Source organism: Stegodyphus dumicola, chromosome 7, assembly GCF_044657685.1.
Source record: "Stegodyphus dumicola isolate Sdum_Otavi_A_Nest chromosome 7, ASM4465768v1".
NCBI classification, from domain to species: domain Eukaryota; kingdom Metazoa; phylum Arthropoda; class Arachnida; order Araneae; family Eresidae; genus Stegodyphus; species Stegodyphus dumicola.
In genome coordinates this window covers 24,436,059-24,580,237 of record NC_140774.1, presented here as the reverse complement: position 1 = coordinate 24,580,237, position 144,179 = coordinate 24,436,059, and the positions used below count along the sequence as shown (strand labels likewise).

At 33.6% G+C, this 144,179-nt stretch overlaps 1 protein-coding gene across 1 annotated transcript; it reads right to left on the bottom strand.

Annotated features, from left to right (window-relative positions):
* Positions 1 to 57,705: 57,705 nt before the first annotated feature.
* On the bottom strand, positions 57,706 to 132,412 carry LOC118199963 (uncharacterized). The gene is made up of 9 exons (XM_035371870.2): positions 132,249 to 132,412; positions 102,607 to 102,686; positions 96,444 to 97,029; positions 93,581 to 93,825; positions 91,131 to 91,204; positions 87,614 to 87,735; positions 79,509 to 79,765; positions 72,638 to 72,801; positions 57,706 to 61,373 (listed from the first exon to the last, which is right to left on the bottom strand). Exons 2-9 carry the CDS (start codon positions 102,674 to 102,676, stop codon positions 61,209 to 61,211), a joined length of 1,683 nt encoding a protein of 560 aa, XP_035227761.1. The 5' UTR covers positions 102,677 to 102,686; positions 132,249 to 132,412; the 3' UTR covers positions 57,706 to 61,208.
* Between the last annotated feature and the right edge of the window lie 11,767 nt (positions 132,413 to 144,179).

Below are 144,179 nucleotides of genomic sequence, written 5' to 3'. Positions count from 1 at the left end.
GCATTTATGGACATAAAAAAAGTAACGAAAATGTTTATTTTTGCACCACATATTACGGTTGACCATATAGTAATAGTTGTAAACAAAAATGCACGAAATTTGTTTCTATAAGGCACCTAAAAATCTCAGCCGTTAAATCCCAAAAGAAAAGAATTAGAAGATTGATAGAAGAATAATAAAACGAAAATAACGGTAACTATTTGTGCAAATCGAAATTATTTTCTTGACAACCAGTGTCGTGAATTAAATTCATTTTTGTTTAAATCAATGAGATTAAAATGTAAAAAAATAATATTGTAAGAACCATTACTTTTAAATAGTTTAATTTCATCAACAATATTAAACAGATTAAATTTGAAAGAAAACGATCTTACATTTTTTCGAATGTCAATAGACTAGAATGAAAAGAGAAATAAGGAATTAAAAGTAAAACGTATAAATTTTTTTTCGGGACTAATACATGTTTGGGGCTAAAGGATGTGTCTCTGATAGGGATCTAATTTCCTTTTAAAGGTAAAGAAATGTGTCTGGTAGGATACGAACTGCGCGAAATTTAATTGAAGATACCCCTCCCTCTTATCTAATCTACGAACTGTACGACGTTTCCCTGTCCCCTCTTTCTAAGAACTTGAACTCCCAAGAAGATGGATGCTACAAAAAGTCATTTATTGTCATTAACGGGGCATTTAATAAAGACTACAAGCCTCTATTTTTGTTTATCAATATTGTAAAAATTGTGCATACAAAATAAATATTAATTTAAAATCTGCCGTGTGCTAAAGTAAAAATGAATTTCTTTTCACCAATTTTAAAGTATTATGATGCTTAAAAGATTAATGAGCCAGACCTTTTTACTTTCTATAAGAACTAAAAACTTTCCAAGTTGTAGATTTTAGCAGCTGAATATATATATCAGTTTTAAATAACAAAATTCATAGATTATTGACATACATAAAACTGATACATAATCAACCTATCAAATATCTGATTTGTAGCGTATCTTAACTAAGTTTTCTTGTCTAGATAAATATTAACAAATCTTCTTAAATAGCAGAACGTTTTAACTTTAAAATTTACCATTTTAGCTAAACAGTTCTAATTTAATAAAAAAAAAAAAAAAAAAAAAAAATTCTCTTCATTAAATCTAAAAATTTGATTTCTTAAGTAGTTCTAAATTCACACTAATATTATTGAATATATGTCTTATTAAGCTTTCCATTGTTAATCATTGAAGTTTTTTTAAAGTTATTTAATTTTCTTACAAATTACATATTTTAATATTAGAGACGTTTAAATATTTATTCTGTTTTCCAGTTACTCTACCTAATGTACTTTGGCATACATTAATTTCTAATACACATATAATTAGTAAATTGATAATTATGAGCATCTGCAGAATTTTCATAATTAACAAAAAACTTTCGAAGTCCCGTATATTCATATCTTTGATTTTTCAGCTCCCTTTTAATCCATTCCTTTTTCACATTGTGTAGCACTGTATTCAAATTTTCATGTATGTAGAATTTATATGTTTTGTATTATGTTTACGCCAATTTATATTTAAATGATAATTTTTACAAATTCTGGCATCATAACTCTAGTTAACTGAAGATACTTCTAACACCTTGGGAAAGATTAATCTTCAGCATGCAGCTTATTTTCCAATCTAGTTTCAGGCTGAGTTATTTGTGAAATTAATTACTTGAAATTATTTGTAAACAAAGATGGTTGCTAAATCACGCTAATAATATTTCTAATTGTTGTAATTAATAATGCAACGAGTTCATGTGATTTATAATGTAACTCATTTATAAATTTTTCAGCAGTATTGAAATTAGCAGAAAATACTAACAATGATATATATTTAGATTGTCATTGCCTTTTTCGCTGATGTTTTTATGCTACATTCCTAATATTTCGTAATGGCATACAGATAAGTTTAGCTCATTCACCAAACTTGTAAACCTAGAATTCAGCCCACTTTTGTTCCTACATGTTCTGTGTCTTCTATTTTCTAATATATTTTTCAGCTTAAATTTAAAAGATCTTACGATCAAGCGGAAAGGTAACTAAACATTTGTAATTCGACCCTAGTTTCTAATCCCAGAGATAACCCAGTTCTTTCATTTTTTGTACATATTTGACGTGAAAAAAGTATTGCAAAAATTTGAGTTCATGAAGTAAAAATACTTTTTTAATTTATTCTTTAAAAATACTGAAAAATGTTTCACCTTTACCTTAGCTTATCTCTTTACAAATCCCTTTAATAAGAAAAAATAAGGAAAGAAATTAACTCGGTTTCTGTGATTGATACCTCAGTGCAAATTATATGTATTTTCCCCCCAAAGCAAAGAGTTTATATGGGTATCAATAAATTAAGGATTAGTTCTCTATCTAACTTTCTCAAGATGTTAATTCCAGAATTTTCGTTTCACACTGTAGCGTTTAACTTTTTGAGTTTTCTGTAATCATTCAATTTCTCTAGCTATAGCAAATTTGCATACCTTCTGATAAGTAGTCATATTTTTAACCACTGTATTTTAATTCCTCTTGAATATGAGTACATTATTCACTTGTTTCACAAGTGCAAATATTTATTTTATACGCAAAACTACGTAAAATAGCAATAAAACTTCAATCATGCGGAGCTCCTGATCGATTGTTTGTTTTAGATTGAATGAAATTAAGCTTAATGTTGCTGTTAATTCGCTTGTTATTAATTTAATTATACGTTTCTCATTAATTATATGTTCAGACATTTCCAAGTATACAAACTTTTGCATCCCAGTTTTAAATTTTTGATTAAAAAATAAGCTTTTACTTATATTGAGAGGCCAGATTGGTTATATTAATTTGCAGTACTGTTTATTTAATTCTTTTCTTCTAGATAAATTTTAGAAAAAACTTCTTAGCATAATAATATAAATTTATTTACAATTTATATGTCAGTGTTCCAAACGCATAGTAATGCTGTTATAGTAGATTTCATGCTAAGCTTTTTTTTAATTTAACTATTGATTTCTGCAAACATTTACATCATTGCTTTAATTAACAAAAAACAAAAAACAAAAAATCTAGCACATTTTGATACGATATAATCATTTGCACGCCAGTGAGCTATATTAAATTTTCCGGTCTAGTTGAGACATCACGACAATTATTGATGTAATTTATAAAAATATAATTAGTATGCTTTATGATTATTTAATTTATGATATTATTATAATACTCTTAGCTCTAATATTGTAATTAGTGAAAGATGTTGGTAATGCTAATATGTATGTTTACTAATACCTTTTATTTTCTTTGTTAGCTCTCGTATTTATTACTGTTATTCAAGTAATTAGCCTGCTTGTTAGATATTCTTTACTTGTTCTTGTGATTGTGATATGTAATTCTGTTTTTTTATTTTTATTTTCCTCTTGGCTACAATTGGCTTCGAAAAGTAAAATTGTAGCCCTGTAGGTTGGTAATAGAGGGAAGAAATTTTGATTTGCGCAGTTGGACTATACCAGGATGGGGGGGGGAATTTTGATTCGCGCAGTTGGAGTATACCCATTTGTCTACATTCTTTACAGTAAACGAAAATATCTTTTTGCACGTGATGAAATGAAGAATTATTTCTAAGCACAAAGGAACGGAGGAATATTAGTATTTTATAAAAATATTCCATTAGTTCCTTTTGTGTTAACGGAAAAACAAATATAGAGAGAAAACTAAGAATTCTGCTTCTCGGCGTTTTCTCCATTATCTGTTTGTTTGTAAAAAAAGACATTCTACCCTCTTTGTTATTATTTCAAACTAACTATTTTATTTGCGCAAATAATGTTACAAGTTTTCAACAAATGCTCCTGATTAACATTCACCATTCATAATGAATAACAATAAAATCACGAAATTGTCCTTTCTAGTATGGTATTTATGTAGAATAGCCATTCAGAGATTTTAGTAATTGTTATATATTGTATTTTGATAAGACTGTCTTTAAAATCTATATAAGGAATCATGCATATTCGTATTTACGTGTTCTCTACAAGTTAACAGTTTAGAGATTTATTTATTATTTTTTTTTTTTCCAGAAAACTTCAGCGATCCTGTCGTTCGACATCTAAATTATGATGACGCCTTAGGCAATATTTTGCTTCATAAAGCAGCCGACATTTCAGATTATGTGTTAACTAGCTTGCTTCTAGAAAAGGGAGCCGATGTTACCAGCACAAACAAATACCAGCAAACAGCTCTGCATATTGCTTGTAGAGAAGAATCTTTAGGTAATGTTTAAAATATATTAAAGATGGTTACATTTTGTTCTCATTTGCGCTGTGAAATAAATGTAGGTTTGAAGAGTAATTAATGTATGTAATTTTTAGTAGAGAGCGTACCAAATTAATTAATTATTTATGAAATTGTGAACTGTTATGCAATTAACTCGCTTCAACAGGGAATTTCAGTTTACTTAAACGTATTCCCAGTGTGTACCTAATATATTGCTCAAAAAAGTTGTGGGATTCTCACTTGTGTATTTCTCAGTTACTGTAGAATGTGAAGAATCTTAAGAACTTATCAGGATCAATGTTCCTTCTTACCTTCTTCGGGAACATGCAAGGACCTGACTCGGAACAGAGAGCTTACTAAAGCTATGTTCAAAACTGTGGGAAGTAGACAGGATACACAAGAAGGGTATAAAAACCCTTTATTTTTCTCTATTTACAAAAACTTCCGTACTTCGGAATACACAGACCCGCTACTTGGGGTCTAACGTAAAAATATAAAAATAGAACTAAACTCTAATTTAACTTTAAAATAATAAACGTGGAAGATTGGCCTTATATTAACAGGAAGCCGTATGTAGTACAGAGAACTGTGAACACTACAATACGTTTAAAAATTATCAAGAGGATTAAAACCTCTGGCCTGGAAGGCAACCAGCAACTGCGTAAAACTTCTAAGGTAAGCGGCCTGCTTCGACTCACTGCTTCCTCTCTCTCGCTTGGCAAAAAGCCACAACTTAAGTACTTGGCGTTCGCCAGACAAATTTTGCATACAAACGTTAACGCTTATAATTCTGGCCGGAAGTAGAAAATAAGAAGTGATAGTAAAGATTTAAAATAAAATAAACGTTAGTAAAACGTAAGATCCTTACAAACTGTTAAGCGAATGATCGCTTGAGTTCGTGCGACAAGAAACAACAAAATGAAAGGGTAAATAACCCTTTATTATTCAAATAAGATTTAACATAACTCCGTCTTGGAGTGTACAATAAAAGCCGACACTTGGGCTTGTATTTAAGAGGCTAAGAAGTAAACTAAAACTAATTTAAACTAAAGAGATATAGCGGAAGCTATCAAGATTCTAACCGAGTTGGCCCCTTAACTCTAATGACTGCGAAGTTATGAAGGGCCTGAGTACGGCCGAGCTTAATACCAGCTTTGAGACAGAGTAGCCCAAAAGGCGAACGCGCGCTATTCAGAAACTCTGATTCTCTCTAATTCAGCAGCAGCAGTACAGTAGAATGGTGCTTAAGACACCCGGGTGCCTGGGTTGAGTTCTATCGCGTGTAGAACAATTATGCTATTGCGAATAATGTCCAAAAAATAACTAGACAAAATCTCAAACAAGATAAATTTAAAAAAATTAAGTTGAAAAGGTTTAAGTAAGATTTAGGTAGACAAAAGTAATTGATTAAAAGAAATCTAATGTAAGCAAATATCCTGATAACTGGTCAAGATGGTGAACAGGAGGCACAGATTACTGAAATTGAGAGTTCATAAAGCATAAATTACGCACTAGTAGTATATCTCATGAGCTTCTGCACAGTTTGGAGTACGGATCGTAACTGCCCTGCAATATTAGCGTTATGTAGAAAACGAAAGATCTCCAGGATCATCCTGCCAAGTTCTTGTGTATTCGGGTTATTGAACCACGATAAAAGTTTGTCTATGATGTTAGTCACTGGAGCAGATTTGATCTTGACCGTAATCACTGTAATGGGGTCTGCTAGGCATCGAGGACCGACAGCCCTCGATAGCTCTGGAAAGTTCATCGTCGATACTTCGGAAGCAGGTTTCCGCTGAGGTCTCGGTTTTTTTCTTCTCGAATCTTGCCTTATAGGCCTCACACCCATGATAACTGCTCGGGTGCTCCCCCACTGCAAAAAAATACAACGAGCTTTTTCTTCCCGTATTTTGCGGTACATGTTACTTCGGTGGGATCCACCACATTTAACACACCGCTCGGGGTTGTAACACAAATGCTGAGTGTGGCCGTAGGCCTGGCAACGAAAACATTGCGCAGGCCTTTTCCTTGGCTTGTATTCCTCAACACGCACATCAAAACTGAACATCTAACTCAGCAAGTAGAACTTCGCGGTTAAATACCGCTCTTCCTCATTATGTTTTCAGAGTGATTCTACATTCTGGTCGGAAGTAGTAAGTTGAAATAAACGTTCTGGCCGGAAGTAGTAAGCTGAAATTAAGAATTTGACAGGAAAGGAACTTTAACTTAAAATTTAACTGTTAATAAAATTCACATAATCCTTACAAAGTCATTGAACAATGTCTAAAACTGCATTTATTCGTTGATACGTTAAAGCAAACTATTCAGATATTGGAAAGAGAGCAAAGATATCGCCTAAGGGAAAAGAGGACGAAGAGAAACTGAATTGTATTCCCGTTACGCGTCAGAAAATTCAGCGAATATGCAGGGCTTTCCTGTTCGCATGGAATCGAACAATGTGTCAAACTAACAGTACTCGGGTTTTAAGCACTCGGACCGTAAATCTGTCGAATTAAGTTGTTTTATCTGGCTAAGTTAATTGGTTATATTTCATGTGTAAGTTATCCAGAGATAACTTTTATTCCGGGAGCTGCTACTTTATGCATATTAAATTTAATAAATAACAGTAGTTAAATTTAATAAATAACAGTAGGTAAATTTGGGATTAAGTATTAGCATCGCAAACTAAAATTATATTATTTGCGTAACTTTTAAGAATTTTAACTCGTGATTAACCAAAAATTTTTATGAAATTCATAGTTTCAATTACGAAATACGATGGCAGCTAAATCTTACACGTTCTTATGTCAATAATGTCTATCAGTAAGTGCAATTGTGTTGCAGGTGTGGATGGTACTGATCAGATAATTTTGGTCAGTTCAATTGAAGAATGTAATTATGTTATTTATTATATGCTACTAAAAAACCGGACTACTTGGTAGATAGAAGTGACACCCCAGAAAAAGGGCATGGCTTACAGAGACGTCCTCTTTCACCACGGGACATCTGAAAGTGACACAGGCATGTTGAATTACGTAATGTTTTCCCAAAGCTCCGTTTTCGTGGCAACGAAGATTTTTTTTTCAGATTCTTTTTTATTTTGCGGCAATGATATTTTTTCCAAATTTTTGTTTTGTAGCAGAGAAGATTTATTTTCGAATAACGTTTTCCCAGGTTTCTGTGTGCAGGTTTTTTTTTTGGGGGGGGGTGGAAAAGCATTTTTAGCAGGTTTTTTTTTTCCCATTATGTGATATTGTGGATAAATATAATCTCCTACTGCTATAATATGCTCTTCTAATATTCGTACTATCAGATGCGTCTTTTTTCCTATGTTCTATGGACAGTTTTGTTTCATGGTCAAGTATAACACTTCCTATGCTATTAAACTTAAGAAACACATATAGAATAAACTTAGGTATTTTCCACAGTTCTATGAGAAACATAGCCATAGCTATATACGAAGGAACCGCAGTTATCCCTCGGTAAGTTAGTAAATTTCCTTTTGCGCGAACTGGAATTTTGTGCTTCTTGAGCTCTTTCTATATACGTGTGGGCTTCTCGCTTTGGGGAAATTCTGAAGTCGCCGGTGGATTCCTTGCACTTGGATTCACCTTTGGCAAAGAACTCTAGTTCTTTTAGAGCTTCCTCCACTGCAGTGGTTCATCCTCCGTCAGCAGTTTGCTACGTGAATTCTTTCTTGGTTGATCGTAATAACTTCTTCCCATTGCTGCCCAGTTAGTCCTGATTGCTGCCACCTTCTGTTGGCAGCCGGTTACTCATTCATTGACCATCTACCAGCCATTACTGATCACTGTATCTTGCTGGAGTTGTGTACCTTTCCTTTCCTTCTGTAACATTTCTTTTTTGATCGTCCTAGCCCAAGGTCCGTACAGTGAAAAGGTTCGCGCATAAGAGGAAAAACGCGTTGAATGGTCAACCACATCGTGACGTCACAGGGAGACCTCTGTTGCTTTCTCTCATACTACGAGGGTAGATACTACGGTAGGCGCTTGAAACGAATTTGCGCTTATTTGACTGTTCTTATTTGCTAGGTGTTTACATTAAAATGTTAAAGAAGAATATTAACTAAATCATAATTTAACATGTATAAATATCTAATAAACATTTTTTATCGACATACATACGACTTTTGAAATATATATTTAAAACTAAACGTATCGAATAAATACGCAAATCAATGAATGAACACTAACCTGAAAAATAAATTTGCATTGTACATACCCTTATTTCTTTGACATATTTTATACTTGAGCGTATAATTTTTAAGACAGTATATAAAGATATCTTATAAAAATAAACTTTGAATAATTTAAACGGAGGGCAAATTAAGTTCAGAACCCAAATTATGTGCTGTAAATTGCATAAGTTTAGTGGCTATATTTATTAAATTCTAAACATAATCTAAGCTAATTCAAATATCATACTGAATAAGGAACTGGCACATGAATTCGCAAATGCTATTGTAAAAAAACAAAATAGATTTTTGTAGTTGCAGATTTTTTTGTGTCACAATTCGCTTTTTCAGAATCAAAAATATTTTTATTTATTTATTTTACATTATGAAGATGTATTATATATATACATATAATATTTTACACTAAGATATATGCATTTATATATATATATATAATATATACAAATATTATGAGATGAATGTTTAAAAAAATATATATATATCAGATAATACGTAATACAAAATATATTTTTCTTTCCAAAAGTAACCAGGTATTTGCATCTAAAATTTAGTCTAGTTACGTAATTTGGATCAGTTCTGTTTAATAAAAAATATTTCTTTCAACTGATATGCTGGATACACCATTTTTTCCGCAGCTAAGCTTTGCTTGAAGAAAAATTTTAAGTATTCCTTACAATGGTTAGGCTAAAAAAATAGCGCACCTAAGATAACAAAACAAAAGATAGCTCGATTTATATTCAGTTAAAGAAATAATTTTTTGATATTACGAAATTATTTTCTTCAATTTATTTTTTCTTTTCCGCGTTATATCACAGTTTTCGTCGACTGAATTTAGTCTTCTTTTTTGTGCTTTCGAATATTTTTTATTAACTAATTTTTGATTTAAAGTCCTTAATCGTATGAAAGTTCGAATTCTAGCAAAGGACTTAAGTAAGTTTTCATCTGTGTCGGAAAACTGCTGTTTAAGGGTTTTGACAAAGTCCTTTATAATATTTTCTCCCTTTCTTAAAGTGGAACCGTTGAAAATTAAAAATTGTTCTTCCATTTTATGGACCTGCGTTTTCCACTCTTCAGAGGGTTGAATTAGTCCTCCATGAGACAGATGTTGTATCCACGACGAAATACAATTTGGATCTTCTTTCAGTTTATACGCAGTAAAATGGGCAGAACATATCCTAGAAGAATTTGCATTCCATTTATCTTCTCGACGGCAAAGATTTATCCACTTCCTTCTTAATGTAGGATCACTTGGAAATTTATGATAAACTATGCGCTCAGATAAATTTTTAGTTTTTTCTAAACTGTTGTTGCAAAGAGCAACGGCACATCGCATTCCAGGCATCTAGTAAAATTGAACAAAAGAAAGAATTTCAGAATCGTTTTTCTGCACTGTAAGCATTCCATAATATAATATAAAAATATTCAGTAAATATTTTAACCTTTTTGATATAGAAAACTATGTTATATTACATTAATATGTATATATGTAACTTTTTAAACATTTTTTAAATACTTTTTTATAAACTTTTTAAAATTCTTTTATGCATTTAAAGAATTATTTGAAATTTATTAATTACGAATTTCACCTTTTGGTCTTTGTGAAAAGTAAATTTCTTACTTTATGTCTTTACTGATAATTTTTTAACAACTAATGCGCGGAAATACTAGACATGTTTATATTTTGTTTTTTTTTAAAAAAAAAAAAAATTGTAATTTCACATATATACACATTTTTGTAATCTTTATTCTGTAATTTAAGCTGTTTTGGCACAAATAGATATACAAAATTCGTCTATAAACAAGCTCTGAACTTAAGCTTGTTATTTTACAATTAGTACTGAAGATAAAATATTTGATAGTATAAAACAGAAGTGAATATTACGTAACATTAAAATAAAACAAAAGTACTGAAATTTTACTAACCTTGAAGAAAATATTTTCACTGACAGAGGACTTCACAGGAGTTCAGCATTCGAAAGCAATGACTTGGCGTTTCCCTTAGACTCGTATATCACGTAGGCCTCGTCTGGTCGCCCTGTGACGTCATACGTTGAGACTTGACGCATGCGCTCTATGCCTCAGTTTCCGAATGCGCGAACCTTTTCACTGTACGGACCTTGGTCCTGGCCTTCCTCTGTTCATGAGTTTTTTCCCCTTTAAACTCGTCACGCTTTGGTTGTTTTCTGTCTTGTTCGCCTGTCTGGAAAGGAAAAGAAAGGACGTCTGTCCATTTAAGGCGTCCTTTCTTTTCCTTTGCGAACCTTGCATTCTTGCTGTTGAAAGAATTTCCGACATCTTTACAGTTGCCCTTTGTGGCTTATACTGATCCCTTAGTATATTATTAGGATTGATTGATATCTCTTAGAAATGGCAAATCACTCGTAATAGTAATAATGTGCTCGTAATAGCGATTTATCTGCTCCCACTATAAACGTCTGTATAACTTCCATCAGAATTTGCTTTTAAAAGCTGATTATCTTATTTTGAATGTGAAATATAATATTATATTCTTTTATCGGTCTTTAAAATACAACTCATGCGAGATAGGTAACACAAATTCGACTGGGAAAAAAAAAAAAAAAAAAAACTCCATAATAGTAATTATTGTTTAGCAGAACTGGGAAGTTCGTGAAATAGCTATCAAAGATAGTCTAAGATCAAAATGAGATACAATATTTTTTATCGCAGATAATATACATAAATATGAACGTGAAACTAAAAAGAATATATTTTAAGAAAAATTGTAGATGATCATAGAATCTTCGAAAATAAAAGAGTGATTGTGCATTAATGAAAATCGGTATTTAAATTGAACTGTTCAATTGATGACAGATCATTTGTACAAAAATAAAGCATTTGTATAACTGTTTTCAGAAAGCATGAAATAATTAATAAACTGAAGAAAATGAAAATAATTTACCTTGCAATTCAATGTCAAGTTAACAAGAGGTTGATTAATTCTGCTTAGAAAAAATAATCTACAATTTGATATCGCCAATATTATATTAATGGACGCCTAAATAAGCTGTAATAATTCTTATGCATTGATAAAGAAACACTTTGTTATGTTCATAAATTTACTAATGGCGACCCACGATTTGTTCGTGACAAAAATTTGTAAAAAGGTTTCCTAAAAGGAATTTTCTAATCTCGTGTTCTCGTTAAGTTATAGGACAAATTAACGTATTTTATAAGTTATAAATGAAACCTTGATTTATTAAAACTTCAGTTACTCATCTGTTAGTTCTGAAAGTTAATTTTGCATACCAGGCAACAGATGCCAGCGCAGGTGCCACTACTCCTTAAAAAAATGTGAACGGCTACGTCATTTTGTTGCTGAATTGTTATGTGCGATATTTTATCTTTTTAAACTTTTACACCACTTTAATACCCCCCCCCCTCGCCACTAAATAGTATTAAAATCTAAACGACATCGTGTGGGAAGTGCCCTTCTTGCGTTCAAAACTGTAAACTACTCTAATCGGAGTAGAAGTAGAATCCAAAATCCTAGGAATAATCAGCTTGTATCTAAGTCTCTATGTACTCTGCCTATAATCTACCTAGGTTTTCTTCTTAAAATCATTATGCAAGTAACTTCTATTTGAACATATAAGACATATATTTTGTTCAAGAATTTCCTCAACAGATAATTTTAATTGTACAAAGTGAGAAAATATTTCTATCCGATTCCTATTTGTAACTAATATCGATGATTATTTTCGTATTTTATTTTCTACTATATGCTTAAAGCTAACGCATGCATTATTTTTCAGAAATCATCAAGTTCCTAACTGAGAAATCGCCGGCATATATTCTTGACCTTCCTGATAAGTTGGGACATACACCTTTAGACGTAGCTTGTGGATTTAATTGCCCAGATGTTGTTCAGTTTCTTTTGTCGCAAGGCAGCAGTGTGGGTGCAAAAGACGACAAAAGGCATCCTCTGCTGAATGTTCTATTAACTAATAAGGCAGAATATGCAGTCCCCATTGCATCGCTTCTCTTAGAGGCTGGCGCAAATGTAAGTAACGAAATCTAATAAGTGCTCTTAAATGCTAAATGTTTCATATTGATTTCTAAACAATATATGTCTTTATCCGGATATCATTAATCAATTCAATATTTACATTTTGACAAAGGAATTTAATACAAATCAAAGCAACTACAACCCATTTTTTTGGTAATGAATCAAAAATATTTTATCAAATAAATGTTTGATCCTATTTTTCTTCACAAGTTTAGCAGCCCGCAAATTTAAAATTTTAGGAGTGTACAAACTAATTAAATCAATTTCAAGAGTTAATATGTAAATTATCATATGCTATATCTTTGATGAAATTTTTCGGGTCAGATTTTGCATTTATAAGACTGCCATAAAACACTCTCAAAGGTTAAAATACGCAGGAAAATTCAGTACCATCGTGGAAAATGAGTAAGTCGTTTTCGCGTAGTGGTTCGCAATAGATTGAATGCACACAGATCCGATATTAGGTTAATCAAATGAAACATTTTAGTCATTTGGAACTTTCTACAAAGATATTCGTACAACTCTTCACAATATCACAGACTTGTTGTTACTAATCCTCGAGTCCAGCTTCTGTTATACGAGGTCTACGAGTTTATTCCCCTTCAAAAGTCATAAACTAGCATGGAAGACTTAATCAGGTTGTCGCAGGACAAATCCAGACACCTAAGGATATGTGGAGAAGCATGCTCATTATTACATTTCGGACAAATCGGGTGTGTTTCTTCACCTCCCTAGAAAGCGAGACTTCTTAAATGGCCACTAAGAAATACAATACATTGCTTCAAGTAGCATTGTTCTACCGTAGGATCAAGTAAGTTTCTGTTCTCCATCTGACTAAACAGGCTGTGTTTCTTTTTGTTATTATGCCAATGCCACGATAAATCTGAGGTACGATTTTGGGAACCGTAGCTGTAAAGTTTCTTGTAATACTCCACTAGGCTCGAGTTCTTTCTGAGACTCAGAGGCTGAAGGTTCGCTTCAAACAACACAATATCATTTGGGCAGCTGTTAGGTAAGCTAGTTATCATACAAGAGGGACTAAGATCCATTCTCTTTAATTTCTGGCTGTTAGTTGTAGACGCAGAACAGTAAATAGGAAGGCCGCATTCCAAGATGGGACGCATAATAGCCAAATAAGTAGCTCTTAGTTCCTGCGTCAGCACCCCAATCTCGTCCCGATATATATTTCAGTATACTAAGCCGTTTCCTACATTTCAGCACTAATGCCTCCACATGCTTGTTGCTAGTAAATTCAGAGTCTAGAGTAAAACCAAGATATTTAGGATGCCTCTCGAATTTGAGAGGTAGATCAACGATAAAAATTTTTGGTTGATATTTATACAACCGCTTATTAGTAGTAAAAAAGCTGACAATAGATTTAGTTGGATCAAAAGTCAGCTTATGATCTTTTGAAAAGCTCCTGGTGTCTGCTAGGGTAAAATTAATGTAAGACTCAATTTTATTCACATCTGAGACATATCTCCAGAAAGCAATATGATCTGTATATATACCGACTTCACATCTCACCTTTATTACCATTTCAGCACCATCCAAATACAGGGAGAAAAGAATAGGGCTCAACTCTGAGTCCTGAGATACTCCCTGACTCATCTTAAAGCTATTTGACACTGTAGTATTGAGCTTCACTCTGAACAGTTTGTCTTTCAAGAAATCATAGATTCAAGATAAAGCCTTTCCATTAATACCAAAAACGTTGTATAGTTTAATAATCAATTTATATTTCCAGACCCTGTCAAAAGCTTCCGACAGGTCCAGAAAAATTGCTACTGTATGATTTGTCGGACGCAGGTTTTGAGCATTTCTGATCTTCTGTCTTCTGAATATTGTCTTCTGGCAGAGACAGATAACCTGATCTGTTGTATTGTGATCCGTTCTGAATGCATACTGTTCCTTTGCGAAAAGGTCGTGGTTGTCAAGATGATAAAGCAATTATTTCTGGGCCATTTTATCCATAACTTTGCAGGATATACAACTCAGAGGAATGGACCTATAATTATCGAGAGATCCCTCCACTTGCCCTCATTTTTTGATAGGAACTCTAATGACATTTTCCATTCCCTCGGCAGTCGCCCGAGATTCCAAGGTTGATTAATGATGTTTAAAAGTCTTTCCCTTGGACCAGTGCCGAGGTGACTAAGCATCTGGCCGTGGATGCCATTAGGTCCAGGAAATTTATTTAGTCAGGTCAAGATCATTTTCATCTACAGCTCATGTATAAAGAAGATTTTACCAAATAAAATATCGCTTGATACTGAACTGCGTACACCATGGGCAAGATTTCGAGACATTTTCTCTATTGTCTTGCCTACAGCAGTAAAAGTTAATTTACTTAACTTCTGATAGTACGTTCCAAGTAAAATAGCTGCAGTTCTTCCGTCCTTAGAAATATTCCTGTCCCGATCCAGGATAGTATTACATTTCTCTGTCTTCTGTTGGTCTGTACTTATATTTTTGACCAAGTTCCATAGTTTCGAGTTGGAAGATCTGGCATCGAGTCTCTTACATAGGTCCAACCAGTTTCTTCTTTTAAGCAAAGCGTAGGTCAGCTTTATTTCTGTGTTGATTTTGTTCAATTCAATTATAATCTGGTCAGTATTGCCATTGTGCATAATTTTATGCAGATTTTCTCTTTTCTAAATCAAAGGCAGTAAAAGAGAAGAATTATAGGAATATTGAGGAATGTATTGCTTTATATTTCCTCTAGAAATAGTCTTTTTTTTTTTTTTTTTTTTTTTTGCTGCATCAAAGCGCAGGGTCTTAAAAGATCGCCAATTTGACTCAAGATTAGAAGTACATGGCTTAAAATCAATCTTTGCGTCCACCAGAGAACGGCTAGTCCGCCTTGCCCAAAGTTCCAGTATTTTTTACAATTGAAAAAGGTACTCTGTTGCTTATTTATTGCAATTAGGAATGGCAAGTGGTTGCTTCCAATACTTTTAATATGTTCCAAGTGCAGCTGGAAAATACAATAGGGCTTACAATAGAGCTATCGAGGGCTTCAAATTTATTATAACTAAAAGACAAATGGGTTAAAGGGCCATCGTTAAGGAACATAAAACCGGCATCGTCTACCATATGTATGAGATCTAGTCCTCTCTGGTTAGGGGTTGAGCATCTCCATATTGGATGCTTTAAGACCCCCAGAAATATTGAAGTGTCATCAAGTAGATTTTCAAAACCATTGGACAAATTTTTGTGGTTGGATTAATGGTATAAATTATAATTGGTAAGGGATCTTTCCACATAAGGGTAACCTCTCCGCATAACAGTAATACTTTGCAGCTCCAGGTTGGAATTAGTTGGAGGGTAGACCCTTTTGCGGACAAAGTTGATGTCCCTGATAAGAAAAGCAAGACCACCAGCACCTTTGCCATGCTTATCTTCTCTACCAATATTATAGATTGTTGCTTTAATTTTATGAGTTTCCCTTAACTCTGTTTCTTGGAGGGCAATAATTTGTGGTTTTTGCTCCTCAGTCAGTTACAGAATCTGATCAAGTTTACTCTCGCCGCATTGGCCGAAATTCCATTTATGTTGCGCTGAATTATCCTAAGTGGACGAGCTATGGGAGACCGAAACCGATTTTTCGGACGAGGCCCTCCTCCTAAACCTCTAAAGCGTCCCTTTTGAATCTGCACTACAAACGAGGCAGTATGAACAGTAATGGCCGGCGTAACTTATAGACGGACGGAAAATGTAGCTATCATCAATTCCGTATGCATTCAATCTATTACGAGCCCGTACGCACGCAACAGTAACATTAATGGGTGATTGTAGCGTAAATATAAAAGGAATTTCGGATTTTTTTACTTTCGCAAGTTTGGAATTTCCGGATTTGACAAATATTGGAATTGAAACACCTTTAAGCTATATAAAGTTCAGTGCGATGTTAGATTCTTCTAAAAAACGTTATTTTGCTTTTCCTTTTTTTACGGGAAGAGAAAACATATATTGAAAAACTATGGGCTGATATATTTACACAGAAATATCTCCTAAAGTTAAATATCGCAAACTTTATCGAATGGTAAACTGTTGCGTGGAAGATAAAAGAGTGTTATTTCTGGTAGTGGCAACACATTATTTTCCAATAGTCGAATTTGTTAATTACAACTGAAAATAAATATCTTATATTTTTTCAAATGGCAACAGATACCGTCTACCTGAAGTTAAAAATATTTTATTTCTACCTGTGTGCAATGCCAGCTTTCAAATCGCTGAATTTGTTAATAAACAATTCATTAAATTTAAACAAAATAGGAAATAAATGAAACTTAAATTCTAAATTCGAGATCCCAGGTGCACATGTTCGTGTGGAGTATAGAAAACCACGTACCTATATGCAAAATTTGGCCGCTCGATGTGAGAAAGAAACTAGAGCTATCGCTGCTAAGTCTACAAGTTAAAATTTTTATTTAAGGTTAACCCTTAGGAAATGAAGAGCTAAAGCTACTGTAATTGAACTTATAAAATATTTGTACAGAAGATGGAGAAAATTATGAGAAAAAATTACCAGTAAAAATTTAAATGGAATGGAATGCGTATTAAAAGTTAAGTACTAATTAATACATATGAAACGAAAAATACACAATTACGTATAAAAAGAAATTCAATTATTGCTGATCTCATCTAATTCCAATAGCACATGAATTGTTGAAGTTAACGGAGGACGACTAATTTCCCCTGAAAAGTTCACATTATTCTATGGGATCATTAATAATTAAATTTCCTTTTATATATATTAATATATTTTTCCTTAATATGTATTAATTAGTACTTTTCATAGGCATTCCTTTATAATTAAAACTTCTACTGGTAATTTTTCTGATAATATTCTGAATCTTCTAGATAAATTCTTACAGAAGTTCAATTTATAATAGTTTTAGCCCTTCATTTTCTAGGCGATAATCGTAAGAGAAAATTAACAGTAAAATTTTAAATAAATAAATAAACAAATACATACATACATATATATATATATACAATAAAACAAATTTTTTATAGAACATTATCTTCTTAAAGATGAGTATAGGAAATGTTGCCTTAGTATTTTATTCAGTAATTCAACAGACTGCTTTTTCGGAAATACTTCTTCTATACCTGATTTCATAAGAATTCTCACAATTAAGCCTTTATATAGATTAAGATAATTTTTAAGGGGGGATTATTTCGTTAATTAACTGTCTGTATCCTTTTGCATCCCTTTTTATTCAAATATTATAATTTATATGGAATTTTTATATCCTCTTTCTTTCGCAGATTAACTATGGCCACCGTACTTTCGGATCATCACTGAGACTTGCTTTAGAATTGTGTCAAGTTGATGAAAATTCCACTATAAGTCAACATAATCCACATATAGATTTGTGTATGCTGTTCATAGACCATGGATGCGATGTTAATGCCACTGATTCCGAAGGTAGAACTGCTCTTCATGTTGCTGTTCAGGCAGAGCTTGAAAATGTAGTTCGGAAACTTATTATTTCTGGATGTGACATCGACAGATGTGACAATTTTGGTGATACCCCATTGCAATTAGCATTTTACAACGGAAGCCAGAGATTAGTTGATACACTCATCATATCCGGTGCTAATTTACGATCCGTAGATTGGGAAGCTACTTTGGAACTGTGGAGAAGATCTGGAATTTTAAATGAACGAACCACTCAGCTGTTAAATTATATTATACATAAATCGAAGCAGTGTCTTAGCTTAGTAAACCTTTGCAATATAACTATCAGAAAAAATGTTAGAAATGTAGAAAGAGATGCATCTCAGCTCGGATTACCACAGTTATTAGTAAGACGGCTACAACTTAAAGAATAATAGGAATATGACGTAATACCATTGATTGGCATATGCGTAAAAGTTACGTTTACGAGATCGGACTTGTTGTGATATTTCTAATTATGTAGAAATTACTAAAGTTTAAAATTTAATAAAAAAAGGATAAAAGACTAGTCTTTATTTTCTCTTCTTCCATGAAAGAGCAGTTTTTTAAAATTTATTATTGAACATTGAAACAATATTTGCTTTTTTTTTCTGCAAACATTTTTAATTATTTATAAAAATACAAAGAGTCATTAATAATGAAATGGATATATTCTAAGTTTAAAAAAGCAAAACAATACAAAAATAAAAATTTGCAGATTTGGGGGGGGGAAGAAAAAAAATTCTCAAACGCTATTTTAATTTAAAAAACACGGCGAAAATTAAATGTTGAAGATGATGAATCTGAAAATAATCAACGCAATTGCAGGACTATTTTGCAAGTTTTATTAGACATAGTTTAATAGACAATTATGCTGATTCTTGTTTGTTTTGGTATCTGCTGTTATGTTTTTTATTTTAGAATAATTTGAGAAAGAAATAAAATTTCGCAGCTTTTTCTTTAGAATTGTATTTAAATCAACTGCAATAGCTAACTAAGATCCAGTTTCCATGGAAAGCTCTCAGTTGGGGCTTTCCTCTTTTAGACAGACAACCTTCATATGTTTTGAGCAATTCAAGCAAAGAAACACGTGCAGCAATAAAGAAGAAAGAAACCCTTTCCCTGCGTAGGGTCATACACGCAAATATTTGTGACCAACAAGACTGTAGCACCGCGCAGCAAAGTGGGTGGTGTATTTAATTATGGCAAAGCACACTAGGGCTATCTGCCTAAGGGAAGGGATGCCTTCGTGGAGGACTTTCTAAGGGAAACTGGCTCGTACACACGTTACGCATGGGGAAAACCACGGAAAACACCCATGCAGCCAGCCCGTTCGTGGGATTCGAACCTCGGACCGAACTACCAGTGTTCAGCGACTTTACCGCTCGGCCGCTGGTGGGCCGCAGCAAAGTGGGAAAATGTGTGTTAGAAAAAAGCATTGAGCAATTGAGGGGGAAACCAGTATAATTTAAGAAATGGCATGGAATGCAATAGAATAGATATATTCTAAGTTTATAAATACAATATGCAAATGAAAATCTACATATTTTGAAAGCAATAAAAAGACTATATATAAGATTCAACATTAGTTAAACCAATACGGTGACGAAAACATTTTCAAGATACCGAAGCTAACAAGAATCAGTGCAATTTTTATAAATTTGCAAGACAGAGTCGAAGATTTTTTTTATACAATTATGTTGATTCTTGTTTGCTTTAGAATCTCTAAAGTGCTATCTGGTTCTTTTATGATAAAATAATCCGAGAAAGAGTAAAATTACGCAGCTATTTCCATAGAATTACATTATGCAACAGCAAAACTGCGATGTAATTTCCAGAAAAAGCCCTCAACTGGTGGTTTCCGTATTATACATAGACAACCGTGGTGTGTTTTGCACAATTTCAAGCTGACAAACACTTGCAACAATAAAGAAGAAAATTTCCTTTTCCATCTTAGGCATATAAACGACTGCTTTATGTAGCCAGCAAAACTGTGGCAGCGCAACATAACAAGAAAATCTCTGTTAACAACACAGATATTTTCAAGTCTGGTCACAACATAGCGGACATTTATTTAGAGATTTCGGAATGCTATTGCAATAGTCTTCGGAAGAATAGACAAGAACAATTTTCAAAATGTTACTAATTTAAAAGATAACTTTGTTCGTTTTCTTCTTCTATATTTAGAAGATTGTCCTTTTGAATAATTTAATTAACGTGTTTACTTATCTATCCTGATGTCACAAACCATTTCACTCTTTCAAAAAGATTTCTAACCTTAGAAATTTAAAGAATGTGTTGTTAAATTATATGCATACTTTCTTTTAATGTTCTAATGCATTCTAACTAGTGCATTCCAACATGTAAACTGCGCGTTATGAGGCAGAAAAATATTATTCTTCCCCTCTTATGATAGTGAACACTTTTTGTGAAAAACTAATAAGCGCTAATCCGATCAAGTAATTCTAGTTTTACATTGCAATATTGATTGATTGGTTTAGCTGTTCAAATATACAAAACACGCGGGGGGGGATGAGGAATGCATAAGAGAAATAAAGACTTTCGAAGGGAAACGGATTCTTATTAACCATTTGGAAAACCATAAACTCTTAAGTGGCACACATATTTTCACCATAATACCGATGGCTGACGAGGTGCTGTTGATATAGCTTGGAGGTATTAATAAGTATAGTTAATGTGTTTAGCCAAACAGCTTTCTGATTTCTTGACAATTTTTAATAAGAATTTCAGATATGCTCTTTTTGTCTTTATTTATTTATTTTTTTTTTAATTGTTTAAACCAATCCTGTGTCAGTGATATCAAAAATCACGAGAACTAAACATCCCTATTTCATTCAAGACGGAGGGGTGTGTGAAAACCTTTTAATTTAGTAATAGGAACTTCGGAATTGTATGGATAAATCATGTATAATAGATTGGGCTATTTTGAATTCATCTGCCTTAACTACGGTCTCCACAGCAGTCTTTTATTTCTCATTCCTTGGCACATTTTAAAGGAATGAAAGGGAACTGAAGCTATGATTCACCTTTGAAAGAAGACAATTCTGTTGGAACATGTCTCCCAAGTAACAGCTTACTTAGTAGTCATTATGCAAAATGTCACCTGGGATCTTCGGGAATGAGGTACACAAAGTAGGATTTTATGTCTGTGACAAGACTGTTGATAAGAGTCTTTGTGGTTTTTAGATGAATTTTTTGTATAGTTTGTGAAATGCTGCATGGTGAAATAACGTAGACAAAGACATCTTTGCTTCAACCAAATGTAATGCCAGTTATATCTTTAACTTTTAAATGAAAATTTATTCGGAAAAAAAAAATCCATACAACATGTCAATTAAAAATAGCTAATAAAAGGAAAGAAGAAAAGAAAACGGAAGGAAGCTGAATAAATAGCTCCAATCAATAAATTTAAATAAAAAATAAAAAAAAAAAGTAAAAATCTGAAAGTTTTCAGAAAGTTTTTTTTTTTTTTTTTTTTTTTTTTTTTTTTTTTTAGCGTTTTATGTGTTACCTTTATTTATTAAATATCCTGTTGTTCACACTTAAATTCAAATCAACAGCAATATCACAAAATAATTTTAAAAGAGCATTTCTTTAGAATTTCCAATACACAGTCTCTCGCGCTGGAGATAAAACTGTTTTTCCCCTCGTACACAGTGCTCCAATTGCTCGCTTAGAAATCGTTGAGTTTTTTAACTAAAAACTCACAAATGATTTACAAAATAGGAAATAGATTTAAAAAAAATTACAAATTCTGAATTTGGTTTCCAGATGCCCATATTCCAATGGAAGACCACGTTATTCAAAATTGGATGTCTCTAGGTACCTTTGTTTTATTACAATGGGAGAAACATATGCAGATTCTTCATTATTTGTTTTCTTTAAACATAACAGAGGGCGATAATATTGGGTGCCAACAATTTGAAAAGTGAAACGCCGTTTATAGTCAAACGCCACAAAATGCCAAAGCGAAATGAATAGCCTTTCGGGGCTAACCTCCTTCGGGCTAATAAGTGTAATGCATAGAAGAATACGGCAAAATAAAGAAACACTTATAATCCTGCTTTTACGTCACAATAAACCAATTTTTAAATAGGAGATCGATAGAATTCTATTCAAGATCTAAGACAATTTAAACGTACACTTTACGTAGCTTTAATATTTACATTTACGTATTTCCTTTGCAGCAAAATAAAATTCGCAGTAAATTTTCTCATATATTTGGAATGTTTCATACATTTACACAGTATAAAAACACACTCCAACTCAAAACATAAGCAACGAAGGCAAAACACGGAATGAAACAAAATCTATTAAATTCAGGAAACGCATGCGTTAGGACCATGACATCTCGAAAGACCAAATGGGTCGGAAGAATGCGTAATGAAAACATCGCGCTAATACCGGGTATGGTACGCTCTTAGTTGTAATGCATGCTTGGTAACGGAGAGACAAATTGACAATAGTGTCACTGATCGCTTATTGTGGTAATAGCTCCCGTTCTGTAACAATAGATGTCGGAGCTCATGGAGAGTGCTTGGAACTATGGCTATACGCGAACTGACGTCTAGGTCACAGATCATCATTCGTGTAAATGTCATGTGGCCTGTTGAGTTCTTTACCAGTCTATATTTCTTAAGTCTCTAATGGCATAAAGATGAGGGAAAAAATCCGAACAAGCGGAAAGTCTCATAGCACTGGGCGCGGATCTCATAAGAGAAAGAAATACGACGCCTTTGTGGCGCCATCTGTTGACTTGAATAGAATCGTCAGTAATGGCATATCTTTGGAGTGACGTTCATGTGACGCCATCTGATGTCATGGGATAAAGCACAAACAATGGCATAACTTTGAAGAAGTAGATTTTCCTTGTGATAAATTCTTGAGACAAATTCTACCCATATTTGGCATAAATACAGTGAAAAGCATAAAAATAAGTGACGTATAGGAGTCTGGGGTGCCACCTTTTTAAGGCGTTGCGATGTGACTACGGGATTGCGTTTTATGCTGATTTTAGTTGCATATTTGCATTCGGTAATGCAACCTCTACCTCATATGTAAATTGTATGTTTTAATTCTCCTTTTACATTCGTACCTTTTCTTTTGCCGTTTGTTGCAGTTTTTTGAGCACAAGTGTATGAAAAATGACCTGATTTTATATTTTGTGTTTGAAGGTGCAAAAGCTTCGGGGAATCTGCTTTCGTACGGATTCCAGGCAGAAGAGTTAATAGGCAGGTGCTTTGTCGTAATCAAATAAACGGAACCAAACCTACAGGTCAATGTGGAAAGATCAATACAAATATGTGGACAAACCTATAATCTTGTGCGCACATTTGAGTAAATAAATTTGATTGCTGGATTACTCCCAGTGAGGCCAACATAAAGATGGCAGCATTTATTCATGGGAAAAGAGAACAAAAAGAAATGTACATTTATCTCTCTTATAGAAATGTATAAGTTACTCTTAGATTTGCACAGAGAAAATTTATTCGCATGCGATGCGAGCGTTTTGTAAACATTTCAATAAAACTATTTACTATTTCCGTTATGTTATAAAAGCATTAAAGTAAAAATCTGATGTTGGAACCACATGACTTCCTTGTGCAGTCTATTAAATTATACGGGTATTTTGCTGCACTTCATTTAAACTTATTTCTTCGAATTTCATTAGAGATATATTTCTCAATCAATCAATTCACTTCTCACTTCGCTGCAAGGCAAACATGCAAAAAATCACTTGATGAGCTACTGCGTCAATAATTTCATTATAGAGACACAGATGTCTGAGATTTTCTGCATTATTCTCTTCAAATCGCTTATTAGCGATTCTGCGTAAACTTCATCATAATCATTTTAGTTTGCCTGAGGTTAGAAATTGTTTCTTTCTCAATATTATTTTATATCTTATAACTTCGTCAGAAGAATATTAAAAAGAATATCTATCAGCCTAAAAATATGAATGAAATTTTCCAACAGCAAAATGTCCAAATCCTTTATTGATGACGCATAGCCTTTTGCGATCACGTAAAACTCAGGATATTAATTATCTGGAACTTTTGCACTTTCAAAATGTCTGAGAAGTTCCGCTCTATTTTTATGCAGTGTGTTATCTGCCCTGGAATTATAATATCTTCTTGCATTCGCAACACTTGGAAAAACATTTCTTGACCACCAATGCATTAAGCGCATTTGTGTCCTTTGCAGAATTGGAAACAATTTTTGAAGACTGTTTCGTAGGTTAAACAATATATTCCTTTTCTTAATGAAGTTCGTATAGTAGTGGGATAGCACTAGCTTAAGCCCGTTTGTGTAGCAATGAACAAAAATTGCATCCGCACACTTCTTTTTCTCAATTGACTGCAAACTATTCTATGTGGTAGAAAATATTGAAGAAACCTGTACTTGACATTAGAGATCTAGAAACATTTTAAAAGCATGTTCACTCAAATCATTTGCAGAATAATTCCTGCTGACATCAGTAAAATCAAGAAAATGTGTACGTCACCAGCTTTCGCAACAGAAAAATAGTAGAAAGCTGAGACAAGGTTTGTAGTATTTTTGGAGATTCATTTATCATTACTGTTGCTTTCATTATTCCATCCAGTGCTATATTTACAATGCTACTGATACCCTTTTAACCTTTGTTTAATGAAGTTGCAATATCCAGCGAAAAACATCGCTAAATGGGGATTTCAAAATGGAAGTTTTGGAAAGATAGGAAATTTTTTTAAATTTTAAATGGAGAATAGTAGTAAAATGAAATTTAATGCAAAATTACATACGCTAATGTATGCATTCCATCAAACTTACAGATTAAAAATACATAAATTCATTTCTAAAACTAATAAGATATTTAATTTTTTTTATAGACATGAATGATATTTCATATTCAAAATAAGTCACACATCTTTCTAACGTACGGAGAATGTCTTTCGGTAGACGTCCTTCAAACTAAAAACCGAGTCATAAAATATCAAACGTTTTAGCATATCTTTTTAGAAGAATTTTTACACTCATTTTTATTAACATTTTCATTTTCGTCATCATCAGTCGCGCTGCAGTTTTTTAAGCTGTTCAGCGTTATTTCTTCAGTAGGAATTCCTGTGGACTCAATTTCATTATAATCTTATAACCGATTACCCTTTAAATCTCCTAGGTTTTTCAACTGCAGTCACATCTTATTCGGGTCGCATATTTCACTAGTGCACATAGCGTAGCCACTGAGGAAGAGGTTTCGAAAATGGACCAATGAGCTTCTATTTCTCTTGTGACGCTAAATCTTCATGCATGTAAGCGTATTTTGTTTATCTTTTAATTTGCATTTCTTTCGCAGTTATGAATGTATGGCGTAATAGAAAAAAATCTCGTAGTGCTTTAGTTTTATGAGTTTAATTAATGAGTGTAAGATTCAGAATATATATTGTGGATAATCTGATTATATCCATTGTTGACATTAAAAGTTATATGTGAATAAATTGAATATATTCGTTGTGAATAAGATAAATTTATTCTATAAGTATTTCTTGTGTAGGCAATGTAGACAGGTGTTAAATATTTGCATAATCGCCTGTAGTAACGGCAACCGCCGGCAATAAAAGGAGGTGCTTTCCTTAGTGGCACCGCAGTTCATTTTAGTTCGAGTCAGAATAGACCTGCCCGGGGGAGAAGCCAGGGGATGAGAGATTCCGGTTCCCGTCTAGTTCCAGTCCTGTTCCGGTCCTGATCCAGTCCTGTTCCGGTCCTGATCCAGTCCTATTCCGGTCCTGATCCAGTCCTATTCCAGTTCCAGTCTGGCCGTTTAAGTCCAAAACACGTAGGAGCGGAAGTCTGAATCCAGCGAATGGAGATATATGCCGAAAGGGCTAGATGGATTCTGTCTTTTAAAGGAAAGTGTTCTTCACCGTGCCGGCATAGCTGTTACTTTAAAGCACTTTGAATGTTTTCCGCCCAAGATGTTAAGTTTTCGTTTATGATGTTAAGTTTTCATCAGTGTTCAAGTTCCAGTTAAATAAACCTTTAAGTTTTAGACAAGGTTTTTGTGTTCTTCAGAAAATTTTAGATTCGAAGTCAGATATATCACATAGAATTATTAGCGGAAAAATCAACATTTGGCATCAAGCGACAGGACATTGTCTGCAAGGTAAGCGACTTTTTTATTTTTGAATCATGGAAGCCTTAAAGTTAGCACGAACTCAATATAGAAGACTATTCAGTAAAGCGTGTAAGGATTTTGGGGGCAATTCCAAAAGATTGATAAAGATCCTATATTAGATAATGATAAATTTGCTTATTTGGCACAGGCTATGGAGAAGAATTCTCCCGCCGAAGAAATAGTTCAAAGCTTTCCGCCAACTGGCGGTAGTTACAAGAGCGCAATCGAAGCATTGCAAACGCGTAAGCAGTTAGTAAGCAGTTATTAAATGTGAAATGGAACACACTAAATGTATACGAATGCAAATTAGTAAAGTTCACTTTGAATAAAATTCTGTATTGGCTATTATTATAGAGCATCTGCTTCATACAGACTGCAAAAAAAGGTGCTATTTACATATATAATTAGTGTAAATATTTTTCTCATACGCATAGTTTTATGTATATGAGAAAGCATTTGGGATCAGATGCATTTGAGCTCAGATGTTTATCACATATTTCTTTCTTCATCTTATTTACCACTTATTAAGTAACATTTCACATGGATATTTTTGCGAAGTATCCATATTTATTTCAAATTCTTTCAACCAGTAGTGAAATCTAAAGAATTGTTTATATTTGATCTAACTTTGCAATGAAAATTTTCAGAAGAAATCGACGATGCTTTAATTATGTTGCACGCAAAATTGCGTGGCAGAATATTTTCAGCCATCTTGCTTAAATCTTAAAACACGCGAAAAGTCATGTGAAATGAGAGAAATATTAATAGATGCCCATTGGTCCATCCTAGAAGCCACTCCCTCGGTGGCTACATAGATGTGCACTTGTGAAATATGCATTCGGGTCATCATCTGACCCATCGTCATCATTAACACTACAGCTATGAGTCTTGGTGACAAAGCCAACATTTTTTACGCAAGTTTTTTCGGTGGCATCATCATTCCATATTTTTGCACACTCAGATACGAAGTCAGTCACGTTAACTTATTTACACATAAAGGCTGATTAATTTCAATTCCCATTAGAGCCTTATTCAAAATTCTTTTGTGATAATAGGTCTTTACATTTTTAATATACCCTACATCCATAGGATGCACATTTGCTGTGGTATTAGGAGGAAAGAAAAAGTCTCGCTATTTTTATACTTGTCTTGGATATCTTGAGGGAGTGAACACCCCAAATGATCACTAAAACAATTTTTCATGTCTCTACAACTAGTCTTTATCTAATGTTTTAGCCACTTTACCAAAATGTACGTGAGTTCTCGTTGAAATCATAATCTACCTCCAATGATTTAATACCTCAAAAACATATTAGATATTTTACTCTTTTCTATGAGTAAAGATTACAACTTTTCATTTCCTTCCAAATTTGAGCATAGTTGTACAGTAACTTGAAATCTTCTGTGCTTGCCTCCAAAATAATCCTCTTTTTTGAATGTTTCTTTAAATATTCATTAGATAAGCTGGTATGATAAAAGATAACGAGGCATCTGCTTTTCTTTACGACCACAGCTGAGACGAATACAAAATTTTAAAGGAGGAAGAACAATCTCAAAATTTATCCATTAAAAAACTTCGTTAAATAAAGAGTGTGCCTCTGCATTTGGTAATTTTTGTAGAAAAAAATTCATACCTCCGGCAGAATTTCGCAGAATAGAGGTTTGACTGTAATATTATTTTGAATTTTATTTGATGTTCTTTTGAATGCTATCTTTTTTCTTTTAATTAAGAGTTGTTTAAAGGAATGTATTATGGTATTTTGGATTTGAAAAATGTCTGTATCAACTGAATATGGTTTCCCCGATTAAAGAATATTCCTATTCACATTACCTTCTGTATGAATGTAAATAATGTTCATTATTAAATAATTCGTAAGCTGTACTCTTTCTCTTCATATCGAAAAAAAAAAAAAAAAAAAAAAAAAAAACATTTATAAATATATTTATACATATCGCCAACATCTATACATTTTCTTAGAAACAATAGTCACATTCAAAGGTATTCTTATTAAGAGATGGTAAGTACGAGAGGTTTCCTGTAGTATATCATCTTATTTTAATGCATCCGAGTTCTTTCAGTTGAGTACTATGCAGATGGAATTTAGTTTTTAATTGCATTTCGTGTTAAACACAGCTTGTTTTTAACATTAGCAAAAATGTTTTTGAAATATAAAAATTACTGAAACAGAATATCTAATAACAGAATACGTGCCAAAAGGCTTAGCGAAAACGAAAAGTATCGCCTGCGTTCCCATTATCACGAAACCTCTACTAAAAATGATGGCCATTTTTATTTCTTTCACATCCGTGAAAAATTCTCCTTTTTTTAATGCCGGATGATTGTTCGCATGCATAGGTGCCAAAATAACGAAATTAAAGTATGTCGTTGTTTTGTAGCACGGAATTAGTTCTTAAACAATGGCTTTTAGTCAATCCATTAGCTCATTTTGTGAGCACAAAATATAAAGATAAAAGTATAAAGTAAAAGGAAGGAAAAATCAGTTGAAGTTAACTTCCTTTACGCTTTCAACCCACTCGTAAATATCGATTTATTTAGTTTGGAGTTTCATGTTACGAACTCGTTATGACATTTACAGATTTTAGTAAAGTTTGGTTATAAAACTTAACTCTGGTAATCTGAAGGTGAAAGAATCAGTTAAACAAATTATTATAATAGAAGCTAAATTAATACAAATTAAAAAATCTGATGTGTACACCACATGATTTCCTTGTACGGAATATTAAATAATACGCATATTTTCTTGCATTTCATTTAAACTTATTAGATTGAATTAAACCTACTTCGCCGACAGCGCATAAACCACAATAGAATAAATGCATTCTTTAAAATTCACTTTGTTTACCATAGCGACACTCTGGCGCTAGGTTCACTTAACAGTATTATATTTCGTTCATATTATAACTCAAAATGCACAAAATGTATATCATTTAAAGAATTATTTAATCGTTGCCACATGTTCTATTCAAATACTATAATAAAGCTAGAATTATGTATAAAAGAAATTAAGCAAACAAAACAAAAAAAGGAACAGTTTTTCACAGACGATTGAGTATTTCTCATTCAATTAATTCAGTTCTCACTTCGCGATAAGGCAAAAATACATAAAAACTCAAAATATCTATATTAAAAATTACGAAGTAAATTTCAAACGCTTATTTCCTCGGAAAAATTCCAGAAAGAATTAAGCACGATTTAATTGGCAATAATAAATGAATGCGGTATCTTTGTTGCTGCGAAGCTAAGTTTCTCTAGATTGGCAAGAAATCCACTAGTCGCCTGTTTCAAATGTAAACATCAATGGCCGCCATTAAAAACAGGCTTAGCGGCAATTAAACAACTTTAAAATTGCCGATAATTCTAAAAATATTGCACGCAGATTTACTAAAGGCATAAAATCCTTAACCGGAAGATAAAAACAACATAATTCAATCATTTTTAAAGCAAAAAATTGTACAATTTACAAACATATAAGAATAAAGAAACTGAGATCACTGAGCCGGGTAGCAGAGTGGATGTATATATAAATGTACTTATATACGTTTGGTGCGGCCGATTGCAACCAAAATACGAGGTGCACATCTACATGTTATAGCAGTCCTATATACAAAATTTAACGTTCTGAGGATACTCGTTTTTGAGTTATGCGAGATGCGTACGTACGCACGCACGTACGTACATACGTTCGTGCAGACGCCACGAAACATTCTCTTCAGAATTAATTTTAAAGCAGTTTTATAATTTTTTTGAAGGAAAAGAGTCTTTTATTCTGTCCTTACGTACAGATATCACGCAAAAACATCGTTAAATTGCATTCGATGGCGGTCAAAATGGATATTTTCGTTGAAATATGCTGCCTGAAACTTTTCGCGATTACAATACTTCCTTCTTACTTCGTACAAGGAAGTAAAAAGAAACACCAGTTAAAGTAATATAAATTGAAACATAACACAAAAAGAATTTTTTTGCAAATTACTATAAGAAAAATCCTGGAATTCTATATAGATGTGCATCAAAAATAATATATTATTTAACTATAATCTCTTACTTTAGCACAAGCAACTAAAGGTTATTCTCGGCTCTCAGTTCATCTGGTTATGCAATGATTATGACAGCTGCGAATGATGACCCCCCATTTTGTTCCCCCTCTACATTTCCTTTTTAAGTGTTTCGCTTAGCGTGAAAAACATAGGAATGAAGCCTGACTTAATACACAAATAACGGACTTAAAATAAATGCTGCGGAGTGATGAAGACAAGCGTTATGATCATAAACGAAAGAGGTTCGAAAGACCTTGAAGTGTCTATTTTAAACGAATATTTTTCTCAGAAAGATTCTCAAATTTCAGATCCTGCATATAAGAATAATAAGAAGGAAAAGGCATTTGCTTAATATTAAAGTTTTTAATTAAATCAAAGCTTGTAAATTATTGTTTAGTTAAAAAAAGCAGGAATAGCGGTTTTTTAAATATACCTATATTTATCAAGAAGGGACAAATGAAATATAGTACAGGTAGTACCTGGTTAAAGCTTTTAAATCTGGAGATTCGTTTTGTCGGTATAATTTGGTAAAACCTATTTGAGTGGTAGTTCAAAATTTTTAAAGATGTTTCTGGTCCTAAAACAAAGCAAGCTTAAGCGTAGTAGAAATATTTCAAGCTTTAACATGCATAAATACTGTGTAACAACTCTAAATTATCTCCAGATAGTGAAGAAAAATAGGAATATTTTTATTTTAAAATAAATTACAAGCACAGTCACAATATGGCATTCTGAGCCATCAAGGAGTGATCAACATCACTCCTTGATCCAGGTACTACTGAAATTGCAACAATTGCATTCTGCTTTTAATGAACGCATTTAATGGATTTTTAAAAGTCGAAAATGTTTAATGGTTTTCTAGTTTAAGGTTCAAAAGATTCAAATGCTAAAAAATTCGTGTTTTCGAGTCTCAAATCTCGATTAGCCATTTGCATCCCCAGTTGCCCAAAGTAGTAGTTATAAAGCAGAAAAATATATGTACTATATATATAATAATTTTAATGAACCCAACTAATGTTATTTCACAGATTCCACTATAATTAATAATACTAGAGAAGAAGAATTGCATTTGTAGTTTTTAAATGGCTTAGTTTTGTTTAAAAAAAGTTAAATAACTTATGTTTCCCCGAAGGGTATGGAAAGTGAGCTGACTGGTGGAAAATACAATATTTTATGAGTAGTTGCAACATATTTTTTATAAGTAAATGAGTTAATTGGTAAAATTTAAAACTTTAATATCGCACATTGGGCCGAGTGGAAGCATATTGCTTCTAAATCACCGAGTTCCTTAACTTTTTCACATCGATGAAGGTTAAAATTTGTTTCTCTCAAATATCTGAAACATCCGTATATAGGAATTTTTCCAATGCCAAGAAGAATTAGATTTCCTTCCCCTACGCCAAGAAGAATGCTACAGCGTTAACAATAACCTACGTCTCTTGGGATCTTTGTGTCCTTTCACCTATTGTGTGCAGTTTCCCCTTAGGACAAGATTGCAACTGCAAGCATCAACAGCTAAACACTGACGCTTAACAAAGGACTTTTAGGAGACGTGCATTTAAACAACAGAAGTACTCTAAAACCCTTATCACATACGATATCTGTTGCCGGAACAAAACGTTTGCAGCAACAGTTCTGAGAAACTCCCTTTGGCGAAATAGGGTTAGCATCTTCACTTGGTAAACAGGCTGAAAGCCAAACAAGAATCAGTTATCGCTCAGATTGTCGAAAGTGACGTTTCCTTTCAAGTGACATTCGCTTCTTCGTGTTGTTTTTAGTGCTGTAGAAGTAACGAGAAATTGTGTACCCGTATGTATTCGTTACTCGGTGAACCAGTACTCGTTACTATCGTATCGTTACTCGTTACTTTCGGTAAAATCCATCGGTATTCGTTTCCTGAACCTATTTTATCGGTACACGGCCCTATGCGATAAGGAGTTTTACGTCATATTTTTGGATGGAAATAATTCACCTCTTTTTGTGGTGTCACAAAAGTCAGAAGCGCCTACGGAAGGCCGTCAGGAAAATAGGAAAAAATAAAATAACTATTACAATAATAACATTAATTAGTAATTAGAATAATACAAAATTACTTAATAAAAAACTTATTAATTAAAATAATAAAAAATAGTCATTAAAATAATGAATAATGAAAGTAACATAATAATTAGCAACTGAAATATAAAATACTTATAAGTAAAATTTAACAAAATTGTAAAGACAAATAAAAATTAAAATAATTGTTAAATTTATGATGAATAGTTAAATTATAAAGTAAAATACCATGCTTGTCTTATTGGCTTAGTACCTTTTCGTCCTTTCTCATTTCATTCCAGCTCCAAAAAGTGTCATTTCGTTCGCTGCCTTTCCCCACCAATTCCATCTTTCCCGTTTTATCCGCTGTTTGAAAAATAGGTGTTTACTTTACGATAAGACGAACGTCTGTTTACTTCAATTAAAATGGTTTAGAAGAGATGACTGTTTCTACTCCGACTTAGCTTTTGATTTCTAATACTATTTATTATTTTATGCAGACGAATTATGCTGAGCAGAAGAATGAATTTCAGACGTGTTCAGAAGGTGTTGTATCTAAATATAACAACATTTTTGTTATATAGTATCCATTTTTTTAATTTCACACTTTTCTAAAACAACAGAACCACGATATCACTATTTTGGCACACACACACCAAAAACATGTATAATTAACATTAATGTTACATTCTTTATTAAATGCAATGGGTCCTCTTTAAATTCAACCATTCATGCTTTTTAGAGGATTTTACATGTCGTGGTCTTAAAAAGGTGATGTTCACTACCAATGTTTGTTTATGTTCTCAAAAATACAGATTTCTTAGAAACTGCCTCTTGGAGATGTCGTAATTAGATGATTTGCTATAATTATTTTCTAATAGATAACGGACATAATGTAATTTAATGTCAATAACTCGAAGAAGCAAGTTTAAATACGGTGCAACAAAAATACAGAAGTATTTTAAATGACGAAAATATTCATATTTTGTCAATGTCGAATTTTAAAAAGAATTAATTTTGGACAAATTATGAAATCTAACTTTTAATGTTGTCTTCTGGTTCCTATATTTATAGCTGGCAAAGTTTTATACGCGTTATGAAAAAATAAAAATACATGAAGTTTGAGTCCTGTAGACAGAGATTGACAGGGAAATTTAATTTCAAAATTTGCAGTGTTTGATGCCATTTGTAACTTGCCTTCGGGTATCGCTTAATTAAGTTAGAATAATTCGAGGAAATAAGTTTAAATGAAGTGCAGAAAAATAAGCATAATTTAAAAAGTTATGCGGTATCCATATCAAATTTCACTTTTCATAATGACAATAAAACTTTCCCAAATACAAATAAAGAAACTGGGTTGGTGTAGTTAATTACGGCAAAGCACACTAGGGCCTTCGTGGAGGACTTTCTAAGGGCAATGGCTGGTATACACTTTACACATGGGGAAAACCACGAAAACACCCATGCAGCCAGCCCGTTCGCGGGATTCGAACCTCAAACCGAACTACCAGTCTTCAACGACGTTGCCGCTCGACCGCTGGTGGGCTAAAGAAACTGGGAGACGGCATTAAAGATTAGATTTCGTTATTTGTCCGTTATTCGTTATTTCGTTTGCTGCTTCTCCCCATTCCTTTCATCAGAACCGCTAATGACGAAAGGGTGAATTTCTAGTAAAGCATGTATATTAATGTTCATTATACATTTGTCACATTTTTGCTTTCTTTCAAAACAGCGATAATGTGGTTCTAAACAGCGATAATATTGTTTTATAAATTAGTAAAATGGGCCCTATGTTATAAAAACCTAATTATATTTAGATACACACCTTTTGCACATGTTTTAAATCCATTATTCTAATCAGAATGTCTACAGAAAATATTGAATCAATATTAGAAATCAAAGCTAAGTGAGATTGAAGTAGTAAGAGTCATATCGTCTAACCTGTTTTAATTGAAGAAAACAGGTGCTTGCTTTATCGTAAAGTGAACACCTATTTTGCAAACAGCGAAGAGCCCACCAGCGCTCGAGCGGTAAAGTCGCTGAAGACTAATAGTTCGTTCCGGTGTTCAATTCCCGGCTAACGGCTGGCTGCACGGGCGTTTTCGTGGCTTTCCCCATGTGTAACTTGCATATGAGCCAGTTTCCTTTAAAAAGTCCTCCACGAAGGCATCCCTTCCCTTAGGCAATAGCCCTAGTGTGCATTGCCGTAACCAAATAATCCGAAACGGAAAAAAAGGGAATTGGTGGGGGAAGGCAGCGACGAAACGTCGTTTTAGAAGAATAGGCTACATAACCAAATTTCTATCTATACTCTGGTAAAATAATAAAAGTCAAGTAACTTACTTAGTGATAAATAAATATTATAAAGATATATATATATATATATGTACTTTACATTTAATTATAATTTCTTTAAAATATACATATTTACGTTTTGTAGTATTACCGTTTGCAATAAAAAGGGAGGTGCACATCTAGATGTTATAACGGGCCCATATACAAAATTTCAACGTTCTACAACTAATCTTTTTTGAGTTATGCGAAATGCATATATACGTACTTACATATCACGAAAAAATCCCTTTCAAGTATCAACTTAATCATTAGTCATAAGTATCAGCTTAATGTCATAATCATTAGTCATAAGTATCAGCTTAGAGTAAATGGGATTACATTTAACAATCCGTTTCTGGAAAAAAAAATGTGTTTGTACGTACAGACGTCATCCAAAAAAATAATTCACATGGATTCTGTAATCGTCAAAAATGGATATTTCCGTTGAAATATGATACCCAAAAATTTTTCTCGATTACAATACTTACTTCCTTTTTATTTCGTACAAGGAAGTAAAGAACTTATATTAAGCTACATATTCTTATTTAAACAATACCTAAGTGCAGTATATAAATATTTCAAATCAATAAAATCTCCCTATGGCACGCTCAAGAAAAAAATCAATAATCATCTAAATTTTCAAATTACAAACATAATATGCACTATAAATCTAAATGTGAAAAGTAAATACAAAATAACGCTTCACGCTATCAAAATTGATCATTTTCTTAAATATCAACAACTAAACAATATTTCAACTAAAACACATAATGTAAACAAGAGTTTGGCCGATGAGTTAACCAAAAAAATTCGAAATTATCAATGAAAAATGTGGCACACGGGTATTGTTAGCAAATGTATCATTCGTATTCCAACAGCAACCGCATCATTCGTATTCGCATAGAAACCGTATCATTCGTATTCGCATAGAAACCGCATCATACGTATTCGAATAGCAACCGCATCATTCGTATTCGAATAAACCGCATCATACGACAGATGCGAGTAACGAACAGATGCGAGTAACGAAATGAATTTGTGAGTACCGAATAGGTACTTCGAGTCAACCGATGTACCCGTTACTCGGTAACGAATACATGCGATTTGTTCCAGCTCTGGTTGTTTTGTATCGCTCACACGCCTTTCATTTTAAACTTTATTGTTAGTAATGGAAGATAATAGAAAGGTGGTTGCTATCAAGTTAATCACTTTAATCTCAACTCTGGCACTTCAAGTAACAGATAAACACACTTTTGGTTATAGTAATCAATTACATCAGTAATAGCCAAATTCTATATACACTAAAAATAGTTTAAAACGTCTATTTATCAGACATTATCTATGTGTATTTTCTGTTGTCTGCATTGCAATGAAAATTTGATGGCTCACTGGAAAATTTGTGACCTGGTGACCACCTTCTGACCTTGACTAACTTTATGGCTCATAATTACTGTTCTGTCCATTCAAACAAACAAACAGACAAAAAAAAAAAAAAAAAAAAAGACCTTTTATGACAAAAGTCTATATGGCTGATATTTACATCCTCACAGCCAGCAGGAAGATATTTAGGAAGATGAAGATCAAATAAAGCATATGAATACATGAGCAATCAAACATGTTCGAGTTGTTTCATGTCCCATAGAACACTCGGTAATACACCTAAAACACATTAATTATACCAACTCTAGAAATTAGGTGGTGCACATCATGAATTTGTTTTATGTGATTACGGCAAAGCCTCGAGGGATATCTGCCTAACAAGAGGATCCCTTTGTTGAAGATTTTTTAAAACTGGCTCGTATACCAGTTACAAATGGGGCAAACCAAGGAAACGTCATGTAGCCAGCTCGTTCGCGGCATTCTAACCTGAGACAGAACTACCAGTGTTCAACGACGCTTCGGCCACTAGTAGGCCCGTGAACTTAATTGGAAAGTGCAATTCGTTATGTAAACAGACATGAAGGTGATAATCAGTTGTGCACTGTTTTAAGTAATCAAATGTTATAAATGCACAGCTGTTACATTTTTAATTATTTATTAGTCCTGTTTTTATTATGTAGATCATACATATGATATAATTATGAATTGACCCAATAACAAAATGTGTACACTCTTTAGTACTCAAATACTCATCAATTATTTTTCAACTGATTATTACATACCCATAATAATTTACAAAGAACTGATAACTATAGTTGCTGCCAATTATATAAACGTTATCTGAATTTAAAGCAACTTCAAATAAACTTCTTGGCAATGTTCATTTTTGTATTCATACATACATATATATACACATCTAATAAGTCATATATTTACATACAGATAGAGAGATGTGATGGTTTAGAAGTTGTTAATATATATTTATTAGTATTAATGTAATGAATAAGATTTATATTAATGAATGTGTATACAAATGTTTTTCATCATGCATAATAATAAATCCATAAATTTCCAATGTTTCAATATGTAGCATTTACAATAAAAGTATAGTTTCTAATGTATTTATAATCCAAAAAGTATTTCATTAATAACATGAAAATAATAGACAAATTTAATGAGTATTCTCATTATTACATAAGCTATGCTTTTTTTTTTTTTTCTATGCATCTTTTATGCTGTTTAAAATGTGTCACTGATTATGCAATTAACAATTTAAGAGATAAGTAATTAGGAGAAAAGCCGCGCATATACAAACGGATTTTAAAAAATTATTCAACTTAAATTTAAGAAATAAAATTCTATTATATAACAGTGATAATACACGATCAGCACGAAATACGACAAATTTGGCGAACTTTTGGCGACGAACAATTTGTAAACAAATCCGAACTGCAAGAACGTTGTAAAATACTGTCAACTCTGAAATTTCCACGATTATATATTTAATGAATATATACACATTTACAAAATGACTCAGGCAGTTGTATTACAACAAAACAGCAATAATTAAATTGGCCTCTATTTTCACCGTCCATCATTTCACAGTGATAGTTATCGCCATATTGAAAGTTACCCATGATCCTTCAGAAGCAGAACTTTCGTCTGATTGGTTGAACGTTCGAGGAACACGTCTCCAGCCGGGACATTTTCGGACAAATTTTAAAATGTTGCTCTTAGCCGGGACAGGTTCCTCTTAGCTAGACGAAACATTTCTCGGAAGCCTGCCGCTTAAAGCCGTGTTACTAGAATCTCGTTTCTCGGAATTGTCCGGGGTAAGCGCTCGCGTCCATATAAGTGATAGGGCCATTAGTCGCTTCAAAAGAATGACTAGCATGTCATTATTATGCATGGGCTATTTCGTGGTTTTCCCCATGTGTAACGTGTATACGAGCCAGTCTCCCTTAGAAAGTCCTCCACGAAGGCATCTCTCCCTTTAGGCTGATAGCCCTCGTGTGCTTTGCCATAATTAAATAATCAAATCCAATCCTTAATTAAATATAATTGATTTGTAACTTTTACTAGAACTGACAGTAAGAATTGAAGTGCAAATAAATAATATCGTGTACAATCTTGATTAATATAAAATTAAAAATGTTTGCATAGAAAAATATTTGCATTCAGAGAGAAAGTTTTTTGAAATATTTCTAATTACTTTATAAGAAGGATTTATTAATAACCATAATAATTACTTATTATATTACTGATGATTAGGATTCAGTTCTTGACAATTACATTCTAAATTAGAATTTAAGGATATAATGAAAATGCGCTACTCACAGAAACACATTTTAGGATAAAAAATGAGTTGATTTTTTATGTTTTAAAACTTTTTAAATTCATTTAATAAACATCTTATCCTCGTTGTTAATTGAATCCAGAATGTTGGGTGTCGTTTATATAATTATTCTTACTTGTCCACAGAATCTGCTGACTTATCCAGCCATTAAGTAGCTGCAGATCATTTCTACATAACCATTGAACTTCCATTAATTCAGTCTCTAGAGGGTTGTATGTTTATATTATAATTTGAGTTTCATAAAAATGATTATTCTAAATCTTATGTTTCTATAAAAACATACTGTGCTTTAAAAATGTGGATGATAGTATCAGCCGCTCTTTCAGCCACTTCAAAAGCAACAGCTTGTTTAGAAATAAATTATGCAGTTAATGTCATAAAATTCAAATAAACATTAAATGAAAATTCTCAGTTATAGACAATTCGATTTAAACGAAGTAAAGTAGCAGACGATAAAACGCCGAAGGTAAAAATTTACTCTTACAAAAAATTTACTGTTATTTTTTTTTTAAAAGGAAGATAGAGAGAAATTTAAAAAAAAAATGGTTAAAAATTTGAATAATATCATCTATAATTTTAAAAAAATAGCTTTTCATATAGTACTAATAAATATTTATTACGCATCATTGAGGGAAAAAATGTTATATAATTAATTCTCCGTAAAATTTTACTTGAAATTTAAGGTTACAAATAGCTGTGGCAATTCACTGTAACAAAAATCCATAGACCACATTTAGCGTTATTATCGCTCAAAAAAAAAAAAAAAAAAAAAAAAAAAAGTCAAATTTCAAAACTCGAAAATATGTAAATTCGTGCATATCTTAGAAAATTTTGAATAAAAAGTCTAATTTTTTTGCAGATACCTTAAAAGTACACCTACTTTAAGATGATGGTAAAAATTTTATAGGTTTTCAAAAGTTTTTTCGAAAAGTTTATCAAAATTATTTAAAAATAGAAATTAAAAAAATAAAACACAAAAAATGAGTAAATTGTATTTGGAATGAACCTAAATTTCGAAATATGAGAGAAAAAATCAAAAAAGTTTAATAAGAAAGAGATATTAATAAATATTTGCCAAATTCCAGTAACATTGAGGAGCTAAAATTTTGAGAGCTAATATTTTGAAAACTACTCGTACGATTTTTACAAAACTTGGTATTCTGGTATCGAAATATGGAAAAAAATTGGTATGTTATCTCAGAAAAAGTCCGACTTTGTGTCAAAATACCTATGTTAGAATAGTGCTATATATAAATCTAATATATATCCTAAGTCGCGCTTTCGAAACATAAAAAAACGCAGCTTGAATTTTGTCAATCGGCCCAGTAGAAGGAAAGATATACAGTGTCTCAAAAAAAGTGATGGGACACTTGTGCTTTACAAAAGGAAAGTGCAATAAAATAAATTTAAAAAACATGTAAAATTTTTTGTGGATGTGTTTCATACTTAAATTTAGTAACAATTATTACATAACATACATTTTCTCAAAATATTAAAATATTAATTTAATAAAAATACAATTGTTTAGAACGGAGCAGAAAATGGCTCACTTAAGTGATGGGACACTTACTTTTCCATCAAATATTTATCCCAAAATTTTACTTTTTAAAAGGTTTTAATATTTTGTTGGGCTTCCTTTTACTTTTAAAACATGATTTAATCTTCCTGGGATGGATTCGACTAATTTTTTTGTGATTTCTGGAGTGATTTTACCCCATTCTTCTTGAAGCACCGATTTTAATTGTTGTTTTGAAGAAATGGTGTGTTTGCGAATTCTTGATTCCAATTCTTGCCAAATATTCTCTATGGGATTTAATCGTGGAGATTGTGAGGGTGTTTTTATTATTTCAGGACAGTTATACAGCAGCCAGAGTCTAACGTTCAAAGCACTGTGCTTGGGGTCATTGTCCTGGTAGAATTTAAAATCGTTATGAAGGTTCAATTTTCGTGCTGAAGATTTCAAATTTTGATTTGAAATGTCAATATACTTGTACTAATCCATTATACTGTCAATAAAAACAAGATTACCAACTCCAGCGGACGACATACACCCCATACCATAACTCCTCCTCCACCATGTTTTACTGTTGTCACCAAGTTCTGTTTGCGAAATTCTTCCCTGGGTTTTATCCACACCAAGATTCTACCGTCAGAACCAAATATATTAAATTTACTCTCATCAGCAAATATAACTTCATTCCAGTAATCAGAATTCTTATTTATGTTGGATTTTGCGAAAGCCAGTCTGAGTTTTCTATTCTTTTCACTTACGAAGAATTTTTCCCTGGCTGCTCTACCGTGATATCCAGTAAATCGAATTACTCTTCTAATAGTCTCAGAATTAACAATTACTCCATATAGTGCTTGTAAATCAGCAGCAACTTTAGGAGCCCTCATTCTTGGATTTTTTTAAATATTTCGAACCATAATTCGCTTTATTCCATTGGATAGCTTTGATGGTCGGCCAGGTCTTCTTTTATCCTGAATCATATGATTCTTTTTATATCGTTTAATGATATTGAAAACTGTTGAATGACTCAGGTTAACTGTTTCAGCAGTTTCTCTAATAGAATTTCCCCGTTCAATATGCAAATTAATAACTAATTTTCGAATTTCAGGCAAAGTTTCTTTTCGTTTAGCATTCATGGCTGCACAGAGATAAAAAAACACAAAAATTCCAAACCAAACTGGAGAGAAATACTGCAGACGATTTTATAAATTATTGACAATTGCTTTTGAGTAAAAATAAATACCCCAAAAGATATTTTTATTGCTTACTTCAGACGATTTTTGTTGCATAGTACGTAGTGTCCCATCACTTAAGGGAGCCATTTTCTGCTCCGTTCTAAACAATTGAATTTTTATTAAATTAATATTTTAATATTTTGAGAAAATGTATCTTATGTAATAATTGTTACTAAATTTAAGTATGAAACACACCCACAAAAAATTTTACATGTTTTTTAAATTTATTTTATTGCAGTTTCCTTTTGTAAAGCACAAGTGTCCCATCACTTTTTTGAGACACTGTAGCACTGTCCCATTCTTTTTTTTTTTTTTTTTTTTTTTTTTTTTTTTTTTTTTGAGCAGTGTACATACATACAGATTCCTAATTAGTCAATAACAGCCGTAGACTCATGAGATTCAAATGTTCAGTCTCTATATTAGACAAACTAAGATAGAAACCATCACATACACTAAGGATAAAAATTATTTCAATGCATAAAATGTTCTAAACGTTACTAAAATTAAGAAACACGATTTTTAATCGTGAATTTACATTAACGAAATATTTTGTGAAACATCATCACGTGACTTAAAGTTACGTGGTGATGAGCATGCGATACAGAAGCCCATGTTGCTGCCAATATACCAAAGAATATGTATTGTTTTCTTTGACTTCTTTCTTTCATAGACTTTCTTTGAATATACGACAAGCCTAAGGAAACGTTTTGTAGAAGTGCAGAAAGAGAACAGAGACCGTCTGTTGAGGGGTACGCGTTTGAAGTCTTGAAATAAAGAACAATTTTGATTGAGTATTACCGTGTTTACTCGCGTAGTAGTCGCACCCCCGTTTTGAAGCAGAAAAAATTCTCAAAAGTGTACAATACTGTGAAGTAGATTTCTCGCATAATAGTCACACATAGACTTTCGGAATGACAAACTGGGGAAAAAAGTGCGAGTTCTGCGCGAGTAAACACGGTATGTCTGGTCGAAGTTCTTGATCAGGACGTCAGAATATTTAATGTGCTATAGGCAACAAAGATTAGTACCATGCTGTAGATACATGGTTTGTGATGGAGAATTAGACGTGTATGGTTGTGCTGGAGAACGTAAGTGCATTTTAAAAGTTCCAGGAATGAATGGAAAATAAATCAAGTTTGAAAGAAACAAGTTTGTTACTATTTAAGTGTTATGCACATGTTGTTTCAAAAAAATTAATCGCCTGATAGTAAATTTAATATGATTAAAACTATGCTTTGATTGACGCAAAATTCCCAATGAGTATAGGCATTTCGATCAAAACCTTATCTTATAATTTGTTGTGTATGTCAATTTGTGTATGTCACTTTGAAAAAATAAAAAGCTCAAAATGCTTAAAAAAAAAAAAATCAATATTCTGAAAATTTACCTAAACCTTAAATAAATTTTTAAAGATAACACGTTAAAAATTTTAAAAGGCTTGAAAATGTAGAATGTCTGCCTCAGTTTTGCTTTTTAAACTGAGTTTAAATATAAGTAACATTTCTTAAATTAAAATACAATTTATTTCTTAATTTATTTCTATTAATGTATTTTTAAATATTTGTAAAAACAAATGCGCAGTTACGTTCGGGAACATACATATGAAACACAAATACAAAAGAGAGGCGCAAATTGCTTCTATTAGTGAAAACTACAAACTACTTTTTTTCATGATTTCGTTTTATAGCAAAGTATATCTGATTTCACTGTAAAAAACACTAAAATAAGAGCAAAATATTCACAAAGAACATAACTATTGAAAAAAAATAAGATACAAAAATAAATTAGAACAGAAAATACGACATCCGTGTTCATAAATCTTCATTGCATTTAAAATATCTCTAGTATATTAATTAAAAATTTTTTGCTTTTAAAATAGTGATTATAAAGAAAATATTTAAAAATTTTAATAATTCCAGCTACAGTCATTTCATGGTTTCAGCTAGTACAGAGAAAACGAACGGCGTTTATTGCTTTTAAATCGCTTAATTTGTTAATCAGTAACAGACAGGTTTAATTGGGAAGAAAAATTAAATATCTTAACTCTTGGACAAATGGCAACAAACTGGCAGGCGAAATATAAAGGTACTTTATATAAGGCAGTGGTCCCACACTTTTTTAAATTGCTGAGATTGTTGATGAAATTTGAACTTTTTTGATATCCTCGTATTGCGAAGCCTGACAGATTTTTGCTTTGAAAGAAAATTTTTTTTTTTACCAGATAAAGTTTTAGAAGCTTTTAATTTCTTTCTGGTTTGAATTGTGTTTCTTAAAAAAAGGGGGGATCTGTTGCATTTCATTTTCGCTTAGTTTTACATGTGATCGAATTTTTCATTTCTCAAAGTGAGCTAAGCCTAACGTAGCTTAAGACTCTGACGGACTTTCCAGAGTTCTGAACTTTTATCAAAGTTACTAATTGGACAATGCTGATTAAGGCTGTGACGTCAAAAAATTCTGATATTAAGACGTAAAAGACACCGCCTTACAATCAAGATAGTGCAATACTGCTCGAATCAGTAGTGCGGGAGGTAAGCTGTTCTTTTATTCTTAGAAATAGAGATGAATCATTTCCTGAAATAGATGCGCTTATTAAAGAATTACGCCTTAGCGGACAATCGTATAATTTCGTGGCACATATAAGTACCCTTAGCAAATTTAACAGTTGATGCCAGAAGCAATGCCAGTTTGAAGAATGCATGGCTGATCTCTATTACTAAATAGTCAAGAATCTGTATGTATGTTCCTCGCATAATGGGAAAATAGATTCACGAAGAACCAATAAATTTTGAACACAAGTTAGCCTAAAGTTTTGTCTGAAGATAAGTTACTGAAAGTCATCATAAGAGGTTTGCCAGTCAAAGCAAAACACAAAGGAGTTACACTTGCTCTCAGTTTTCTAGATTTAGACCTACAGGTATGACAAAGTTTATGAATCGCTGAATAGATAGGCATCTTCCTCTGTTTTTAATATATCTGTCATGCATGAAAAAGAACATAAAATCTTCAAAATGTCCTTGGGCTGGTTTTCTGAAAATCAGAATTGAAGGACTAAAGGAAAGTTTTGGATCTGCGTAATGTCTTTGCCATCAGGAATTTTATCATAGTTAGCCCTACTGCACATGCAATCCAGTTGGTATCAAATGCGAAAAGATAATTTTCCAAATCAGCGTAAATTATTTTAAGATCAACGAGCGAAATACTCCCATAGTGGTGAACATCATACAGCAAATTGCACAAGATATCAGCGCTATCCACGTATGAGTAAATCAGCTCCATCAGTCACTATATTAAACAGCTATATTCCAAATGCACTTCTGACAGCCAATCCTTGGCCTGTAAAGAATAAGTAAATTTCAGCACATGATCATAATTAAAATCATCAATTTTCAGTTTTTCCTGGAACATCGAATTCTGCACAGAGCAAATTTGCTCCATTACTGCTAATGTAAGTAGCTCCTCCTGTTCAATATCAGATCTGCTTGACTTTTCTTCTCTGAAAGAGACATGGAATATTACTAAGACATCTGTCCTTGAAATTAAAACTAAACAGGGTATTTTTGGTAAAACAGGCATCATTTAAATTATCTAAGCATATCTAATTTCCTTAAACAAAGCAAAAAAGATCATATCTTGGAGTGCAAGCGGTCTTTTTGGCAAGAAAAAACTTATTGATCTTACTGAAGATAAAACTCCAAATACTATCTTCATCCGAGAAATACATCTGAAATCTTCTTCCAGTGTACAATTATCTAACTTATAAGAGAACACACAGACACATTGGTAGAGCATTAAATACCATCAAAACGTTATAATTTCAATTCAAAATCATGAACTACAACCACAAGAAAGGCAAGCATAGCGAGTTAACGCACTTCTTTCGTAACATTAGCATAATTTTAAGGTGGAGTATTCAAACACAAAGTAAATAAACAAAATAAATAAAAAGAATTTAGAAAAAATTAAATAAAATCAAATACAATAAATTTCTTGAGGAAAATTTTACTGCTGATTATTGCACTTGTTTCTTGCTATCTGCAATGGGATAGAGGAGGCTATCTGCTTTAAAGGTAAAATACTGTATGTTATTGTGTGATTAAGTTTGGAAACAAATATCTTACGTAATCCATTTCTTTTAAATCGCTAAGTTTTCTGATTAAATTTGAAACACTGATATTTTACTTTTTGCAGAGTGACTACACATCGCCTTTAAACCACCGAATTTGTTAATCAAAAATTCGTTAAGCTTATACAAAATGTGAAATAAATCATAAATAAATTCGAAATTCGCCCTTTGTTGGGGGCGGAGAAGTGTTTCTTTTTATTTCCAATGTTAAGACAAATACAAAAGTACAGATGCATAAACAAACAATAAAAGATGTGCATAAACGGGACCGACGTCACTGCCTCAAAATCTCTCCAGCAAGCCAGTAAAGCGCCGTTTGAGAGTCGCCAAGACGTGACGCATATCGACAGAGGTGGTTTGTTCATTCGATCCGCCGGATTATAGAGAGGGGAGCCAGGGTTCGAAAAGATTCCAATTCGATGGAGGTGCAGTCATCTTTAGTCAAGAACCGGAACTGGACCAAAAGCTTCCAGCGGTGGACTGCTGAGGATAGCTAAGAAATCTCCGGGCCTCCAAAGCTTAATGCTGTATTGAATTTGCAATTTATAACTTTTTCCCGTTATTTGCTTGCTATAAAGCCTGATAGAATAGAAAGATAATATCGTAAATTTTGTTTGTAGTAGTCGAGCTCCTTTTTGCAAGGCAGTCGGCTGCTCGTTTTCCAAAATGCCAAATATTCACTGAAAGACTATACATATCATTTTTAAAGCCAGCTTCCCCAAATAATGCAGACATTGGGAGATTTTCTTCAATGATGGCAAGCTCCAAGAACTAATGGCCTGTACTGCAGCCGAAAAAATGACTACAGACTGGAGAAGTATGTGTTTTCAAAATCTGGTGGTTCCGCCTCTGGTTTTTTCAAAACGCGAAGAACAAACACCCATCCAAGAAACAATACATGCATATTCTTTATTATTTAAATGCTGTTAGAAATAAGCAGAGTCATTATTTAAGTAACAATAGCGATCATATCATGCCTATTTAATTTTTGACGTTGTCCAGATCGTCATGTTAATGAAAAGATGTTTATATAAATGCAACACGTCCATTCTTATTTAAATACCAAGCTTGTGTTCTCTCGACAGGTAGCAGGTAACGGAAGACAGGGACACCAGTATTTTGCCGTCGTATTGGACAGTTGGATCTGTGTAGTCTCATGCTCCCCGCTGTGCTAGAATCTGCTTCGCACTGTGGTTTCGCAAGGGATGCAAAGGGCTAATAATGTTAAAAATAAACAAAAGCCTGAATATTGATAAGAGGATGTACTGTCCAATGAGAAAAACGAGAAGTTAAGTGATATCGCACAGATCCAGACTATCATTTTCCACGCTACATTTTTTAATCATTATTAAAATGCTGTCACGCTACATTTTTAAATCATCATTAAAATGCAAATGACTATAAATATTTCCCTCTATGCTTCACCCTTTCCTATATTTCAGATATCCAAGGACACTGAAAAACCTTTTCAGAACGTATTCCATTTTCAGCGATATGTGTAAAATGTTTTCAGTTTCATTAAGCCTCAAAGAAAACACATACGTTATTTTTGAACTGAAATAATCGCAAAAATGCGGTTTGCTATTTGCGTAGTAATTTGGCTTCCACTTATTCTCTTACTATATATGGTAGTATATTGCTTATATGAGAGACTCAGATATTAACGATTGAAAAGACCGCTAATGGCAATTAGTTCCAAATTAGAAATAACTACTCTTCCAAAAATGTAAAAGCATTAAAGTAGCAGCTCATTATTTCTGAAATTCAATACAAACTCTAAAAGTTAATTTCGCTCTTGTTTTCCCATTTTTTTACTATTTTTCCAACAATGCGGCAATGGCGACAATTTCTCCAACAATGGCGGAAACAGCTGTCAGCTGTATTTGACGCTTTGGTTCTACACAAAAGAAGAGTAACATCTGTTCAAATCTTGGCAATGATGTGATTTCTCACACGTATAAATCTGAAGCATTTTTGTAACTGCTGTCATATGTACTGTAATTATTTCAAACTCTAGAATGAAATGGAAAATTTTTAGTTCATTTTTCAAATTCGATGCAATATACTTGCCTCAGATACTGCATTATATTGAAGACTTCATATAATATAAATAAAGAGCAGGGTAATGTTAAGTCGCCCAACCGTGATAGTGGTTAGTGACGCTGAGAGCCGTACCAAAGGACCCGGGTTCGAGTCCCGAGAAGGCACGGATGCTTGTAAATATACAATATCTACGCGACATGGGAGCACTCTAAATACGCGGCGAGCTGAGCTCTCTCTCGAGAGGCTATGGTAGGGGAAGAGGTGTGGGAGAATCCCGAACCCGTCTTCCCGGGATGCTCTCTTTCGAAATTGTGGGCAGACGCAGAACTGAGCAAAGTCGTATTGTTAACTGTATGGTGCTGAAGGCTCTCGCCAACGACAGGCGCAGTCCTTGCCATGAATTTCGTGGGCTTGTTCTGGCGTTACTGTCAGACAAGTGAGATAAGTCACAACAACAGAACAGTTATATAATTAAACTACCTTAAATATGAGTTAGTAGCCTCATGTAGGAAATTGGTACTTGTCGAATAAAGGGGCAGCAGTCGCTGGATATGAGTTAGAGTGACAAAATGGTATCCTGTTTATATCACATCATGAAGAGTTGTGTAATGGCGTTGTTACAAATAAGCGGGAGAAATTAGCAATGAAAATCCAGGAATTTCCTCTCCTAGATTTTCAGTTGCTTGAGCAAATAATTGAAGCGGCTAGATATGAAAATCTTTTTTATCCCATCGGGATAAAGAAAAAGTATTGTATACTCCTATACAATATTTTTTTTATCCCGATAGGAGATTACATACGTAAAATGTCGAAATAAACATTAGCACATCACAACCTGCCACTCTCTAATCTTTTCGAATTAATGTGGTGGCTACTCCATGGAAAGACGTAGACATTTTCGACAGTTTGAAATGCAGTTGGTAATTTTTGCTTCCTGTATAAGCTGAAATTGATCTAGTAAATTGTATTCTGAGGTTCTGTAAATATTCGTTAATTTATATTTTTGTGTTTATTCTGGATACAATAAAACAGACTCCTTTTTCATGAAGTTGTAGATATCACTAAGACTGCTGCCATCTTACGCTAACATTCATATCTGGCGCTCATTGGCGCCTCGTTAACAGAAAAGTACAGAACATAGTTCAAATTTCCTTTCAGACTTCTCCCAAAGCACTAAAATGGATAGTAGACGAATGAGTGTCACAGTCAACCATCATTAAAAAAAAAAAAAAAAAAAAAAAAAAAAAAGATTAATAATAAATAATGCTATACTTTTTAATAGTTTCTGAAGTACAAAAATGATTTAAATGTAAGTCATTTAAATTTAAATAATTCCTGAAATATGCAATATATCTAGACAGTTGTATGTTGGGCAATACGAATGCGTCAAGTTTTAAACTTTATATTTGGTACGTTTTGTTAAAGTTAAGTCTCACTATTTTCAAGAACATGTGAATTGTTGAATAAGATGTTGAGCATTAGGTTACAGTAACTTTTGAATCTAATGCTTTTCAAACAATTTAGCAATTTACTATAACGGTACTCTTCTGTTATCGGGATCGGATTCAGAAATGTAAATATGTATGCACGTGCGTATGGATGTACTTACTACATATACGTGTGTGTATACACACATGCATATACGTGCTTATACACAAAAGCATGCATAAACAATATATCCATACACACATGCCTATATATGTACACTTCCTAGATCCAATTAAATCTTCGAAATATTTAGTGCTGCCATCTACTGAGTATTATAAGAACTTAAGAAATCCTTCAGAATTGTTGTTTATGTTAGTTACTTTTAAGAAAGTACTCGCAAAAAATACAAAATCAGTAGTAAACGACATAATTATCTTTGTAAAATTTCTGTAATACGTTTTGCTTAAAAAAATGCGCAAAATAATACTGAAATCATTAAAAAATTCAATTATGAATATTTAATACTAACTCCAAAAATGAATTTTGATAGTAATCATCCTTAATCAATTCGTATTTTTATGCTTGATATTATTACATTATGTTTATTAAGAATTACAGATTTTGTGTGGTTAAAGAAATTTAAGAAACGAAATATCTAAAATAATTAGTACGCTGTTTTACATCTGTGCGGGAAGAGTGTTCTAGTCTGAATTTTGCAAGCCGATCTATGCATACAACTAATTAACTTCAGTTAAATTAGTGACTACATCTGTGTGTACAGCGTTATAGAGTGAATTTAGGCAAGGCCATCCCGTGTTCCGCTACTAGATAATACTCAGTCAATTCGGGTAATTACATTAGCGTCTGTGTTTTCAGTGTTAACATTTGTATCTGCGTGTTTCATCTGTGGATTCATATGAAGAGAAGAATAGATGTATAATATCATAAGGTAGGATTTTAAAATTGTTTTATTACATTGGAGCATTTTTGAGTTTTCATCTTGCATGACACAGTTTACTATCTCTCTGCTAAAATCTACAGTGTCGCAAATTTTGCAATAACTCCGCAACGTACGTTCAGTGGTCTCGTCCGTCTCGTATTATTGTACCTTTAATATTCTACATTACATATTCATTTCAATTCTCAAACATTGTGCTTATCGAATATTATAATTTTAATTATTGTATTCTTTGAATATTCCTAGTATATGTTGCACTTATCATAATTTAAACTTTTTAATTCTCAAATATTGTGCTTATCGGTCATCGTAATTTTAATTTCTGTGTTATTTGAATATGCCTAGTATATGCTGAAACCATCATAATTTAAACATTTCAATTCTCAAACATTGTGCCTATCGGATATTATAGTTTTAATTTCTGTAATTTTTGAATATTCCTAGCATATGTTGCCCATCATAATTTAAACATACTCGTGTAAATAACACGAGTTGAGTACGTGTTGAGTGTAAATTGTGTATCTCAGTTCTCCGTAGTTTTCTCTCATTTCCTTGTACATTGTATAATTGAATTAATTCTTTGTTTTGATATTTTTTTTTTGGTATTGGGTTATCTTATATGTAGCTGTTTAATAATTTATTAACGCTGTGCATTTCCCCTATGTTTTGTTCTGAGCTATTAGCTCATACTTATTATGCAATTTTTTTAAATAGTATTTAGTGTGTTCAGTTAAGATACTTCCAACTGTTTAATTCTTAGATTACCTGTATATGCTTATTTAAAGGGGCTGGCGGTCGAGGCTCTGTACCCTACTGAGAGGATCTCTGAGTGCGACGGTGCATATAATTCTACGCAATTACCATCCTAGTGCTGAGTTATACCTACTTGTATTGTTTATGCAAGATAATATCTAGTCACTAGAATGAGCTCACAAACTCCAAAATCCCAAGCAAACTCAGATGGTGCTATGATTAATGTGAACGCTTCCCCTCCAGCTGAGACGCGTACCACTACTATCAATTCACCAGCTTCCAGAATCGAGACCATCAATCATCTTAGCGACCAGCTACATTCATTTTTAATGCAAACAAGAGACAGCCGCAAATTCAGCGTGATCGAGAAAAAACTGCTTGGTTCATTAATTACCTCTATCCGCAATACTTTTGCAGAACAAGAAGTGTACTGTGCAAGTCTTCAAGGAAAAATTCAGCTGCTGCAACAGCAACTCAGCGTGAATGATAATCGTTCTTCAACAGCTCCGGCCACACCAGAAGACCTTCCAGAACAGACGGAAATAGAAGAAAGCCCATTTACCGAAGTCAAAAAGAGAAAGAGAAAAGCACGAACTGCGCAACTTAACAAAGAGTTATCAGACCACGTCCTCCTATTAAAAGCAAAAGAAACAGATAAAACTCCAGAACAAGTCAGATCACAACTGACTACTGAACTTAGCGCCAGGGAACTGGGCATTACTGTTGAAGAAGTGCGGCCCACACGCTCTAACGAACTTTTAATTAGGTGCAGCCACAGACAAAATATAGAACCACTCAGGAAAGCGATTGAGGAAAAGCCCTCACTCTCAGCAGCAGTGACGCTCAGAGAGCCCTCTTTCAGGAAGTCCACAATAATCGTCTTTGGTACCCCCACATCCGCAACAGCAGACGACATACGTGAAGCTTTTGCGAGCCTGGTGCCCTCAGCAAGTGAAGAACAAATACACCCAAGAAATCCTATTCGCACAACTATCGGCCTCACCTGGATCGTCGACCTACAGCAGAATCTGTACGAGGATATTAAGGACCTTAGAAGAATTCTTATAGGATTAAGCTCTTGTGCTTTCAGAAAATACTTTCAAGTTGCAAGGTGTTTTAATTGTCAGCGGCTGAGACACTTGAGTCATTCTTGTAAAGAAGCGTTGGCCTGCGTAAACTGTGGACAAGCTCATAGCCAGGATAACTGCATGGCAAAGGCTCCACACTGCGTCAATTGCGCAACTCACAATAAATCCAAAGGCACTATCTTCGACACCACACACCCGTCTTGAGCAAGACAATGTCAAGCCTACAAGGAAGAACTGTTCAGAATGAAAACAACGGCGCAGTGGTAGATGAACAGCAGGCTATTGCATATCCAAGAACAGTACATGGTTTTGCAGTTCTTCAAGGCAACTTGCAACGCAGCCAAGCCGCAACTGTCCATGCAGCCCAGGTTATTCTAGAAAACAATGTAGATCTAGCCGCACTACAAGAGTTTCATTCCATTAACAACAGGATCACAGGATTCAGCAACTTCAAAACTTACCGTTCAGTAGGCAATCAAGCAGCCATCGCCTACAATGGTCCACTCACGCCCCTGCTAATGCATAAAGGAGATTACACAGTTACTGTACAACTGGAAGGGCCTTATGGTCAGATTGCCATCACCAGTGTGTATTTTCCTCCTTCGCACGACATTGTCACTGCACTCCAGGAGCTGGAACAAGTCATGATGATTCCGACTAGGAATACGATAATCGCTGGGGATTTTAACGCTGCTAGCCCTCTATGAGATGCGCCAGAGGAAAACAGGCGTGCTTGCCCTGTCCTTGACTTCATCACTTCTCATAACCTTGCAGTCGTCAACCCCACCGACAGCCATCCTACATACTGGACTACCAGGGCTCAGGGGTGGCCTGATATCACTTTAGCCACCACTGGTATTCTTAATAATATTCATAATTGGAAGGTTAGCGAAACTCCCTCGTTCAGTGACCATCGCTACATTGAGTTCAGAATTGATTCGGAGCACTAATTTATAACAAAGAACAGATGGAAAACGAAGTATATAAACCTCAACAAATTTAAAGATGCACTCTCAACCCATATTGAAAGTCTCGTGGCACAATGTAACAATTGCAACAGTAGTAAAGACATCGACGCCATGCATGAAGATCTTATGCAAACACTACTCTCAGTGTGCGAAAAAGTCTTGAAAAAGAAACATTACGCAGCCCCGAAATGCACTCCTTGGTGGAGCACCACGCTGACTGCTGAACGCAGCATAGTCCGTGCCCTAAGGCGCAGAATGCAAGCATGCAAGGATCCCTTAGAAAGAGAGACACACTTGCTAATTTTTCGAAAGCACAGAGCTGCTTACAAAAGACAGATTGCAAAAGCGAAGTTTTCACCCTGGAAAGAGTACTGTACCAACACTGCGAATAAGTTCGGAACTGTCTTCCGTATTGCACATGATAAGATGTTTACACCTACTAATCTTACTGCCACAATAAGCCACGGAGCAGCAACTAGCACAGAAGTAGTTGCGCACATTCTGGACAATATCTTTAGACCTGATAACGCAGACACAGATAATCCTGCACAAGAAATATCAGAGCCAGTGTTGAGCAATATTACAATACCAAGAAAACAGATTTTGAACCGCTGCCAAACGCCAAAGAAATGAGCGACATTGTTAAAGCGTTAAACACCAATAAAGCACCAGGTCCTGATGGGATAGATAATGGCATTCTTCAAGCCATTAACAGTACACATCCGGAGTTACTGTATGCCTACATTACTGCGTGTTGGCGCAACAGATATTTCCCAGCCGGCACGAAACTTGGTGAGGTGGTGCTCTTTCTCAAAGCAAAAAAAGACCCTAATGTACCAACGTCTTACCGGCCTATTTGCCTTCTTCCTGCGTTGGGTAAAGTACTAGAAAGAGTCGTCCTTCAAAGATTTAAACACTATATCCTGTCTGGACAAAGCATAAATGACAAATAATACGGCTTCATTCCTGGCAGATCGGTGGATCACGCGCTGCAGCACCTACGAAAATTAATAGCAAATAACAGAAGAAATAACCAACATAGTTTCATTATCTCTATGGACATACAGGGCGCTTTCGACTCGTTGTGGTGGCCCGATGTACTGAAGAGATTACAGGACAGGGGTAGCCCTAAGATTCTCTTTGACCTTATTTACAGTTACCTAAGTGATCGCCGCTTACAAGCCACTACGGACGCAGGAGTGCACTCACGTTCCATCAATACAGGCTGTTCTCAAGGATCCTGTCTGGGTCCACTGCTCTGGAATCTTGTAACGGACACAGCGCTGACTCTCTTTAACACAGATCCTCACACTGAAATACTGGCTTATGCCGATGACATTTTGCTGATAACCAAAGGGCACAGCCGCAACGCACATGAGACTAGGGCGCAACAAGCAATGGACAAGATGGCCAAATGGGCCAATGACCATAAGTTAATTATTGCCAATTCAAAAACCCAAGGTATGCTTATTTGCCCAGGTAAGCGCCATCGAAGAACCCCGTGCATCAACCTTCATGGGAAAAATATTAAAATAGTCAGAAACTTGAGGTACCTTGGAGTTATAATTGACGACACATTGACTTGGATGCCACATTTAAAGGAGGTCAAGGCACGACTTCACAGGATATTTCATTCCATGCTCAGAACCGCAACACCAACATGGGGAGTTTCTTCGAGGATGCTTAAGACGTGGTACTCTGTAGTTGCTGAACGTATTGCACTGTATGGGGCCTCCATGTGGGGCATAACGATCACAACTAAAATGGAGAATCTGCTATGCTCAGCACAAAGACCATTCCTCCTGAGCATTACCCGAGGATATAAAACATCGCCCACTAATGCTCTAAACGTGATTTCAGGACTACCGCCTCTGCATCTCATAGCTCAGCGCAAGAGTGCAACAGTGCGAGTGCTCCGACTCAAAGAGACAATAAGTTTATGGGACAGGACTTATGTTTATACTGACTATGAGCAAAGCATTCCCGATCCACCTTGCCACCCGGCCGAATTCAATATCTCGATCAACTGCAGGTCACCAACGTGGTTCAACGCCACTGCAGTCTACACCGATGGTTCCAAAGGAGAATGTGGCACCGGTAGCGGATACTGTGTTCTACTTGGGAACCAGATCTTAAAGACCTGGGAAAGAAAGCTTAAGCACTACAACTCAGTTTTTCAGGCTGAACTGATTGCATTAAAAGCTGCACTTGTCTACGCACTGGAAAATAACTATTCCAGTATATATTCAGACTCAGCCTCTAGCTTCCAGGCAATCCAAGGCACATGTAGTAAAAATCCACTCGTCAGGGCCATACAGAAACTCTTACTAAGAACACCTAAATACTATACGCCTGAACTCCAGTGGGTACCTGCCCACACTGGAATACTGGGTAATGAAATTGCAGATGCAATAGCCAAAAGAGCAGTAACTGACCCCCACGTTCGCACACTTGACGTGCCTCTCCCGGGTTCGTTCCTAAAAGCTGAGCTCGAGAGAGAATTACTCAAACGTTGGCAACATCTGTGCGAGACAGAAACCACCGGCAGAAGAGTTTACAGATTTTTTCCAAAAGTCTGCCGGCTTCTAAAATCTGGCTCGTCTCACTTTACTCAGTATCTAACAGGACATGGTCCCTTCATGACTTACCTGCATCGCTTCAGACGACGCGAAAACGAGCATTGCTCATGCGGGATGGTAGGAGATCCGGACCACTATCTGTTCGCTTGCAGAGAGACCGCCAAATATCATCTTAGGCAACCACTAGCAAACCACATCCATGCACGGGCCGAAGCTACTTCAAAAAATCGCAATGCATTGAAACGCATATGCGATTGCATAAACATTGCACGCAAAATCTCAGACAGGCTGGAGTAATTGTCAGCCACCATCCTCGTCACCAGCACAGCCCCTGTATGCTCTGTACCTATAGTGAACTAATTTTATCTTAAGTTAGCTTATTCGGCTTTTCTTATTCCCTGTATATATTTATCTCCTTGAACTGTAAACCTTGAATTATGAACCTTGAACTATGTATTTTGCCTTATTTTATGTATTGTTTCCACTGTTTTGCCTTTTTTTTATTTTATGTATTGTTTTACTTTCTAGTATTTTACTTCTTATTACTTTTAGTATTTGTAACCACCTATCCATAACTTTGTAAATATGTAACTGAAATTGTTCTTCACACCCGCAATGCACCCTTTTTTCCATCATGCACTATCGTCTTCGTCCAGCATTTGTTTGCACTGCCCCCAGCAGTCGTCTTGAGCACAATATGTATTTATAAGTGTGTTTTTTTGTTCAAGTTATTTCCGTCAGCGGGGCTACCTGGCCGATATGCTAACTACCCAGTGGACCGGCTGCCTCGCTGTCGGTGGAAAGAAAGAAAGAAAGTACGCTGTTTTTAAAAATAAAAACTGATTGGCGCAAAGCGTTATTAGCTAGTTAACTGACTGTCATTTTAGTTTTGTTGATATTTTTGTGTCTACCAGAACTCCACCAAGTTACAAAGCTCGTGATGAGTAAGTGTTTTCTAATAATTTCTGCGCCTACCGGGGGCAAAGCGAATAAAACTACTAAACACTGTTAGTTTTTCCCACAGCAGATTTTTCGCGAATGACTAGTTGTATTAGCTTTTTGTATTTCTCATCATGTTCAATATCAATATCAGGCATTTTTGTTAGAAAAGTCCTCCACAAAGACATCGATCTTAAGGTAACTGGCTCTCACGAACTTCCACTTCGTTAGTTAATTAAAAAACTGGACATGACTGCATGGAAGCACACCTGTTTCACACTGTATCCTACCAAGTTCAATATGCCCACTTTGCAGCACTATCCATATCAGACAATATTAGTTCAAAACTTTGCATCATACTGCACTATGCAGCATAGTAATATGGATGAAGACCATCTTATGCGGTGACTTGAAATAGTTGTCGAGCTAGTGTCGAAGGTTCAAGAGTTCAAATGATACCATTTTCCCCTGCCCTATCGACATGAATCAAATCAGTCAACTGCGCAAGTGCATTAATTAATGGATGATTTATTTTAAGTAATAAAATCTCGAAAACCCAAGTTTAAATTATCGCGAAAAGTTTTGTCGAAGAACGAATCCTATAAATTCTTTGTATTTGTACCGTATTCACTTTCTGTATTTGTATTGGATTCAATTTCCTGTACACCTCGCGAGAATTTGTCTCTCTGCGATATAGCGGCACAGTTGCGAAACTGGTTTACATTACGTCTATGGAAGCTTATTTCCTTCCTCGTATACATTTTCTTTGCCCGTATGAGCTGTGCGACAAAGTGCTGACTTGACGAACCAGATTCTCACAATGACTAATAATGAAGGATTGGATATTGGCTGTACCTGGTTCACAGATGAAGCACGTTTCCACTTGTTTGTATTCGTAAATAAACAGAACTGGCGATTTTGGGGCACCGAAAATCTCCATTTGAGTGAAGCGAAAGCACTAGATTCTGCCAAAGTTATTGTTGGAACTGCAGTTAGCAGCATAGGTATTATCGGGTCTTTTTTCATGCGAGAACCAATCTGTAGTGAATGTTACATTCCTTGTTTATCGAAACCATCTCCAATCTGTAGTAAATGTTTAATTGCTTGTTTATCGAAACCATCTCAACACGCTGAACGAGCAACTGTCGATCTGTATGGCATCTGAATCTATTTCTGTTGGGAAATTTCATTGTTCATTGGAGCCACCTCTCTACTGCGAGCGGTGGATAATTCGAAAAAATTGTGGTATTTAAAAGACGGCTTGAAGTAGATGAGTTTATTTCTGTATGTTCATACAAGCTGCACAGCGTAAGGCGCCATCTCTTGGTAGCTTTTGTAACTATTATTTTGAAACTTCTACAAAACAATCTTAAAAGTTTTCACAAATATACCGCTTGTTGTATTCCTCTAGTGATCTTTGTTTTCGAGATTTCTAGTTTTGAAATCAGGGACTCCTTTGCTAGACACCCTGTAAGAGTAAATTTTACATCACAATTTTTCCAATATTCCCTTGTTAGCATTAAGTGAAGAAGAGTGCAATAGTTTTGCAAAGCATGAAACAATGATTCTGAGCAATTTATATCATGTTACATTTAATTATTTTAGAGTTGTTCTATATTATGCCATGTCTTAGGAAAAAAAAAGTACTTTTTCTTACCTAAAAGAAATAATTGTCTACGGGTATAAAAAAAAATTAAATTTCCAGAAATGAATTTTAATAGTCTCGTTTTTTAAATTTGAAAGAGAAATGTTTAGAAAAAAAGAAGTTTCAAATCAAACCAGTTTTTCAGATTCTTTTATTTTCATACTAATTAATGAACATAAGACAAAACTGTAAAAAAAAACACATCACAATTACAAATCCTAATAAAATCGAAATACAGTATAATTTAAATTTATTATTGTTAATGATCTCACTGTTAGTTAACACCTAATAAAATATGATAAGGTAGTTATAAGATTAATAAATGTATCTGTATTCTGTCAAATTTTAAAGCAATAACTCATTATTTTTTAACAATTATTCATTACCCTTTTTTAAAACGTTGTTATTTCTAAATCAGAGCTTTATTTATTTAGTAAAAGAACGGTTTGAATAATTTTATAATAGATGATGTAGTTTGAAGCTATTCTTAATAGATGATGACTTTGAAAAATGCAGAACATTAAGATTTGGGGAAATAACGATTAAAAATAGCTAAATAACAAGTAATGTATATAAAAAAAATTAAAGTCAATTCCTACTCATGAGAAATTTCGCTACATAATGAGACATTACATCCGTTTCATCCAATTCTATAAAACTACAATTCTTTAATTCCATACACTTTAAAAATCTTTAGAACTCTGTCTTACTGTTGCCACTTATTTTTGTTAAATATTTCTATCCCATTTATCACAAACATGTACTATTATTTATAAGTTGTTATAATATTGATTTTTACAGCACGTGAGAATTCCTAATAAACGGTTATTATTTGTAAGTCTTAATATGTGAAATTTCAATCTTTAATATGTGAAAAATCTGTATTAACCTCAAGTGTCATCCACTACAAGTTTAAAACAATGTATTAGGACTTGAATGTATGAATAAAAAGTATTTTATTAACGACTGAAAATTTGAACAAGATATAGGGAGAAGTGTGAGCTTATAGCAGGAATTTAAGAAAATGATGTGCATTAAGTTATATAAAAATATCTAGCGAAAGTGCTTGCTTAGAGTTCTAAAATAACTTGCAAAGAAAGTATAGATAACTTGCGAGTAATAAGCGAAATAATTTCTTTGCTTTTGTCATTTCATTTCACTTTTATTATTCATTTCAGTATTTACTCGTATATTTCTCCCTCTCACATTCCCTAGATTTTCGAGTATATGGTTTAGAAATTTCTGAATTAATTGGAACAATGTAAAATGTGCGCGCAAATAGAAAATTATTTTGTGCAAATGAAAAGAATTAGGGTGTGGTTGTTAATGTACTGATCATTTAAGCCATGTCTTCAGAAATAGTATACTCCGAGTACGTTATTCCCCAGTCCTTCAAGAGGTAAAATTAGTAGAAACTTCTGGTGCAAAGATAATAGATAGGCATCAAAATAAAACAGAATGCAAGTATGTTATGCCTTTTAATGAATTATTCTTTTTAATTTATACTAAAATCTAAGGAATTATTTAAATGAATAATTTATTTATTGCTATCATTATTACGAAGTGTGCAGTAACGGTTATATTGCTACTTTTAGAGCTTTATTTCATAAACTATAAATTTGAGAAAATCACAACTATAATTATTTCAAAGCTTTTTATAATCTAACCCTTCTGCCAAACATGCGCATTATTTTTGAGAAATATATTTTCACATAAAACGAAATATTTTTTTACATAAAAATTTCATATTTAATGAATTTTTTTTTCACATAAAATTTTATTCACTTATATAAATTTATTCTGTAATTTTGAAGAAAGAAAGAGCATTTGCAGAAGTACAAAATGCCATGAAGGTGATACTGAAATCGATATAACTTTTGAAATGTTTAATTTCTAAGAATATTATGCTGATAACTATTATCTATCATAAATAGTCGATTAGTTATTCCTATGCAATATTAAGTACAATTCAGCCCTCGTTTAATATTAACAGCAGTTAGAAAGCTCAACTGTTCAACGTTTGCACTTAACCTTTTCCCGTGGGCTATAGGGGCCAATTTAGAATGTATTTTGGCCATTTAGTCACTTATTTTAATTGAAAGGAACAGAAAAACAAATCGACAGGTTCTTGCACTTCCTAATCCATATTAAGGAGTAAATCTCCATAGTTTACTGAAATTTCTTGAGACACATTTAAAGTAGTGAACGTGCGGGACATATATGTCCCAGCCCCCTGGAAAAGGTTAAATGATTACTAAATGTCAATTATTAAATTTCTAGTTTTATTTGATATTTGAAAAACATTACAGCTGTGTAGCGTGTACTAAATAAAGAAATAAAATTTTCTAAGAATATTTCTTGTCGATTTGCAGGAAATAGAATTACAAAAAAGCTGCTGTAATTAGTTTAATTATTTTAAATTCGATGATTTAAATTTATAAAAATATGTAGGTAATAATGTTTTAACTTCTGAATAGAACAAAAGTTTCACTTTTGATTTCACTAAAGTGATCTTAAGTAGCTATTGCTAAAAATTTAAGTTATGCTCGTATTGGAGTTAAGACGATGTATTTTAAATTAAAGTGTCTCTTGAAAAATAGACCCCCCTTATAGACGAAAACTAACTTTGGAAGTATATCCTGTCCTTACTTTTTAACATATTCGCTAGAAGATCTATATTTATTTAATTAATTTTATCGTAAGTATTTTGTTTTCAAATCAATTAAGTTTTTTTTTCATGTTTGAATGCCTTGAACATGTCAGTATCATGTAACTGTGTTTTATTTAGGGCTAATAAGCAGTGGTTCTCAGCAGTGGTTCATTATTTAAGAAATAATTTCGAAATTTTCCTCAGAAAGCTGACTTTAATAAAATATTCGTGCAAGGTGAATAAGTGATAAGTGAAAGAGGAAATGAAATGAAAGAACGGCAAGAAGAAAACGATGAAAAGAAGAATGGAAGAAGATCAGTGCAAGATTAAGTGAAAGAAGAAATGACACGCAATTCATGCTTTTAAAATGTATGAGAAATCTATTCTAATATACAGAATGCCAGGAAACATTATGACATAATCGTTTTAAAATTGTAAATTGCCCGCTATATTAGTAATTGAATTTAATTAACACTTTCCATTATATTTGCTAGCATAAAGTTAATTACATAAATTCAAAATTAAAATGTGACATAAAACTACAAGCAGTTATCCAATTGTTCATTATTTTCGGATATAAATATTTTTAATTAATTTAGTTCTAAAATCTTTAGCACTATTATCAGTAAAGTATAGCAAAACTAACTTCCATTAAATGTGTAGTTTTTTGAGGTGTTCCAAAAAATAAACTTTTCCTGTTACTCTCTCGAACTAACAAATGCTTAAAACTAATATTAAAAGAATAATGTAAAAATATAGTAGCCCCTAACTGCAAACAATATAATAATCCTACTCGTGAACAAACAATAATTGCTGATTAGTTTCTTTTACATACATATTTCTCTTCAAAATGCTCAAAATTTTTCAAGAGTGGTCTTTAAATTTCGATTTTGAATTTGCATGTGAAATTAGATGAAAAAATGAAGTAAAAAGAATAAGAAAACATGCATGAACACTAACAATAAATGCATATGTACACAAGTTTATTAATAGCGCTTCATGTTGGTCTGAATCCAGGTCATGTAATGAGTAATTCTAGTGTAAACGCCAGGATAGCCGGGTTCCGCACATTTGTAGCCCAGTGAAACGATACCGATAACAATCCATCTGTCATCAGCACTCTTCAGCATTAAAGGACCACCAGAATCTCCCTATAATTAAAAAAGTAAGTAATTAATAAAAAATTAAAACTGGAGATAATTATACAAACTAAGCATTTTCCTAGTGTTGAAAAATTGCCAACATTTCTGCAAGTTAAGGAATGCTTCTCGCACAAAATTATTTTTTCAGTTTCGGTTCTTTGTGATCAAAAACATTTCCAGTAAGCGTCTAAAAATTATTCGTAAAACGAAAAGTACACGAAATGGAGAGCAAAGTGTCATTTAATAGATGAAGTTTCTTATCGTGGCTAACCCTTGTGTTCGTAATCCAGATCATGGATCCAAATTCTTCACTCCCAAGAGGCAGACGGTCGGGCTAATCGTTGGCCAAATTGTTGGGCACCATACAGATGATGGCAAGAGTTTGCCCAGTTCTGTCCCAGTTTGATTCACAACACCATGGGTGGTCCAAGCAACTCCTATTTCTCTGTATTACTATGATCAAGCTCTGTGTTGCGACATATCTCACTTGTCTGAGAGTAACACCAGAACAAGCCCACGAAGTTCATCCTGGCAAGGAGTGCAAGACTGCGTCTGACATTGTTAAGAGCCTTGAGCATCAGGTAGGTGACAGTACGATTATGCTCATTTCCGTCCCAATTGTGATGGAGAGCCCGGGGGGGGGATTGGACGAGTCCAAGGGCCTCCCACCCTCTCCTCCTATCCCCAACATCTCGAGAGAACTTTCGGCTCGCGGCATAATTTCAGCGTCTCCACGCCGTACAGATTCTATGCATTTACAAAAATCCATGCCTTCTCCGGGACCTTCGGCAAGGCAGTCAGCGTCGTTAATCACTATCCTAGTTGGGCGGTTTGATCAACGCCTACAAAAAGGCTTTTAGCTCCGCAGTGGCTAATCGCACCGACGGTGCGAATAGCTAACAGGCTATTCACACCACCTAAGTTCGCGCATGCGTACAAGCAGCCCAGGTACCAGAATTTTACGCCGATTTCCGTAAGGCAGGCGGTAGTGAGAGCAAAGGTTGTTAACCCTAACTCAGCAATAGAAAGGGTTGTTAATAGTTCAACAGCAAGAGAATAATTTGCAAGTAATAATTATCAGTTACAAAGACGAGGTCAATCTATATACATGATAATGTTCAGGAAATGATTAGATAAAATAGGGATTTAATGATGGTTCTAATTGCAAGCGAGGACGAGTAATTAGTTAAAAAATCTTCAGTGTATTGACAAAAAGGCTACAGAAATTACTTAAATTCTTTTATTTAACAGAGGAATTTTTATGCAAACTTAGACCCTATTCTTATAGCATAGGACTGTCAGAATTTATTATTCAATAAGAAAACTTACTGAAAATGATAATATTCTTATATATTCATCACTTTTTCGGTATCCACACAGGTTTATAGGTTCAAATGCCATGTTTCAAAATCAAAGTTATTTGTGAAATAAAACCTTACACAATCTGATAAATCATTTGTGTGTGCAAATTTTTAAATCTAAATCTCTTACATTAAATTATTTCTCCCTTTTAAATTACATCCTATTATTTATTTCAATTTAATTGATTAATGTGTTTGTACTAATATTTCAAAGTTCTTTGAAGCATTTTTTGTGTCCTGAAAATGCCAAGTATTTCTATAAAAAAAAAATAAGCAGGCATACAGAATAATTCATTTAATAGTTCATATAATCGCTTTTAACTTATTTCATGTCTAAATTTTCTACACAGAAATCTTCTGTCTAATTTTTAGTATCTTTTATCGGACGAAATTTTTCAAAGAGGAATGAGTTAAAGGCTTGATTGCGCAAAACACATCTTTAAAGCTAAATGTATTCTAAGAAGTACAGAAAATGTCAACACGATTTTGCCTCCCCTTCAAATCAGTCATTTAAACTATTCAAACCGTTCAGGAAAAGGATAAACATTGCGAACATAAAAATCTGCTCTTTTTTATATATACTTTAATAAAAGGAAATGTGTTCCTTCTTTTTATAAGAAAAGGAACCTATTTTCCTTTCTAAACTTTTGAAAGTCGCCAAAGCTTAAAAAATGATAAATTACGCCAAGGTAGAAACCCGCCTTTGACAACTGAATGCGCATGCGTTGTTAATGTTGGTGCGAATAGATTAAGTGGCTAATCGCACCTGTGGTGCGAATAGCATCGGCCTTTTAGCTCAATGTTATTTTCAATATTTCTGTCATACCACAAAAGTGCTATACATTTATAAACATCCGTACACTCTCCAAGATTCGGACCCGTACACAGCGATATGGTAGTTAGCACTGTTAACAATCGTACCGTTCTGAGCTACCAATAAACGTCTTTTAAATGGCATTTTTGTCTTTGTTTTGCTGGAAACTCTTTCGTTTGTCTTCCAATATTTCTAACTGGAACCACTAAAAGATTGCACAAATTATTTATTTTTAAAATTTTATCTAAAATTTCGACTATTTTAAATACCACTCGAGTGTAACAGATTTCCCAAAATACCCAAAGCTACAGATAACAACCATCTATTTTACACTGAAAAGATAACAACTTAAAATAAAAATTTAAGTTTTTTTATTTAAATAAAATAATTATGATAAATTATAATTCATTACACCTTCTTAATTCGTGTTCGGAAATTTTCTTGCTTTTAAAATAGCATTGCATCTTTTATGAATAGGTACAGTTATCGAAACACATAATTTTGGTTTCTTTATCAAAGTTTCCATCAAAGCATCAATGCATGATTAATTTCATCTTCTAATTCTTTATCAAACTGTTTCCGTAGATATATCACAAATGTCCTCAGAATTGGAATTGAGCCACTGAAAAACTTTACACCCCTGCGCGATAAGATTCTGTGAAAAGTTTACTTATACGAGGAAAATACTCTTAAATATTTTTCATATTAAAAAACACTATTTTCTTGGCATATGCTACATCATTTAATTTTGGTGTGTATTTCTGGATACTAACTTTGAAGTAGTTTCTAGACGCAATTTCTACGAAATTCAGTTTAGATGCTTTTGGCTAAGAAGTATCCCCATATGATTTAAATATTGCCAATATGCTTCAACAGTGGAAATAAAACAGTGAATACACATACATTCTCTCGTTTTCTTTATATTCTATGTACTCCGTGGAATTTGCTGAAAAACCGGGATTCAATTTTTATCACTAAAAATAATTGTTGATCACTCTTTCTTGATCCGTTTGTGATCTTTAAGAAAAATTAATAGGCATTTGTAGATAATACAAAAGGTATGTTTTACTTGAATAGTGTTCTTTGAACTTCAAAAAAGAATTTTTATCTGAATGAAACTCAAAGAGTTTTGCTTCTCTCAGCAATGTTCAATAAGCGGAGGACATGAATTTAATATTTTATTTCCATTCAATTGAATAGGTTTCCTGAACGCCGAAGCTTAATAGCATTAGATTCTTCCATTTTTAATTAAACCACTTGATCGATATTTTTCCCAGTTACAACTTTTATAGATGCAGTTTATCTTAGTTGTCCACATTTTATTATAAACATGTTCCAAGTATCTATCCATTATCCAGGCTGACATGCTAGTTTGAAATCACGAAAATTTCATGCAAGCTAAACCAGTCTTCATAATTTGATGTCGAAGTTCAATTCTAAATCAGGATAAAAAATTAAAAACTAATGTAATACTAAACTAAATAGACTTATCCAAAGCTAGACACAAGTACCTAACGTAATTGGCCCTTAAATTAACCTAGCTGACGATTATCAACATGTACGTACAATACGGCTTAGCCTAGTAGATTTAAGAACGAAGTTGCCAGAAGTTAAACACGCGCCACTAAGCAATCCTAAGCACTCTCTCTCGAAGTAAGTTTAACTTTTCTTAAATACTCCTTCTAACTCATTGGCATAAAACGAGATACTAAAAACTCATTCTGATAGGGAATAGTAGATGGGAAAACGGGAACAGACAGTAAAGCATGTTAGAAACTCAAAGAAACTTCTATAATAGGTCTGTACAGTTGTACGACATTACCTATCAATTTTACGTGTTTCTCTATCAGCTTTCTTTTCGTGCCTTAATTTTACAATATGGTTTCTCTCAAACTACGATCACAGTGGAAAAGAGAATCAAAATTATTGGATTTCACTCGTTATTGAGGTCTTCTTATAAATCCAAAAAGGAAAGAAACAGCCGTATATGCAATTTTAGTTTACAGGTTAGGTTATTTAATTACGGCAAAGCCTCGAGGGCTATCTGCCTAAGGGGAGTGATGCCTTCGTGGAGGACTTTCTAAGAGAAACTGGCTCGTATACACGTTACACATGGGGAAAACCACGAAAACATACATGCATGCCATGCCCGTTCGCGGGATTCGAACCTCGGACCGAACTACCCGTGTTCAGCGACTTAACCGCTCGGCCGCTGGTGGGCTCTTATTTAAAAGGAAAATGAGCTGTATGATGACTTTTGGTAACGTGCTGCTTTTAACATATCTGCATATAACTGCATATATATAATGTAATAATAGTCTTTATCATATAAAACTTGTTCTTTAACCTATATCTTTAAGCATTATACTTAAAGCATCTAAAATTAAATTAATTTGGAATCAAAGCAAGGCAATTCCTCAACAATATTAATATTTGCAACCGTAGATAAGAGGTTTAATACTGTAGTTAAACATATCAAAATTAAAAAAACCAATTCATCAGTAGAACAAACTCGAAAAATAAAAATGCGAAAAGGAAAATCTATACAAATGTTTCGAGTTTGTTCTACAGATGAGTTTTTTTTTTAATTTTGATATGTTTAGCTACAGTGTTAAACCTCTTATCTACGATTGCAAATATTAATATTGTTGAGGAATTGCCTTACTTTGATTCCAACTTAATTTTAACTTAATTATGATGCTTTAAGATTAACTTACTTCAATCCCGCAGATATAGCGCAGGACTGGTTAAAAAAATTTTTTTTAAATTTTTGGCAATTAAAATTTATTAATTATTACTATTACTATTTTTTAGCATAATATATATATGTAGAGAGAGAACAATAACATTCTTTATACTTTTCATATTTATTCTTTCATAAGATTAAACTGAAATCTGTGATAGAACGCAAAATATTAAATAGAACGAAGTTCCGAAAATTTTATAAACCACAGCAAAATAAAATTATGGCTTTTTTATTTCTGGAGACTACATAAACGTTAGCGATATAACTGCTTCTTGAATATGAATTATTCAATCGTATGCTATTTAACGAGCATACGATTTTTCCGAATTTGCGTTGTTATCATGTCAGGAAATCTGATAACTTGTGTAGTGGTTTTAAAGAAAGCATACTAATTAGGCCGAGATAATTTGCTTTCATAACTAAAAGAGATTTCGACATTATTCAGAGCTTGAGTTTTCCTCCTTCTGAATATTTTGTTTCCCGAATTTTCTCAATTTTATTTCATGATTATGAATTAGATGTGGAGATGAAAATGACCATACTCAATGAAAGCGTTTTGGAATTTCCCAAAAAAAGTGTTAACAGAATCTAATTTCCAGACACTTATTGTTAAACCATAAAGGATTAAAATCCAATAGCCTACTATATTACAGTTTTAAACATCGTCATTGAATAAGTAATATGCAACAAGATGCAATCACAATCTGAAGCATATCTTAGTGAAATTTTGTAAATTTTCTATCAAAAAAAATGATGGTGTGCCATTAAGTTTTTAAAAACAGTTTTTAACAATTACGTTAGACCATTTTTTGATTAATTTTTACTTTTCTAAATAATTTTTAAATTAACTTGAGTTAAACAACTTTTAACAGAAATCAGGAACTAAGAAATGAGGATTTGTACTTCATAATTTCAGAATTTTATTGCACAGAAAATTGTATAATAATTAATAATTAAGAGTTAAGAATATAAAAGTTTATTGACACTATATTCTGAAAAAAATATCGGAGACCACATGACTTCCTTGTGAAATTATACGCATTTCTTGCTGCACTTCATTTAAACATATTTCCTCGAATTTCACTAGAGATATAATATTTCTCATTCAATCAATTCACTTATCACTTCGCAGAAAGGTAAAAAATTCATGAAAACTCAAAATATCTTCATTAAAAATTGTAAAATACAGAAAAGCCTAAAACACTAAGTACAATTAAAAACTGAACAGAAACAAATTTTACAGTTAAAATTAGAGTTTCTACGCAAAAACAAAGTATTCGGTCAGCGGACAGGAAGTCACAATTTTCGGTGCACAAAATTGAAAGTTCATGTTTGGTCCCATCCGGGAAAAGACACTGAAGTTGGTGCACCACCTGACTTAATTCACTCTGCTACTAAGCGTTTCAAATATAAACGTGGCCTCGTTAGGCCCAGCACCACTTAAACTTTTAACCTTCTGAGCGGCCAGGGTTTTCGCTAAGAAACCACAAATTTCGCAAAACTACTATGAGAACAAATTATTTGTTTGATTTTAATGTAAACCTCTCCTGGTACTTCATATCTGGATTTGTTTTCTTTTGATGATATATTGCCTTAATTTCTTTGACATATTTTATTATGCACGTATATATACGTTCTTAGAGATATGACAAAAATATTCTAGGTCGTATGTATACGGCCTTGCCGCTTAGAAGGTTTTAAACTGTTGATAATTCGACAAGTGTTCCGTGCAGATTAAATAAAGGGAAAAGCTTTAATCAGAACAAAACAACATCATAATTCAGTCATTTTTAAAGCATAAAATGCAAAATTTACCCACCTATAAGAATAAAAAACAAAGCTTACCGAAACGGATAAGAAGGAGGTGTATGTACGTACGTTTGGTGGGGCTGACTGTAACAAAAAAGGGAGGTACGCAACTAGATGTTATAGCAGTCCCATATACAAAATTTTAACGTTCTGTGACAAATCTTTTTTGAATTATGCGTAATATATACATGTGTTTAATTTCATATTCTCGTACATACGTACAGACATCACGAAAAAAACCCTTCTCATTCCACTTTACAAACCGTTTTGGAAAAAAAAAGAGTCCTTTATTCTATCCGTACGTGCGGTTAAATTGGATATCTTCGTTGAAATATGATGCTCGAAATTTTTCGAGGTAACAATACCTCCTTTACTTCGTACATGGAAGTAAAATACAAAGAAGAAGTGACTTTTATGAACATCAATTAGAATCATGCAAGAATAACGCAGTTTTATCCAAGTCAACCAAAAGGCGGTATTACAAGATACCATGGATTTTTTATCTCAAGTTCTTATAAGTCTGCTGGTGAGAATTTGGTTTTGAGGATACCGACAGAAATATTTAGCAGGGATGGGATATACAGTACTTAATTTCCACTAATCATTAAGAAATATCGAAAATTCGAAATGTCGAATCTTTGTTTTTTTTTATTCAAAAATTTAAAAGTTTTATCGAAGTCCAGCAGAAGCCTTTTTTAAAGAAATAAAAGCAATTATTGCAATTTCAGTTCTATCTGAATGATTTCGTGGTGGGCGTGAATGACATATCATAAATGAAAATTTATGAACTGTTAAAAAGAAGCAGGTTTTCTATTTTTACTACTTTTGTGAAGCGAATCCGAGTTAAATTACGAAATTCGAACTGTTATGTCTTCTCTTTTCTCTCTCTCTCTCTCTCTCTTTTTTTTTTTTTTTTTTTTTTTTTTTTTCCCAGGAGCCCACCAGCGGCCGAGCGGTAAAGTCCCTGAACACTGGTAGTTCGGTCCGAGGTTCGAATCCCGCGAACCGGGCTGGCTGCATAGGTGTTTTCGTGGTTTTCCCCATGTGTAACGTGTATACGAGCCATTTTCCCTTAGAAAGTCCTCCACGAAGGCATCCCTCCCCTTAGGCAGATAGCCTTACTGTGCTTTGCCATAATAAAATACACACATACACACAGATTTTTTTTTTCCAGATTACTTTTAATATGAGGTGAAAGCTTTCTTTAAATTTCTTTTTATTATTATTATTACTATTATTAAATGAAAGGTTCGAGATTCGTTTATAATTCAAATTCAAGACTGATCATACTCTTACAATTTGCAATATCAGGATTCTTAAAATTAAGTTTCTCGTAAATGAATTACTTTTAAAACCATTATATTGAAGATGTTCAAAACTACTGACAAATATTTATTTCAGCTTCAACCTAATTTCAGCACAATATGAATGCAAATTGAGATCACTAAGAAGTGAACAACGAAAAAAAAATTGTTAAATTTTCATCAAACAATAAGGTTTATATGATTTGTGATAACCCCTTTTTCTAAAAGTCACAATAATACAGAATAAAGTCAGATTTTCAATAACTTCCTTATCTAAAAGTTACAACAAATGAATTACTGTATACCACTTGTAAAATACCACATTGCATATTATCACAGAAGAAAGTTAAAAGCTTTAAAAAGCTTATCTGTCCTTAATCAGACCGATTATGTTATACGCAGTGCCAGCATGGGCGACAGCCAACAAGACTGAGCGTGCTAAACTAGACATAATACAAAATAAAATACTTAGAGCGATTGTGAACTCACCGTGATTTATAAGGAACTCTCAAATTCAGGAGGATCTGAATGTGAAGGCCATGCATGAACAAATTTTGATCACTTCACATAATTTCTTTGAAAGCCTTAGAACCTATTCCTACGCTTCTATTAGAAGCCTGTGCGATTATGACCCTACTGTTGAATATGTGGTCAAAAGGCCCCGCACCATACATCACAACCCGTCTTGGTAGTTGTATTTATGTAGTTTTCAGCTTTTTTCTATGTTTTACAATTACGACTTTTGTTATTTTTGAATGCAACATTTGCCACCACGACCAGGAATGCCAGTCCCAAGCTCTGAAAGTTTTTTACGCCTCCGGGTGACAGATGTACCTAAAGTACATCTCTTTTACACTCATGTCCATAAATTAAGGATAATGCAAAATCAGGCAAAGGAAGAGATGGAAGCAAAACAAATTTGACTTATTTATAAAGCTTATTTATTAAAAAAAAGGTAAAGAGCAAAAAAACATGTTACATGTTTGATATTATTAGAAAAATTAGCGATTTTTCTCCCTGGAGCAAATTACAAAGAAAAACAACCTATTTACAAAAAACCAATATTACATGGTTGGTATGATTGTTAATACATTGTATGTCTCCCAGACGATGCAATACAGTCCGTACAACGCCTAGGCATGCTGAGTATCAAATTATCGATCTGATCTTGGGGGATATTACACCAGTCAAAAAGCAATGCTCTCCGAAGTTCCGGTAGACATGTAGGAGGAGGTTGACGGGCTGCAACTCGTCGGCCAAGCAAGTCCCACACGTGCTCTACTGAATTCAAGTCCGGTGAGAATGCTGGCTAGTCCATACGGGTGATAACCTCCGATTGAAGGCATTCGCTAACGATGTTTGCACAGTGAGGACGGGCGTTGTCATCCATAAACACAAATTGTGCGCCCATGGCACCCCGAAACAAACATACATGTTGTTCCAGAATGACGTCCCGATAGATTTGGCTTGTCATGGTTCCAATTTGAACATTCAGGTCAGTTCTGGAACCCAGAATAATTCCACCCCAAACGAGCACTCCTGCACCACCGTAACGGTGCCGTTCAATGATGTTTTCTTTTTGGTAACGGCTACCTGGAGCTATCCATATGAAAGGCCGGCGAGAATCAGACTGCAAGCTGAACCTGGACTCGTCGGAATACATCACACAAGCCCACTGTTGCGGTGTCCACAATGCATGCTCTCTACTCCAGGCTAACCGCAGGAGGCATGCTCTCTACTCCAGGCTAACTCACAGGCGACAGTGAGTTGCAGTAAGTGGAACGCATCTGACAGGTCTACGAGCATATAGACCAATCTGCCCTAAGCGTCTGTACACGGTCTGCCTTGAAATTGTCGTACCAGTGGCTGAAGAGAGCTGACGATACAGGTCTGAGGCTGTGCTCCGTCTGTTTCTTTTGGCAGTAACTGCCAAATACCGGTCCTCATTCGCCGTTGTAACTCTGGGGACACCTGTGCTGTAACGTCTACTCACATTACCATCATCTTGGAATCGTTGCCAAAGTTTGGAGATGACCTTCTGGACGATTCCAAGTTCGTCTGATACTTCCAATTGGGTACGCCCACATTCCAGACGGCCGATAATTCTACCACGTAAAAAATCATCCAAATGCGTCCTTTGTGTCATAACTCTTCGGTTATTGCACTGAAATGTTTATAAAGCGCCTGCGAACAATTTTACTTCTTTGCCTGTATTCCTTATATATCACTCTCTTACAATGTCGTCATTGTGACGTACCATCGGTGTCATCTGGTTACTTCCTGAAATTTGCATATGATTCTTGAAGATGTGTGTAGTGATTTTACAGGTAATATATTTATTTTAGACTTCGATTTCCGAGTGACTCCGAATTATCCTTAATATATGGACATGAGTGTATTTTACTACCGTGATTGGCCTTTGGCAACTCTGAACTTTTGGTAATAACTCTATGTAGTTGAAACCAAGTGCGAGCGAAAGCAATTGGAATTGGAGCTTTAAAAAGCGGAAAAAAACATTGAATTATAAGTTTTTAATACAGGACTTAAAAGCAAACTCCAGTCTTAGGTCATCCACGCTTTTTATTAGATCATTCAAAAAGCTTCTTTGTTGTATCTTTTGAAAACTCCAAGGTCTCTGGACAAGAAAAGTAGTTTCAGTTTAAATTACTCTTTGCTCAAATTTTTCAAATTATTGAGAAGCACACGATATTAAGTTCCTAGTAAAACTTTTAATGCAACATTTATTTCAATAAAATAAATAAAGTTTTAGCATCCTTATTGAGGTAGATAACACAAATAAAATTGCTATAAAATTTTCTATTTCAGTAAATCTCAATTTAGTAACTGAATAATATATAACAAAATCTTTGCATTATTGTTAGTTTTAAACTTTAAGTCATTGTTCAATCTTTTGCAACTGTAGTCATTGTACAGTCTTTTGCAACTATAGTCATTGTATAGTCTTTCGCAATACCTTGAATTAAATACAGGCCGCTTGGGTGTTTTGCTTAAATATTTATCACTCTTTTTGTACACCTTAACGAAAGACACATAAAAGTGATGTATTCACACAACTTTTTTATTTAAAAGAAAAATTACTCAGAAATCTTTACGAAATAAGAAACATGGGATTTATTAGAAATATTAAGGAAAAGTAATCCTCTATTTCCTTCCCGAGAGGGTTTCATTTTTATGTATTTTACTTAAATTTATTAACTAAAAAAAATAAAATTGTTTACCAAACATGCGTCTTTTCCACCTTCTCTGAGGCCAGCACAAATGACGTGATCACTACCCCGGGCCAAAAATGCCGCCCCCCGTACTCGAGAATAAGCAGCAAAGCATTCTTCACTGGATACGATGGGAACGGTCACATGTTGCAGAATCCGTGTACCACTGGTTCCTGCAATCATATATTTTCGTTATCGTTAAAGCGGTATTTTATTTCATAAAATATTTAGTTGGTTTATGAAATAACTGATAGTCAGTTAGCGTGTGTAGTAAATTAATAATTCCATATTTTAACTAATAATTTCATAGAATAACTGATACATTATCTATTAATAGACAGTTAAAGTGCAAAATAATTAATTTAAAGTATACAGAGTAAAAATGCTACCTGTAGAAAGATACAACCAGAGGGATTACTAAAATAGAAAATGAAAATGCATGAAAAAATATTTCTAAAACAAACATTTTTTGATAACACTCTGCATTACATGAACGTTTTACATGAATGTTTTTTTTAATCCTACCAGTAACTAAATATTGAGCTGTGGCAAACGGCAGGAACGATTTTTTTATATTCGGGACCTCTCCGATTTTAATCAGTTTTTGTTCACAGGTGCTGAACTAGGATCGGGAATATAGCTATTTTATGCAGCCGTTTCGTTTTTCTATTTTTTAAAAAAAGACCGTTCAGTAGTTTTCATAATAATAACTAAAATAAGTCTAGCGTTATCTCTTCCTCTGTCAGCTTTATACACTCGGTAACAGAATGTAAGTCAAGCAGATGCCACAAATTCAATGCAATAAGATTTATCTCACATTATTTTTATCTTCTTTGCTTGAATTTCCAAGTGTTCTTCAGAGTTTTCTTTCTTCATACGACCAATTAATCCGTTTATTAAAAAAAACAATTCCCAGATCTTCCCTATAATTTTGTTTTATTTTAAAACGTAGTTTACTAAGTACAATATATCGACAGACGCATTGCATTTCGACAAACTATGTTTTTACTGCATTCTTGTGAATATCTAGACAGATTATTTTTATTTCTGAGCGGAAACAAGAAAAATCAGCAACGCCTTAGCCGGAATTCAGCCCTCTCGATTGTCAGCCAGACGTTCTTCCAATAACACCAGGAAGGCACGCAATGGAGGGAGAAAAATCCTTAAAAAATTATGCATACTTTAGTCGGCGTGGCATTTATTTAACATTATTTGTGGCATTACTCCGTGTGGCATTTGATTCATTTGCTTTCTGTGTGGCATTTAGTTATCCGCGTTTTCTTAACCAGCACACGTGATTATCAGATTGAGACGAAGTACTCATTGCAGTCAAAACACCTTGTAATTAGTCTTCGCCATGCAGTCAAACAAATAGTTTTTCTGGAAGAGGAGTTGCTGACAGTTCGTTAATACCATTACTATTATACAATACTTTATATTGGATTAGTGTGCTATTTCTGACAATTTTTTCTCACTCTCGTATCGCAATATATTATCAATACTAACAAGCGGGAGGAATCATGTCGATTATTTTGCACTTTAAACTGAGTGTAGATCGTTATTCTATGAATTAACTAGTTTAAATATCGAATTATTAATTTATTACGCACATTAAGTAATTTGGTCAGTTCTTTTATAAAATAACTAAATTAAATATCGAATTATTAATTTATTACGCATATTAAGTAATTTGGTCGGTTCTTTCATGAAATAACTAGTTTAAATATCGAATTATTAATTTATTACGCACATTAAGTAATTTGGTCGGTTCTTTCATGAAATAACTAGTTTAAATATCGATTTATTAATTTATTACGCACATTAATTTGGTCAGTTATTTCAGTAAATAAATAGGCGCATTATGAAATAACGAATTTCAGGCCTTTAACAATAGTATAGTAATGTAAAGTAATTACTAAATTTATAAAGCATTCGTATGTTAAGGAAAGTTTAGTGAGAAATAAATGAATTTTTAAATTAATTCTTCAGTTTCGTGCAGTACAGGATATGACGATAAGGTCCAGTGAACGACATCATAGGATGTGCATGCGTGATAGCGGGCGAACGATGAACCGCAGGAAAAGATGCCCAACTACGTGTTTGAACATACCTGAGTATGACGTGGGAATAGATATTAAGAATTCTGTTAGTAATACGTCAACATGCAACGGTGTTAGGGGCAATGACTGTAAAACGAAGCAACGAACAAATTTCTAGTTTTATTCCAAACTTGATAAATCGGCGGAAGGAAGTCGTGTGGAGGTGAAGCATCTCTCTGAAATATTTTTATTAGTAGTTTAAAGGTTTCGGTGTGAAAGCTATTTCACTGCCTACCGCCGCTCGCAGTGGTAGGTAGGGCTACGACTTCCTGTACTGACGAAAACATTGAAGATGAGGTTAGCCAGAAGGTGCAACGATGAATGCTAACACGTTATAAAGTATTTTCTCCCGCCTTTCCTCATGCCTTCGTGATGTAATTGGAAGCATAGACGACGCATATTCGGGAGAACCGGAATTCAATATCCGGCGAGGGCACTGCGCATTTGTCACGTCTCCTGCTTCAAAAAAAAAAACTAAATGACTCTACAGCGTACAAGAATGCTCCGTCAAATTTAGTACAAAGAATCTGTCGTGTGCATCCCGAATATGCTGAAGCTGGTCCTTGGTTATTTGTTTATGATAATGCCCGGCTATATTCGGTCTCCTCTGCGAAACAATCTATGGCTTGCAAATGAATTTTAGCTCTCGATCATCCATCATATGTATCTGATCTTGCTCCAGCAGAGTTCGTTTTGTTCCCGCACCTGAAGCAAGAAAAAGGAGAACAATGCTTGGATGTTTCAGACATTCAAAGCTGTATAATGAGATTCTCCGCATGACAACAATGGGACGTTTCTCATAGTTTTCAAGAACTGCACATCCATCGCAAACAACAAAGTCCATTGCAAATAACGGACGCTCTTCCGAACGAACGTTTTTTTAGAGGGATATGAGTAAGAATCATTTGTTTATGAACACTTTTCCCCAAACTTTATTATAATACAATATAGGAGGCAAAGCTAATTTCAAAGCTCGAGGAAAACGCACAAGCAATATATTTCTGATACGAAAATAGTTCCAGGAAATTTTTTATGAGAAAAGTTTCAGTTGCTACAGATCTTAAAGAGTATTATTATATTATAGACCAAAAACTAAAGAAAGAACGATCAGATTACTAATAACGGGCAACAAGAACGGGTACAACGTGAGAAAATTTGCAAGACTATAGTTTCGAAGGCTAAATAGATCCTTCTTCGTCAGCTGTGGGACCCATAACGGCGAAAAGGAAATATATGCTTCGTTGAGAGTAACACAGAGTAAATGCTGAAGGTCCTAGCTAAATGGCAGAAAAACGAAGCAACTGGCTCTCATTTGTTATCCGAAATGTGAACGAAAAGCAATTAGGAAACGAATTTTTGAAAACTTCACTGTAAAGAAATTTAAATTTTAGATCACTGACTAGAGTTCAAAGATTTTTTTTTTACTAATGTGAAACGCATCCAAGGAATTTAATTTGCTTCAGAGAAATTGACAATATAATTTTTTAATCAAAAGCGATTGGCAGTTGAAGATTTATGAGAGTTTTTTTTCCGATATAATTCTCACGCTCTTCAGTGCTAAATTTAAGGATTTTCTTCTCGGATGTATGCATATGCATATTATGCCACACTGGCAAGGAATACTAGAGTTTTACTCTGGGAGTTTATATCAGAAATGGAGCTTTTGAGTATAGAATTATAAATTTTACGATATGAATGTTAAATTTGTGCAAAATATGAATATATTTATAACTAATCTCTGGAAAGAATGGGAAAAATACTGAGTTTTCACAATCAATCAAAAAAAATTTAGTATGTTACATTTATTTAAGTTATTGTTACATTTACATAAGTTATTGTTTTGTAAAGATACGAACACTTTTTAACTGCGGGTTGGATTCAAATCCCGGAGAAGGCATAAATATTTGTAAATGTATGGTAACTTTGCGGCAGGGATACGTAAAATATCGTTAAGACGAAAGTCCCGTCGAGAGGTTGTTGGTAGCAAAAGAGGGGTAGCAATGCTTGCTTCCATTCCCCCATCAAAATTAGGGAGGAACTAGGAAAAGATGTAATTTCACCTATGAGGTGTATAAGGCCTTGCGAATGACTTAACAGCTGTATACTTCTTAGTTATGAATAATTAGTGGACTAGCTGCAAGTTGATACATCAAGATCAGGAATTAGAAATGGCCGCTCACTGTTGTGAGGCTCTAAAATGATCTGTGATGGATAAAAACTCAAAAATGTTATACACATCGACTAAAAATTTATTCTAAATAATGCTTGGATGTTTCAGAAACAGCAGATATAAATATCAAATAAATATTTATTCAAAATAATTTTCTCGAAATATAATGCCTGAGATGTGTAAAATAATGTTATTTGATAATGATAATTACTCACGAACAATCACAGACAAAGATTTATAACATTATTCATATATCTAATAGTATGAATAACACGTTGGTCACCTGTTGTTAAAAATTTTAATTTTAATCTTCGCTGTATAAAATCTGTATGCAATTTATACAATAATTCGTTTTTCTCCTTTTCTTCTTTTTATTTCAAATTTTTGGATTTGCTCAACAGATGGCGAAATGCATTTTGTGTTCATTACATTTAAGGCGATAAAATACTTTCACGTGACTCGAAAACATTTGTTCCTGAAGGTGAGAGAACACGCAATCACTTGTTCCGAAATGCATTGCGCTTTTGCGGTTGAAATTAACTTCAATCTAAGAACGAATTTTGCTCATTTTTAAGACTCATCTGCATATCTTACATTATTTAAGTTATTGAGCGTTATAGAATGAACTTCATGAATGAAAGTAGACTGTGGAATGTAAGAAACAGAGAAACATTTCGTAGTTGTCAGTGCTTTTCATACGTAACCTTAACTGCTTATTATTTTGTAAACAAGTCCAACTGAAGATATTTTACTTTTAAAGTTTTGTCTAGCTTTCGACAGGAGTTTCCAATTAAATGAATTTACAGATTAGCTGAGTGACTGAATATGATAAATACACATACACTGGTGTGCAAAAATTAAGAACGAAGTCGAAAAATTAGCATACCAGCTGAACGAAGAGGCAGAGCGGACAGAAAGACCAATCAGGAGATTAAGTAAGGTGATGTACGGTAGCACATGCGCAGATATGCAGGTAGACGTAATGGCGGAGTGTCTGAGTAGTATAAAGCATGTTGTCGGTGTAAGATCAGTATTTCTGGCAAAGAGATTGCACGCCGTGTAGCAGTTAAAATAACACCGTGTTGCTGCCTCAGCGAGAAATGGCGAATAATCAATCTGTTAGACGGCATCTGGATGCTTTTACCCGAGGTCGAATCATTGGGAAGTTGGAGGAAGGCCGCAGTGTGACAAGTGTGGCTGCAGAGTTCGGAATTGCTCACAGCATCGTTTCACGACTTTGGAGACAATTTCAAACTACAGGAACAGCTATCCGGGGGTTTAGTAGTGGTCGTCCACGAGGAACCACACCCGCAGAGGACCGGTATATTGCCTTACAGTCCAGAAGAAACAGGCGGCAGATAGCGGGAGAAATCGCTAGACACACGACAGAGGCGACTGGACGACCGATATCGCGTTTTACCGTGGCCAGAAGACTGCACGGTTGTGGTCTGCTTGCACGACGCCCTGTACGGTGTGTACCTCTAACGCCTGCCCATCGGAGAAGGCGTTCTCTGTGGTGCGGGAACACCGGAACTGGAGAGACAATGAATGGGAACGAGTACTCTTTACAGATGAGAGCAGATTCAGTCTGAGTAGCGATTCTCATCGCATACTTATCTGGAGAGCGCGGGAAGCCGCAAATATCCCTCGAACATCATTGAAACGGACAGGTATGGAGGTGGCGGTGTTCTCGTTTGGGGAGGCATCATGCTTGGTAGTCGTACAGACCTTCACATCTTCGACGCAGGTTCAGTCAACGGGACCCGTTATTGTAACGAGATTCTTCTTCCATATGTGCGTCTTTTTAGAGGCGCTATGGGTCTGCAGTTCCTTTTCATGGACGACAATGCACCATGTCATCGCACAGTAGCTGCCGAACAGCTCTTAGAGAGTGAGGATATTGAACGTATGGATTGGCCGGCACGATTTCCGGATCTCAATCCCATCGAGCATGTATGGGATTTTCTAGGCAGACGCTTGGCAGCTCGTACCTTACCACCAGTAACGATTCCGGAGCTTCGATTGGCGCTGCAAGACGAATGGGCAGCAATGCCTCAATAACTCATTGACACCCTCATTCTCAGCATGGGCAGACGTTGTGAAACCTGCCTAGCAGTCAGGGGAGATCATATCCCCTATTAAAGACCGGATGCTTCTTGCTGGACACCCATCACAGGGATGTTTCGGCCTTCAGTCGCATTGTGCTCCATGTTACTTCTTCAATAAAGCTTCTTTTTATCCCTCTGATTTCTCTTTTAGTAAGTGTTGCTTACATTACTCATGTCCTTACGTATTGGGGATCTTACGGTATTAAATGTGGGGATTTGGAAAGCTTTTGTACAAAGTTATATTGAAAAAACCGTCTCGTCCTTAATTTTTGCACACCAGTGTATATTGCTAAGAATATTCGAACAGTGTCAAAACAAGTGGTATTCAACAGTCCTGGTGCCTAAACGCAATTAGTAATTAGTGAGATTAGTAATGCTGAAAGATTTACTTTGTTTGGATATTTGTGAAGTATGAGTTAACTGAAAGAAAATGGAGTAGAAATAATGATAAAAATTTTAAATTGATTGTAGAAATCAAAATGATACCAAAGAACACCACTTACTGAAAGCTGTGTCACCCCATCCGGCGACCGTTGCCATCCTTCCAACAAAATTTTCCCTGATCATTTCCGGAAATGGCAAACATATGGGAGCAATCTTGTCAGTTACATATACTTCGCTGGCCAGTCTTACCAAAGCTATGTCATTGAAAAAATCGGAACCGCTGTGATTGTTATGGATGACCAAACTGGCGACAGTGTACTCTTCACCACTGTTCAGGTAATGGGAGCCCAAACGCACCACGAAGGAAGACGCAGGCCTAATGAAATGAAACCAATTATATATCAATAACTTTATATAATATAGTTAATATACTTTATATAATATATAATTAATAAATAATACAAGGGTATCATAAGTACACCTAAAGTGAGCCAAAAAAAAAATAAATAAAATTTGGCTTGCTGATATTGTTAGGAATATCCCGTTTTTTCTAGTTATATTTTTTTTTCTGAGGTGCACAATAGAATGTGCTACAGGTCCACTGAAGTAAATCTACAGGCACACTGTAGAAATTCTTGTTAATGTTGTGCTTTCCTCCCAATAGCAGTGACAAGTAAGTGAAGAAAAAAGCCGCCAAATATAGCAAGATGGTGTTAACCCCGAGTCAAAGAGTTTTTTTCGTAAAGCAAAGCATAATCCCTTTAAAATTGTCAAAAGGAATTTGACGCTAAATTTTATGCTGCACTACTAACCAAGGCCACTATAAGCAAACATACTACAACATGGCACCGGATTATGCTAAAAAGGACTGGTCTGTGGCTGCAAAACAGAATTCCAATTCCATTATCTGTAGTAATGAGATTGGTCTCATATATGCCAAATGCAGTATATTAATACTATGTCCATATTACGTATACGCTAATAAAAGTAGTGCTCTACTGAAATTCAATCTGGGTAATCTTTTATTTTACAGATCCAGCTAGGATCAGCCCACATGCTGTAATAACTTTTTGATATTAAGTGATAACCATTTGTTAGATCCCATTTTTCATGATTCCAAGTACATAATTCGGAAAACGTACACCGCAAAATTTTGCTTAAATGCAGTTTAAGGAAAGTTCGCGGAGATCTCATGCAATGCCGAAGATCATGGCTACCAGCAGCTGGCATATAATGCCCGTACTTCCATTTCAGTTCTTCAAATGTAATTAACGAAACATCTCAAATTCCAGGAAAAACTGGAACTCCACCTGGCAAGCGTTCCTGTAAGTCGAGCAAATGCATTGCAGAAACAAAATGGTATATAGGATGATTTTAATGAATGGAGCTTGTGTAATTTCACAGATCCAGCTAAGAATTGTTAATAATTTGAATGAATCACAGATTCATTCGCATCTATTGAATCGTATTTATCGTAACGTATTTAATTCGTATTTATCGTAACGTATTTATTGCTTTTAAATGGCTTACTTTGTTATTTAGTAATATAATAAGTTTGAAAGAAAAATTAAACATTTTATACTTTACTGAACGACAAAACAATGCCACGGGGAAAATAAAAATATTTTAATCCGGGGACTGGCAACTTATTTTTCCTAAATCGCTATTTGTTAATTAAATACGCAAATTACGCACATTGTTTATTTGTCTTTGTAATTCATGCAAATCTACAGTTTTCTTCCCATTTTAATAAAATTTTGTACGCTTGACATTCAAAACAAAAGGAAAGTCACTGTCGTCACAAGATTTTGAAAAACCATCCCAGTAGTAGACCCATGTTCATGCTGGTATTTATATTAGAACGCTGAGCTCACGACACCCATCTTAGGTTCACGTTTCCTCCGTTTCGTTTCTGCTGCCAGTGGCAATCATACATACTACGCTAGGACTTTGTAATTGTTTTTTTTTATGAAAAATACACATTAATTTTTCTACACAGTTTCAATTTTCAAATCATGTCATTCAGTTTCACGTCGCAGTTATTACTTCCCCGCTGACTGTGTAAGGATCCTAAGTTTTACTAACGTTTATTTTATTTTAAATCTTTACTATCACTTCTTATTTTCTACTTCCGGCCAGAATTAAAAGCTTTAACTTATTTATGCAAATTTGTCTTGCTAACGCCAAGTACTTAAGTTGTGGCTTTTTGCCAAGCAAGAGAGAGGAAGGAGCTATTAGAAGCAGGGCGCTTGCCATAGTAGTTTTACTCGGTTGCTGGTTGCCTTCAAGGCCAGAGGTTTAATCCTCTTGATAATTTTAAACGTATCGTAGTGTTAGCAGTTCTCTGTACTACATACGGCTTTTTGTTAATATACGGCCAATCTTGGAGTTAGGCACTTGTTTGATTAATCCAAAGTTAGTTTAGTCAGTTAGTCATCAGTTAGTTAGTTAGTCATCAGTTAGTCAGTTAGTTCATCCAAAGTTAGTTAGTAAGTTTAGTTAATATTTTTATATTCTTACGTTCAGACCACAAGTGGTTGGTCTCTGTATTTCCGAAGTCCGGAAATCATTGTAAAGAGAGAAAAATAAAGGGTTTCGCATACCCTTCCTGTGTGTATTGTCTACTTCCCAAATTTATTGAACATAGTTTTAGTAAGCTCCCTGTTCCGAATCAGGACAGTCAATGTTCCCTAAGCAAGTAAGGAAGAACGCAGAACCTGATAACTGTTCTTACTAAAAGCGTTAGATGGCGCCATGTTCGTTTAAGCTTTAGAATAGTGTCGAGTCTTCAAAGCAGAATTTAAATGCCCTGTATCAGTTTTTCACGAATATTTCGAAATCGGTGAAAAATTAAACCAGATTGGATGATGCATTTCGAAAAGCTCATTTCGGAGAAAAGACATAACCGATAATCAGCTCATACGAAAACCATTACATGACGCCGAATAGTTCTACACTATTCTACAGTTTTACTCGAGCTTGATAAAATTTTGTACAATACACATTAAACCAAAATGGGAGGGAAATCACGATCTTACTTCTTGAAAAAAACTACTCCCATCCCCTGAAACAAAGCCTTTTCACATTTCACACGAGTAACGTCGGGTGCTTCAACTAGTATAGAAAGCTAAATAAACATGGGAGATTGGTTTTTATTTCAGGATTTTTATGGTCCATATGTGTATTTGTAAAATCAAAATTAGTCTATATTCTTTACTGTAAATAACATCTTAGGAATAAATTCAGGAACCACAAATATAAATGTAAATTCGTAGAATTTTTTGTTTTTGAATATAAATATATTTTAAGAACCGCATTCTTACGGAGATATTTTAAAAAGAGAACGCTCTTTGAACGGCATTAGATCAAAAGAAATGACGTAAACTAAATTTCTTTTCCTTCAAACCTATTAAATGAAGACCGTGTAAAAGAAAAAAAATCTGATTTGAACACCACATGACTTCCTTGTATACATTTATGTTATATACATTTTTTGCTGCATTTCATTTAAACTTATTTCCTCGAATTTCATTAGAAATTTATTTCTTATTCAATTAATTTGGTTCTAACTTCACGGGAAAGCAAAAGTACATAAAAACTCAAAACATCTTTATTAAAAACTGTAAAATAGAGAAAAACATAAAACATCAAATACAGTTAAAACAGTTAAAAAAACAGTTTTTAAAATTAAAATTACAGTTTCTGTGCAAAAACAAACAACTCGGCCAGCGGGCAAGAAGGCTGATTTTTCAGTGCACAAAACTGAAACTTTACTTTTGATACCCCTCGCCAAAATGACATCATCGAAGGAGCAGAAACTGATTTAATTCGCTATTCTATCGAGTTTCAAACGTGAACAAATGGCGGTTCGTTAGGCTTAACTCGCCACCTTAAACTTTTAAAATTTGATAATTCTATAACTATTGCATGCAGATTAAGAAAAGACATAAAAACCTTAACCGGAACATAAAACCAATTACTTTAAAAAAAATGCGCAGTTTACCAACATATAAGAATAAAAAACTAAGTTCACCCAGCCAGGTAACAGTGTGGATATATATATATATATACAATTGGTGCAGCCGATTGAAACGAAAAAGGGAGGTGTACAACTACATGCTTATAGCAATCCCATGTACAAAATTTCAATGTTCTAGGGTTCTTCGTTCTTGAGTTACGCGAAATAGACACGTACGTCGTAAGTATAGAGATGTTAAGAAGAAATCTCTTCTGAATCCATTCTAAATGCATTTTATAATCCTTTTTAGAAGAGTCTTTTATTCTGCCCCTACGAACAGATGTCAAGGAAAAACATCGTTCAAATAGTTTTGAGAGCGATTAAAATGGATATTTTCGTTGATATATGATACTCGAAATTTTTCACGATTACAATACTTCCTATATTTCGTACAAAGTAGTAAAAATAGTTTAAAAGCAATATTGGTTGCGTTTTATATTTACCCAGAATATAATTCAGAGCTGCTAGAATAAAATATTAAAGAAATAGTCAAGTAATATCCAATAAATCAAACCATTACAAGTATTAATTATGACGATTTACGAACTTACGCAAATGTTTCAGAGTGGTATTTTATGAAATATATAAGGTATAATCAGGTGATAACTCTTACTTTAATTCAAACATTTATTTACCGATAATGACGACTGCATGCCTCAAATTCTCATTTTAATTCAAATCACGTTTCTGTTAGTAGGTTCTAGTAACAGTAGCCGGTATAACAGGTTTATTTTTGTCAGATGCTTCGAGAAATAATTAACTGTGATCCGCGAGCTAACAAGACAGTCGATGGCATTACGAGTCTTCAGAAGAAATCTTGAGAATATGTTTTGAAATATTTGAAATGAAATTTCTTTTTAGCGTTGAGTACTTGCGCAATTTTATGGCAAATGAAATTATAGAAAAAATCAAAACGTTGTCTTAGGAAATAAATAAAAAAGAAAAGATGTGTAAGACACATGACGAAATAGGCATACCTGATGCTTTGAGATTATTTCATTAGTCACAGCTTTATTTGGCTGATAAAAATTTTTATATCATTATCTGCAATACATAATTATTTTTCAATTGCTGCGTCATTGGTAAGAGTAAAGAATTTCGTTCAAGGAAGTTTATAGAATCTGTTGCCATTATTAATTACGATCGGTTGCTTCTCTGTGTATATACTAAAAAAAAATCTTCAGACGATTTTCTCTAGTATGAAGCAATATACAGAAAAAGTTAATATTTCTGACCTTTTACATATTTTCATTAAGAAGAAAATTGCGTTGCGCAAATGTGCAAACAGAAAAGAAAAGTACTTGTTATTCTTAACAGTTTTTTTAATTTAGGTGTGAATCCTATCAGACGAGATCCTAAAACAAAATATTTATATTCGAGAAGCTATTTTTTAATAACATAAGGAAACAAAATTTTGCTAATGTTATTGTAGCAGTATTTTATTTTCAAATTTAACTAATTTTTAACTAACTTTTTGCTCAATAATATTTCGTTTCTCTAACCGTTTGCAAAGAATACAAGTAAATTTTGAAATATTATCTATTATCTGAAACTGGAACGAAATAAAAGAATGTCAATGCATTTTTTCATTTCTGTGACTGTGTTTATTGATGCATTAGTACAATAAAAATTATTATAGAGTACGAATTTATTTGGCGTAGTCAAATAATTTAATGCGATGTTTACATATTCTACTTTACAGAATAATAGAATTCATTTTTCTTGGATACGCCATGCTATTATCTCTTTCTGAAGGTCTAACATTATTTTTCGAGAATGTTATCATTCACGTCATATAAAATGTAAAATATAGTATTTGGTTTGGTTTATTCGATTACGGCAAAGCACTTGAGGGCTATCTACCTAAGGGGAGGGATCCTTCGTGGAGGACTTTCTAAGAGAAACTGGTTCATATACACGTTACACACGTTGAAAGTCCCGGAAACACCCATGCAGCCAGCCCGTTCGCGGGACTCGAACCTCGGACCGAACTATCAGTGTTCAGTGACTTTTACCGATCGGCCGCTGGTGGGCTGCAAAATATAGTGTATCTCTTGAGGGAAATATCACAGAAACAAGTTAGCAGGTAAGATTTAGAGTAAGATCAGAACTGTACAATTCCTAAGAATATCTTAAATATTTGAATTTCCGTTGATAATTTAACATGGCCTTCAACTTTTCTTAGGTGAGTGGAGAAAGGGAGAAGCCAGTCTACTGTCTGAAACTAATCTTTGTTTTTCCTTTTCATAAATTTTACAAGCTCATAGCAAAGAAGGATAACAAAAGCGAATTAAATAAACTGACTTAAACTATATTCTTCTGCAAGTGTAATCCATGAATGATTTTCAATCTCGATTTCTCATGGAATATTTACTGTGAAATTTATTCTAGAGTTTTATTAAATAACTACTGAGATAATTTTGATGGCAACAAAAATAACTGATAAAAACATAATGGTAAAGTATTTCGTGATGTAGCTAAAATGGGAAAAAAAGACTAGTATCATTCAACTTGTTGCCATCTGTTTTCACCGAATCATTCATCCTATAAACAACTAATATTTTTGCAATCCAAATGAAGGTTGTATTTTGATTAACTGTTTAAAAATGCTCATTTATTTCAAGCGTTCTTTTCGAATAATTTGATTACGGTAGAAGACATGGCAATTGTTTTAATTTCTTTTACTTTGTCCACATGGATAAGTCCGTCATAAATCATAATGCCATGGACTTATGAGCATCAAGAGTAACAGGAATGTATTCCCAAATTTGAGAGGAAGCACCTTGTAAAAGGGATTGGAGAGCTTTAAACCTGAATTTCCTTTCCATCAACGGTACAAAAAAGTTCTTTGCTGGCAAGTTTTCAGTGTTCATATTCTGCATACATCGATCATCTTTTACGTTTCGCTGGACTGGAATTTCAAATCCAAGCCCAGCAGCGTAAAAGTGGCTTTTGCTGATGGCGATACCACTACAGAAGGGCAACATAAATAATTTACGCAGCAGGAATCGAGTGAGTTTGATACGCTGATAATGAGAGTGTGAAGTTGAGGTAAGACTCGGTTTCAGGCTCCGAAAGTAAATAGAAAAATTTGGCCACCATGGTCACTAAAAGTTAAGCATGCTCTGCAGGCTGAATCAAACTGCAGCTATTTTCAATTTAAGGTAGGAGAAAGTGTAATACATTCCTGAAAATTATGAATTTCGTCTCTTCATAGAAAAATTGAGAATGTGGCAGAATATTTGTACCGTATTTGCCGGCGTATAATACGCACCGGCCTATAAGATGCACCCCCCTTTTTAATACACATTTCTGAAGGATAAAACATTATTACTGATCATTATCATGAATTTTTCATTATTTTTAATATAAAGTAATACAAATACAATGTAATACTTTCTGAAAATACCCATTCCATGAGTTGCTTTTTTCAGATTCTCTTCCTGATTTCACTAAGTTCTTATCCTTTTTTCAGTCGAGGGTGGCCCGAAATGCCTCTTTGTAGCCCTGTTTCCATGCTCTTTAGCATAAGCAATCACACGTTGCTTGCATGCTATGTTATAGCAATGCCGACGTTGTTTTTGATCCATAACTTGCCAACAATTTTAAGAAAACTGAACAGTAGAAATTTCACACACTTAAAAGTCGTTCACAAAAATTGGAATGTTTAAACGAACTCAGCTGTGGTAGTCGATGATAGCGCATGCGCATTCACTGAACTCTACGTAACTGTAATATTCCCACACTCCGCAAGGAAACAAGAAAAAAATTGCATAACTCCGAATAGGGGAAATTTCCAGAAATGAATGTAATCAAAAACTGAGTATCAACGTATAAGAAGAACCCCGTTTTTGAGACCTACTTTCAAAGAAAAAGAGTGCGTCTTATACGCCGGTAAATAAGGTAATTTTCAAACCACAATATCGCTATTATATTATTATCCACACTATCATCCTAAGCTATATATTGCCGAACATAATAAAACTATTCCTGAGCTACGAATTAAATTTAAAAAACATTTTCTATATTGTAAAATTATACAATGTTAATTGATGTTTGCAGAACGCAAATGAAATAAAACAGGACTAATATCGTAAGTTTTGTATGTTGTATTTCATATTGATATCTCAAAGAGAAACAATATTTTGTTTTCTTAGACAATGGCAGATTTAATATCAAAACAAATAGCTTATGTTTAATACTCACAGTATAACGTAATTGTTCACGAAACAGTGAGCAGCAGTCAGCACATATTTTGTATTAATTAGAGATCCTCCGCAGAGGAAAGTTTTGGGCCTCGAGCCTTGATGCCGCCGAAATATAGCGGTCTGTAAATAAAAACACATTAATTAGTTATTAAAATGATTTAAAAACTATTGACAATTGCTTAAGGTCAAACCGGCACTAAAATCTTTTAACTTTTACTTAAGTCATGCCGTAGTTAATGGCTAAATGCACATTAAATTCAATTAGCATAATTAACATTTACAAAATTTAATTTTAATACTTGCCGATCACAAAAGGGAAATTTTGTTAAACTAAAGATGAACGAAGAAAGCATATATTTAAGGGCAAAATTCAATCAAAATTTAATAAAACAAAATGTTGTAATAGAGAAAAAGAAAATATAATTCCTCTGTTTTCAATAATTTCCTTTCTCATTCAACTAATATGAATATGTTTCTTAAATATTTCAAACAACCGTCGCAATTAGCTGTATATTGTTCGCCTATGGTTTGAGAAATTCCAAAGGAAATTATTAATTTAATTATCATATACCTGCCAAGAAAGAAATTCATGTCCTAAGTGCTTGTCGTATGTTTTTAAAAAAAATAATGATGTATGCTTTATTTTGATTGAATCTTTTTGTTTTATATTAAAGCTGTCCCCCTCTTTTATTTTTTCCATCAATTCTACTAGAAAGGCAAATTTAAGGTATTTCAAAATAGCGAGCGAAAAGGTAAGTTACTACAAATAAGGGCTACAAGGAATGTTCAACTCGTGCTTTCGTGATGTTATTGGAGCACCTCCGGCTCAAGGTTATTGGGTTATTAAAGTATCCCAAAGCTCACAAGGGCTATCTGTCTAACAGGAGGGATGCCTTCGTGGAAATAATCCTGAGGCAAAGTGGTTTATATTCACGTTACATATGGAGAAACCTGAAAAAAAAGAAAAAAAAAAAAAAACACCTATGCACCTATGCGAACAGCCTGTTTGTCTGAGTTAGGAACTAGATCGACTTACCAGTATTCAACAATTTAACCTCCAGACGACTTGTGGTCTTTCTGCATTCCATAACTTAGTGCAGAGAAAACTAGCAAATTATCCAGTAAATCTGTATGGGGGCGCCCACGCGTGTGCACATCCACGCAGGACACTACATTCGCGTCCTAATATGTCCTCACTGCGTTATCCCAAAGCGGCATCTTCAAATTTCAACCTGTTTGTTTCTTACGACATTTCGTACCTTTTCATTTGAACAGCCCTTATATTTATTCAATCAATTCCGTTCTCGCTCCGCGGCAAGGCACAAAATACATAAAAATTCAAAACGTCTTCCTTAAAAATTGTAAATTACAGGGAAACCTAAAACACCAAACACGGTTGAAAATAGTTAAAAGAACAATTTTTGCAATTAAAATATCCAAATAACAACAAATGATTCGCCAAACGGGCAAAAAGACAAAAGTTTTGGTGTACAAAAATTTAAACTTAACTCTTAACACCGCTGCGTAACAAGATACTGAAGTTGGAGCACCAACTGACTTAATTTCACTATGCTACTAAGAATTTCAAATGTAAACAAATGGCGGCCTTCATTAGGCCGAGCGCCACTTACAATAAATCGTTGATAATTCTACAACTGTTGCATGTAGATTAACTAAAGGCATGAAAACCTTAACGGAACTTAAATATATAATTCAATCACTTTTAAAGGAAAACAATGTACAATCTACCAAAAATTTTATTCTTATAAGAACAAAATCTAAGCTCACAGAACCAGGTAACAAAGTGGGAATATATATATATATATATATATATGATTGGTGCAGCCTACTGTAACGAAAAAGGGAGGTGCACAACTACACGTTATGGCAGTTCCATATACACACTTTCAAAGTTCCACGACTACTCTATTTTGAGTCTTGCGAGATACATACCTACGTACGTACGTACAGAATTCACGAAAAAGTGTCTTCTGAATCCATTTGAAATCCAGTTTACAATAAGTTTTGGAAAAGACAGTCCTTTATTCTGTCTGTGCGTATACATGACACGCAAAAACATCGTTCAAATGGATTGGAGTGCGGTAAAAATGGGTATTTTCGTTGAAATATGATACCCCAAAATTTTTGCTATTACAATACTTCCTTTACTTCGTATAAGAAGTACAAATGAAGCTACTTGTACTGTGGCTTAATTGTAATTATTTAAAAAACAAGTATCTAATTCAAAGCCAAACACCTAGTCGGTCTACATTACAGCAAAATCTTTCAATTACTTATCAGCATCCCAACTTCTATTTAATATTTGCTTGTTTACGGTTTTAGCAGAGCTATGGGAGACTGAAGCTACTCACGAAAGCTACGCTGTAGTGGGCAACAGATAAACTTGTACGTTTAATCTATGCCGCATGTGTTTAAATTTGCGCAACTTTCTAATTAAGAGAGAAAACGACTACGATATGATCCAAGAAGGATAGAATGGAATTAAATCTTAAGAATAATTATCATAATAATGGTTGAAAAAGTGAAAAATCTTTACAGAACTGGAACCCTTCCCGCAAATACTGAGTTAATTGTTTCATAAGGTGTTTCATGATTATTTGCAAGCTGGGAATAGTTTTAATTAGGCATTACGCTTGTGAAAGAAGACAGAGTTGTGTGCATTGAAACAAAGTTATGCATATCTATGTAAGATTATTAGTTTAAATTAACCAGTTATTTTATAATTTCAGATTTCACTATAACTTCTACATTCTATTTCCTCAGCAGAATCTAAATGAGGTTAGATAATATTTTCGTTGAACATTTTGGATTGAAAGGCAGAGCATGTTTCTGCCTTTAGGTACGTTACGTTAGTTCCTGCCAGCTGTGATGAGTTTATAATTAATTATTCGGCTTTGCGTTATCACTGCTGACATTTGAAATTGTTAAGCCGGTCGGTCAAGTCATTAAACCAGCTTAGATTAAACTTAAGTTCTGTAGTCCCTGACTACTGGTCTACGTTTTAAATTGAATTTTGACGATTACTTTAGTTGCATCACTACGAGCTGCGGTTGATTTTGTTAACAGAAGAACTTGTATTTATGTTCGAAGCACTGCTTAAATTAAAAAAAAAAAAATAAATAAAAATTGAAGCTCTGCTTAAATAAAAAAATTCAAATAAAGCTTTATTTGAATTTGTTGCTGCTTTCAAACACCACGATAATTCTCTCCACATCTGTTAGAGCTTTTGGACTACTTAGAATAAAAAAAAAATAAAATAAAAAAAAAAAAAAAATAAAAATCGAAGCTCTGCTTAAATAAAAAAATTCAAATAAAGCTTTATTTGAATTTGTTGCTGCTTTCAAACACCACGATAATTCTCTCCACATCTGTTAGAGCTTTTGGACTACTTAGAATTAACCGATCAAATACAACCCTATAATGTTATATAATCAAAAGGCGCGATTCGAAGAGCTCATTCTTAAAAAGAACTTAATAGAAGAAAAATCACTTACCATCCAAGGCCATTCGTGCTCATCAGATTCTTGCCCACCGGCTATGAACAACTCGTATGGTTTTACACCGCAAGCTAGAAAAGAAAAACAAAGGAACTGTTTACAAAGAGGATTTGGGAATAAGTGTTTTTTAATTTTACTTTTTATTTCTTTTGACTCATTGTCAAACCGTATTTTATACCAAAAGCTGACTTTAAAAATTTACTCTTGTATAAGAATGTGTGCTCTTCAAATTATTGTTATTATGTTACATTAACAGTGAAATATAAATTTACAAATTCCACTTTTTTATATCTTTAGATGCGCAAATAACTTTAGAAACGATTTCGAAATTTGCTTCTTATCTTTTGGATTATAGAAATTTGAAAACATTTTATTAAACTAGTTTTACTTTCTTTAGATTCAAACAAATGCAGTCATCTAACATTTTTAATATATTTGCTGCTAATTTCACGCGATCAGACTCAAGCAGTTATACTTTATATGAGGTTTAAATAGAAGTTTTTCCTTAAAAATAATTTAAGTAACTTCTAATATTTATCCTCGTGTGCAAAATTAAGAGATTCTGAAAATTATATCTATTTTTACACAAAAGGTATTGACACAAAGGTACTAATTATGCCTCCAAAGAATTATGCAAATATTCAGAATCTTTTACATAAGCGTATATATGTCTGTCCGCGGAGCTATGATTGTGGAGAGGATATAAGTGCACGAGGGATTTTCGGCGATTTATGTGCTCGTATTCTTTCACGACATTTGGAACAATTGGGTAAATTTTGTAAAGTATCAGGTAAAATAAGTAGCCATGACTGTATGGATGACGGAATGAGATAGAGAATTGTCGGTAGATTGGAGGCAGGCTAATCACAAACGCAGGCGGCTACAGAGCTTAATGTAACGTCCAGCTTTGTCTACAATATCTGAAAGTAGTTTTAGAATACTGAATCTATATCGACAAGACCTGGACAAGGTCGACCATGATCTGCAACGACGAATGAGGATTGTTATCTGACACTTTCAACGCGGCGACACAGGACTGCTACAGCTTTACAGCTCTCATGTAAGCTATATGCTGTCACTGGAAGAATTTCACTCTTTACAGTTGCCCGAAGGTTTTATGGGATAGACCCGTATGCGAGAAATCTCGCTGTTTGCGTTCCGCCCACTGCAACACACAAGACAGAGCTTTTAGCATGGTACAGGCAACACGCAAACCAAACTTCAGTGGACTTGTGGGAAACTTGGACCAAACTTCAATGGAGCAACATGCTTTTTACAAATGAAACACGTTTCAGCCTAGATACCGATTCTCGGCGTAACTCTACATGGAGAGAACCTGGAACACGATAACATTGCTCCCTCAACAGAGAAAAGGATCATAACGATGGTGGAGGTGCAATGGTTTAAGGCAGGCATTATTTTGGAGGACCGCATACCCCTGCATGTGGTTGACGAAGGCTTCCTGTCTGATATGAGGTATACACAAGAAAAATATGTTTGAATCCAAATAACCACTGCCAAATATTTCCATAAAAAAGTCCAGAACGTTGAAAAAATTTATTTAGTTTGAGTATCGGTGTATTTATCAGTTCAAAATGATTTATAAATAATTCGATCACAAAACTGGTATTATCGTTTACATTTATGACATTTTTCGCTGACCATTGCAATGCAAAAGTGATAACTTTTAATTTATTAGAATTACGTAATCCTACGGAACATCTTTTACTATGTAGCAGATATGAAAAACTTTATTTTCCTAGTAAAAGCAGCTAGGCAACTGAGTGGGAAGATAAGTCCTGTGATTGCTTTAGAATGTTAACAGAACTTAAAATCAAATTAAAGTTCGCCATTCTTTTACCAAAGCGTCCATTTTTGTTCATATACCTCAGAGATGGCAGAATCGAGGAAGAAAATCTATTTGCGCCAAAAGTGTCCTTATCTTTCTATAATGCTCTCATCTATATTTTTCGAATGGAAACTGAATGTGAGTTGGCCTTTATCTTCAACTAATTTAATAAATCTAAGCTAGATACCAGTTATTCCCAGTTTTAGGGATATATACAGCTAGATCTATAGGAAAATTTTTAATTTGGTACATGCACATGTTTCCAGTTTTGGTTGAATTTTTGCAGCAAAATCTTGCTTCTCTTTTTATATTTGCAAATATACGTTACATATACAGTACCTATTCGTACATATTGGATACATACGGCGTATATATTCGTATATATATATATATATATATATATATATATGAATATGATACGTATGGCATGTGTATCCGTACGAATGGTTTATGCTCAAAAATTGGAAGCAGTGTCTTTTAATATATTTTATTCAAATTTGTATAGAATTCAGAAATTTTTCCTAATTTACAAATATGTTAAATTTCAACTTTCGCATAGTTAGTTTTGGGGCATAATAAATTCTAGGCTTTTGCTCACCTGGTACTTTAGGCTGTGGCACAGATAACTCATAGGTGTCTGGAAATTTGATGGGTGCTTTGGAGCTGTCCTGAGTTCGATTCTTCTGATGACTTCTCGTGGGTTTCGATCTTCTTGGTGGATCGTAGCCTCGATCAGGTTCTAGATGTTCTTTTGCTGGATAATGCCCTGCAGAAGTAGGAAGAGGACGCCTCTTGGGTTCAGAATCTCTGTTTTCATCCTTTCGGACATTTTCTTCTTCCTCCCTGTGGTTAAAAATATATATGTACGCATTACGTACTTGCCTTTTACTTGATGGGTAAGACAGACTATTATTCTCGAGTCATTGCTGAATTTGAGTCATTGCTATCTTGCGAACAGTTTTCTAAGAGGTTGTAGGTCTCCTCACAGTGTAATGCTGAGTTACTGTTGAACGTGAAGAATCTTAAGAATGGTAAGCAAATAATCGCTTGAGTTAATGAAGAAATTAGGAAATGAGAAAGATAAAAATGTTAAAAATGGCTAAAATGTCGCATAGAACATATATCATGTGAAGAAGCATACAAAAGTATTTCCTCCTCTAAATAATAACAGAAAAAGGAAAACAGAACGGAACAAAAATGGCAGATTAATCATTTATTCTTGTTATACAAAGCAGGAATAATTTTATTAAACTCGAAATAGTAAGAGCTGCAAGTAAGATTTCTTACTTTGATCTTGATCTGAACGGCCTATTATCCACTCTTATTTGCTTACAGATCAGTTCAGAAAAAAGTGCTCATTGTCAGATTACAATAATTAAGAGTTTAACTGCGATCCACCTGTGAGAATAATCAGATTAATCAGTTTGTTAATTTATCCCAGATGTTTAAAATAGGGTCAGGATACTTATCTTACACGTGCAAGCTTTCAAAGATCAGCCCGCTAGGTGCTACTTATGTAATGGAAATCATCGATGTACCTTCAAATGATGGCCTAAATTAAGGGATATGAAAAGAATTAGTGATAGGCCTACCAAATGATGATACTTTTCCCCACCACATTCTCCAGTGAAGAAGCGACCTCCGCCCAAGTTAAAGGTAAGTCTGGAGATGGGTAATCAGTATAAAGTTCCTCCTGCCCTTGTTCACAAGATTCATGGGTTCTTTAAAAACATCTACAATATGCAACAGAAAGATGCTCAAAGAGGAAAAACCCATGGAATAAATTCAAGGTAGATTTTCTAGTCAGGGATTTGCTAACGATGTTCTCAGTAGCCTTGTTACTTCGCCTGCTACAGATAGAAATTTAACTCCAATCTGCTTTCAAAGGATCGTACACAATTAATGCTAGAGCTCATATGCTTTCCTCGGCTTGTATTTTTGGAATGGCTCATCATATCATGGGATGATTTCACCTTCTGAATCTACTTGATAAAACTACTTTTTCACCTTGTTTTTCAATTCGTATCATGTTTGAAGATTTTGCGAATCTCTGCCTCTCTCAGGACTTTGATTCCAGTGACAAACGGTCACCCCTTTTTTAACCAGGACTACCCCGTAAGAGATGAGTCCGAGTGGTATTACTTTATCGAGATGGACACTTCGCTTTTTGAGCGATATTTTTATCGATCTACCAGTTGTTTTTTGAATATGATTTACTCAATTTTGATTTTTTGAAAATTAATGCAGTTACATAATTTATAAACGTATATTTGAGAGAAAGCTTTATTAAGTAGTAAATAGCTTATCAAAATTTACGTGTGTTTTCAGGTTTCATTGTTGATTAAGTAAGAAAATAAAATATCCAAAAAAATAATTTATGCTCTTATACATAAGATTAACTGATAAATTATTTATCTTGCAAAAATATGTTAAAGATTGATAGCCAGTACGGAAATATTCTTTAAACTAATCATAGTACTGCATAGGAATACATTTTATTATTTCTTTCGTCTTTCCTTAATTTTCTCCAACAAGGAATTATCATTCGAAGACCAGTTGAATATACTCACATTTGTTTCTAAGATACTTCAGGTAGTATATATTTCCCTGTAGACCATTTCCGACAAACAAGAACTGTTACCAAACAGTGTGATTTAGCGCTAATAACAAATATGTGTTAACACACAACACATTTATTACATCTCCATTTTCGTTTGACGTAACCCCATTAATCCTCGATAAGCCAGTTTAGTTTTCTAAGAAAAATACAAATTAACTGCTACTTTTATATTTCCTTCTTGCATTTTAAAAATGATTAAAATTCAGGGCCTTCTTTCTATGGAACAGCATGCAATGGAATATCTTCATAGGTACAAGATCCAGGCATTTTAAAAAATGAAATCTGTATGGAATTTTATTGAAAAACGAATAAGGAGTGGCGATATAATGTGAAGAAATGTGACACGCAAATAATACATTTGATGATGTGATTTAGCGAAACTTGTATCTATTGATTATCTAACTAAATAAAGAAGACCTGTTCACTCGAATTTCCGCTGAAATGATTGGCTCAAGTTTGGTTACTTTTAAAGTCAAAGGGAAAGTATGTAAGTAGTAGTATTCACTAACAATACCTCGCAGATAAATACGAATGCTTAGGATACAGAGTGTTTCAATTTATTTGTTTTGGAGCTTATTTATAAAGAAGAAATATCTCTAAAACTTTACAGTTTTAATTCGCACGAAGATTTCAGTTAACGACCTAACCTAAATTCATTTTATAATAATAAAAAATTTTTTGGAAAAAAACAGATTCATTACATTATGAAATTCATTACATTATGACAGATTTCATTACATTATGAAATAAATTAAGGGACAAACTTCATTTTTTCTCAAGGCATTCTTTAATATTTAAAGTCTTTTACATAAATATAAAGAGATTACAAAACGTATCTTACCCTTTACGACTAGACGATGATGATGCTTCCCTTGGAAAGCCCCCTGGTCTTCCTCTGTTTCTGTCATATGGATCTGAAAATGTCCTGTCTCTGTCAGATTGGATCTTTGGACGATCATCATAAGAATGCCTCACTGAGTCATCATACCTCCTATTATCGCTTGCAGTTGTGTCAGTCTGACGATTTTCAAAACGTCTGTTATCTGATAAATCATCGTAACTTGGTATTCGATCATCGTAAACCTTTGGTGGTTGAGGTTCTCGGTCATATGTTGTCAAAGGTTTTCTAGGTCGATCGTCATCGTCTGTACGACGTGGAGGGGGCCTGTCATTTGAGGTAGAGATATGACTGGGTCTGTTGATGCTAGATGGCCTGCGAACAGGTATTTCTGTTGGTTGTGGCTCCGGTTCAACAGGAGCAGGAGGCCGAGCTGATCTGGATGTGGTTGGTATTGGACAACAGTAGTCATCATCATCACAAGGTGCTAACTGTTCGTCGTTGGCCTTACGACAGTACCGCTTTACAACACAGACACCTTCACGACCGTCAGGAGTGAAGCATTTATCGTAACGACGACCATCAACACCTAATAATGAAAAAATAGATAATCTTAGATTTGGAAATAAATGACATCCAAACCACTAAAATATATTTTAAAGCTTACTTTCGTCCGCAGAGAAAGAAACTGTGTTGTAAACAATCCACTCCTGCTCAAATTTTGTAATGGAAGTAATAAAGAAAACAAATGACGAAAGTAATAACGAATATTTTTCGTTAGTAAACGTCGAGGATTCGCTACCATTGTATTTATTTGAGGGAAAGAGGAACAGAGGCTATTTGCCAGGTGATATTTTTCACAGTAAATAAAAAGAAATTTCTTTATGTCATTTTCCGTAAGTTAGATTATAAGGTATTTCTCCCACTTCCCTAACGTGCCTTCGTGGTGTTACGGTAGCACGCTGGGCCGGTATTCCAGAGGTTCGTGGTTCGATTATCGGCGAAGGCGGTTGCATATTTTTCATCTTTTCTGCTTCCAATTAACCTAATGACTCTACAAGTGGCGCCCGAACTAAAAGGGTTGTGGATGATGATTCTCCGCACCCAGGATTTGGCGACTAGGTCCCCTAAAACCCTAGTCGCCCTTTAAAAAGGGGAGTATATAAGGTATTTCTCCCACTTTCCTAGCGTGCCTTCGTGTTGTAACGGTAGCACGCTGGGCCGGTATTCCAGAGGTCCGTGGTTCGATTCCCGGCGAAGGCGGTTGAATATTTTTCCTCCTTTCTGCTTCCAATTAACCTAATGACTCTACAAGCTTATGAACTATAGGTTAATGTACGATTACGAACGTCGTCGTGTTTGAATGTTAAATCTTATCAGATAAATATATAAATGTTGCCTAAATTCGAGGAAATATCTAAGAATACAAAATTTTCTACTAGTTAAGATGTAAAAGAAATTTTAGCACTCAAAGCTGTTTGAATCCTTCTTCGAATGAAACCATAGAGGTTCTACAGGCAGTAACAGACAATTGTTTTCCTATCAGAAACTGCTCCAAATAAAACTTGAGGCATGTTGAAAAAGAAAATGGAATCTAACTCTATTTTACGACGCATACTTCAATGATTAACTTCTTATTCAATGATTTAATGCTTACTGACTATTAATGACTATTTAATGATTTCAATGAATTAATGTTACGTGCTTACGGGTTCGTAATGGATTATATGCACAGAGAACAGGTGGTGGATTGATTAAAGTTATTGTTCCAAAAGAAACACTTTATAGTTTTGGAACTTCCCACAAAAGTACTCGTACAGCTCTTCTCAGTATAGCAGAGCACAATCATTAGTTGCCACTTCAGACTACTAATAATGTTAAACACAATAAAATGAAAAGCACATCCAAAGAGCGAAGTTTGCACGATCTCTCAATACTTCGAAGTCAAATCTAAACTAAAAACTGAGAAACTGATACTCTCTACGGTCTTATATAGTTTTCTTCCGGCCGCCGAGAAATCTCTAATGCTTTTCATTTCTTAAAATTATTGGATGGCATTTACGGCTAAAGTTACATATAAGGGCCGGATAAGGTTACAAGTGATCAATAACAGTTATTCAGTTACAGTATGAATCACAGTTACCTCCAAGGTTAGCGAATTTGGGTAATTTCCTGCCACTTTGGTAATTGGGTAATTTGGTGATAAAAATTGCTAGCTTGGCGATATCTCGCCAATTTAGGGATAGACAGAGAGATAGACCATTTACCTCAATAGCAAATAGACTTGCCCTGAAATCGTATTTTTACAGCAGAGCTCTTCAAACATTTTATGTTATATTATAGAAAACAAGTTTCAATTTCATATATAATTTCACTAAAATAACTTAGATACATACAAAATTCGTAACAATATTTAAATCTGATGATTACTCAAGTTAGAGAAAATGTGTAACCTCATGTTCATGTTCTTCGAAACACGGTCTAGCAATCTAACTTCGGTGAATTCATGACGAAAGATGCAGTTATTCATAGGAAACGCCAATGTAGTATGGCCATGGTCATTTAAAATAGTCACATAATCGCCGCTACCTATTCTTTCTTGTAAGGAAAAATTGGATCTGCTGGAAACCGCATTTTGATTGCAAAATCATAGCTGAATCGGCACCATGTTTTACTGTAAGAAGCAGAGAGTCTGGATCGTGAGATTTTACTGATATTCTCCATACGTAGATCAGCCTTGAGGTAAAGAATAGTGTGAAAGTTGACTGCTCAGGAAACAATATTTTCTCCAAAGATCTGAATTCTATGTTTTATGGTTACGGCATCATAGTAATTTCCATTTTTCATTTATTTCTATAGCAAGAGATTTTCGAGACAGCACTTCTGCCATCAGTATGCTAATTATGCTGTAATATTCTGCCCTTTGCATTGTATGTGTTGCATTTGGGTTCTGTAAATGCATATTAAAGTCAACAATGACCTTTGATGTAACGAGTTTTCTTTTAGACGCAACAATCCTTTTAAACTACTCTCTAGCCATATCAGAAAGTTTCGTTTCTCTCCTACAACTGTGCCCTAACAGATGAAGTTTTGGAATGAATATTGTACACTGTTCTGAGTACTTTTCAACCACAAGAATAATTTTTTGACCGATATTAACAAATGCACCAACTAGCCGGGTACCAACCAGCTGACCTTTCTGAAACTGAATAAAGTCGCTCATTTTTCCTTCCTATGAACTAAACTTTACAAATCTCAACCGAAATTCAAAATTTTGCAAAATAATCATACAATAAAAAGGGGTGTAACTGCTTGTACAATGTGCTGTAACAGACAAAAACAAAAAGCGAGTATTTCAAGTTCCCGTTGTTATTCCAAGGAGAGTTCCACTTATTCTAGCCACCTCTGTATTTTGATACTACATGAGAAAGTTTCAACTGATTATGTAATTCACTCGCCTTATTACCCTCGTTTCATTAAAAGAAAAAATTTACTATTTTTTAATTAATTTACTAAGCCATATGTTTTTATCCAATGAAATCAAACAACAACAATAATAAAAACACAGCACCACAATACTAATAATAATAATGGCAATAATAATAATAATGTCGAACAACAATAATAATAATGTCGAAAATAATAATAATAGCAATAATTTATATACGGATTTTTTCTTCGTGTACTTACTTATTACTGCCGTCCCATTGCATCTGATAAAAGACAGGTAAAGATAAAAGAGGTTATACATCCCGTATATGGATCATTCCCGGATATGGCAAATGTGTTCCAGAAGGTTCGAAAAGGTTTTTATTCCCCAGCGGACTTATCTTACTATGGTCGAAGTCTGGCCATTTCAGTTGCCTTCGAAGAAGGACTGATGGTTTTGGTCACCAAGTACGACCTCTCCTCTCATCATCCGGAGGACAGAAATGGGAACCCGGTTTGAGTATAGTGTGCCACAGAGCCGAGACTGTTAGCGTACAGATCTCAACCAGTATAACGTCGCGCGCTGGTTTACAGTAATAAAAGGCAGACCCACAATGACCAAATAAATATGGTCGCTGAACAGTGTTAGTTCAACCCAAGATCAAATTACAGCAAACCGGTAGCTACATGGCCATTTTTGTCGTTTTCCCCTTCTGCATCGTGAATACGAAGGAGGTTACCTTAGACACCTATCACAAAGGCATTCCTTAGTTCTGCCATGATCGATTAAGGGAAGAGCAGAACAATTTTTAATTTGAGTTTAGCATTTGAAAGAGAAAAGAAAGAGAGGATTTATCGCCTTTTTTAAAAATTACACTAAACAGAATTTAATGATAGGAGCCTGATATTAATCACAAGCAGGTTTCCTACTAGAAACTTTCCTTTTTTATTTGTTAGATATGAGAGAAAAAAAAACAAGCATGCATAAGGTAATTTAGATATTTTTTATATACCAGCACCAACGAATCAGAACTACTCAAGATGTCGAACGCTGGGAAATCGTAAAAACACTGAAAGAGTTAATCCTTCCGATTAATTCATTTTTAGAGAAAAGCGCATGCTGACAGCATAGACAAAGCGTAATTTTTTATTAATTCTTATTGAATCCCGAAAGCAATCAAACTGTCAAAGCAGTTTTGAAATAAGTTGAAATCATTCTCAACAAATAGTTATTAATTATTCCTCAAAGTTGATTCCCAAGTCTGGAAAGTAACATAGAAATTATGATAAGTTATTATTCTAAGGATTATTCAAGCTGCTGACAGCTGCTGAAAGGAATCATAGTATTTATATTACGAATCCATCACAAGATTAAAAAAAAGAATTTTCAACAAAAATTCGATGGGAAGGCCCCAATTGAAAGGTCTAACTTTGCGGAAAATTAGCTAGTGGTCAAACAACATACTTTGTTAATCAATAAATGCTTCCTTTATTTTTTCCCCGGGTAGTTACACTATCACAGAATAGAATGATACACACTTAATACACTCTATCATAAAAGAGAATGATAGTGTGTATTAAGAATTATTATTTCCAGTGCTACTGGAATCAAATAATAAACATATTTTAAAACATTGTATATTTCATTCTTTTTCAAAGCGGGAAATTGCATTAATTAAACTTAAGAGTCATCGATTTTGACGAAGGTCAATGAATAGTTATTTTCAAAGATAAAAATTTGCATTTCATTTATTTGGAAAACTGTGATAAAAATCTGAATTTATCCGTTATTTATTGCTTGTAAACAACATACCTTATGCCAATACTGCAATAATCAATAAAACAGTATTTTTCTTGGACTGTTAAAAAAATGTTGGGTTAGGTAATGATGAGACTTTCGAGGGGCATCACGCAAAGCTGCCATGATAGTAGAATCCAGAAGAATGTAGTGGTGACCTCTTTCTCTGAACGAACTAAGGAAGGGGAAAATAATGCGGATATTTTGAATATTTTCAGAACCTAGTGCTAAACTTGCTAGGGGGTAATACGGTGCATATATATATATATATATATATATATATATATATAAAACTTATGATAAGAAAATTTTCCACATACCACCTCCAAGGAACACAAATTCAATTTAAAACCATGAATGAAAAAACGTTTTAGTCAGAATTTTAATTAGTATTTTCAAGACTTTCTTGCTTAAAAATCTAAAAATCTGCTAAGAAAAGTCTTCAATTGCAAAAATACCAAAACCAAAAGTAAACATTTTAAGCATTCAAAAAGTAGCTATTGTCATTAATTGAGCCCGGTCCCTTCGGTATAGCAGTCGGCTGCCCTAACCACTATACCATCTGGGCAGCACAACCAACTTAAAAGTGATGAGGATTTAATAGCACGCATCGCTTATAACTGCTTCAAAAATCTAGGAATTTTTCAGCATGCACGTCATTCCATGCAGGCAGGTTGTCAAGCGTATGTGACAGTTCATAGTCGTAACTTCGAATACTTTCTCTTATCCTCTTTGTACAGTAAAGCATTGAAGATGGATATTTTTTACCCTGCATTATTACACGATCCCAATTCGTTTTTGCGCAACCTACCCTTACCAGAAGTTTGAACATGCTTAGCTGAAACAGCCTTATGTTTAATATCAAATCGCTAAAAGTATTCTTGGATCACTGCAAATAAATGTAAATTTAATAAATAAACTGTGAAATTTTATGCTTACCATTTAAAAACAGGTTTAATAAGAATATCCAACAAAGTATTCCCTTCCAAAGCCAGTAAGATTTTGACATCTCAGGAAACCTGAAACAAATTCAAGTGTTGCTTAAAACAATCACTCATACTTTTGAAGTATATTATATAATTTGAAGAAACGGATCAATGATGTTTTCTTGTATTTTTATTAATTATAATTACTACTTTTCCCTGATAAATACCGTAACAACACATTTGTTTTATTACATCAGATCTATTTTTAACTAGTCAGTGGCTGATATGAAACGCATTACTGATACTTTGCTATAATGTTAATAATTTTCATTGTACTTTTATAGCAAATATAACTTTATTATTTAATTATTTTTTATGATAAACCAAGAAAGGCTCAATCGAAAACATCCCAGTACTGAAGTTTTAAGCAAATGATACAAACTACATTGAACAGAATTAAAAGGAATGTGAAAGGGGTTACACATTTTTACTTCTTGTTTCCCTCTTTACAAAGACATATATAAATTTTGGTAGTTTTTGAAACATTAGCGCAGTTTGATATATCTCCACACTGTAAATTTAGCTCTGGATTTAATGGATGTAATCCGTTATTGTGGATCTATCTTGGATGGAGCGATCTTGGATCTATCGCGATGGAGAATAAAACTCCAAAGACGAAAACGCATATAAAAATTTTAATAACTAGTTTGAAATATGTTATTAATATTGTAAAAATACCAAGACAAACTAATGGCATGTCAAAAAGAAACTGAGGGATCTGCTAGATCTAAGGGTGCTGTTTGATAAATTCCATTCTAATATTTTGTATTCAGTATTTTAACCTTCAATATAGGTTTTAATGAGGCAGTTTCGAAAATAGCTATATTCTTGAATTAAAAATTCTTGGAAGTGATACGAACCGAAAAATTGGCGCTGTAGATGATTAGACATTTTACTACTAGTATGTGCTTGCGGAAACCTTAATAAAATGACTTAATGTATCTTCATGCACTAAAGGCGTTATAAACTCACATTACTTATTACATTATATAATAATATTGTTCTTGTGATTTATCTCACATGTCTGAGAGTAACACTGGATGAAGGCCAAGAATTCATCATGGCCAAAGGCGCATGATTTGTGCCTGTCGCTGGCTTCCGGTTTGGACACCTTGAGAAGGGAATACGAATTTGCCAAGCTTAGTCCCAGTTTTGAAAGAGAATTCCCAAAGGACGAATCCAAGGGTTTCTACACTCTCTTTCAATCGACCAACCTCTCATCACAGCTTTTGTCTCAACAATGTTTTAAGTGCCTCTATACCCAAAGAGATTATACAGTAACAAACATTCATATCTTTTCCGGGATTCATACCCAGGCCCGAGGCATCCGGATTCCTTATCATTATGTCAAGGGAAGATTTAGTAATATTAAAATTTTTCACGGATTTGGTTTGATTTTCATAATCTTTTAGGTATAGTGCATTGATTGTGGAATTCGTAACTCCAATAATTTTCAATACAGACATTTTCTCTACTTGCTGTTTATAAGGTAAACGTATCGAAACATATTATATCTTACAGAGTAAACATGTACTGCACATTGAGCTACATCTTTTCTTAAGAGATTTCAAGGATATCATTCTACTACGATGAAGAGCCTTTGGGTCGACAATTGTTTCCACAGATCTTGAAAGAAGTTCAACAAGGTCTATGGCTATTAACTACCAACTCAGATAAAGTGTTTTATAGTGGTGCGTGAGGTAAGAAACGCTTTGCAGTTAATCGATCTGTAAAGAATTAAATATTTAAATAGTAATTAGCGGTTATATAAGGTTTGAATGCGGTTATATTAGTGTTTTTATTTTGTGACTGGTTTTGAATAAATTTCCTCTGAAAGTATTATAAGCATTATTTTTTTAAGAAAAAGGAATAAGTAATTAATGCAATACAAGTTTCATGGCACTTTCTGATTCATATTAATTGAACTTCTTTCACCGAAAAATCTTACATCCCACTAAATGTTTCTAAACATTTGTTTTACAATCATAATGCTTAGTGTAGCAAAGTTATATAACTTCCCTCTCTTTTTTTACTTTTACTCTAACTTTTGTACTAGCAGCAGTATTTTAAAAAAATACTGCTAACTTTTGTACTAGCTTACTCTAACTTTTGTTAAAAGTTACTTACTCTAACTTTTGTACTAGCAGCAGTATTTTAAAAAAATACTGCTGCTAGTACAAAGTTAGATATAAAAAAAACTAATATTTTTTTTTTTAGTCCAAAGGGATTTGAATCCCGAAGGACTATTAGTTTCGTTTTGGCATTATTTTCAACCAACTGTTCAGTCGCTACTCTTATCTATGACATAAATGCTGTGGTTATCCATGCTGACTGAATGGTTAAATAATTAAATGTATCACAAGATGTTTGTAATAAATTATTCAAACATTTAGGTTCTTTAATATTGTGTTATCGCAATGACCTTAGTAGAAGTCGCTAAGTTTTCAGACTGTGTAAAACTCTGGCAACTATAAGCATAACAACTGTTCAGGCAACCATGATCATAACAATTCTTCAGTCAAGCAACATCACCATTTCCGCATATGTTCCCTTTGTCGTATTCCAATGGCTTTTATAAAGAAATAGTGATATTTTATGCCTAAACTCTAATAGAACTTAAGTTTTAAGGCACTGGCTTTGGGGAAATTTGGCAATTTTTTACAGATGAAAAGGTAAAAGTTGCTAATCGGGTACAAGCTGGTAATTTTGCCGAATTCTTTTAAAAGATCTCCAAACTATCGCTGATTATTATAAATCGAAAAATATCAAAGGAAAACACACTTTAGCAATTTAAAATACAAGTTTTATTTCTTATGTAAAGACTGAATGATCCATTAAATTTTTTTAATAACAGATTTTTCTCGAAATCATTCTGTTCCTCTCTCCGTGCACACAGTGATCTATTTCCAATTTAAAAAAATCATAGAACTGTAAACATTCGGCATTGCTCACAAGCTATCTGTCAAACTCCTTTCAGAGATTTTTCGGCTAAACACTATTGCATTCCTGAGGAAAATTTACGCCAGTATCCTTCTATTGCTAGAAAATTCCACAAAGGAAGATTTTCAATTATGGCAAAGCACACGAGGGCTATTTGCCTAAAGGCAGGGATGCCTTCGTGGAGGACTTTCTAAGGGAAACTGGTTCGTATACACGTTACATATGGAGAAAACCACGTAAACGCGCATGCAGCCAGCCCGTTCGCGGGATTCGAACCTATTTTAATATTGAGTTTAAGGCAAAAGTTATCCCGATTTGTTCATAAAAACCGTTCAAACTTGTATAACTTGTATAAACAGTATAACAAACACGAAAATGGCGATGTTGCTTGACTGAAAGATTGTTTTGAGCATAGTTTCCAGAATGTCGTATATTCTGATTATTTGGCAACTTCCTCTAAGATGTGAGGCAATATATTAAGTATATATTTTAAAAAAATACTGCTGCTAGTACAAAGTTAGATATAAAAAAAACTAATATTTTTTTTTTTTAGTCCAAAGGGATTTGAATCCCGAAGGACTATTAGTTTCGTTTTGGCATTTTGCGTCGGACTCATAAATGTCGGTTCACTTTTCAAACTCTTGCCACAAAATGTTAGAGTCCTGCATTATATTTGAAGAAATTAAATAATGAAAAATCTGCGTAAATGTATGTATATTTCTCGTATTGTGATAAAACAACGGTACATAGAGTCATCGAATTTTGCATAACGTAATCCTCCAACGAATATGAGCATGTGGAAGACCAAATTTGAAATTTGAAATTTGTTTTATGATCGATTTCCTATTTTTTAAAACTTTGACGAATTTTTGATTAACAAACTCAAGGATTTCAAAGCGAGCAATGGCAACGTTGTGCAGAAAAAACATTTTTATCTCCAGCGCGTGAGTCTCTGTATCGGAAATTCTAAAGATATGCTCGTTTTAAAACTACTCGTATTTTGCGATATTGCTGTTGTACTGGATCTTATGGTTTAAGTGTGAGGAACATGATATTTAATAAAGAAAGGTAACACACAAAATGTTAAAAAACGCCCCTTTGGACGTAATTTAAAATCTGAAACCTTTCAGATTTTTTTTTTTTTTTTTTCTTTTTAAAGTTCAAAGAGGCTTTGAACTATTGATTTCGTTTTGCGATTTTGCGTCGATTCACTACAAACGGCGAACCACTTTTCAAACTGTTGCCCAAAGTATTATCGCCCTGTGTTATATGTAAAGAAATTAAATAATGAAAAATCTGCCTAAATATATTTCTCGCATTGTGATAGAGCAACGGTACATAGAGCCATTGAATTTTGTATGACGTAATCTTCCTACGAATATGGGCATTTGGAAGGGCAAATTTGGAATTTGTTTTATTATCGATTTCCTATTTTGTAAAACTTTAACGAATTTTTTATTAACAAACTCAAGGATTTCAAAGCGAGCAATGGCAACGTTATACAGAAAAAAACATTTTTATCTCCAGCGCGTGAGTCTCTGTATCGGAAATTCTAAAGATATGCTCATTTTAAAACTATTTTACGATATTGCTGTTCAGCTGAATTTTATGCTTTAAGTGCGAAGAACGTGATATTTAATAAATAGTAAATGTAACATACAAAATGTTAAAAAAAAAAACCCTTTGGACGTAATTTAAATTCTGAAACATTTCAGATTTTCATTTTTTTCCTTCAAAATATTGCTGTTAGTCCAAAGTTAGGTCTAAAGAAAGTAATTTTTTTTCCAAATACTGCTGTTAGTACAAATTAATATATAAAGAAACTAACATTTGTTTCAAAATATTGCTGCGAGTAGAAAGTTATATATAAAGAAACTAAAATTTTTTCAAACTACTGCTGCTAGTATAAAGTTAGATATACAGAGCAACTAGTTGAAAATTTAATTTAAATCTTTGATTCAAAAATTTTTTATTTTGTTTATGATTTAGTTTCTATTGACAGTCTTGCTTTATAAAAACTATTGAATTTCCTTTCATCAAAAATGTACTGTTAGTATAATTTATTATAAAATTAACCAGAAATGCTTTCAGATATTTATTATATTTTCACTTATATTTCAATTAGTACTTCATACGCAAGTCAGTAACAATGAAAGCAACCCGAAAAATGTTCCAATTAATTTTGTCCACTTTCAAAACACAGTTATTGGTGCAAATTACTTCAAAACTAATTAAGTAAATTTTTATTTCAGAATTTAGTTGTTTGTGAACAGCTAAGCAACATCAAAATCAAATAGAAATATCTTCCAACTAACTTCTAAATTTCCAATTAACTTTATAAAAATTTTTATTTAAAATATAAATGTGTTACATAACTTATAACCCTACGAACTGTGTACAGAAAGGTAAATACATAAAGTTAAATGACTTAGCTGAAACAATCAGTTCATTTTACATTTAAAATTCCCTTTAATCACATTATTCACTTATTTCACATTATTTACTTTCAGAGCAAACTAGTAAACTAAACAGGTTGCAAATTTATAATACTGCTATAAGTGTAATTGCATCTCTGTACAAGAGTTCAATATGACACTTCTGTATATATTTACATTTAAAATTATAACTACATCTGCAAGGGAAAAACACACATGCACTGATGAAGCGTAACGGATTAATGTTTCGAGTTTGAACAAAAATTCAAAATTTATTCGCGAATATTTCCTGCCTCTCTTGCGGTTTAAGCAATGTCTGAAATATTAGTAAAAAGCGAAGTCGAAAGAAATTGCTCGTGCCTAGTGAAAGTGAATAACAATCTTGTCGAACGGAAGATTCTTATTCAAACATCTGAAAGGTTGTTAGGAGGAAAAAAGATACTAAGCAAATAATTACTTTCACATCTTTTCTGATTACGTTCATTGCGCAAAAATTAACCTTGAGATCACAATGGAGTAAAACGTGGTGCAAATAATAAAATGTTACAGAAAATATTTCATTGCTAGTGTTAAGAACATCTCTTTTCATTCCATGAGCATGCACAAGCACTTATTAAAAAATGAAGTACATTAAAATGAACATGAACTGTAAATAACTAATTTAACTTAATCAGTCTAATTTAAAAAATGCACATAAAATTAAATTCCTTTAGTCATTAATACACTAAAAGTTATTGAATTTCATTAAAACCCCATATAGATATATATTTAAAAATATGTTCGTAAGTGAATAATCCAGATCAGACATGCAGATTATGAAATTATCCTAATAAGATATATGTATATTTATTTTTATCCTTCTCTGATAAGATATACGTATATTTATTTTTATATTTCATTGTTTTCATTTACTATAGTAGCCTGTCTTAGGCTAGCCCGACATAAGCGAACTCGGAGTTAGGCGATTCCTTATTTTATTTTACGCAGTTATGTTTGGACGAATTTAAGCTTACGGCGATTTCACTTAATAAAGTCGACTTATCGTTCATCTCATTGCAGCCATGTGTCTTTATAAATTGATCTCACTTAGTATAGTCTAGTCCAAAAAATTCGAGATCAAGACTCCTAATCGAAATATAGATAAGGCATCAAAAAAATTTTAGTATGTGCAAAATGTCGCTAGTTTTAGTATAAAAGTTGTCAACACCAATTCTGTAACATTTCGGGGAAAAATTCTTAAAATCATTATCATGGAATATAATTGATTTGGAGAGTTTCTGCTTTATTTTACCAAGTTTTTAGCAAGATTTAATGCTCAGACGTTCTTCTTTAGCATCTATTTTTGCACGGGAATCCCATCAAACCAATAAACTCTGGAAACCGATCAAACGAATGCTAAAAGCACGTTCATCGGAAGAAAAGAATTTCTAGGATTATTTGACAGAGTAATTTATTCTTGAAAGGGTATTCGCTTAATTAAACTGTGAAACTATTAAATTAACTACTTAAAATTAATTTAGAATTAATGAAGTACACAGATTTCTGGACTCTGTATTTCCAAATCCACAAACAAAGTTTACGACTCGAAATGAATGAGGATGGATTTTCATTTTGATACCATTCAAGTACCGCTGGCAATTTTTCATGACATATAAGAACTCATGTCCATGAAAGTCCACGAAAATAAGAAAGAAATATCAGCAACCACTTTTATTTATATTTTCACAGTTAAATTAAGCGAATACCCTTTCAAGAATAAATTATTCTGTCAAATAATCTTAGGAATTCTTTTCTTCCTATGAACGTCCTTTTAGCATTCGTTTGATCGGTTTCCCGATTTTATTGGTTTGATGGGAATCCCGTGCAAAAATAGATGCTAAAGAAGAACGTCTGAGCATTACATTTTGCTAAAAACTTGGTAAAATAAAGCAGAAACTCTCCAAATGCTTCAAGAAGCTTTCTGTCAAAATAGGTTTCACCAGGTATAACCTATTATTGGTTCAACACTCTAAAAGTAGCCTCGTGAGAGTTTGAAGAAACCCAGAGATCGTTGCAAACGCACATAAATTTATACTGAAAAGCCAGTAGATAGATGATTAGGTAGTAGAAAGATGGTAGGTAGGAGATTCTTCTTGTTTTTGACGTTGCCATATTATCTTTAGGAAAAACTGCAAACGAATTTTACCGTTTCGGAGCATAAAAAGAGCTTATTGATAAATTTGTGCTACGAATGAGTTACCATGCAGCAGTTTTTTGGCATCCCTTAAAATCACAGGTGCCTTTTACGTATTTTCCACGTGTATAAGCCACGCGCATGTACAAGTCACACCCATAAGTTTTACCTCTGATTTAAAACATAAAAATTATCGAGGAAAATCCACGGATAGCCTGTTTACCATCAACAATATGTTTTTGCTTTTGAAGGGCTGGAAGCAGCTAAAACGGAAACAGTGCATACCTCACACTGAGAAAAAATTTATTATCGATCAAAAGGAACATTTTTCTGTGTTTAATACTTCTTATTTATAGTCACTGTCAATACCACTAGTAATTGCTTGAACTACCAGTATCCGGTACCGGTGTCCCACAGCATCCTATGTAACGTTCATCGAACAAAATAAGATTTTATATTCAATCGCTAAATACGCACTGCTGTCTTGTCACATGTTTGTATGTACCTATTTCTAATCACTCCCATTTATAAGCAGCAACCCTGATTTTCAACTGCTTTTTATCGTGAACAAAAGGGCAGCATATGTATACCAGAGAATACGATATTTTTGTTTGTCACCAGGATCAGTTCCTTGCGATTTCTTCCTCTTTCCTAAACTGAAAGTTGAATGGGGAAAGATTTAGCTCCATCAACGGCCGCGGTCTAAACAAATTCGCAAGCGGTGCTGAACATTTTAACATAACATGCTGGTAATAGATTTCCAGTCACAGGAATGATGATGGAATCAATGTTATATTGTAACGGAGACTTAATAAAAATATAGGGGAAAAGATTGAGGTACAGAAAAATCAAGGTATAATTAAGTGCTTTTAAAGAAATTTCGCCAGCTTTAATGCAGCATCTCATATACACAGAGTATTTTTATGTTAAAAATCACACCTAACAATTCTTTTATTGACATGTTTCTGCTATCCCAAAGCATATAACATCGCAAAGATATTGCTGTACTAACAGGATTTTTAAATAAACTGTTTTTTTCCTTTCAGACTCTATCTGTCACTGTTAGACGTTATGTAAAGCAGTATAGTCTATATATTTGAAATTAAAATAATTCAATTCCAGAAGCATTAAAATTAATGACGAGAGATTGAGTTGTTACAAGGTGAAGGACTTCGAGGCAAATATTTAGAGGAAGTACATCACTCATTATTAGCAACAGCACCGAGCGGTGTGGATGCAGAGAAAGCATCTTCAACTGCAGGTAATTTATGCACAAAATTGCGTTCCAGGCTTAATGCCAGTTTAATAGATGCATTATGTTTTTACGATCACAATTCAAAAGTATACAGTTAATTAATGTGTTTCTATTAATAGACTATACAACAATATTTTTATGAGATATTTTTTCTTCTTAGTAATAATATCACATCTTTTATTCCCTTATTATACTGTAATACTGTAGTGGTTTATTTTTCATGTTATATGTTTTGTTTCTAGAGTTTTAAATTATTATTTTACTGCTGTTATTAATAATATTTAATTGTAACATTTGTTCTTGATTTTATATTTCTGTATAATAAAATAGTTTGTATTTTTATAGTTAAAGCATTTTTTGCCTTCCCGCATTTCAATCTCTAATCACGTGTTATGTAATATTTATTTGCTTAATACCTCAGATTGCTATTGCAAAAGACGAACGTGTTTCTTTTCTGCAACGCAGAAATGAAAATGATGGCTCCGAATATCATTCATTTATTTTCAGTCACGTGATATCTTTAATATTGCCAAACAAGCAGTTTCCTTAATTTTACTGAAATGACTCATGTTAAAATTTATTTCAAAATGTAAAGCATCGATTTTCAAGTATCTGCGGATACACGCACACATGTCAACTGCCTAAAATTGCTGTGATGTAATTCACTCACGAATGCCAAAGTTGACACAGTCCGAAGCTTCTTTACTCCCAGATACTTCTTAAACACAGTTTTTGGACATCAGGAATGTCTTCGGCGGAATCTTAGCAAATTTATTCTGTCATTAGTTAAATTACGTTGCGTGATATTTACCGAAAATACAGCTTGTTAAGTGTTGCTATTTCATGACTTGTAAGATCTTTAGTTTATCTTTTGCGTTTGACTAAACAGCTAGTTTCCAAAAGGCAGGCAATCGATGAGATACAAAGTTTTTAATTTATTTTTTAAATTTAATCAGTCTCTAACAGCAAAGCTGATACTAAGCTTAGTGATTTAAAACCATTTAATTTATGTAATTCAAAATATTACTTATTTAACACTTCAAAATTAAGTACTCATTAAATTAAGTAATCAGTACTTTATATACTTAGCGACTCAACAATTTACACACGCTTATGCTGTAATGTGTCACGTTCAATCAATTTGAAATTATGGACGGAGTTAGTCTAATAACAAAAAAAATTTATCTGCCTTTAAGTCTGAAAACATAATAAAAGCAAAAGATCATTTAGAACACTAGAGTTTTAAACAACTCCATTTACGTAATTTATCGTCACTTGAAGTAGGAATAAGTAAAGTGCAGTTAGAATTGTTCAGAATGCCCGCAGATATGTTTTAGAAGCCCTTGAAAATCAAAAGTATAATTTCAAAATAGCGCATACATCGCATTTTGGAAAACTGTCTTAAGAAGTGTTAAGTTCTTAGAATAATCCAGTGTAAATAGTCTCGACCGAATACTCGAGCAAGATGTACAGATGATGCACAGTTTCCAAGAAAATATATTTGAGCGATGAAAACTACATTGAAAAACAGATATTGACAAAAAAAATTAATATTTCTGCAGATTTGCTTTTACTCGTAATTTGAAAATTATCTTTTTTAGTAAGCACTAAGTTTATGATAATCTAAAGTGCGTACACAGCATTTTCAGATATTCTGTAATGTAAGATGCTGAAAAATGTAGTTGGAAATAAGAAAAGAGCGGAGAAGAACACATTTACATCAAATTAACGATAAAAGAGTATATAATAAACCAGTTGCATTTAAATAAACATCAGTAATTGTTCGAAGGATGGTACGCTCAGGTCAAGATTTTGATTTATGTTTATCCTATTGCATTTCAAATTATATACATAGACTGGATGTGATATGAAATCCAATTATCGGAAAGTGCAACAAAACAAATATTAATCTATTAATATTGCTATTTGCTGTATAGAACCATTGATCGGTTACATTTACTATGGAAACACATTACATAAACATATTTTATTTATACTGACATTAGGGCAGAAAATCAACAACTCAAATCACTTTGTTGACAATCATAATAAATTAGTCATTAAATGGTAAGGCTTATTTTCAGTAACATGGTTATTTCTTATGTCAAATCTTTTTCTGGACGAACTTGAATTATTAGGAAGAATCTCCGTTTAAAAAGGGAGAATCGGTCTCTCTCTCAATCTGTTATGTTGAAATATTTATATTTCCGTTGCTGCTTTCGTTTATAGTATCGTTTTGCTGATTCGTAGTGAGTATCTCTTTGCAATTGCGTAGTTGTTGCACAGAGCGCAGGCAGGTTCTTTAGCTTTAAATTTAAACTTTAAATAATCTGAATTGTTGTTTATTCAGCCAGTGGGAAACTGAATTTAATTTTGTTAACGTTTTATTTTCCTGTAACTTCGAGCTGAAGCGAAAATAAATGTTTAAATCTGATATATTCTGCTGCTATTACTTTAACATTTTTGTATTCAAAACATAAAGACGGGATGCTAATGCATCCGGCAGTTTAGAGTTTGTTACTTTAACTCTGCACATTAAGGCTATGAGGTGTTTTCTGCCTCCTTTCTGCAAGTCTTCGTGGTATAACTGGAAGCACACTCGACGCATATTCGTGAGTTTCGGAATTCAAACCCCGGCGACGGCATTGCGGATTTTTTTCAGTTTTAAATCTCTAATGATTATACAAGGCTTTTCCATCCTTCCACCATTCGCAATCGTCATGCGCGTCGTCCTCACAGCATGGCATTTATTTCCTTCACGTCATTTGAGATTTTAACTCATTTCAGCCTTCATTTCTGTGCATTTCACGAAGCGAAACACGCTAAGCAGAAATGAAGTGAAAGGGGGAAATGAGAGAACTCGACTTTCTACCATAGTTATCATTAGCATGGTTACGAGGCAAATCAGACGGAAAGAAATAAATGTGAATTACCTATTCTAGACTGTAAATTTGTTTTCCTTCATTTACACTCTCCTTTTTGCGGGTAAAATGCGATTTTCAAATAGGTTCTTCATTAAATTTAAAATGATAATTTTCTGGAAAACAAGAATATGCCTTTCAATTTTATCTGAAGAGAATTGTGATTATTAAAACCATTTACATTATACAGAAATGTTTTAAAAAAGAAATTTGAAACAGACTTTTCACAGATTGTCTAAACCATTTTTCAATAAGGCAATAGAAAATGAAAGTGTCTTTTGAGTTTCATGCCGAGAAGAATAAGGTGTTTGCTAGTAACAAACGTTTGCGCAATTCAAGGTGGAAAAAAGTTTATTTGCAGAGATGTACTATATGTTATGCTGAACAGCATATATTGCTCTATTGCATGCAAGTTAATATGTCATCATGCAACCGTTTTTAGGTACACATGATCTTTAAATATACTGTGAGGACAATGGGACAGCACAAGACAAAACAAGAACAATAGGATATCAGGTTGTTTACGTTCTGGAAGAAGAAATGCGAAAATATTCCGCAACATTTCTGTATCATAATAATTTTCTGTTAAATGTGTTTCATAACTAGAGAGATTTTATGTGCCAGAGTAGGATTTTTCAAAAATTAAATATTATCGTTTTATAGTCTTGCAAAAGATTAAACGGATATTAAAATATAATGTAAAAGATAAAACGCATGCTGAAAATTTGGCTTATTTCGTACTTACGCTCATTAATGTATGACTTTAGTATTCTAGCAGACGAAAGAAAGTTTTTTTTTTTCATTGGTCAAAAAAAAAAATCCAAACAAAAGTATACAAAACGCTTACTGAGAAAATAATAATATAAAAAATTAAGTTGCAAATATTTGGGACATTTGAAATAAGAACATTACAGAAGAAAGAAAATGGAGAAATTCTTTACAATTATTTAGATATTTCGATATTGAAAAAATAGCAGGAATAAATTTTAAAAAGAGTTATAAACTGCTAAAATGGATCGACAAGGTAAATGTATGACCTCTAATTCAATCTCTGGCAAAAAAGAAGAATAACTTAGGATTGTAACTTTGTTTTCGCACGAATCATTTTAGCAGATTCGAATATTAACACTACTTTATCCCATGACTTTCTCTGTTAATTTAAAGTACATTTTTCGTATTGCACTAGCATTCATCTTTATTACTACTGTCTAATTTTCTCTTCTACAGTACCACTCATGATCAGGGCTAACTAATCGCTAAATTTTTAAAACTACTGAACACTGGAAGTTTACTTTCGGGTTCATTTCTTGATACTAAGAACTGAATTTGTTTCATTAGTCCTAGCGAAAGTATTAGAGTTGTTGTGCTACTACATCTGTGTCAGAAAAGGTCGCAAATGGTTAAAGTGCTGTCCAAAGTAAAAGAACTTACATAAAAGTCACAGAATTAACTTTCATGCTTTGGGGTGTTACGTGTTTTTTGAGTTTTGGTAGATGATTTCTGTGCGTTTTTGTCTTTTCTATTGATAAGGACAGAATAATAATTCTATTTATGTCTCTTCGTCTTTTTCCTTTTTTTTCCAAATCAAAACTGGTGTTATTGCCGGATGTTTGACTTCAGAATTAATTTCAAATTTAAAAATTAAGAAACAGGAAGAAACAATTCTTTCTACATTTTAATTAAGTAATTTAGATCTTTTTAATTCTTACAACAGATGACTTGTACACGAATCTGGTTTCACTAAATTCGAAACCTTCAACAAAAATAGAAATGAAGATAGAATGAAGGGGGGGTCTCTTATCTTTTTTGGGTTCAGACAAAATGGACGAAGTCGGAAAAAATTAAGTAGTCACACACAACCTAATTTATCTCTCAAGTGTGAGAAAAAATGCCAAAGAAATACAGAATGGGGCAATAATGTTATACTTGTGCACAGATGAAAGAAATTATCGGAGCCAGTTTCCTGTTATCTACCAAGACCTACTAGATACTTGTCTTTTACTGGTGGTATTAACGAAAGATAAGCTTATAGTCTATGCTTCAGATGACAGCCAGCATCTCAAAGAATATTCATTCCAGCAATACTTTCTGTGACCATTGATCGTCCCATATTAATCTTCAGTAACTTGCTGGCACATTGAACATTAATTAAAATTAAATTTTCATTCTCTTCATTGTCCTAAAACTTGTACCATCCTTTCCTCCAGAAAGTTCTCCCTCGGAATACGAATAACAAACAAACCAAGTTTTAGTGATTTTTTTTCAATCAGAACCATTTTTAGAGGACTCAAAATTGATTGACATTAATTAAGTGGCCTGTTATTGCTACAGAATTGTAAGTATGTGCTTTATTTATTCTTTCTGTTGTAAGGCCTTTTAATGGTGGAGACGGGGAAAATTTGCGGTACACTTATAAGGTATTTCTCCTACTTTCCTAGCGTCTTTCGTAGTGTAGTGGTTCTGCACGCTGAGCCGGTATTCCAGAGGTCCGTGGTTCGATTACCGGCGAAGGCGTTTGCTATTTTTCATCTTGTCTGCTTCCAAAAAAATACCTAATGTCTCTACACACTTGCCGAGATTCGAATTCCGACCTCCGGAATGCGCGTCGAGTGTACTTCCAGTTACACCATGAAGAGGTGCGAAAAAGAGGGAGAAAGCTGGGTTGGCACTTAATTCCATATGGGTATACCCAGATATATCCGGGGCGGAACCCAGCTCTGCGGTTTAAACCTTATATATTCCCCCTTTTAAAGGGCGACTGGAGACGAGGGGACCCAATCGCTAAATCCTGGTTACGACGAATTATTATTCTAACATTAACATTTCTGCCTACATTGGCTTCAAAAGTTACAGGTGACAGCGCAGCCGGACATCTGGACTGGACGGCTTTCTAAGCCTACTCGGGTGTTGTCCGAACCCTGCAACTATTCTTTACTATTCTACTATATCAGCTTGCAGAGCTGATCACTAGATCAAATATGCATTGGTCGCCATACAGTTCTGCAGTATGGAGCATTTATAGTAGTCCATAGGTGACACGAAATACTCAAGAATTACACAGTGGCGTGCATTAATTTAAAACCTGCGCTCAGCTGTACTAGAGTTTAAGAGTTCAACAGTTTTACTTACTTCGGGTATGGCACATTGTAATACATGGCACATGCTACTTTGCATTGAATTCATGACCATAGCCCTTTATTCATAGTGCACACTTCTGAATGGTTAGCACCTAATGCGTTAATCTTAATTCAAACATTCGTATCATTCATTATACTTTTCACAGCGCATGTAATACTACAATACACATTTCACATTGTTTAGAATAACTACACTAATTATGTACGTTCAAACGTTATACATGCGATGGTAACATCAACAAATATGGAAAAGTAAAACTTTGCACATGAAAGTAGTAAGTGTGTTTATGCAAGAAAGGAAACAAGCGTTATATACAAAACTTAAAAGAATATTTAATTTTCTTAAATTTGTATCATGACGACACATTTGGGTTATTAAAAAATTTATGGTTGATCTAAAACAAACTTACATTAATAAGTTATGTGGCTTTTCCAAACAATTACACAAACTATATTTATTATTATATTACTACATTTTACAGAAAACATCAACCATCGCAGATGGTGACAATGCCCATTTCTCCATCAGGACAGTTTCCAAATCGGTGAGGCTAGCTGAAGGAGTTAAACGTGCAGATTCAGCACGCTCGAGAGCACCCCAAAATATTATTGTTATTAAGGTCGGATGAATATGGTCACTACTAAATACGAGAAATGCCCTCATTCTCCAGGTGCTTGTTGACGATGTTACCTCAATGGAGATAGGCATCAATAAGGAAGAATTCAAGATCATCTGCTGCAGCGTTAAGTTTCACAATGAAAGGTAGGACTGCATTCCGATATCGTGCAATCGTCATACAACCGGTTTTAAAGATGCAGATCTGGGTGCGATATCCCATCAAAATTCCAACCCACACCATGATGTTTCACCTTTGAAATGAGTGATGTTCATTTGAGCTCGATTTCATATGTCTTGTTCTCTCCAGACACTTACTCTTATGATCTGCTTCCAAGGTGAATTTGGACTCATAAGTGAACAAGAACATTGTGCTAATCTAAGACAGTTTAATTGACATGCTGACGACACCACTTTAATCTTGTCACTTTGGAACGGGCGGTTAGTAAAACGCAAACACTTAGTACTCTGACTTAGTCTCTTCATATAAAGCCTTCGGCGCATGGTACTAGAGGATATTATCTTATTAAATGTGCTATAACCATGTATGTAAGAGTAAGTGGAGGTCGCTCGTCATTTCCTCTTGACTATTGTAGTAATATTCCAGTCTTCAAAAGGGACGGTAATCCTTAGCCGAACGGTCACATGTCTCCGGACAGCTGTTTGACTTGTCTGGAATTGTTTTCACTGAATGACTTGTCTCAAATTGTTCCCACACTTGAGAAATTATTAATAATCAACCATCAAAGAAATGATTGACATCTCTGACTGACTGCCCTTCTTCAATCGGTCTTACAGCGTGACACATCTCACTATCTACCGTTCATTTTCTTTTTGCCATACAAACACGAATATCATCAAACATTATCCAATGAAGGTTATGAAAACTCCATATTAGCATTTAAATGAACCTTTTCAGAGCTTTCAGAATACCGGCATCTTCAGTGACTACTTATTAGCATATGTTAAGACGATAAAATATTTACCCTACGATATTTGCTTATTGTCACCTGCAAATTCATAAGATTTTCAAATCTGAAAATTAGATTCTTTATACAGTGAATCCTTCTTGGTGTCTATATCCTTTAAGGACCTTTCATACTAGAGTTTATCTGAGCTAATGGAGACATCTGGCACAACCGACACTCCCCTATGGTGTCGAAAAAACAAGTTTTGCCTTTCATTTGAAATATCTAAACTTCACGTATAGCGGAGTTAATCGACACATTGAAGTGACTCTGTTTGGTTAGATAAATCCAATTGTGAACGGCCATTAAGATAAAAATGATTTAAAAATGAACACTAATTCTAGAATATAAGTAAAGACGATACTGGTAAGAACAGTTTTATTTAAGGTGAGTCAGGTTATAAATTTTAGATTAGGACCTCTACAAAACAAAAAGTAAAAGCATTACGTTTAGAAACGCAACTGAAAGTAACTAAAATTATTACTTTCTAAACTAAACTTCTTACTTTCGTAAAGAATTACTGAAGTTAACTAAACTTCTTACTTCAGTAAAGAATTATTGAAGTTCAGATTTACTGGAGTACAACAGATGGATGATTGTTTAGAAAAGAAATTTTTAACCATACAGCCTTCATTGAATGAATATTTAAGTAAGCAATGAGCGTTTCTAACGTTACTAAACAAACTTTCTAAAAACGATCCGCTCCCCTGTACACATGAGATCTGTTTTCCGTATCGAATATAATTCATTTACAATATTACAACCATTAAACCTGAATAAATTTTTTAATTTCATGTTGTTATGTTATCAACTGACTATATTTGTAATTCATAATTTTGATATAACGATATTAAAAAATCTGATGTGTACACCAGATGACTTCCTTGCATTGGAATATTAAATTATACGCATTTTTTCTTGCATTTCATTTAAACATATTGGATTGAATTAAATCTACTTCGCCGACAGGGCATAAATCACAATAGAATAAATGCATTCTTTAAAATTCACTCTAGTATTTGTTTACCACAGCGACACCCTGGCGCTAGATTCACTTAACAGTATTAATAATTATATAACAGTTAACTTATAATTATATAACGGAAACTAAGTTAACTGTTATATAGTCCAATAATTATATAAGAGTTAACTTATATATTTCGTTTATTTTATAACTCATAATGCACAAAATTTATATCATTTAAGGAATAGAATTATCTAATCGTTGCCACATGTTCTATTCAAATACAATAATAAAGCTAGAATGATGTATAAAAGAAATTAAGCAAACAAAACAAAAAAGAAACAGTTTTTCACAGACGATTGAGTATTTCTCATTTAATTAATTCAGTTCTCACTTCGCGAGAAGGCAAAAATATATAAAAACTCAAAATATCTATATTAAAAATTACGAAGTAAATCTTAAACGCTTATTTCCTCGAAAAAATTCCAAAAAGGATTAAGAATGATTTAAATAATTAATGAAGGCGTTATCTTTGTTGTTGCGAAGCTAAGTTTCTCTAGATTGGCAACAAATCCACTAGTCTCCTGTTTCAAATGTAAACATCGATGGCCGCCATTAAAAAAAGGCTTAGCGGCAATTAAACAACTTTAAAATTGCTGATAATTCTAAAAATATTGCACACAGATTTACTAATTTTAAGGCATAAAATCCTTAACCGGAAGATAAAAACAACATAATTCAATCATTTTTAAAGCAAAAAATGTACAATTTACCAACATATAAGAGTAAAGAAACTGAGATCACTGAGCCAGGTAACAGAGTGGATATATATATAAATATATTTATATACGTTTGGTGCGGCCGATTGCAACCAAAATACGAGGTGCACGTCTACATGTTATAGCAGTCCTATATACAAAATTTCAACGTTCTGAGGCTACTCGTTTTTGAGTTATGCGAGATACGTACGTACGCACGTACGTACATACGTTCGTACAGACGCCACGGAAAATTCTCTTCAGAATTCATTTTAAAGCAGTTTTATAATTTTTTTGAAGGAAAAGAGTATTTTATTCTGTCATTACGTACAGATATCACGCAAAAACATCGTTAAATTGCATTCGATAGAGGTCAGAATGTATATTTTCGTTGAAATATGCTGCCTGAAACTTTTCACGATTACAATACTTCCTTTTTACTTCGTAGAAGGAAGTAAAACCGTAAATATCGTACTTTAATATTTCTTGAGCTATAGCCTCAGAAAAAGTAAATCATTCTGCAACTCGATAATGACAACCGCCAGATCATTTTTACGACTACCACCCAAACACTCTGGAACCATTGCTAATCATTTTAAAGAAGATTTGTTTCCTTTTATTTTAAATATCAATAGAGAACAGATAGAATTAAGAGAAATGAAAACTGAAATAGAACGTTTTAAGAACAGAAACTGAAACTGAACCCTTCAAAACTGAAATAGAAAAAGGCTTTACGTGTGAAATGGCACAGAATTCAGCTCTGTATCTTTATTTGTATTTATCCTAATAAACATGAGTAATAGTTTCCCATCTAAAAACGATAATAATTTAAAATAACGGAAATTTAAAATGAACCTTGCAGGTGATTAAAACATAGTATTCTAAACACTTGTCGGAGAAGTAACTAAGCATCCACTTACCCTGCCCAAGATGTTTTTTCCGTGCATCTTTCATATAATAAACTATATACGAAGATACGATAATTAATTATAAATACTTTTTGTCTCCCCAAGAATCGGCACTATTTTGTTAAAATAACCAACGCATAAGCTTTTCGCCATATCTGAAATTTATACGTAAAGGGTTGGTCGATTAAGTTTGCGAATTCTGGCGATTAAGCGTAATGGCCACTTTAACAAGGAAGTACCCCAAAATTATCCGCATATATTTATAAAAGAATACTTATTGCCTATTACTAGACTTCGATTTGGCAAATTCATTGATGAAATCATTATGATAGTTTCTAGCCATTTTCATTTTAGAGTCTTCTTCCTCGTAGACTTCGTTTTTATACAGCTATTGCATCTGCATACTCATTGTTTTGCATGAAGCATAGTTGAAGGGCTAAAAATTGCAACAATTTGTTTAATTTTCAGTCGGAGTTAACATTCGTGCTCATATTCTCGAACGGGATCATAAAGTGACATAAAAATTTTAATTTCTTGGATAATTGGATAAAAAATATGAAATTTAATTGTTATTTTTTAAATAACGCTAAATTTTTAGTTAGCTTCTTTGGCTTTTAGTTGGCTTTATTTCTGATTTGCTAACCCAGTGGTCGGCAGGCTCATTAGTCAATACAGCCAAGTATCAGTTCACCTATTGAAATCTCTTTTGAGAGCCAAATTCTTTAAACTTAAATTATATAGGTAGGTATATTGTTCTTTACTTAATGAGGGTATTCTTACGCTGGCTTTTACTAAGAACGTCCTCAATCTGATTAACGTACGTTGTTATAAATTGATAGTTTGCGCCGTTAGATGGCGCTCCGAACGTCTTGTCTCTGTTGATTTTCTGTAACTTAATTTGAGTTTTGATGGAAGAACGAAGGTGTTAAGCCAAATAATGATGAAGACGTGTGCCAAATAATAATGCTTGTAACTATAGTATTATATTGTAAATAAAACGTGTGTGTATTAAAAACGAAACGGAATGATCACTTACCTCTGGAACTAATGCTCTCTGATAGTAACCGGAATTACTTATTACAAATTTCTGGTGCCGAAAATCGGGATGTAACAATTCGTTCAGCGAAGGAGCATGAGGAGGATGCGATGAAGCATCAAAAACAATCCTCAATTTCGTTATATTCTTATCCTTTCGAATTACAAGGTTAATGTGGTAAATAATATATCGGATTCTGACCTGTATCATTTTGTTCAGTTACTGATTCTACGATTCCAATTTACAGTATTATTCTATCAAAGATTTATAGTCAGCACACAAGAATGGATCCTTGTAAATCTTGGAACTAAAGAAATAGGTCTTTTCTTAGCATTATCGTAATTATTTTCCAAATTATCAAAGTTATGTTTCCAAGGAAATTGTACTTCATAACGGCCTTCTTTAAAAGTCAAACTTGATTCGAAAGTTCGAAGAGCTTCTTCAGCCGAAATGGATCTTTTAAGTCATTATGGATACCTAGGGATTCTAATTCCCAAAATGCTTTTAACTGAGATGATGTTAATTGATCCTCATCCAAATCCTTCATAAGAACAGCGTTTAAACCTCCAACGGAGGATGGTTTTATGTTTAAAGAGGAATGTATAACTGGACCTTGAATTGACCATCCCATCAGTGTATCGATTAACATCACCGAGCGTTTTGTTTTACCAGAAACTATTTTCCAAAAATAATCTGATCCAATTAAAATGTCAATTTTATGATGATTACTTTCACCATCTTCATAATCAGATAATTTAATATTTAAAGATTGTATCTGGTTATTCAATTCTTGGCTAGGAATTTCTATTAAAGCATTACAAATTTCTGAGGATTCTAATGCTTCAATAGTCAAATGTTTATTTTCGTTTTCGGTATTACATAACTGGAATGGAACCCTACATCTTGTAGTGTTCACTGCAGTATTATTACCAAAAGGTGTGTAAATTTATTTTTTCTTTACCTACGACTGCAAATTGAATTTCTTCGATAAACGTTCATGAATAAATGTTTGTTGACTTCCTGAATCAAGTAAACATTCGTTCACTGAGATCGACCTTCTTCCAACACTTCCATCGCTTATCTTGTATACTTGTTTCGTGTATCTTCTTTCGTTAATCATCTCTATATATCCAAACCATCTTAACATACCTTTCTCAATTCTCAACACTATATCTTTTTTCACTCCAAATCACTCCCTAAAATTAAATTAATACTTCAATTATTAAGTCTTAATTGAACTCCATGGGTATGTCGAATAAAACATGATATTACACTTAATAACGATATTACTTATTGATAAAATTAAATCATGATAGTTACGAACAAACACTAATGTGAATAATGGCCTTTCATCTTCTTGGAATATTTATATAACTCAGGTCTGTATCTTGCTGTTTTTAATTTTAAGCATGATTCCAAGTTCTCATTAATAAGACGATGTTTCAATTTACTTTTAATAAGGTTCACGCTTGAAAATATTGTTCGCATGAATATGTAGACCCGAATAAGGACAGAACATCAAACGCTAGTTTTTAAGCTGATAATATGAATCAGGAATACTATTTACATGTATTAAAAATCAACATATTTTCCTTCTCCAGGTTTTTCAAAGCTGTGAACTAAGGTCTTGTACTGTGAACTAAGGAACTAAGGAACTTGTGCTGTGAACTAAGGTCACATTTGGTTTTCTCCAATGTTTCTATATCAGCGCTGTAAATTTCGAGCTTCATGATTGTTTGCTTTTTAAATAAAGCAATTGGATGTCAAAGTTGCTAATGTCAACATTAAAGGGAGAAAAATTTAATATCTGGTACAGTAGTATTAAGGTTTTTTAAGAACAGCTAACGTCGATTTGTTGTTTCTGAATTCCTGAAACCTGCTGAGAAAAACTTCTTTCATATTTCAAACTGTTGTTTTGAAATAGCAAATGACAATATCAGAATATTTTCTTGGCGGTGTTTTAACAGGCTTGGAAAGTGAATTTAAGTTTGAAGTTTCTCTTTCAAAATCTTGAGTAAAGAGATAATTTGTTTCCAAATTAAATAACTTCTAACATCGAAATAATTGTGTTTCCTTTCCCCTGTAGTTTTCGATTAAGCTGATTTAGAAAAAACGCAATATCAACCATGATATAAAATTTTTGAATCCACTCTGATTGTTCTTTAGTTCTGAATAATAAACACCGTTTCTAAGGAGAAATACTTTAATTTTTGTTAATAAAGATGCGACACGTTTCAAAATGTTTCACGTGATAACCAATGTACTTCGCGTACTTTGAGAAAATCTGTGGACTCACTCACCATTTCAACTAAACATTCTTTGAACTGGCGAAGATTAAGAGCTTTAGTTATAATGGAGTTGATAATCTTAATCACCCAATACATAACTTTGCAAATTTCTTCTGGAAATGTATGCGTAGAAGGCGCTTCTTTATGAATGATATAATGGTAAGTAAGTATCTTGAGACGGAATTTTTTTGTTCTAAATAGCAACAAACCAGTTTTTTTACGCCGGTCATACTTTTCGCCCCGTTTGTTGCAATTGAGACAATTTTGACTTGACTTGTGTCGAATGGAAAGAGAGTGACAATGCGCTTTTACTCTGCATCAGATAAAATAATGTCTGGAGCAACAAAAGGAAAATATGAAGAATCAAGATGAAGGAAATATGAAGAATCAAGATATTTCACTTAGCCGCCATCAGTCGGCGATTGAGACAATTTTATCGAGTGGAATATAATGTTTTTCAGTGCATCCAATTACAGCATTTGCTATGTTTTCCCCACATGTTTGACCTTTGAGTAGCAATAATCTTAAAAGTTCTTATTTGGGACCTGTAAATGAAATAAATCAAATACAAAAAATACAAAAAGTGAAACTTGCTCTATATCATTTATGTTAGAAAACTCATCAACTGCTAGTAATAAAGCCACACTCAAAAAATGAAAGAGACACGTTTGGCTCGCTACCCAATGTTTGCCGACCACTGTTCTAACCATATTTGAGCTTTTAATACCTCCTTTAATAAGTCTTCCATTGGGAAATTAATCTTTAATTTTTTTGATTGAAAAGTTACTCTGTGAATGCATCTCTGTGCAGCATATCTGTTTCTTGTAATACATGTCCTTGATACCCTTGTAATACATGTCCTTGATACCCTTGTAATACATGTCCTTGATACCCGTTTTCATTATAATACAAGCAATCACACTCAATATTCTACCTAACTAAGTAATCTCTGATTTGAGGAAAATAAATCATTACCAGAACAGCACTTTCTTTTTGTAGAAAGAAAAAACGATAAAATGCGACGCTTTTTACCCAAGGATAATAAACCAAAGTTTGAAAAAAAATGTAACTGAATAAAATAATGATTTTTTCTAGCTTTTAAACTGAATAGTACAACTTTGTTCCAATCTAAGAACGTAAAAATCCTACAAAAATTAACTGACTACAACTTCGTTTGAATAGAAGGACATCGAAACGGCACAGAATCGTATTTAGCCAAATTGGCATGAAACTCTTTTTTTTTTCTTTCAAAATTTGCACTTTTGCATCTACATAAATCACGTGTCTGTTTTAATACGTAATTCAGATTTGAAAAGCGAAAGAATAAGGAAACAGTTTTGAAAACTTTTACCCGAAGGTAAAGCTAAATCATTTAAACACGCGAAACTACTATTCTAGAAGAATCTGTTGAACAGTTTGTATTCGTAATATTTTGTCTCTTTTAATAAAAAATAACCTGGTGACTTCTAGAGAATACACGCGTTTAGTAATAATTATAACAATCATTTCTAATTTCATAACGCATTTAACACGAATATATAGTCGCTGTCGATTAGCATTCCATTATCGCTATTCGTTAGTAACTTTTGAGAAAGCACTATTTATTATAAAAAAGTGCAGTGAGATTTATTTGTTCCTACATGCCAGCTATACGATAATTCTACCCAGAAAGTGAAGTTTCAGTTTAATGACTTGGAAGACTCACATGTTAATGGATGATGAATGAATAAAATGACGATCACCTAACATCAAGCCCAAAACGATTAATAGAAAGAAAATACTAATCATGCTAATAGCTGTCAAATTTACATAATAAACCACAGGGTTATTTAATCTGCTGGAACGTTACTATGACAAATAGAGAATGAGCGATGTGTCTAAACGGGATAATAGCCAGTAATATCCTATTTTTACTTCCCTGTACCAAGTAACGGAAGTACTGTAATAGCGAAAAATTTCAGATTCAAAGGGGAAAATATCCATTTGAACAGTTCTCGAAACTAATTCAACGATGTTTTTGCGTGACATTTGTACGTACGGGCGGAATAAAAGACTGTTTTTGCCCAAAAGGGGAAAATGTAAAGCGGATTCAGAAAGAGAGTTTTCTTCTTGTCGTCTGTACGTATGTATATATGTACCTCGCAAAAATCCAGAAAGAGTAGCCGTAGAAGGTTGAAATTTTGTATATACACTGCTATAACTTGTCGTTGTGCACCTCATTATTTCGTTGCGATTGGCAATTAATGAATTTTAAAGGAATTTCATTATCTTTTAAAATTTTGGTCATAATTAGAATTTCTTCTTTTTGTGTTTCTATTTCAGTGTAAACTTTTTTAACTCTGATAATTTGGTTAATAATAGTATTTGCAATAACTTTTTTTAGATACGTTGGAGTTCCAATTCTAAGTTTATTAGTAGAAAAATTGAAATCTTTTCTTTTATTAAAATGTTTAATTTCTGTTAGATTATGAAGACTTAGATAAACTATTTCTGTTTGTTTTTTTATTGATCTTACTTATTTTTAGACGATTTGTGTACATGTTGCCGTTTTCGATGAGGTTAAAATTATTGAAAGTAATAATGTCATCAACATATCTATAATTGTGTTCAAATTTACTGAAATCGTTATCAGAAAGGCTGTTTAGGAATTTGAATTCTTTAAAAAATAGAAATAAGTTACAAATACGAGTGGAATATGAACGTCCCACTGGAATTGTTTGTGTTTGCAGGTAAAGAAAATGTGAATATATAATACAGCGAAAAATAATAATATAGCGAAAAATAAGGGAATTTTTTCAATTTTTGTAAATCCAGAATATTAAGTAGAGATTAAAAATCTTATGAAAAAAGTAAGTTATGAAGTTTAGACCTAATAAATTACATTGCATAGAAAGTATTTCTAAAGATAGTATTAATTTCATCATGAAAGTTAATTCTCAACTTAGCTTACCTTCACATCTATTTAAAGAATGGAAGAATGAGATTATTACTCAAATTAAAAAGAAAATTAAGAATATTCAAGGATTTAAAGGAATTAAAAACTGGAAAAATTTACTTCTGAAGTTTTCGCGATCAAAAAAGCAATTTACCATAACCAAAATTGATAAAGCAAACAATAATTTCACTATTTTATGAAAAAAAAAATTCTACAACAATATAATTGAAAATGAACTAAAAAATTCTTCTACCTATAGTATCTGCAAAAATAAATAAAGAACTGTTATTGAAAAAATTTCTGCTTTTTACAAAAAATGGAGAATTTCTCTCTTCTCTGCAAATAACAGATTTGCCAGTCTTTATGCCTTACCAAATTTTCATAAAAATCCAGAAAATTTAAGTTTATAGCCAATAGTACTAGAAACTTCGAAAAGAATTTTGCTAAATTTCTATATACATTCCCACTCTGTTACCTGATTCGGTGAGCTTAGTTTTTTTAATTCTTATATGTGGTTAAATTGTGCATTTTTTGCTTTAAAAGTGATTAAATTATGTATTTTGCATGTTCCGATCAAGTTTTTTATGCCTTTCGTTAATCTGAATGCGATAGTTCTAGAATTATCAACAATTTAAAAGTGATGAGTTAAGCCTAATGAACCGTCATTTGTTTACATTTGAAACTGAGTAGAATAGTGAATTAAATCAGATTCTGCCCCTTCAGTATCTTTTTGCCGAGTGGGACCAAAAGTAAAATTTCAGTTTTGTGCGCGGAAAAATCTGCCTTCTTGCCCGTTGGCCGAGTGTGGAAGCCCTAATTTTAATTGTAAAAAAAAAAAAAAAATTAACTGTTTTGATGGTATTTGGTGTTTTATGGGGTTTTTTTTATTTTACAATTTTTAAGGAAGATTCCTTGAGTTTTTATGTATATTTGCTTTGCCGTGAAGTGAGAACTGATTAATTGAATGAGAAATATATCTCTGATGAAATTCGAGAGAATAAGTTTAAATGGAATGCAGCAAAAATCGTTTTGTGTTTTCTAATAACGCAGAAGCCTGTCCTGAAAGATTTTAATATCGAGATTTTTACCAAAATATATGTTTTAATAGTCTTTAAATGAAATCTGATCACTACAAGGATTTATATCCAGTAGTATTTAATGTATAAAATTTTGTAGAAAATATTTACGAAATTTTTCGTTTCCGCACAAAGAAAAAGTTTTTTTAATTAAAAGAAAATAAAAGTAAAGATATGATGATGATACCAGAAACAGCTATATCATTACCACCTAGTCAATATCTTTAACGCATTTTTCAAATGACTTCAAGTGAAAACGGAAAATGCAGGCCCTGTTGAATACTTTCTGATTCTTGGTGAAACATTCTTGCAACACAAATAACTGAACAGGTTTGTTGCATGATTGCCGCATGAAAAGATCAATCTATAGTTGAACCCGTGCAAGGCGTGAACCCTGTATTCCATAATTATTTAGAAGATTTGTAAAAAGCAATAAATAGAAGCGAGGTTGCGGACTACATGTTAGCAACACACAGAAGCATGGAAAGGTGAAAGATCACGATACTAATGTTTAATTAAGAACAACAAAACCATCATTCCTCTATATTTCTTCTAATGGCTAGTTAAAAGGTTCAGTTTGAATATTTCCCTTACTGTTGAGGAAATTTCAGGGTGATAAAAAAGTAAAGAAAAAAAAATTAAAATCTGAAATCTTTTTAGATTTTAAATCAAGCCCAAAAAGGCGGTTTTTTTTTTAACATTTTGTGTGTTACCTTTATTTATTAAATATCACGTTTTTCGAGCTTAACCATAAAATTCAATTCAACAGCAATATCACAAAATATTTTAAAAGAGCATTTCTTTAGAATTTCTGACACACTGCTTCATGCACTGGAGGAAAAAAAAAATTTTTTTCCCGTATAGTATTGCCATTGCACGCTTTGAAATCGTTGAGTTTGTTAATCAAAAATTCGTTAAAGTTTTACAAATATTGGAATAGATAATAAAACAAATTCAAAATTCGGGCTTTTAAGTGACCATGTTCGGTTGGATGACTATGTTATTCACAATTTCATGGCTCTAGGTATGGTTGCTTTTCAAAAAAAGGTTCAGAATCACTGCTCTTGTGATTCTATTTCAGTAAGTTTTCGCAGCATTCCGATATTCGCATTTAAAATTTTCTATGAAATGATCTGTTTCAGTGTATGAAATATGATCAGATCCCACCGTATCGTCAATGATCATTCGCTCCCAGATCACATTCGATAGGTGGACGTACGAAGAGAAAGTGAGACGTGTGATACATAATACGCTAGGAGCGAAGAGGTTGAAAACCAACAGAAAAGTTTTAGAGTTTGAAATTTCAAATACATTTACTACGCCATAAGCTATTATTACTTGGAGACATAAAATTTAAAATTATACATTATTATTGAAATTAAAACAGTACATTAAAAGAATATTCGCCGAATTTTTATTGCCCACTCTTCATTTTGATGTTCAGTCACTTTTTCTTATATAATATCTTTTGTATACTTTCTTATGAATTTATTTTAGCCTTTGCTGAAAACATGCCTCCTTACCTTTACCTTGATACACGTTTCGAAGCAACCCAACATCCACATTTTATAAAGGACAAATACGTTTTGTTCAATTTTTTGTATTAAATACATAAATGAGTATAATTGTTTTTTATCTTTCCATAATTTTCTCTTTGTTTCCTTTTTTATTATCTAAAACCTGTATACTTGTCGTATAGTCCCCCTCTTTTGGCGCACTCAAGGATTTTAAATTTACCATTTATTTTAGCGGTTATTTACCGGTTAAAATTTATAGGTAATTGGATAAAACTGCCAACTGAAACTGATTTGGCGGTAATTTACCTGTAATGGCATTTAAGGATTAAAAAAATCACAAATTCAAAATTTCGTCAAAGATATTAAATTTTGAGATTAAATATCTCCGTCATTTTGTTTCTCGTACGACAGTGAAATAGTTTCTGTTTTAGTTTTCATAACAAGTCGAAAACTTTCTTAAATATAAGTACAGGGAGTGGAGGAACGTATAAAAAGTTTAAATTTCGTAATGTTGACAAAATCAATTTCTTTAAGTTAAAAAATGGCAAAACATAAATTTTTGAGTCTTTTAAAACATGTTTGCAAGTAGAAATACATATCTACGACCAATGGTTGATAAAATGCGTAAGGAATTTTGTAGACACTGTGTATATGTATAGTTATGTTATGTTGTTTTGTGCGCAGTGCATAGCTTTATTTATTTGCTGATGGCTTATCGTTGTAATTTTTCCATTGTTTCATAAAAAACAAATTTAATTTCTATCAGACTATCCGCTTAATATGCAACCTGCTAATCTGAGAGCAGTCTGTCGAGATTTGAATTTACATTTTGTTATGAAATTAATTAAGAAACCAAATTTTAATTTGAAACATCACTCGCTATATCCTTAATACTTTTTTTTACAGAAAATTATAAAAACACGAAAAGATAAAGAGAAATATAGGGTAACAAGACTGATTACAGAAAATTTCGTACTATTAAGGGCCTGTTTTTATCCATCGACAACAATATGTTATTTAATTTTAAGTAACCTGAAATATGTAAACGCTGTTACTATCGAACGTTTTAAAAGAATTGTTAGCTGAAAAAAAAAAGTTCTAACTGACTTTTTTAAACGAATTAAATTCAGTGACATTGTCAAGTTCTGTTTTCAATATTTTAACATTTCTTAAACTTACATTCTCCATTTCTAATATATTTATTCTTCCGTTAATTACATTATGCTCTTTTTATCTTCAGTACTGATTCAGTTTCCGCAAATGACTTTACTTTTTAGAATAAACTTATTGAAAATATTACTAAACTATTAATAGTATTTTTATGTTCATTAAAATATGATTTACTCTCCTTCCCTTTGTTTTATTTTTTTTTTCAACTACCCTTCAGTTAGCTGTGATTTGGAGTTAACAGTGGAAATCGTTCTCCAATACATCAGAAATTGACTGTAAATCGCACTATATATAACTGCAGTACTTGCTGGAGAGGAAATTCCCCGTTTCACGAAAACGATAAACAGAGATAAAATACTTATATAGAAAGGCTGTGTAAATTTTTTTATTTATTTTTACGTTTATTTAAAAAATCTGACAGTTACAAAAATTTAAACTATATCGAATTTACCGGGGAAAAAAAACTTTTTGACTTTTAACAGGAAAAAGATTTCTTACCTTCAGCCAGAATCTCTATGCATTCCGATGCGCAGTTGTTTATATTTCTGGATGAAATCCAGTCTTTGGAGCGATAATCGCGCGACTTAAACGTTGAAGACACAAGGGCCTAAATGTTTTCCTCTAAAGTTCGAATTGCCGCACACGCACTTTTTCCTACCGATTTCCTTGCACATGCCAGCTTGAATCTTAATATCTTCTAAAACTGGTTTGCTACAAATGGCGATTTAGCTGATGATTTGGCCTTCACCGCTTTGTGCACAAGTTCAGTGGTAATTGGTCGCTTGCAACTTAAAATCATCATCTATTTCGTGGTGGTAGACAAAAGGAAAAAATAGCATCATTGAAAATACCGTATGATTGTAGACAAATGATAGTGAAACAAAAGTTGTATAATTTACTTGTAATACATTGTTACGCATATGAACAAAAATGCAAGTGTGAAATTATGCAAAATTTAAGCGTCGAAATTCATTTTAGTTTTATAAAATAAAGAGTGCTTAATTTATTTATTCATATACAATAAATTCTAAAGCATGATGCAGAATTGCTAAACTGACTTGCATCTCTTTTTACATATTTTAGATCGACTATCATTCGCAATTTACAAAATTCTAAAAGTGATATCTTCCCCTTTTTTTTTTAGTTCAACAAATTTAATCTAGATATTTGACCGGGTTTCTAATTACTTAATCACTTTCCTACTTCCAGGTCTTTGCTCACTGTCCAATGTTAAGAGTTAACGGAGGTCAACAACTGATCTAAACATTTTCCCTAAGAAAATCAGGGTATAAGGTATTTCTCCCACCTTCCTAGCGTCCTTCGGGGTGTAGTGGTTCTGCACGCTGGGCCGGTATTCCAGAGGTCCGTGGTTCGATTCCCGGCGAAGGCGGTTGCTAATTTTTCATCTCTTTGACATCCAGAAAAATCTTAATGACTCTACAAGAGGCGCCCGAACTAAAAGGGTTGTGGATGATGATTCTCCGCACGAAGGATTTGGCGACTAGGTCCCCTAAAACCCTAGTCACCCTTTAAAAAGTGGAGTATATAAGGTATTTCTCCTACTTTCCTAGCGTCCTTCGTGGTGTAGTGGATCTGCACGCTGGGCCGGTATTCCAGAGGTCCGTGGTTCGATTCCCGGCGAAGGCAGTTGCTAATTTTTCATCTCTTCCAAAAAATGGCTTCCAAAAAAATCCTAATGACTCTACAACGGTATCGAATTCATAATTTTTTACATCATTTTTCTGTGCTGTAAGTTGTTGTTCTGCTTTTTTCATACTGTCTTCAGAAGTTGAATCGGTTTGAAGCAGCTTAAAACAGATTTAAGTTTAGCAATTATGTATCATGCTTTTCTGTGTATATAAATACATAAGTTTAGATAGTTAAAATTAAACAATCTTTATTTTATATCAGCCTGATAGATTATACAGTGATAAGCAAAATAATTGCCTTTTTGCATTTATGACAGGTTTTCTTCATACGCAGAACACTCTCGATAGTCATGAAATTTTTCGGCATTTAGAGCAAACTGTTGCCTCTTATTTTTCAATATTTACCTTCTTAGTTGTATTCTGATCATGTTTACTTAAATTTTGCATTATGCTTCATCTTTTGTTATATTCATTTGAAGCACTCTTATTTCTGTACTTCACTCTTATTTTTTCACTTCTTATTTCTGTAAGAAGCACTCTTATTTCTGCAGACCTATAAATATCAAGAAATGTTTCTAATATAATTTATATTTCGTGCTATAATCTTGCTCTCAGTATATCGTCTTAATACTCCAAACAATATCACCTTTTATTAAAGTAATTACTTACATACTCATGATCTAGCTTTCTTTCGAAGGTCAATTACATAATTATCTATAATTTCAGATTCTATTTGATTTCTAGTAAAACATATCTATCATATGCAATAAATTTCTTAGAAACACAGTATTCTGTAAATAGTGTCCTTAATTTAATCTAATTTAAGTTATTTGCTACTTCCTAAGTGTAATGTATTATGGCTTAGAAGTCTGTGAATTCCTGATATATAAATTATTAGCTCATTGGCTCTTACTTTTCCTTTTTTTTTTTTTTTTTTTTTTTTGTAAACGGTTTGCTGCATTATAAATTTCAAACGACTGAAACCAATTTTTTCAGTTGAAGGTATGATTTTCGTTCATACCTTTCATCAGTTCAGGCATTCGATTCCAAAAATAAATCACTCCTGATACAATACAAATCAGAGTCCAATTTGAAATATCCACACTTATTTATTTATATTCATAAAAATTCTAAAGCAGGATACAGAACTGCTAAGATAATTTGTTCTAACGGTAATTTCAGAGCATAATTTTATACGCTATTACTAACACCTTGACAAAAAGTCTTAGCTAGGAAACCATGTGTACATAATCCTAAACGAAGAACCAAAGTTGGAAAAAGGCAAGAAAAGAAAAATAAAATGTGCCCCAGGCCTCGTAAATAACCATCTAAACTGTCTTCTTTCCTTCTTTTTTATACATTTTAAATTGGTTCCCATTCGCAAGTTACAAAATTCTAAATATTACTTTTTACATAGATGTGTATAAAGTATTTCTCCCGCCTTTTTAGCATACCTTCGTGATGTAGTCGTCAGCACGCTCGATTCGTATTCAAGAGTCATGGCGAGGCTCATCTATCATCTCACCTGCTTCCAAAATACCTGATGTCTCTACAGTAGCTCCCGAACTAAAAAGGTGGTGGATGATGATTCTCCACCACCAGCATTTGGCGACTGGGCCCCCTAATTCCCAGTTGCCCTTTAAAAGGGGGAGTATATAAGGTATTTCTCCCGCCTTTTTAGCATACCTTCGTGATGTAGTCGTCAGCACGCTCGATTCGTATTCAAGAGTCATGGCGAGGCTCATCTATCATCTCACCTGCTTCCAAAATACCTGATGTCTCTACAGTAGCTCCCGAACTAAAAAGGTGGTGGATGATGATTCTCCACCACCAGCATTTGGCGACTGGGCCCCCTAATTCCCAGTTGCCCTTTAAAAGGGGGAGTATATAAGGTATTTCTCCCGCCTTCTTAGCATGCCTTTGTGGTGTAGTGGTCAGCACACTCGACGCGCATTCAAGAGGTCCGTGGTTCGAGTCCCGACGAGGAACTTGCTCATTTTTCATCTCACCTGCTTCGAAATAACTTAATATCTCTACACGTGTTATGCGTTTAGTTGCTTCTAACAAAATTCTATGTTCCTCAGTAAAAATTAAATTCTACATAAATTTTCAAATTTACAGAAACAACTGGCTTTGATTGTTTTAAAGAACAGAAAAATAAAATTAAAAATAAAAAGTAAAATCTGAAAAGTTTCAGATTAATTCTCCCTACGCTACGAGAAGACTTGATTTCTTCGGAGGCGAAGATGGTACTTCGCTTGATGATTCGGATGATCTAGTATACGCGGCTGTTGAACTATTGCTGAAGAATATTTGTGAACAGCCACTAAAAATAATTGGAGTTGATGGTGATACTCCATACCGAGTGAAGGCTGACTTCAAACGGTCAATTGCAATAACGGTTTCTATTCCCTTTATCGGAATGGGGAAGTGTTTATGGATAGGGACCATAATATAATGCAATAGCGACCATTATACCGCTGTAGCAAAGGTGCTTTCACTATGCCATTGTCCACAGAAACATGAGAACAAGTCTTTAAGGAAGTGTATACAAAACAGAAAGGTTTAGTACGTGCAGAAGTAGAAGCGAGAGATAATTCTCGCATGTGGTGCATAGATGCTGGAAGAAAACTGGAGGATCCTTCTTCAGCATTTAGTTAGAAGGTTGTAAATATTCTCCTGGTATAGATAAAGTTATTCCATCGAGCATCTCAGAACAAGTACTACGCCCTTGGTCGACAGTTATAGTCTTTAGGACTCCGAATCTTGCAGTCCAGTCTGTAACAATTATGCGAGCGACAGTGTCATCATTAATATCCCCGTACATGTATCGCTTCTGGCCAACGAGAGAAACTACCCACAGAGATGGCAAGGTATGAATATCCCTCAGATGGAGGCAAGGGTCCTACAATATCCAGGTGAAAGTGATCGAATCTTTCAGAAATAACATTAAACGATTGTACAGATCTACGAGTGTGTCTGTGAATTTTCGACTTTTGGCAGTCTATTCACGTGACCAATTCGATATGTCTTTAGATTGAGTAACGTAACGTCTCTAGAACGTATGGTCGAACTTTTCCAGTGCAAACATCATAGTAATGTTTTAAATTGAGAAAGTTGGAATTGAAGTGATGTATCGGGCTTAGAGTAGGTCAGATAACTGGGTATCTTTAGCTTGCTGCTTAATAACTGTAGAAAAGTCGGTTGAGGCTATATAGATCTTATTTATACAGGGTAAAGTGTTAATTTATACAGGGTCAGCCACAATATTGTCGGATCCAGTAACATGTCTGATATCCTTACTGAATTGTGATATGTATAGTCTCAAGTGTCTGCGTTGCCGAGAGGAAGCTGATTGAGACCTTTCTGAAAATGCGAAGATCAAGAGTTTATGGTCCACGTATATTGTAAAATGCCTACGCTGCGAAAAACGTAGATGGCTAAGAGCTCTTTATCACAGATGCTGTATTTTTCAAAGATTATTTCTTGCTTTTACCTTTGCTTGGTACTATACTTTCACTTCATTTCTTTCAAAACTTAGTTGTTTACCGTAACCGCCACAAATCCTTTGATGTCCTTGAAGCAGCAGAATAATAAATAAGTTTGACCGTTAATGAAAAAATAAACGTTAACGACTCGGTATGAGTGTTTGCTTAGGTAAAGAATAGTTTTGCTAATCAGCTTCGCAAAAATATGAGAATTATTAATAAAATTCTGTCGAAAAAGTGGAAATATAATAATAGACACATAGCTATATCATAATAGAGGAATGACATAATAAGAATATTAAGAACATAAAATAAAAATATCATAATAGAGCCTCAGTACCAACAGATTAGTATTACGAATGATTATTTACATTATTATAAAGTTTATTTGTTCTAAATACATTTAGAAAATTTTGACACGAATTAATATACTTAAGTACTTTAATTAGTAACAGAGGGTTATGGCAAATGGTTGTTAATAGGGCCTAAATAATCTTCCAAAATATCAGTTTACCAGACATATCCCTAATTATCATCGCATAAAACACTGCTGCGATTTATAATCTCAGACTGCCACTGGCCATTACTGAGTTGGACTATCAAAGTGTCTGAGAAAAGCCAATTGCTGATCTCAATCAACTGCTGATCTTAATCAACTGCTAATCGGGCCCTGATTCATGCTTATTCACTGAAAATTCAGTGTCAAATTTTTGGACAACCATCATTACTTCCTACATCTAAGGAAAGTCGACGAGAGGTGAATTCAGTCAGAGTTGGGTGGTGCACCAATATGAATCAGCTGACTACTCATTGCTCATGCATTTCACTCTGGTTCTGTAGTTTTATGCTTTGTATATGAGTTTTATGTTATAAAATATAAAGAGGTTAATATTGGTGTAGTCCGAGAATGAATATGAAAGTGGGAATGATGATGACATTTATAATAATAAAATTTTATTGCTTCTGAAATGAATGCTGTTGTCTTAAAAAAGTCTTCCAAAGAAACTGGATGTGCTGGACCGTCAGAAAATGCAGACAAAATGTCAAGCACAGAAATCTCAAATGAAATTAGAGGTACTCGAAGGAAGTACGAGACATATCGTAAAAGAAGGAAATAATGAAAGTATGCCAGGCAACCTTTGCCTGGAAGAAACTTTCTGCCTGATGAAAAACTGTTGAAGGAAACTCTCTGTTATTTATTAAAATTTAGGTGCACATAGATGATTTATAGGTCAGGTTTTTTAGCTCATTGTTTTTGCTATATAGGTAATTGTAATAAGGGAAGATTTGGCATTGAACAAATGCTGTTACTGAATAGTAACTAGCGAAACAAAAGTTATTAAACATATTTAAAAATAAAAAATATATATTTTAATATACTTCTCCTGCCTCGACAAAACTTTTCACATATTTTCATTTTGTGAGGATGCGTTTTTTTGCTGCTAACAGTACATAACAAGAACAAAAATTCTTGTAATATACGATTAGTTCTCTGTAGCTTCTGAGTTGAAGGTGTACATTAGTGAAAAGAGGTTTGAAGCAGTTATATAAATATCTGAATTTTCGAAATTCTGGAATCGCTGCACACTAGGCAGATGTCTGAAGTTCCTTCCTGAAAAACAACATCCCTAATGCAGTGAACTATCCGTTGTTCTCCAGAGTATGAATAATTTAAATTAATGTGATAATGATTAACTAGGCTTTTAAAAGTGTTTCTTACATTTAAGTACAGAAAGTATGATGGTAAATATAGCAAATAGAGGCGAGCCAAATTATGCAAAAGTCTGAAGCAGTACTCTGATACATGATGATTGCAAAAATCAATAAATTTACACGTTTAAGAATCAAAGCAAATCACTGGACTCAAATCGATTAAAACTGTTGATTTTTGGAAAAAGAAAAGTGTTGTCTCTCATTTTTAAAACATATATTTTAATATACCAAGAAAAATATTAGAAAGTAAGAAGTTATAAATTCCTTGTTAATGAAGAAATATTATAAATTCATCAGAAGTTTAAAAAATCTTACTTTCCGAACTATTGGATCGGACAAACCTTGTTTAATCGTCTTAGTTTTTGGCAGCAACTTCTAAGCTATGTCCTGTTCTGTTTCTTTGTTTTGTACTCCGAACATTTTTTCCGGATAATTTTGTCTGAGTGATTTATGTGGGTTTTTATTAGGCGGAAATGGTGACATAAAGTAATCTTATTAGCGTAGATGTCCAAGTTATAATAAAGTAATATTATGGCAATACGAAGCTGAAAATTAAAAAAAGTTGCTGTTCTTGTTTCAGATGACCGAAACTTGCAATTTAATGCATTCGTCGTAAATGGTCACCCCTTCTGTCCTTTAACTGTCTCATTACCAGGGTACACTACAAAGGGATGAGCGAATTACTCCCTCGAGAAAGATGAAACTCCGTTTCAGTGTAAACGAGAACATCCTAAGACACGTATCTGACGTAAGTGGACTTTCGGCCTTACATTAAGTCTCCCCCCCCAATGTAGCAAAACTACTACATGCTTACAAACATCTACGCCTTCTCTGAAACTCAATTCTTCCGGGGCTAATGCTATGTCAACAGACTTCCGTGCCACCATACCAACCAGGCAGCTGACTAAAATACTTTATGATAGTTATTAATTTGATATCATAATGACTATCGTTAGTATAAATAATGTTACTGTAGTCATTAAAAGATAATCAAGTAAGGTTATCATAGTCTTCTTATTGTTAGAAATGTTTTCTAGTAAATATATTTGCCAGGCAATAAGATGGCAAGAGTATAAATAATGTTACTGTAGTCATCAAAAGATAATCAAGTAAGGTTATCATAGTCTTCTTATTGTTAGAAATGTTTTCTAGTAAATATATTTGCCAGGCAATAAGATGGCAAGAGTATAAATAATGTTACTGTAGTCATCAAAAGATAATCAAGTAAGGTTATCATAGTCTTCTTATTGTTAGAAATGTTTTCTAGTAAATATATTTGCCAGGCAATAAGATGGCAAGAGTATAAATAATGTTACTGTAGTCATCAAAAGATAATCAAGTAAGGTTATCATAGTCTTCTTATTGTTAGAAATGTTTTCTAGTAAATATATTTGCCAGGCAATAAGATGGCAAGAGTATAAATAATGTTACTGTAGTCATCAAAAGATAATCAAGTAAGGTTATCATAGTCTTCTTATTGTTAGAAATGTTTTCTAGTAAATATATTTGCCAGGCAATAAGATGGCAAGAGTATAAATAATGTTACTGTAGTCATCAAAAGATAATCAAGTAAGGTTATCATAGTCTTCTTATTGTTAGAAATGTTTTCTAGTAAATATATTTGCCAGGCAATAAGATGGCAAGAGTATAAATAATGTTACTGTAGTCATCAAAAGATAATCAAGTAAGGTTATCATAGTCTTCTTATTGTTAGAAATGTTTTCTAGTAAATATATTTGCCAGGCAATAAGATGGCAAGAGTGTGCTGCTGCGATGCTGAAGCACCGGGCTATGGAATTTGTGATTGCTTTGTCTCTGCAAAAAAAGAGCGTTATATGTCCATCGGCTTGCTCAAGAAGCTGACAGTAGAGCAAGACAAAAAGGAGATATACTGATGCCATTACTTAAAAAATTTTCCATGAACACTGGTCGACTTAGAAAGAGGTTATATTCTAGTACTGGCGTCAATGCTTGATCAGCGACGGATGCATCATCTACGTTATCCATGAATGGTCATAAGCCTGTTTGCTCAAAAATTCATGGATAAGCAATAATAATAAATAACTACAATTGGCTTCTGCATTGTGGCGCATTATTTGAATTAACGTTCGAAATATTAATATACTCTCTTGATTCAACATGGCCTCTCATTAGTATGGAGCACATAAAATACCAAAGTACCTAGGCGTTATTCTTCATAAACAGTTAATTTTCGAGCCATATTGTTGATGGAAAAATAAAGCTCAAAAAGTGATTATGAATATTTATTCTATAATCGAAAAGAATTTTCCCTTAAAGGTTGAAATTAAAGAAATTATCTACCTGCTGACGATTGCAACAGCCTCACCTGAATGATGGCTACAGTAGAAATAATACATTTCTGCTTCAAAATTTACATAACAATGCGCTAAGCAAGGCCAGGGCAAGGATTAGGTAAGTGTGGCACTTGCGTCAGGTGAGCAAATAGAAGGTATGCCAAATCGGCTATGAAATTTTTAGAAATTCATTTTCAATAGATATTATGATTGTTAACTTTGGAAGAGATTAAGAAGTATCAAAAGAATTTTGTATCATAAAAAGTCTAGATGCAGAGAATAATTAATAATATTAATTTATTCTTAAATGCTTTGAACTTTCACAGAACTGTACACACTCAATTCTTTAGTTTTAATAAGCATATATTAACTTCGGTTCGTTAATTCCAACAGTAACATTTATCATTGAAACAAATGAACTGAAGACAATTTACACCTGCTTACGCTAATGGATTCAGCTGCATAGATTAATTTGTCTGTAAAGCGCCATTATGTAGACATTAGTAGTTCAATACTATATCCCTTTAATTTAAACCCTTTAATTTTTACTTCGCCATAGCAAGCTTTCAGAAATCTAGTAACTCATAATGGACAGTGACTAACTGTTTGCAGTCTCTTTCAGAAGACCTAATGAACTACAGCTCATGAAATTACACTGGTCCATTAAAACAATATTGCATAACACTGGGATCGATGAATGGATGAAACAAGGCCCACTGAAACAACAGTGGGATTGATGGAACAAGGATGCTTGAAATAAAATATTTGGTATCATAAATATTTTGCTCTTTTTCTTCTTGATCACGTAGTGGGGAGACGGCGTTAAACCAATTAACCAAATGGTAAAGGTGTGGTGCCCGTCTTGCCCGTTCCTAAATCCTAAATCGTTTTCTTATGTGTGCGTGTGTGTAGAATTTGCAATTGAACAAAATGTATAGTTCAAGATTTTATCTTCCTGTATCCATATTTAATTTGCGTCGGAACTGTACAGTTGGTTTTATTTACCGCTGTTTCTTTATACACATTGGAGGAATTAGTGAATTGCACATTACTTTGGTACCTTACTTTGCTATATCATGGATCAAAGCGCACGTTGGCAGGAAGAGTAATGAAGAAGTGAATACCCTAGCAAAACAAGCCTCTAAAGGTATAAATGCAACGAAACTAACTATTCCCATGGCCAAGCTCCCACCTCAAGATGCAACTCAAAAAGAATCCGAGAATAAACCTCACCCCAAACATCGTCAGTAAACAAATAATATCGCTGATCTCAGGCCACGGCCCTTTCACCACATATTCCTACAAGAGGAATATCGCACATTCAGATCTATGCGTATATGGGGAGAGGGCGGCTGATCCAGAGCACTACCCATTCACATGCATCATAACAACAAGTCTGCACCCGAGAAGACCAAGACTAGAAGAAGATGCAATTTACGTCAAATGCGCAATCCGTAATAATAATACACGAACATTAACGAAATCTAGAATTATTAGTTGGTGAGGAGAATTTCTGGTAGAGAAGTGTGAGTTTTGCTCCATGTCTTATGTTAAATACACTCTGTGACAAAAAATATATGTACCCAGAAGGAAACGAATTTCTATCACAAAACTTAATATGTATGCAGTGTATGAGGAGATAAACAAATGACTACAAATTCAGAACAAAAGATCGTTTTATTAAGAAGTTATAGCATGAAAAAGGTTACCGATTACTAAGTAGTATAACCATTTCTGGCAGTTATACAAACCGAAACACGGCGCAGCATCGAATCAAGTAACTCACATATGACCCTGTGTGGAATATCATGCCATAATCTTTACAAATCGGCGGTTAATTCACCAATCTTGTCAAACGTACTCTATTGGTGAGATGTCAGGTAACCTGGCAGGCGACGGGAGTGCATTGTATTCCTGAAATTACTATTGGTAGAGTCTCAATATATGTAGATGAGCATTGCCTTGCTGATAAATGGCACCTGGATGATTTGATACCATAATGATATACTACTTGAAACCATTTTAACGCCGGTTGCAGGGCGTTAAAATGGTATCAAGTATATCCTTTCATGTAACTGCGAGCCGTCATAGTGCCTTGAAGGACGATTAGAGTGATCGTGTGTCCCAACAAATCGCTCTTCACACTCTCACACCTTATATAATCGTCGTATGCCGCTCGACAACAAATGGCGGATCGGACCGCTGGCCTGGTCGCCTCCACAAGCGTGTGCGTTGGTCATCAGCTTTCAGAGTGAATCGGGATTCATCGCTGAAGATCAAACGCCTCCAGTCGGGCACACTCCAGCTTGCCCGAATTCGGAAAAAATCCAGTCGTTACTGCCTATGATGTGGGATTACTCGTAGACGTCTTAACGGACATCAGTAGTATATACCATCATTGGCCAATCGGCGTTCTTAGGATACCCTGATCCTCCGCGACGGAAAACCATCCCTTCCGTGATCCATTGTCACCAACACCGAGCAACTACCATATCTCTCCGACCGAGTTGGTGGTTGATACACTTAGTCGACCAATCTGCTTCTCTGAGCCTACTATATGCCCCTTCTCAACTGTACCGCCGCCAATTACGTCTCAGGGGCATCTCTAGCCACAGTGTCGTCCATCCAAGTCGACAGATTTGTTTGAATAGCCCTACGACATGAGTCTAGTCTAGTCTGCACGGCTATTGCCGAAGTGTCGCGCAGCTGCGCAACTTATCCGGCTCTTGAAAATTAAGCCCAAGGGGCGCATGACTTTGAATTTTTCATGACAAGTTTCTAGGAGGTCAAAGGTGGCTACAGGGGGCAACCAGGAGTCGCAAGGCCAAAGAGTAGCGCGCGCATCAAGAAATTTGCAAAGCAGGAGCCGTGAGGATCTGTATGATATGTTTGTGTTGTATCATAAAAGAAGACACAGACAGAATCCAATAGTTTCAATCATGACATCTGAATTAATATATATCATAACAATTAAACATAAGCATGGTCTTTGTTGGATAATTTCCAAATATATGCAAAACGTCCGAAATAAAATAAATATAATAAGATTTATACCTAGAAAACCATATTGCATCTTATTGCCTGAACGAATGAAATCATCGGCCTCAGATCAACAGCATTACAAACTTGGAATGGGTCTACCGGTGTTTTGACTGTACTCATTCGAGGGTACTCTTTCATCTAATTGGGATACAATTTCATTCTCAAACAGTATTTACCTACATGTACACATTGCTTTTTTTACGTTTATAAAAGGCAAATGAT

Bases quoted from the DNA above. Each gene is read 5' to 3' on its own strand.
- LOC118199963 (XM_035371870.2), bottom strand. From the start codon at position 102,676: ATGTCAAAATCTTACTGGCTTTGGAAGGGAATACTTTGTTGGATATTC. The intron at 91,205-93,580 runs GTGAGCAAAAGC...TTTCTTTTCTAG, and splicing joins GCCACAGCCTAAAGTACCAG to CTTGCGGTGTAAAACCATAC. The intron at 61,374-72,637 runs GTAAACAATTTT...TTTTAATTATAG, and splicing joins GTGGAAAAGACGCATGTTTG to GGAGATTCTGGTGGTCCTTT.